This window comes from Physeter macrocephalus, chromosome 6 (assembly GCF_002837175.3).
Source record: "Physeter macrocephalus isolate SW-GA chromosome 6, ASM283717v5, whole genome shotgun sequence".
Lineage (NCBI taxonomy): Eukaryota > Metazoa > Chordata > Mammalia > Artiodactyla > Physeteridae > Physeter > Physeter macrocephalus.
Genome location: NC_041219.1, coordinates 91,997,575 through 92,139,649, shown reverse-complemented (window position 1 = coordinate 92,139,649; position 142,075 = coordinate 91,997,575). Strand labels below are relative to the sequence as shown.

Below are 142,075 nucleotides of genomic sequence, written 5' to 3'. Positions count from 1 at the left end.
CAGTGAGAGGCCCGCGTACCGCAAAAAAAAAAAAAAAAAAAAAAAAAAGAAAGAAAAAAACCACCTCTTTCTAATCCTCCTAATTAAGTACAGGCTCTTCTTCCACTTTCTTTCTGGATTCTGCCCCTGCATGGCACATTGAGTGTTAACCTTCAGGTTTTACACTAACATAAGCCAGGTTTTACACTTCAGTTTACAGTTTACTAAAAATTTAATTGACAAATAATATTGACTGAAGTGGAAAGTTGAGGAGTTGTCTTACTGATTCAGGCTCAAGCTAATTTTTACCAGAAATATCCAAATAATCAAAGCAATATATTGGGTTGGCTAAAAAGTTTGTTTGGGTTTTTCCATACCATCTTAAGGAAAAACCCAAACGAACTTTTTGGCCAATCCAATACAAACAGATTCTGATGCACTCCTTGGAGCTCAAACACAGAAAACTGAAGAGAAACAGAAAGAGGTTCTACTTATTTATTCATTAAGATAATATCAATAAAGTACCTACCATGTGGTGGGGACTGCACATAGAACCAGAAATCTATTGGGGAATATAAAAGTACAGAACCTGGCTCGCCTCTGTTTATATTATTCATTGTGTGCTGATTGGGAAACTTTGCTCACCCAAAGAGTGGACCAGCTGGAAACCTGCTTTCGAGGAGGGTTTAGGTTCATTCTATAGATATGTAAGGGTCACTGGGGGAAAATAGGGCTGTTTGAGAACAGGTCCCTCTCTCCCCTGTGACAGGTAGCACACCCTGTCCTCACAAATGACCGTATGTCTCCTGCGCAGCATTACTCAGTGACATAACACTGGACTGACTGGACCACTAGTGTATCTTAGTATAGATCTGCTTATGTTTCCTTGTCCCTTTTTCATGTTAAGGGAGTGACTCAACTATCACTTCAATCCTCCACTGAAGCATACAGCTAAACTTTCTAATCTGTGAAATTCACACTCATCCGTTGCCTTTCTTTTTCATTTACACCAATTCAAAGATTATTTTCTCCCCTAAAGTTAAGAATCTTGAAGGAATTCATTACTAAGTTTAAAATAAGATAATGTAAACACCTATTCTGAAGTTTGGGGTCAACAGTTAAAAAGATTAAACACTTTTCACGTTCTGAGCTACACTTTCATTCCGTTGTCAGTAGGTGGCAGCACATTAGTTTTTGCTCGCTGTTGAGGGAGAAAAAGAGGGGAAATAGAGTTTTCAACAAACCCTATTTTGGAAAGATAACCCTGACTAGAACAAAGGCAAATAGTCTCCATATATAATCCTCATTATTTCATAAAGGTATTCCCTTAATTCTATGTATTATTTTGTATTTATGATGCCTTTAATTTTTTTATTTTTAAAAATTTTTTGTCCGTGTGCACCGCGGGGCTTCTGGGATCTTAATTCCCCAACCAGGGATCGCACCCTTGCCCCCTGCAGTGGAAGCGTGGAGCCTTAACCGCTGGACCGCCAGGGAAGTCCCTAAATTGTATTCACATTATCACTGACATGACGCACAATTATATGTGTCAAATTAGCTTTATTTAGGTTTTGAGAAATGTAGCTTTTTGTGATTAAAGAGCCCAGTTAAAAGATGAAAACCCTGAGTAACGTGAACTCATTTTTTCTGAGCCGTGTTGGACATTACAGACTTGCGGACTAGGGTGAAATTGTCTTCCCTATGTCAGTTTTTAGGATTGTTGTTGTATCTCCTCAGGGTGAAACAGATGGGAATAAAAATCACTAATCTATTGTTTAGCTATTTGGACCTTATCCCTCTCCAAGGATTTTGATCTGTGCCAGTATTTTTAGAGGAAGGGGGCATATTTGCTCTTTAGAAAAACTTAAAATAATTCTGAAGGCATGTAAACCACTTGGCTTTTAAAGCCTAAAAGTCTTTAAAGCTTCAAAAAATATGTAAGGATGAAGTAATCAGTTCAAGTCAACAAACACTCATTGAGTGCTTGTGTGAGGAAAGACTCAGTTTTGTGTCCTTTACTACCTACACAGAATACACTTCATTTCTGACACTTCTGGTCACCAAGTGTGTGTGTGTGTGTGTGTGTGTGTGTGTGTGTGTGTGTGTGTGTGTGTGGTTTCCCCACAACAAGCAACTTCTGTGACATCAGCTGGATGTCCTACAATTTAACTCAATTCTAACACTATCTACCTGGAGATAGTGTCAGATCTCACAGGTTAAGGGCTCTGTCCAACAAGACTTCTCTCACCCTATTTCAGATGCCAGTTGTAAGTAGGAGGTCCCCAGGTTGGTGACCCATAACTTCTGTCTGACTTGATTACAAATCAGGGGTTCCCACAACCCCCTGCTCAGGATTAATTAATTTGCTACAGCAGCTCACAGAACTCAGGGAAACACTTCCATTTACCAGTTCCAGATGAAGAGATACATAGGGTGAGGTCTGGGAGGGTCCTGAGCTCTGTCCCCATGGAGCTGGGGTGCATCACCCTCCTGGTGTATTTGCCAACCTGGAAGCTCTCTGAATCCCATACTCTTGGGCTATTATGGAGGCTTCCTCACATAGGCATGATTATTAACTCTATTTCCAGCCCCTCTTCCCTCTCTGGGAGATGGAGGGGGGGAGCTGAAAATTCCAAGTTTCTAATCGTGGCTTGGTCTTTCTGGTGACCAGCCCCCATCCAGGAGCCATCCAGGAGCCCACCCAGAGTCACCACTTTAGAAATAAAGATCCTCCAAATGCTCATGTCACTCACTTAGGAATTTACAAGGGTTTGAGGAGCTCTGTGCCAGGAACCGGGGGCAGAGACCAATATATATTATATATTTTCTATAATCTCACAGTGCTCCTTTATTTAATTATCCAGACAAACAGTTTTTGACCTTTCAAGGGTGCTATAGAAACACCTAATGAGTGTGACATACTTTCTGCCCCCAGGTAATCGTTCTAAGACAGAGGATAAGATGTATACAAACAAATGTACTGTAAGTCACATGGGTGTGTACAATAAGCATTCATTAAATGAATGAACTGTCATAAATGGTTGTTAAAATGTGCTTTGGGGCTTCAAAGGGGGAAATTGGGTCTACGGGTTAGGATAAGGTACATGGAAGGCACAGTTTGTGCTGTGGCTTTGGAAGAAAGATGCAACTGAGGGGTCAGGTAGGTGGCCCTCTAGGTGAATGGAGCACGAGGAAAGAAGGCACTTTGGGAAATGACATGTGGTCCAGTTTGGCTGGAGGGTAGTTCAGGCATCAGTCTTCCACTTAAACAACCAGTAAGGCACACAGTGGGACATCATAACCCCCTGGCAGCGCACTTGCTAAGTAGAGAGTTAGCGTGTAGAATCATACTGCTAGAGCATTAGCAGGGCCCTCCAGGGTGGCCTTTGGCATTTACAGCCCAGTGCCTTGTGAGATGTGGACAAACCCCTTATTCTTCCTTGCTAACAATTTTTCTTTCTTTATTTAGGACCATGACTTTTTAAAGATGATATATACTTAATTAAAAATTCAAACAGTTCTGAAAAAATATGAATAAGGAAAACTATACCCCAAATTTCATCACCTAGAAAATAATCATTGTTAACATTGGGTATCACTTCAGACCTCTTTCTTTGCATATATACAGATGGAGGTGTGACTGGCTCAGAATAATTTTGCAAAAATGGGACCATACTGTGCATGCTAATTTTACATTGAAGTACTAAATTTAGTTGTGCTTGAACTTAAAAAGAAGAAAAATAAATTGTGATTAAAAATGAAGGAATTGTGGAATCTTAGGTAAACGTTTCTTGAATTTTAGTTGCTTTTTAAAAAAATAGGTGACGTATTCACATGGTACCAATTTCAAAAGCTACGTGTTCATGAAAAGCCAGTCCCCCATCTCTTATCTAGCCAGTGTCCTTCCCCAGAATTAACCATGTTTCTAGAGAGTTTCTGGTCCAATTTCTGGTCCACCTTTCTGGAGAGTTCAGTGTTTAAAAAAATTTCTTTATCACAGAGATATTGGTCCTTAAGATTAAGAAACAAAAAGATTATAAACATTATAAAAAGTCTGAAAATTTTGGAGCTATTATGTTTTTATAATGATATGCCTTAATTTTTGTGTAACAGCATCTAGGGCTGAGTACTATGCTGAGAACTTTACATGGATTATTTCATCTGATACCGACCACAACATTATCATCCTCATCTTACTGGTATGGGAACTGAGGCAGGTTAAATAATTTATGTGAGGACAAAAATGAGAATTGACAGAGCCAAAGTGCAAATTCAAGTGGTCTGACTCCTGAACTACCCACTACATACACCGCCTCCTTTAAATGCTCTACATAATACCAGTGCTTTCCCCCAGCATGTCCACTCCTTGTATAGCTGGATTTCATCTCTGGTAGTTTTCCCAAGAAGGGCTGTATCTGCTAAGGTGTTTCATGTTTGAGACTATGTACATGTGCCTTTATTCTCAAACAACAAAACTGTCTGGATATTCTTAAGTCACCCTTTTTTTCCCCTCAGAACTTTACAGACAAAGCCCCATTCTCATCTGGCATTGATGCTGTGGAGGAGTCTAAGCCAGTCCAACTTTGTTCTCCCATGTAGGTGACTTGTTTTTTCTAACTTGATTCCTCTAACTCTTCCTTTTAATCCCCAAAGGTAATTAACTCAGCCGGCCTATGTATCTGTTTTAATTATTCTATATAGTTTTTCCTGGAACATAAACTGCCTATTTCATATCCAAAATGACTTCTTCATTAATTGCAGGGAAATTTTCTTTTTAAAATAATTTTTTTGTTTCATTTTTTTGTTTGTTTCTCTACTCCAGAGACACAAATTATCCTTGCGTAAGATCATCACTATCTCTCTTTCACACCTGTTTCTTCCGCTCTAATTGTCAAATCCTTTATCCTTTTTTCTGAATGTGCAATTACTATACTAAGTCTTCCCTCTCTGTCAGTATTGTAATTCCATTTTCAGCCTATTTGATCTTTGATCTTTCTCATTTATTAGTTTTCTCTTGGTGTTGTTTTTGTCCTTAAGTTATAGTCTCAGCTGTTTCCATTTTCACCTCTGTGGTTTTATCATTTTGTCTTTAAGATCTTATTATGTGTTTCTACAGTGTAAACACTGGCAGTGAATTTTTTCTAATTTTTAAGTCGTATATTCTTTTAGACTGGGTCCTTCACCTGTCTTTCGTATGCTTGTTCTTATCTGCCCTCCTCTTAATTTTTTTTTGCTCTAGTATATTTGTACGATCATTGTACTACTTATTTTCCTCCTACTCATGCTTAGTTGGGAAAACATTTGCCAGGACCTTCTACTTACTTTGAGATATTATGGGTAAATTCTTCTTGATTCTCTTCCCATATGACCTAAATTGTCCCCTCTAAGTTGCAGATGAGGACCAGGGTGCTGTATTTCATTCTCCCATTGCCTGAGGTGTGTGAATGGGGGAGAGGATGAGGCTAGACATCAGCTGGGGATGCATGCAGCCTTTGAGAAAAAATCAATGCATACCTGTTGAATCTCTCTCTCTCTCTCTCTCTCTCTCTCACACACACACACACACACACACACACACACACACACACACACAAACCAAGGATATACTTTAATTCCCAGAGATGGTAAAATCTACATTTATATTTAAAAAGAAAAACATTGTCTTCACCACAATGAAACCTGCACAGCTGCTTCTGGAAACACAAAGACATTTCTTTCATTATTATACTGGAGGCACTATAATGTGGTACTTGAGAGCACAGCCCGCTATGTTCAAATCTTAGCTCCGCCACTTAACTGGCTGGGTAACCATGAATTAAGTACTTCTATTTCTAAGCCTCAGCTTCCAGATTGGGGATGATAATAGAACCTACCCATATAACTGTTGTGAGTAATAAAAGGATTTGTACATAGGAAGCCTTTAGCACAGCGCCTGGCATACAGTGAGCACTCAATAAATGCGGCTATTATTTTTATATTATCCAGACGAGCAGTAGTTTCCTTTTGTTCATCCTCTTGCTTTTGGAGTTTGATCAGAAACCTTCATGAGTGAGGTCCATTAAAGAGCTATCTACCTTCTGATAGCACTGAAGAAAGACCAAAAGGAAAACTAAAAGTAAAAATGTGGATCACACGTACATTGATGGTGGGAATGCAAATAATACAGTCACTCTGGAAAGCAGTTTGGAAGTTTCTCAAAAAACTAGACATGCAATTACCATTCAACCTAGCAATTGCACTCTTGGGCATTTACCCCAGAAAAATGAACACTGATGTTTACACAAAAACTTGTACACAAATGTTCATAGCAATTTTATTTGTAATAACTAAAAACTGGAATCAACCCAGATGCCCTTTAACAGATATCTGGTTAAACAAATTGAGGCACATGCATATCATGGAATACCTCTAAGCAATAAAAAGGATTAAACTTTTGATATGTGCAACAACTTGGATGACTCTCCACGGAATTACGCTGAGCCAAAAAAGCCAAACCCAAAAGGTTACACGCTGTACCATCCACTTATGTAACATTTATGAAACCAAACATTTACAAATGGAGAACAGATCAGTGATTGCTAGGTCATAGGGATCGCAGTCTGAGGGAAGGAAGGTAGATGTGATTATAAAAGGACAGCATGAGGGATCCTTGTGTTGGAACTATTCACTATCTTGACTGTGATGATGGATATAAAAATCCATGCAGGTGATTGTGTAGCACTTAATACACACACACACACACACACACAGACACAAACGAATACGAATAAAACTGGGTACATCTAATCTGAATAAGAAAGCTGGATGGTATCAACGTCAGTGTATTGGTTGGGAGATTATTTTAAAGTTTTGCAAAATGTTATCACTGGTGGAAACTGTACAATCAAGGATTTCTCTGTATTATTTCTTTTTTTTTTTTTTTTTGTGGTATGCGGGCCTCCCTCTGCTGTGGCCTCTCCCGTCGCGGAGCGCAGGCTCCGGACGCGACCCGGTTCCCCTGCATCGGCAGGCGGACGCGCAACCACGGCGCCACCAGGGAAGCCCTCCCTGTATTATTTCTTACAACTGCATGTGAAACTACAATTTTCTCAATAAAACTTTCAACTACAAAATGAGTGAGAGAAAGCTTGCCCCAACCTCCCCGTGCCATCTCTGCACACACACAAAAAGTAAATGTCTTTCTCTATTTTTGGAGCGTCAACAGATTCTCAGGCAGAGAATTCTTCTGTCATCTCTGCATAGAAATGGAAGAAGTGACAGTGATATTATTTTCTTTGGCCCTAACTACTCCTCATCCACCCCAGTGGATGTGGGCACTTGTCAAGGGGAGTTGTGCCAGCTGAAGGAGGGTGCAGGAAATGATTTTGAGCCAAGGAGTGACGCAATGTGTTTAGAGCCACGTCACAGAAAGAACAACCCTGGGGGAATTGAGTTAAATAGGGAAAAAGATACTGAGTCAAGAAATACGAGATAAACTAGGAGCCTGGGATGCCACTTCATGGTGTAATTTTGGGGATGCGAAACAATTGTCTCCGTTTAATAGCCATCCCTTCTGGCTTTGAAGTTTACATGTTAATCAACACTTATATTAAGGTTTGGAATATCCCGTACGCAATGCGTTTATGTTATCCGAGATGCATCTCATTTTCAGCATCAGTTAGTCTAGCTCAAGTAGGTCCAGCTTTAAGACTGGGGGATAAAGGGATGGGTAAATGATAATGAAGTTTGGGGGTCGAAGTGAGGCTCAGGAAATGACAGAAATACATTCAGCCGCCCATGATGGGGCACACTAGTGTGTGGTCTTAGGACATCTAGGAAGCCACTTGAGGGCACTAGAGGATCGGGAGAACTTGAGAGTTGATTTGTACAGTTTTACACATTCTTCGCATATGTTATGTTATTAAATCTTACAACCTCCTGTAAGCTAAGTGTTGTTATCACTGTTTTAAAGAGAAAAAAGCTGAGGCTCAGATAATTTAAGTAATTTGTCCAAGAGCACATAGTCAGAGGGTGGCAGAGCCGGGATGTGATTGGAGAGCCTCTGGACACCAATCCAGGACTTTCGCACTGCACTAACACCATCTTCTCTTGGGCAGCTAGTGTTTGCCAGAATCTTATATTTAATGAAAAAATTTATCTCATGGATCAATTGGTGCAAATCCTACACATTTTATAAACAGGCAAAGGTGAAAAACCAAATCCACCTCTAGTTACCATTCAGTATCTCTGATCTCCTCAGCTAAATTTCTGGAAAGAATTACCTCCGTATTTGGGCACCATTTCCTCACTTCCATTCACTCTTCAACTCACTTCCATTGGGCTTAATCCCCACCAACCAGTGGAAGTGCTGGTGCTTGGGCCACCAAGGACCTTCCACTGGTGATGGGAATTTTACTTGAACTTTCAGCAGCTTTCAACAAGGTAGCCAGTATTTCTCAATGATGGCTGCATATTAGAATCACCCAGGGAACATTCAAAAACATATCGAGGGCTGGGCTCAGTCCCCAGAGATTGTGGTGTAATTGGTCTAGGGTGGGACTTCTTTACTAGCATAATGGGCAGTACTCAGAGGCTTTAAGGAGGATAGTAACATAGCTTGATTATGGTGACTTGAGCTAGGATTATAGCACTGGAGATGGAGAGAAGCAGGAGGCATCTGAGAATGAATTCAATAGGATCCAGTGATTGATTGGATACAGGCGGAGGGTAGTGGGGAGAGAGGCAGGTGTCAAGGACGATTCACAGTTTTCTGGCATGAGTGACTGAGTGGTTGGTGGGACCATTAACTGGGATGCAGAACTCTGGGGAGGGAGCAGATAGGAGGGAATATGGCAGATGGAGATGGAGAGCTTGGCGTTGCCATGTTAAGTCAGGTGTGTTTGTGCCTATCTGTACTCAAGTAGAGATTGAAACGCGGTTGAATATTTGGATCTGGAGCTCAGAAAGGAATCAGAAGTTGTCAGCATTGTTAAAAACAAGACAACGGGCCTCAAATGGAGTTGCTTTTGCTAAGCCCCACATCACCAAGCTGAGCTTTCACTTAATTGCAATTTTGACTCTCCCAGAAATGGAATCTTAAACCAGTCAATCAGGAATGATCTGATCAGCACTAGTGAAGTAATCTGCCCCATTGACCCCTACCATGCCCTAAAGGAAAGTAACCTTGCAGTAACCAGCCCACATTTTGCCTAGTATGACTTCCTTCTTCCTGCTCCCTCCTGCCTATAAAAGTCTTTAATTTTGTACAGCTCCTCAGAGCTCCTTTTTTTCTGCTAGCCTAGATGCTGCCCAATTTGTGAACCATTGCATAAAGCCAATAAGATCTTTAAAATGTACTCAGTTGAATTCTGTTTTTTAACAGCTTATAGATTGTATATAAGGCCATGGATGGATGAAATTGTTGATGGAGAGGAGAGAGAGAGAGAGAGAGAGAGAGAGAGAGAGAGAAAGAGAGAGAGAGGAGGGAACACAGACAAATCCTGTAGGGCTCTATCACGTAGAGATCAATAGAGAAGGTAGAACCAGCAAAAGAAACGGTGAAAAGAAGTATCCAGTGAAGTTGAGGGAAAACAGAACACGGCAGCACAGAGACCAAGAGAAGAGGAAATCAAGGAGGAGGAAGCTATCTATGTAGTTGTTCTCAGCCTGTCTGAACATTAGAATTCACTGGGGAGCTTAAAAAAAATACTGATGCCTGTTCCTTCTGTTTGAAATCTCTTTTCTCTGCCTCTGCACATCTTCCTCACTTACCTCTTGGTTAACACTCTCAGTCCTTAAAGTTTGGCTTAAAGGTCTGACCCCAATATAAGAATAGTCCTCCTGTCTACTCTCTCGTACTATCTGTACTTTCTCTTCTCAGCACTAAATAGGATGTGTGATAATAAATTTATTTATGTGATACTTGTCTAAAGACAGTTTTTCTACCAGACCGCATCCTCTTTATGAAGGAGCAGGGACCATGTTATTTTGTTCGTCTGTCTATTCTCAGGGCCTTGCAGGTATCAGGCATGTATGAGGTGCTTAATAAATACTCGTTGAGTTAATGCTTAGCAAACAAGTTTATTTGACTTTTACCAGGCCACCTATATTATCAGAAAATTTTAGTCACACTACAAAGAATTTTAATCCGGAAATCATCTGCTTTAATAGTTTAAAAGTTTTTAAACTGTTTGATATGTTTCAGGGTTCCTTCTTTGTTTCTTTTTGAGAAAAGTTGGCTGACATCTTTATTGCTTTGCGGGGTGCCAAGTGGTCTCAGGAGCTCTCTGTGGGGCGGGTCCTCTCCTCTCCCCCATCACTGGCTTCTGGCTGCAAAGATGGTGCCCATTCTGCAGATGGCAGCCATGGCAGATGGAGAGCGGTACTTGTGTTGCCAGGCCCTTTCCAGATTCTTGGGCAGCAATACCATAGAAATGAATATCACTTCCGCGAGATTCTTAGGCAAGCAAAGCTTTTTATTGAAAGAGAGAGCTTGTGCACAAGACAGAAGACAGGAAAAAAGTGCCCACTCTCCAAGGAGAAGGGCCAAGTTGCTTTTATAACAAAAGGGAGAGTTTGTCTCATGATCGCTGATAATTTCCAGATAGGGAGCGCTTCTGTGGGGGGAAGGAGATGCATGAGAATTTTCTGCAAGAAACACAGGAACAGATAAGGTTAAAATTTATAGTTGAGCTTCTTGTCTTGTGACAATTAGGTATACTTGTTAGTGTAACAGAAATAAAGTTAATCTTTTATTCCTGTGAGCCTGTTCCCATCTTCCCCTGGACTCAGGCCCTCAGGGCCTTTGTTCTTTAGCTTGCAAGGCCTGTTTTGCCCAAGGCTGTTCCCTGATCCTTTTCCAAAATGGCAATACTCTTGTCTTCCTGTCTCACTTGCCCTTGTGGATCATGTGCCAGATGCTGCTGAGAATGGCTGGCATGTTCTTGTTGATAGTGGTCTCCCTGGAGGAGGTGGCCAGCTTTCACTGCTGGATCTCAGTTACATGACCACCACCAACACCTTTGCCTTCGGCTGCTGGCTGGTGGTGAATCAGCCCGTTACAGCGAAAGGAGTTAATGTCCTTCTGATTATTAGGTTCTGTGCTGTACATCACTACCTCTCTTGATCTGAAAACTGAAGTGGTTCCCCATAACCATCTATTGCAGGCGTGTGGACATCGAGGCATCTCCTGCGGTGACCAGAGACAGAAAGAGCAGGGATTTTTCGTAGAGAAGAAAAAAAAGTGTGTTTACAGTTGGCACTCCATTGTTTGTGCATAATTGGGGGGATAGAGAATATGCAGAAAAGAGTGGACATATTCCACTTATTTGCATAAGTGGCACACATTTCTCTCTCGCTTTCATCAGGCAGTTTATAGGAATTATTGGATGCAATACTTTTACCTGCTTAATAGCTATGATTAAGGTTCTGGGGCTTCACAGAGAACTCTATTCAATATTTGTAATAAACTGTAATGGAAAAGAATCTGAAAAAGAATATATATATCTGAATCACTTTGCTGTACACCATAAACTAATACAAAATTGTAAATCAACTATACGTCAATTAAAAAATTAAGATTCTGGGGCTTTGAAACTTGAGTCTCTGGAAACTAAGGGAAGTCACCTTGCTGACATGTCCACAAGGAATGCTGCCCTTAAAGGAACCAAGAACGGCCAGCCCTCTGTCAGTCCAAAGGCATATTTCCTCAAATGATAACTTAGAATAACTATCTAGAGAAGCCTAATAACTGGCCTCATGAAAGGAAAAGCAAGATTGGAAATCTAACAATTGTTGGTTTGATAAAAAGCAAAAGCTCTGGTTTGGACCAAATAGAAACCCAGTCCTACTGGAAACTCTGAAATTCCCACTCCTCATCACTGTACATGCATTAAACCACTGGCAAAATGATAGCTTTTATAAATCAATATTGATGGGGAAACAGTAAAATGTTGCAAAAAGTGCCTACGTCACTTGTCCAAATTGTCTGAAGTACAACCCACGGAAGCCTGTTTGTACTGCTCCCAGACATTTTAAACTATCTACTGGACTATTTGAAGTCTGGCAAATGGATCTCATACAACTTCCTCCATCTAATGGACATAAATATGTTTTAGTCGTGGTCTGTAGGTTTTCACACTGGCCTGGAGTCTTGCCTTGCAGACAGGCCTCTTCTGTGGCAAAAGTCCTTTTGGAAGGATTATCTCTACCTGGGGAACTCCTCTTGAACTTCATGGTGATCAAGAAACCTATCTTACTGGTCAGGTATTTTGAGAAGACTGATTTGTTTGGCTGGTTTTACAGCACTTTCACTGCACTTACTATTTTCAGTCCTCTGGCTTAGTTGAACACACTAACAATATTATTAAGACTCAGTTGGCAAAATTTGTAGAGGCCCTCCAAAACCATGGCCAAAAGCATTGGTATTGGTCCTTCTAAATCTCAGATCCACCACTTTTGTAACTCATAAACTCTCACCCTTTGAGACAGTCACAGAATATGCAATGTACTTGGCTCTTGCCTCTTTTGATCCACAAGTGATAACAGGAGAGATAATCCAATATTGCAAAGGCCAAATTGCTTCTATTCAAAATAACCATGTTTTGATAGAGAAATATTTTCACAGTGCACTCTGGGAGACAAAGACCTTATGCATCACACCTTGAAACCTGAAGACTTTGTCTTTCAGAAAAGACACCTCCAGAAAAACTCTCTTCAACCTTACTGAAAAGGCCCTTATCAGGTACTGCTAACCAACCCTAGTGCCACCAAACTCCAGGGAACAGACTCTTGGATTCACGTGACATACCTAAAGAAAGCACAAAACCCTTATTGAACCTTGCATATCATCTGGTGACATGAAACTAAAGATTTCCCAGGATTGAAGCAGATGACATCTGATGAGACGGCTTTCCCAAGATATCCAGACCAGGCCTGTTGGAAGTTTGTCAATAAATCTTTGATGATGAAATAATGTCATCATTAATGAAGGCTGTGTCATGATTAGATGATCACCAGTGTCTGTCATCTTTACAGCATATTAACTTTAGATTAAAAGTGACTGAGAGTTCTCCCTCTTACCCTCCTTGTTACTCACATGTGACCTCAATAGGTTGCCAATCTGCATTTTCCCTTCAACATGAGACACTATACCCAGGAAAGGTCCCTCCTGGCACCGAGGGACAAAAAGCTACTGAAACTGCTGAAACTGACTCTTGATCAGTGGTGCTTTCAGAGAAAGATCTGGATCAAAAGGGGGAAATGAAAAAAATTAATAAACAGAAACCTCAATTAAATAGAGTTGGGAGACCAGAAGGCAGAGCTCTCATGCCTTGTGATGATAGCATAGCCCAACAGGAAGCAGTAAGGCTCCTTTTCTTTCCTGGTGAAGCCTCAGCCAATGAAAAGCCATGGACTCTTTGTTTACTATAGCCCTCCCAACTTCTTTTTCCCTTCTATAAAAGTAGTCTCCTTCCCCTTCCATGTGCAGACTTGCATGCAGCACACCATGGATGCAGACCCCAAATTGCAGTTCTCTGCTGATCCTGAATAAGCCCATCTTTGCTGGAGAAATAACTGGTAGTCTATTTGTTTTAACTCAATAGATATGAATAGCTTCAAGATACAGATGAAGCAGAGAGAACCTGTGTGGGACCAACCAACACAGCTCCCAGGTCGTTTCTTGCTACACTGGGACTAGTTCTGTCCCTCATTAACCAAAAGGATCTCTAAGTGATGTGTGCAGTCACGTCACTTATGAAGAAGAGAGCCGTTTCTTTCATGAAATATGTCCATTTTATACTCCAATAGTTACACAGATTACATGACATTTTTAGAGAACAAAATTCCATAAATCCACAAATTGCAGATTTGATTATTATAGTAATCAGTCCTAGGCAGATCTGGTTCATCCTGTCCAAAGCATTTCATAGATAAATATTCTCCCACTGCAAACAGTGGGAGTGTGTTTGCCTGGAGGTCTGTCATTACATATTTGCAAGGAAATTGACCAGATTATCTTCCTTCTCTCTTTCCCAGGGGCATTTTCTCAATAAAGGGAGACAGTGTTACAGGCCTGCTTCTGCTTAGGTTTCCAGGGTGGCAGAGCCAGTAAATATCAGTAGTAGCTTTCACATCCAGCTCTGTCTCACTTGCAAGTCCATTCTTTCCAATATACCATATTCTCCCCAAACTTCAGGAGGGCCTAGCTAGGGAATTCCACAAGTATTAATACCTCTTAATATGTCTTGACTTTTAATTTTAGTGAACATTGTCACCAACATCTCTCAAACTGCTGTGAATAGTCCTTCACAGGGTTGTTTCTGCTGCTGCTACTGAGAGCCAAACAGTCTGGTTTGTAGAGGAAAGAAGAGAGAAGGCAAAAAAAAAAAAAAAACCAATATGGGAAAGAAAAGAAGGATGGTTCAACTGAAGACATTTTGCTTGAATTGCATGTTGAAGTGGGTGATTCTTCTTTAATAGCTAGCTGGATAATAAGTGTTGTAGTCACTTATTAGTTCCAAGAGATGATAAAGTAGTAGTTTGTTTACAAAAGTGGCACAGTAATCCTTGGAATTTAATTTTCGGGAAATAACAGAAGTTCAGTGTACTTTATAGATGGTGGCGTGCAATAGCCTGTTAGTTACAGCTTGTGAGAGCCCATTGTGAGCCTCTCTTCTCCACATTTAGGTAGTGATGTCACTGATATCGGCGGCTTGAAATAGGCCATGATAGCAGTATTCACAGCACAGAAATGATCAAAACTAGGACTTTTTCTTCCCAGAAAGCTGGTTGGTGAATGTTTACCAGCACATCAATATTTGTAGATAGGCATTCCAGGCTTTCCCATTCCTGTATTCAGCATTAATCTGATGCCAGAATTAGAAAGTCAAATGAAGAATAAAAATATCAATTACAATAGACAAGTAGAATTTAAATGTATTGAATTTTCTAGGAGGGGCAATAAATAACATCCTTTTCTTCCCCTCCTGAGTTTGGAATCAAGGGTAAGATAAAAGATCAGTATCTTAACTAAATTGTTAACAAACTTGATTAAGGATCACAGCATAGCTCTGTGGCCAAGTGGGCTTCCTAATTCCTTGCCTCTGAACTGAGTTCACCCACCCCATTGCTGGCAGGGCTGGACCATACCAGGCTGTGAATCTCTCTCCAAGGGGCAGACCACTTTCTGCATGTTAGAGCAGAGACTGTGCTTGTCTTAAGGTCAGTCCATTCTGAGTGACGGAGAGACTGAGAGAAAAAGGCAAAGAGATGGAGGCTGCACCCTGCACACTCAGTTCCTGCTTCCTAGGTATCCCAGTCACCCTAATTGGGTAGGTCACTTCTCTTCCCTTGGGCAGGGATGATGACAGAAAAGGGGGAGAGAGGGAGGAAGGTCCTACTTTATGGGCCAAGATAGGAACTTGGTTGTGGAAAAGAAAGGTTTGCCCTGCAATATGTTTTATTTGAATCTCCTTTCTTACCACTTACTAAAATGAGACATTATTCATAAGCACCAGACATTTTGTTCTGTAATGCTGCTGAATTGAACAGTTGAGGTGAAAGTGTGGGGACGTTCTCAAACCTTTTTATGGGAAATGGTGGTGGTGTATTTTAGCTACAGAGGCACCTAAAATATAAGCTAGGCAGTTTTGATTTCTTTCTCTCCTTTTAAAAAATCTGTTAACAAAGAGTCTGACTTACATCTACTAATGTTAAAATATCAAACCCCTTTGAACATTTTCATCAAGCCACCAGTTAATTCATTGAAAAAGAGAGAAACAGACCAAACATTTATTTAAATGACTTATTGTTTAGCTGAATTGACTAGCTGGCTTAAAAGAATTGACATCAGTTCTGTCTGGGTTGTTGATCCAGCTGACTTGCAGAATAGACAGCCTCTCTTTCTCTGCCAACTCACAGCATACTAAAATTTTGTCTATATTTCCAGTTTCATGTGGAAATGTTTAAAAGAATGCACAATCCAAACATTTTAAAATAATTGTATGTATGATACAATATCCCTTGTATGAAGCATTGTATTTTCTTTTGGGGGCCTAAGATAATTTTAGGCTTTTGTGTGTCTCCTGGCTTTCCCTTCAGGTCCAATCAGGTCAAATACCAAATGGAAGACATTTATATTGGACTCGTCTAACAAATATGTCTTTCAAAGAATGGCTCTTATCTAAGCAGCATGCACTCTTTGAAAGGCTGACTTTGGGGATCTCTAGCTCATGTCAAAATCCGGTCTAGGTTGGTGGTGACTTGTCTGTGGACATCTGCAGACTATTTTCTCATGCACAGGAAATGAGGTGGTCCTTTCTCAGCGCCATGGGGCCTCAGAGCTGGTACCAAGTGGCACCATTGTTGACAAGCCCAGCAGAAGGCCAGGGACAGGGTAGACATCGCTATACTCTATCTCTGTGCCCGGGTGAGGAAACACTGGCACACCATTGTGAGGAGGCTTGTTGTCCTGCGCATGTGGCCCCAAATGAACAGAACCAGGGCACCTCGGCTCTGGTGTGAACTGCCTGTCCTGTTCACAAACTCAAGGCCACACATCACTTAGAAAAATCAATGCATTTTGTCTTTCGTTTGTTTGATGGACTTCGTTTCAGGGACTGTCTCATTCCCCTAGTCCCATTGGAAAAGTATCATATTGATTATAATTTTGGCAGAGATTAATATTGTTAATACTGTTGTTGTTTTGCTAAAACTGTCCTGTTATAGAAAATAATTACTGCTTACTGGGAATACAGGCTGTTTACTGGGAATAGTAGACTCTGGTTTGCATATAACTTGAATTAAATTTGCATGTTGTTCATTTACAGTAAAAAATCATAGATGCCTCTTCACACCTTAAATGTTCCTTCCCCTCCGGAGACCTTGAACACCTCCTTTTTTTTTTCTCTTTTATCTTTCTTTAATCCTTTGTTTGCCTCAGTTAATATATTTTTTAATCTTTATTGGAGTATAATTGCCTTACGTTGTTGTATTAGTTAGTTTCTGCTGTATAACAAAGTGAATCAGCTATGTGTATACATATATCCCCATATCCCCTCTCTCTGTGTCTCCCTCCCACCCCTCTAGGTGGTCACAAAGCACCGAGCTGATCTCCCTGTGCTATGAGACTGCTTCTGAACACCTCTTTTTAAAAATTTAATCTTCCTGAGACTTCCCTGGTGGTGCAGTGGATAAGACTCCTTGCTCCCAATGCAGGGGGCCCGGGTTCGATCCCTGGTCAGGGAACTAGATCCCACATGCATGCTGCAACTAAGAGTTCCCATGCCACAATTAAGGACCTCGCGAGCCGCATCGAAGACCGGGTACCACCAAATAAATAAATTAATATGAAAAAAAACCAAACTTGATCTTCATTAGTTTCTCTATCTTCTTCACTTCAAATTAAAAAAAAAAAATTTGCAAGAAGGGCTCTGATTATATGTATAAAACAGTGACATTTCACAGATGATACACAGATGAACAGACTATTGAAACCCTACATTTTGGTGAGGTTGTGTTTGGAGTTCCAGCTGATAGTGTCATTTTTTATTGCATGCTTATTAAGTAAGATACATTGTCTTTTTATTACGGAATTCTTAAATGATGATTATTATTGAAGACAGATTGTTGACAGTTATTTAAATAACTGAGACTCTTTTGTTACTTTATAGACCCATGGCACTGATTTGAATTCTCCTCTGTCAGTTTTTCAACAGATATTTTATGGACACCCGCCATGTGCCCAGGACCATGCTGGATACTGGGATATAAGGTGGTACTGGTGACCAAGAGACTTGGCTTAGCCTCCTCCCTTTTTGCAGTTCACAGTCGCGATGCTGAGACAGATAAGTGAAGGAGGAGCTATAATACTGAACTGTAAGGGTAATAATTAGGGGTAGAGTAGCCGTCCTCATTAGACTGAAACTGAGGCTTGGCTACATTAAAATGTGAAGGAAAGTAACACTTCTTTCCTTAAGAACCTACTCTCGCCACCCAAAAGAGTGGAGAAGAGCTTGAAAGTGTGTTTAAAATTTAATGTAGGGCTTCCCTGGTGGTGCAGTGGTTGAGAGTCCGCCTGCCGATGCAGGGGACACGGGTTCGTACCAAAAAAAAAAAAAAAAAAAATTTAATGTAGACATATTCGAGCATATTTGGTGTGAGATTGTGTGCCACATTTGAAATGTGTCACGGGACAGGAAAGAAGCCATATTGGGGGAAGGCGGACTCCGGTATGCTGAGCCAAACTTAGCCAAAGCACTGACCGAGGGATGGAGGGAAGTTACTCCTTCGTATGTGCTGTGGCCTTGGCCTCTGAACTCATCCTATCTTTTCCAGCATCCTGGATCTCTGTGTGTGAATAAAAATTCCTCCTGTTTTGAAGTTCAAGCAACCTTCTATGGTGGGAGTCTCTAAATGATCTACCACAGAGAATAAAGTGCATCTTCTTCACTTTACAAGAGATTACAGAGATGTCAGAGCATGGTGGAGATGGCTACCTTCAGAAGATGTCTATTGAAGTAGTCAATGCAATGAGCAGTAATCTGCACCTCAGCAGGCACCATGCAGAGCTTGGAGTGGCTGAGACCAGCGGTGCTCCTTGGCTTGGATTGCTAGTAGCCAACAGATGTAGCCATAGCGAAAATATACATTTTCTGTGGTATCTCTCGAAGTAGTTTTGCACCTTTGAACATTTTCGAAGGTCTCTCAAAAATATTGTGTGAAATGGCGTCAGAGACCAGTGCAACTGGTGACACAGACTGATTCTTAAGTGCATGCAAGACCCTCCTTGGGAACTCCTATGTGCTCCCAAATGACCTCACAGGGAAGTTTCTTTATGAACTGGGTGGGGGCTTAGCACAGTCAAGATGTGACATGAATATTAATAAAATTTCTTTTCCAAAACCGGGAAGAAACTCTTCAAGCCTGAATCAAATCCTTGTTTTTGTTACCTTTCTTTTCCAGTCCCATTCTTGTCCTGTGGTATATGTGCCTCTATCCTCCAATGAATTCCATCCCTTTGGCAGTTTTAAAACAAGGTGTCAAATTATTTGGCCCACTTTCCATTAAGAGGCAGCATCTACATCCCCTCCTGAATCTAGGGAGATGTATGAGTCCTCAACGAATAGGACAGGGTGTAAACGTGTCTAAATGGTGTTGTGTGACTTTTTACGCTAAGGCCTCTTGTGCCTCTTGGAGGCCTGAGTGCCATATAAGAAGTGCCACTGCATGGGACCACCACCCGGAGAGGCAGCACACTGGTGCTCTGGTGGACAGTCCCAGCTGAGTCCAGCCTTCCAGACATCCCTGCCAAAGTGCCAGACATGGGAATGACCATCCTGTATCCTCCAAATCCACCATCCGCCAGCTAACCACTGAGTGGTTTTTTTTTTTTTTTTTTTTTTTTTGTGGTACGCGGGCCTCTCACTGTTGTGGCCTCTCCCGCTGCGGAGCACAGGCTCCGGACGCGCAGGCTCAGCGGCCATGGCTCATGGGCCCAGCCGCTCCGCGGCATGTGGGATCTTCCCAGACCGGGGTACGAACACGTGTCCCCTGCATCGGCAGGTGGATTCTCAACCTCTGCGCCACCAGGGAAGCCCTTGAGCCACCATTTTGAGGGGGGGGTACTTTGTCACCCAGCAATAGATAAGTGGAACAATTTCCTTAGGAGCTGCTTTTTGGAAAATCCGTTGTGTTCCGAAATTATGTGTTCTTGTTTTTAAAATTCAGAATTGCATTTTGTACAAATTTGAATATAAGGGGTTAAATGATGTCAAAATAGTCTCCATGCTATATCTCAGTTACCTTATGGCTCAGGTTGGCCTTTATGGGCTGGTCTGAGGACCTCATCACCAATAAGGAGTGATGTCTGCGTTCTGAGTACCCAACGCCTAAGCAGTGAGTGAATTTCTGGAGTCCAGCTGTTTGTTGGTTGGGAACTGTCTGTATTGAAAGCAACTGTAGCTCTGGGAATGAACTCAGCTCCGCAGGCCAGTGCTGTCTGCAAACTGAGTGGGCGTGGCTCCAGAAAGGGTGGCAGGGCCAGCTTCAACAGCCCTTTTTTCTGCGGCGCTCTCACCTCCATACTGTGCTCTGCGCTGAGGGGGAGCCTCACCCAACTGCTCTCAGATGCTCAGTAACATTTTGTTTGTATTTCTTCCATGGCGCTTGCCACATTCTGCCTTGAATTTTTATTTCTACATATTTATTTTCCTCTGTTTTACTAAATCGGAAACTTCTTTGAGAGCAGGGGTTATGCTGCATTAATTTTCTATCACTGGACGGTGCATGCTACCTTGCAAGACAGATAAATATTTGTGACTAAATGGAGAGTTCTTCCTTAAAATGACTGCAACAGCCAATGGATGATGTCCTGGCCTTAAATTGCCAGCCTGTGGAACTTTTTCCTTTCTCTTCATGAATTTAGAATCACAGGATATCAGAGCTGGCTGGGAACTTAGGGATCATTTATAGATGGAGGAGCGGGAATAGGGGCTGCCTAGTGAGTGAGAGAGCTGAGGCTGGAGCCCAGGTGTCCTGACTCTGCGCCCTAACTGCTTCCAGCAAACTAAACAGCCTCGTGTCATTCATTTACCGGTCATCTCCATCCTGGCAACGGTGATAAGATACCTTAAGCAGCTGCTCCACGGATCTCTCTCTAGCCAGTTTTGCACCTTTGACCATTGTTAAAGTCCCTCAGTTTTGCTCTCCCACCCCATCTCAATTATTGTGGTTACACCATTTTAATAACTCATTTTCAAGTATTAGTTTTCAAGTACAAACTTGATAGGGGCTGTGTCACCCTCAAAAAAGTTTTCCTAATGTTCTCAGACCCACATTAAATGCATTCTTTGATTCAGTAGGTATTCATCACATATTTATCATTAGTACTGCAACAGACTGCTGTGTGGTCTTTTTCCTATTTATCATGCTATGATTAATTTCTTTTTCAGATACTCAAAATCATCATTTGACTTTATTTCTTTTCTTTTAAAAAAATATTTATTTATTTATTTGGCTGTGCTAGTCTTAGTTGGGGCATAAGGGATCTTTTAGTTGCGGCATGCATGTGGGATCTAGTTCCCTAACCAGGGATCAGACCCAGGCCCCCAGCATTGGGAGAGTGGAGTCTTAAGCACTGGACCACCAGGGAAGTCCCTGCTTTTATTTCTTACTCAAAACAACTTACTGTTGTTTGGGGTGTGCTTTCCATTCATTCATTCATTTATTCAGTGAATACTTGCTGAGGGCCCTTCATGCACTGTCCTAGGAAGTTGGGGTAGAGCGCTGAATGGGATGGGTATGGTCCTTGTCTTCACAGAGACTACACTTTAGCTTTGTTTTGGCTGTCCTGGTTCTGCCTTCCCCTCTGTCCATCCTGAAATTCGCTGGGTGGGAAAAAAAAAAAAAAGCATAGTTTTTCATCCTATCACATTCTTTCTGTCTTACATCCCGGGACTTCTCTCCTCTACCCCACCCATTCCCAACACCTGGGGCTCTGTCACTCACATGCGGTGCTTGTTCAAATGTCTTTGCCTTTCCCAAACAAACTCTGGAATGTCCTCACCACTCCCCTTCATCAGAAAAACACCCATTCCTCTTTCAAGGTCTAGACCAGATGTTCTTCCCTCCTCAGCCACACTAGCCACCTTTCAGTGGCTCAGTAGCCCCCAGATTCTTATAATAAAAATGCAAAATCAGTCTACAATATACATGAATGCAATTCAAATTAGAATACTAAGGTGTTATTTAAAAAAAACTCAAGAGATTTTTATTTTTTAAAAATAATATATGCACATGTTAAAAATTCAGTTGTATAAGGTTCCAAATTACTTCCTTCTATAGAGGAAACTATGGTTACAAGTGTGTTGTAATCTCTTCCAGATACATACGCTATGCATGTATGAGTAGGAATCAAGAATTCTGTGGACAGAATTATTTTAGGTTCATTTGAAAAAATATGTAGAAAGAAAACTATGTATAAGGATAGTAAAAGATGATGTACGGGAGGAAAACCTTTTCCTCAACCCTCTTAGGGTCCTTGGCTGGGTCTGAAAATTAAATTGACAAAGACAGATTAACAAGAGAAAAGCATGCAAATTATTTAATACAAGTTTCACGTGACACAGGAGTCTTCATAAGGAAATGAAGACCAGAAAAAAAAACAGTTCAATCTGAGTATTTTAATACTGGGTTTGATGAAGTGTGGACAGTCGTAGAGAAATATAATAGGGCAAGGGGTATGAGGTACGTATAGTAAACTGGGGAAACTTAGCAAGGCCTGTGTGTTAGGAGCCTTCTCAAGGTCCTTTTGTCTTGTTTCAGAGATTAAGGATGCTCCTTTCTTCCAGGTTTAGGGAGGGCACCTCTCACATGAGGGTTTTATGATTGTTTCAGGGGAGAAGGACAGGGTGGGGGGTGTTTAGAGTGACATTCTTGTTTCTGCTGTTTTCTCAGACTTCTTCAGCTTGAAATATTCAATATGCCAAGGTGTCATATTTTGTGGTAGTGTGTCCTGAACCCCATCAATGACTGTCTTACCAGTTGTTATAATAATCACAGCTAATACTTACTGACCACTTACCTTGTGCCAGGTACTGCTCTGAACTCTTTACATGCATTAGCCATTTAATCCTCATAACAGCCCCATGAGTTAGGTACTATTATTATCCCCTTTTATAGATGAAAATACTGAAGTACCTTACCCAAGATCACAAAGTTGGTGGAGTTTGAACTAAATCCAGACCTTTAATTTCAAGAGCCCCTTCCCCATTGAAGACAGATATTTTTACGTCTCCCAGACCCAGCTCAGGAGTTACCCCATTACGAAGCTTTTTTCACTCACTCCCCAGGTAGACTTTCTTTGTACCCCTATGTTTGTTACTCTTACTGTAGCATCTATAAGAGTTAACTGTGTTATGTGTTTACTTGTCTGTCTGCCCTTTGCTAGAAAGCAAACCTAATAAGGAGAGAGACTACGTTTCATGTACTTACTTAGTATCTTCTGTGCTCCCTCCAGAGTCAGGGCTTAATAACTGCTTGTTGAGTGTGGAGAGGCTGTCTTTGAAGGAAAGACTTACCTTGTCTGGTTTAGTTCATGAGCCTATTTATGGTACTGTTCAAAAATATCATTGTTCCAGTCAGCAACCTTTAAAAAAACTTGATGATTAAGGAAATTATAAACCCTGTCCAGCTGAATCTTAGTGGGGCAAAAAAATCTTTAGGATGATTATATTTAAATTAGCCTTGAGAGGTTAAGTCCTCATATCGAGTACTTCCCCTTGTAATAAAAATAGATTTTTTCCCCCTAGTCTGCGTTCACTCTTCTGCCCACCAAATACACACGAAAATCACTGAGAGACCCAAAGGCAGCAGTAGGGAAGAGGTATGTCATACTCACCTTTCAGTGTCTACTTCTGTTTTGATTTCCCCAAGGGAAAGTATTGTTTTTTTAAAAAAATTGCTATAAAGGTAATACCTTGTCATTGTAAAAAAATACATCCAATGAAGAGATTTATAAAGAAGAAAGTGAAAATCACCTGGAAACTTATTATCTAGAAATTTTTACAGTTAGCATTTTAACAATGTATATTTTTTCAGGCTTTTTTCTGTGCCCATGCCTAAAACTATTTTTTACAAAAAAAGATCATATTAATCATACTACTTTATGCCCTGACTTTTTCACCTAAAATAAATCTGGTCATTTTCCATATTAATAAATATTTCATTTTATGGTATTTCTTTTCTGGATGTATCATGAGTTATTGATTGACCCAATTTCCTATTGATGGACATTTTAAGTTGCTTCTAATTTTTCACTGGTATAAAAACGTGTCTCGGGATTGCTATCTTGGATTCTGCACATGTCTGATTATTTTCCTAGGGTAAATTCCTAGTTTTTTTTTCCTAGGAATTGCTAGGCCAAAAGATATATGCATTTTAAAGTTTTGGAAACATAGTGCCACATTTTTTTCCAGAAAACACTTTCCAGTTTCTACTCTGGTTGACACTGTAGACAAGTGCCTGTTTTGCCACATTTATCTGCAGCATCGATGAGCATTGATCATTGTTGTTAATTTGCATTTCTTTGATCATTAGAGAGGTCAAATATTTCCCCATTGTTTTTCTTGGAACTTTGATTACAGCAGTTTGTGTGTATGTGTGCGCGTTAAAGAAGTTTTTAATTTTTAATGTGTTCGATCTATGAGTTTTGTGAAGTATTCGCTTTTGGGATCACATTTAGAAAGGTGTCTTTCGTGACTAAGATAATAAATTAATGCACCTATGTTTTCTATTATACCGTTATCATTTTGTTTTTTAATACTTAAATCTTTCATCTGCCTGCCAATTATTTTTGCATAAGGTATGAAATAGAGTTCTAGCTTAATTTCCTCCTATTTGTAATTGATTATCTTACTCCCTTTTGAAAATAATTTACCTTTCTTCTGTTTAACTAGATAGTAATAGCAAATACTTGAAAAGTGATTTGTACAACACGTACTGTTCCACTTGCTTTATGTATATGAACTCATTTAAATTTTATCACCACACTATGAAACAGGTACTATTATTATCCCCAATTTATTAATAAGGAAATTGAAGACAGAGAAGCTAAGTAACTTGCCCAAGGTCACGTGGCAAATCATTGCTGGAGCCAAACTGGAATCCAGGGAGTTCGGGTCCAGAATCCACTCTCCTAAGCCCTATACTGCCTCAGTGAAACTCCTCAAGGTCCTGTTCTAACCTGCTTACCCGTTACACCTTCTCTGTTCACCTCAGTGAGACGTGCTTTCCTTCCTTTTACTTGAAACCTGTGCACTCACAGTGCTTAAATTCCTGGTTGGCAGGAAGAGTGTGTGGGTACATGGCCCTCTTCCATAACAAATGCCAGTTTCTTTGGTGTCAGGGACAGGAATTAAGAATGTTTGCTCCAGATGCAGTGCTTTGCTCATAGACGCATGGAGTCTTCCTTTCTCTATCATTAGTTTCCGTTTTAATTTAAAAATAATATATGACTATAGTAAGCATTTATATAGCACAAGAGTGAACACTGAGATATGTCTGTTCCTGCAATCTCCTTCCAGATTCATTTACTGGAAATTTTCTATTTATATATAGGTATATGTGTATATTTTGTTTTACATAAATAGGAATATCCTAAGTATCTCTTCTACACCTTTTTTAATATTCATGTATCTTGAACCTAGTTCCCTATGAATACATATAGATCTAACTCATTCTTTTTAATGACTTTATAGTATTCCATTGCAAATATGGGCCATAATTTACTTAACCAGTCCCCTATGGGTGGGCATTTAAATTGTTTCCAACCTTTTGCTTTTACAATGATGAAATGAACGTACTTGTACATTTGTCTTTAAGGACATATGGGAGAATATATGTAAGATAAAATTATAGCAGAGGAATTGTTCAAGGTGTATATGCATCATAAATTTTGCTATATAATGCTAATTGAACCATAGATTTCTAAAAGTTAGGTAATATTTTAGAAATTACATAACTGACTTTAAAGAGTTATTGAATACTGAATGACTTTTGAAGAGAGGGCAATCTAAACATGTGAAGACAAAAATAATACTAATAAGTATGGAAAAAGGCTTTCAAATTGATTTGATATTTACTCCGAATAAGATAAGTGTGGATTAAAATTAATAAAATGTAAAGTGGTAGCCAAAGTCAAAGAGCACCGATACAATCATACACTGGTTGAAAAACAGCATTCGAGGGTTAAAATCAGGGCATTGGAAACCAGACTTCCTGTGTTGGAATCTATGGTATGCTGCTTCTTAGTTGTGTGACTTCGGGCAAATTTACTTAACTTTTCTGGGCCTCAGCTTCCTCATCTTCAAAAATGGGAGAAGTAATAGTGCCTACTTCATAGGATTGTAATGAGAATGGAAGAATACATATGAAACACTTCGAGCAAGGCTGGTACACTGTAAGTGCTCAGGAACTGTTAGGCACTAGGTTAAGTGTCATTAAAATAATAGTGGTAAAGGAAAAAAGAGTGTCAAATGATCTGATTGGTAACATATTCACAGACTAGAGAATTGAAATGCAAGAGTGATACTGGGAATAGATATAAAAGCATGTTTAACTACCAAATGTAACATAGATAGCTAGTGGGAAGCAGCTGCATAGCATAGGGAGATCAGCTCGGTGCTTTGTGACCACCTAGAGGGTGGGATAGGGAGGGTGGGAGGGAGACGCAAGAGGGAGGGGATATGGGGATATATGTATATGTATAGCTGATTCACTTTGTTATAAAGCAGAAACTAACACACCATTGTAAAGCAATTATACTCGAATAAAGATGTTAAAAAATAAATAAATAAAAGCATGTTTATCTGTGGTGTTCATTTGACATAGCTGGAGAATCTTTGCCTTTGTTTTCCAGGAAACACAATTGTTCTTGGCTCCACTTTAGAGGATGCACACGGCTCAGTGCAGGATGAGACTGACTTTGGCAACTGAATGGAACACTGCAGTGTTCAGTTTTAAGGCTGATTTATAAAAAAACAATGTCAATTAAGCCATTGATTGAAACATCCTCATACAACAATACAAGAAAATGATTGTTTAGAGTGTTGGACGTAATTTTTGACTCTTGAATCAATTGCTCTGTTCCATTCATGAGAATAGCAGGGATTTTACCAAACATTACATAGTGGTTTTCATTTCTAAAGAACTTAAAGTTCGCATAATTTTATATACTGTTGAGTAAAACTATTAAACAGATGTATTTGATTCACATGTGTATACTTATAAATGCCATGCTATTATTGGTCCCTTGAATTTATAGAATAATGATAACAATAAATTCTGTACACTTGTATAGTGTTTAAAAATATTTTACAAATTTTTCGATTTTTGAGGACTGGTTCCATTTTTTTTTTTTCATCATGTGCCCTGATTAACCTCTACTCTTGAAAAGAAAAGTAAGAAATTGGGACATCAGGGCTTCCCTGGTGGCGCAGTGGTTAAGAATCCGCCTGCCAATGCAGGGGACACGGGTTTGAGCCCTGGGCCGGGAAGATCCCACATGCCGCGGAGCAGCTGAGCCCTTGCGCCAAAGCTACTGAGCCTGCTCTCTGGAGCCCACGAGCCACAGCTACTGAGTCGGTGAGCCACAACTACTGAAGCCCGTGAGCCTGGAGCCCGTGCTCCGCAACAAAGGCCACTGCAGTGAGAGGCCCGCGCACCGCAGCGAAGAGTGGTCCCCGCTCGCCGCAACTGGAGAAGGCCAGACGGCAGCAGCAAAGACCCAGCGCAGCCAAAAAACAAAGTAAATAAATAAAATTAAAAAAAAACAAAGAAATTGGGACATTCAGCTTCTTTAATATTAGGTTAAAGAAAGAAAGCATTTTTCTATTGTGGAGAAAATGCATAGTCGGGAAAGCATATAAAATTAATCCTTGTTGAAATGTTAATTTTATAATAACATTAGCTATAAAAGAAATCATGTGAGAGTCTGATGCCATTAAAATCAGTTGATTTCTGTAGGACACAGAGGACATGGATGCCTTGTGGTGGTGGGGAGGAATACAGCTATTTCTAACTTGATAACAAAATGCTATTTTTGCACTATTTTTACCTGTAAAACCTCTCAGGAAGAGACAAATTTCTTTTCTACCAGCTAAAACAAAACAAAACGAAACCTTGTAATTTAATTCTTTCATTGCACAAGCTGTAGGATTCCAGACGGTGGTGCTGTTTTCATGAAAGAAAACATTCTATAAAGCTGTTTTATTTTTTTTTTAGAGGTAAATTATTATTATTGTTCTTTTATTTGCAAATCGAGCTGTTAAAGCAACAATACCGTATGAATACGATTTCTGTTAACCTTTAAAAAACTACTGTTTTCAATCTGGGATTGTTTTAATCTATAGTGATTTATCAGCAATGTGCTTAGCAAAAAATAGCAGTATATTTATTTTTGGTGGGTAGTAACATAAAAATGTGCATCATCATGCTTTGTATCTGAAAAGCAAAATGTCCAGAGAATGCCCTTATCTTTGCAAACCACAGTGCTGTATTTTTGAAGACATAAAAACCTGTCGAAAAGATGCAAAATTTAAGGTGGTTAAAATGGCAACACTACTCAAATTCAAACAAGGAAGCAGACTGTTAAAGCCACAAAATATATAACTCCCAGCAGCACTGCTTTTACTTTAGATAATGCTTTGTCGTTGTTTGCTGTCTTTCTCAGTGTAGCCTCCTTGGTGTGAAAGTCATAAAGAGGGAGAAGTAAACGCTTACATATTTTTGTTTTCAAAAGTCACTTCCCAAGAGATGAAAATTTCTTTCTTTCTCTAAAGTTTTCTATATGAAATAATGCCTAAATATCTGTATGTGGCTCTCCAAATACCTGTGGTTACTTAGGGGAAAACAATCACCACATACTTACTTAAATTAGATAAAAGCCAGTGTTTCTTGCAAAAGTCTGCAGCAGTTCTGTGAATCTGGGCAGAAAATTGTTTCTGGTGTAGAAATTGTCTGTCCCTGGCAGAAGCCCATATTAAAATGATAGAATTAATCTTCCACTGTATGAAAATCAGTCATTCCCTGTCAGGAAATTTGATACCCAATGTCCCTCCCCTCAGTCAAAATGACCTGAAAGTTTTTGAACTATCTTCATTCTTTTTAGAGGAGTAGACACAATGATGTACTCAGAAAGGAATCCAAAGACTTGGAATCTAGAATCTCATCAGCTACTAACTTTGACCTTGGGCAAGATGCCTCACTTGTCTAAGCTGTTCCTTATAAATAGATGAAAGGGTTGGACTAGAATATAGATGACCTCTAAGGCCACTTCTAAATCTATAACTATGATTTAAAATCAAAGACATTAATAAAGATATAAATATATATTATATACATTATATGTTAACATGAATATAAATAATTATATATATCAAATATATATATAAAATAAGCAAAAATCTATTTTCTCACATAACAAGCAAGGGGATAGTGTGATTACAGGGTGCTTAATTTAGCAGTCAATGGCATTATCAAGGACGTAGATTTTTTTCTCTTTTTGCTCTGTCATCTTTACTGTCTTGGCTTTCTCCTTAGGCTTGTCTCCTCATGGTTGCACGACGACTGCTGTAATTCTAGGTGTTACATATAGACATGACCTCATCAGATAGAAGAAGAAGAGCCATTTCTACTCGGTGGGTCTTTTGTTACTTGTAAGGAAAATCTGTCCTTGAAGCGCCACTATCCCCACCCCAACGGACCTGCTTTCATGTATCATGTATTATTAGCCAGAATTACATATCACATGCTCATGTTTAAACCATGACTGGCTTAGGTCAATGAAAATTCACCTCCTGGAGGTAGAAAAGACTCATATCTCAATGAAATTGGGGTTCTACTAGCAAGAACGAATGGGAGAAAGAAATGACAGTTGGGTAGGCTACCAGCAGGGCCAGCCACGCTGCTAAATAGTGATTTTCTGCTGTCACCATACCCATACGCTAGGATCAGAAATATATTGCATAATAATAATACAAATAAGTCCACCTCCCCCCCCCCCGAGTTTGGGCTTAAATTGCCAGCACGATGCACCATTACTCACAAATACTTTAGAGTATAATTCCTACAAACATGGATATTCTCCTACAGAACTACAATATAAACATCAAAATCAAGAAATTAACACTGGTACATTACTTTCACCTAATTCGCAGAAATTTTTTTTTTTTTTTTTTGTGGCCTCTCCCGCTGCGGAGCGCAGGCTCCGGACGCGCAGGCTCAGCGGCCATGGCTCACGGGCCCAGCCGCTCCGCGGCATGTGGGATCCTCCCGGACCGGGGCACGAACCCGTGTCCCCTGCATCGGCAGGTGGACTCTCAACCACTGCGCCACCAGGGAAGCCCTCGCAGAAACTTTTGTTTCTAAGAATTAGAACTAAGTTTACCTATTGTTACCGTAACATTCTTTATAGTTATAGGATCCAGTTCAAGATTGTGCGTGTTACATTTAGTTGTGGACTTCAATCCAGAACAGTATTCCTCAGTCTTTCCTTGACTCTCATAACTGAGACACTTTTGAAGGTTATGGGCCAATTATTTTGTTGAGCATTTCTCAGTTTGGCTTTGTCTGATGTTTCCTCATGATTACATTCAGGTAATGCATTTTTAGCAGAAGTGTCACAGAAACGATGCTGTAAAAATATGTATTATTTATATTATATATTAAATATATATTTATATTATAAACATACATATAATATATGACATGTATATGTTTATACACTTAGAGGAAGCCTTGATTGTAGACAATCCATAAAGTTTTAATATAATTTTGTACCTAAAGATTTTTTTTTTTTTTAAATAAAGCTGTTGCTCTTGAATTGCCCATATTCATGATCTATATTCTGTCCCTTTTTGGTCAGAATTTATGAGCTTCATAAGAGACAAAACTGATTAGCAAGAAAAGAATAAAGTATATTTGATTCTCTTCTTTGAGCAGATTGTGACATACCTTGTTCAAAAGGGAAGGACCTAGTTAAAATGGTAAAAATTAAAGGTATGTTGAGAAGTAATATATCTAAGTTCTAGAATTTGAAGTACAGTCAATAGGCTAGCAGGCCCATAGACAGATTTACCATTCAAGATGATTTTACCATCAACAATATTGTGAAGGAGTAATGCATCCTCTGCTTACACAGCACTGTCATAATTCTAAATCAATTACTGCAGCACAAGTTCATAACCAATATCTTATGACTTTCTGAAAAGAAGTTAAATTTTGGATTATCTGATTTTCTTTTTCATATACTTGTACAAATTAGATTGCAGATCAAGCAACTACAGCTAAGTCCCTTTTTGTAGACTGTAGCAATATGCTTTTATGAAAAAATGAATATATACTAAGTATTTATTTGCAATTGATATGTACTGTTATACTCATGAAATAATTAAGCTGATAAAATGATATAAACCAAGATACATCTGTTTTACTTTTGAGCTATTTGAGCTATTATAGGATGATAAAACAATCATTACCCAATAAAGGAAAATTATTACCTGGCAAAAAATATGTAAGTAATGTATCTATATGGAGTTTTTTTTTTTCCAGGAAGTACTTCGCATACAGTAGATTCTCAGTAAATATTTGTTGAATAACATTGAATTTTAGGGTAGAGCACAATGAAAAATATTTGGTGAGCATCAAATCAAAAGAAACAGGAGTAGAATTATTGTGGCAGAAGACCAAGGAATTACCAGCCAGATGGAAGGAATAGGTAGTGCTTTCTTAATGTGGATTACAAAACCAAAATGAAGGCATGATATTACGGAATTGAAGAGAATAGGATGTACTTTTTTTTTCTAAATTAATTAATTAATTAACTAATTTTTGGCTTCGTTGGGTCTTCATTGCTGTGCGCTGCCTTCTCTAGTTGTGGCGAGCGGGAGCTACTCTTTGTTGTGGTGCGCGGGCTTCTCATGACAGTGGCTTCTCTTGTGAAGCACCGGCTCTAGGCGCGCGGGCTTCAGTAGCTGTGGCATATGGGTTCAGTAGTTGTGGCATATGGGTTCAGTAGTTGTGGCTCGCGGGCTCTAGAGCACAGATTCAGTAGTTGTGGCACACGGGCTTAGTTGCTCTGCGGCATGTGGGATCTTCCTGGATCAGGGCTCAAACCCTCATGACAGTGGCTTCTCTTGTGAAGCACCGGCTCTAGGCGCGCGGGCTTCAGTAGCTGTGGCATATGGGTTCAGTAGTTGTGGCATATGGGTTCAGTAGTTGTGGCTCGCGGGCTCTAGAGCACAGATTCAGTAGTTGTGGTGCACGGGCTTAGTTGCTCTGCGGCATGTGGGATCTTCCCGGACCAGGGATTGAACCCATGGCCCCTGCATCGGCAGGCAGATTCCTAAACACTGCGCCACCAGGATGTACTTTTTACTTCCTTTGCTCACCAGTTTTGTCTCTTGGGAGTCTCCGAAGGCTATCCTGGCTTGAATTTTGACCATCAAAAAAGGAACCTATTTGTTAAGGTGATATAGCAAGAACCTTGTGAAAAAGGAGTTACATCATCTCAAAGTTCCAATTATCAAAAAAGTGATTGTGGGCCATAGATAAAATACACATGAGGCTTGAGAAAAACAGATTTCAAGAGTTCAGAGAAAAAAATTCATCATCTGAGATACGTCAACAATAAGGCAGAATTCTGACAATGTGAAATGCTCCTCAGGAGTGTCCAATCTTGAGTTTCATAGAGGGTGTCAAACTGGTCATATATGGGAACACCAAGGCCAAGAATCTGGCAGTAAAAAACCTACAAAGGAACAGGCTCCTGGTTAGCAACAGAGTTCTAGAGGGAAAGAAGAGAATAAACACCACACTTACCTCTCAGAGTCCAAGCAAAGTTTTGCTTTGGAGTACAGAATGATTTGTTCATTCCATGTGTACACAGAAAGAAAACTAATTTTCTTTGAAGATCAATACATTACAGAAGAAATTTTAATCAGTTAGAAAACTGACTGGTCTGTAGCAAAGAATCAATAAAACTTGGGTTATGGAATTATAACTGAGCTTGTCCCCCAAATCCCAAGGTATTATGACTTTTGTAGTGAGACACTGTATTGAAGAATCACTACAATAAGGTTTAGTCCATGGGTCACTACATAACTTTCTTTCACAGCTTCCAAATCTTTTCCAACCAGAGCTGGAAGAAAGCAAATGTGCCATGGCTGAATGGCATCACATGACCCTACCCTACCAAGACCTAATTGGCACCCTCCTCAACTCCCAAGCTGTTTGTGTGACAACACTTAGAATATAAACCCTAGTGGATCATAGGTCTAAATGTAAAAGCCAAAACTATAAAACTTTTAGAAGGAAACAGGAGTAAATCTTCATGACTTTGGGTTAAGTGATGATTTCTTAGATACAATATCAAAAGTACAAGTGATAAAAGAGAAAATTGTTGTTTGTCTATTTTATATGTAGTAGTGTGTACGTGTTAATCCCAAACTCCTAATTCATCTCTCCACCCCCTGCCCCTGCTATCCACTTTGGTAACCATAAGTTTGTTTTCTGTATCTGTGAGTCCATTTCTGTGTTGTAAATAAGTTCATTTGCATCATTTTTTAGATTCCACATATAAGTGATATCATATGATATTCGTCTTTGACTTACTTCACTTAGTATGATAATCTCTAGGTCCATCCATGTTGCTACAAATGGCATTATTTCATTCTTTTTATGCTGAGTAATAGTCCATTGTATAGATATACCACTCCTTTATCCATTCATCTGTTGATGGACATTTAGGTTGCTTCCATGGCTTGGCTATTGTAAATAGTGCTGCAATGAGCATTGGGGTGCATGTATTTTTTCGAATTAGAGCTTTCTCCAACTATATGCTCAGGAGTGGGATTGCAGGATCATATGGCAACTCTATTTTTACTTTTTTAAGGAACCTCCATACTGATTTCCACGGCAGCTGCACCAATTTACCTTCCCACCGACAGTGTTGGAAAGTTCCTTTTTCTCCACACCATCTCCAGCATCCAGCATTTGTTATTTGTAGACTTTTTAATGATGGCCATTCTGACCTGTGTCTTCTTTTGGGGTTTATTTGTCATTATTTGAAAGTACATTCTTCACTAATTTTTTTCCAAGATGATTCACGCTTGATAAATTTTTTGAGTCCTTACATTTACAAAAATGTCTTTGCGTTCACACTTGAGTTATAGTTTGGCTAGGTTAAAATTTAAGGGTCAAATTTTTTCCTCAGAACTTTGAAGATGTTGTTCCAATTTCTTCTTGATTTCAGCATGATTGATGAGGAGTGATGTTAATATGATCATTGTTCTTCTGTAGATCATCTGAGTTTTACACTCTAGAAGCCTTTAGATTTCCCTCTTTATTCTTTTCATTCTGAAATTTCACAAGGGTGGATCTAGATGTAAATTCTGTTTTTCATTTGTCCTACTTGGAACCTGGTGGATACCAACATGAATATCTTCTTTCTCTGAGAAACTTTGTTTTGCTAATTCCTCATTTATCTCCTCTTTTACATTCTCTCTGTTCTCTCTTTCCAGAACCCCTATCAAATGGCTCTGGGAATCGCTGAGTCAGTCCTTCTTGTTTCTTAATTTTTCTTTCATATTCTCTTTGTCTTTTCACACTATGTTTTTCTTTGTTTGTTCTTTTGTTTGTTTTGTTTTGTTTTCTGGTTTTTGGGTTTTCTTTGTTTAATTTGGCTGTGCTGGGTCTTCGTTGCTCTGTGTGGCCTTTCTCTAGTTGTGGTGAGCAGGGGCTACTCTTCGTTGTGGTGCGCGGGCTTCTCATTGTGGTGGCTTCTCTTGTTGTGGAGCACAGGCTCTAGGCGCATGGGCTTCAGTAGTTGTGGCACACGGGCTCAGTAGTTGCAGCACACGGGCCCTAGGGCACAGGCTCAGTAGTTGTGGCGCATGGGCTTGGTTGCTCTGCGGCATGTGGGATCTTCCCGGACCAGGGATTAAACCTGTGTCCCCTGCACTGGCAGGCGGATTCTTAACAACTGTGCCACCAGGGAAGTCCCTTCCACTATGTTTTGAGAGAATTCGTCAGCTTGGTGTTTCAAAATGCTGTTCATATGTGTCTATTCTACTATTTAGTTCCCAAATTGACCTTTTAATTTTGATGATCAAATTTTTAATTTCTACAATATTCAGTTAATGCTTTAGTTATAATAGCTTACATCTTTTCAGAGATATTTTTATGTGTATTCTAAAAACTTGTAAGCTCTTTTAACTCTGTTCAAGGTATTTTATTTGTTGAATTTGGTCTTTGTTTCAAGGTGTTAGTTTTCCCCAAATGTTTGCAGAGTCTTAGTTGTTTCATCTTTTGAGAATCAGTAGGTTTGTCTGTTCTGTTCAAACACTGTCTATGTGGGAGTGGCAAGATGTTCCAGGATGCAGGTTGGTACCGGTCATTGGGTTTTTTCCTCATGTAGCTTCTCTAACCCTTAGAGGGCACTCTTCTTGGTTTCTTGGCCTGCTTCTCCAGGCCCAAGGCACAGCTTCACTGATTTAGCTTGTGGGTTAATACCACTGTTTTTCTATATCTCCCTGTATCTTTCAGAGTCTTACTGGCTTGTCCACTGTCTCCTTCCTGCTCTTCGCTGTAATCTCCCTAGAGAAGGGGAGAACTGGATGGGAGGTCTCTGCTATTCTCAGGTTATATTCTTTGTTTTCAGTTTTTTTGTTCTTAACCATGTTTTAGGAACTTGGGGAATTACAAATCTCGAGGAAAAAAAAGAAAGAATGTTTAACCAAAATGTTGAGATTCTTTCCTCTGACTCTATACAGTTACTTCTTTAGCCTCAAGTGCTACTTAAAACACAGGATATGAAGTTAAGAAAACTGATATTTGACTTCCAGTTCTGCCACATTTCTTGGTGTTGCGATCCATTTTTGAACCTCAGTTTCTTCATCAATAGTTAAGGATAGTAAGAATATCTGCAGCATATGTTCTGCGATGATAAAATATATCAGGAAAGTGAACATACTTTGTGAGCATCGAAGAGCTACTCAAAATCCATTATTCATCACATTAAATGATGCCTCCTCAGACCTTAGGTGTGTACGGAGGAGGGTAGTAGGAAATAGGAGAACATAAGGTGGAGGAAGAGGAGGCTGACACAAGCTCTTGCCCCGGGCTTCTGTTTTATCATCACTGCTTTCAATCCCTTAGAATTCCTAGCACCAAGATTTTCTGTGTGTCAAATTCAGAAGCACAGCTTCCCTTATGGTATAAAACCTAGCCAAAAGAATCATTGAGAAGATTACCATGTAACTAGAGCTGATAACTGGTTATGGAAGAGAGGGCATAAGGGATGGCTGTTGATACTCAGATAAGGTTATAAAATTACATTAACTTTTTCCTAGGACTTCATCAAAGTGACCGTTTTATATGTATCTTGTCCTCAGTGTGAAAGAACTTGTAGTTATCTAAAGTTTCAATCTGAAAATATCTTCTATAAAGAGAGAGGTTTTTTTTTCTTTTCCTCAATGATACAAAACGGGTAGAAACATAAACACGTCAAAGGATCTGAAATCCATGTGGGCTGGAGTCCCAGTCGGAGTCCCAGCAGGGTCTTTCTCCTCCGAGGATTCTCATGCTCTTCCTTCCTCTAGGGAATACATTTTCCCAGCCAGTTCAGCCCAAGATGTGCTGCAGTTACAGGTGCTCACGTTGAGGCTTAATGTTAAGAGGTCCAATGAGTATCGAAACTACTACAATGCAATGGATAGAGAGATTTCCTTCCAGTGCACTTTCACGTAGGTTATAATAGGTGGCCTCAGCTAAGATTGGAAGTCTATATTTTACTTCTTGATTAAAATAATTTTTTGCCAAAATGTTTTCTTCACGAGTGTGAAATTGTCTAGCCGAATCAAAATGGTGCCACCTGCCTATGCGTTTCTTAGGTGGGTGATCATTGTTTTTTAGAGAGGAGAGAATGTGTATTTTCCTCCATTTTTATTCTTCAGGGATGATTCTGTCATACAGGATTCAGCATGGTTTACCCAGCACACACTCACTCTTCTTAGGTTCAAATAAAGGATGAGTTTGGGCTAAGGTTTCCCATATTTTAAAATGGAGGCACCTAGTGATGGTCCAGATTTGGGGAGGGAGTAGATTTAATAGACCAGGAGAGACTAGACACCAACTGGGGCTATTTTCAGCTAGATCAGCTAGATTGTTATTGATCCAAAGCTGGCAGCTTTTCTGTAGCCTGTACAATATGAACATAGTGAGCTCAGCCAGTTCTTAGAGGCAGGTTCTCATATTGTTGGACATTCCAGCAGTGGTTCCCAGAATGTGAATTTCATGAACAAGTACAATTAAAAATAAAAGAAGTGTGGAAATACAAAGAAGACCAAAAACCTTAGAACAAAGGTCAGTCCTTTAAATGGAATAATTTCAAATATATGAAAAGCTCACTATAATATCCTTAATTTTCTCATTTTTTTCCCTGACCAATGAAAATTAGATCCTGGGTCAACATATACATAGGTGTTTGGGAACCAACTGCCCCTAGTCCTGCAAATCTACTTCAAATCTTTAAAGAGCACCTACCATGTGGGAACAAAAGGTGAAAAAAGCTCTCCATTGTAAACAGACTTGTGTAACTAATTATTCAGATCACTTCACCAATAATGTCTTACTTGAATTCTTTTTATTTTTTAACTTTTAAATTTTTTATTGAAGTATAGTTGATTTACAATGTTGTGTTACATTCAGGTGTACAGGAAAGTAATTCAGTTACACACACACACACACACACACACATATATTTCAGATTCTTTTTTTTTAAACCCCACATTTGTTTATTTATTTATTTTTGGCTGTGTTGGGTCTTCGTTTCTGTGCGAGGGCTTTCTCTAGTTGTGGCAAGCGGGGGCCACTCTTCATCGCGGTGCGCGGGCCTCTCACTATCACGGCCTCTTGTTGCTGCGGAGCAAAGGCTCCAGACGCGCAGGCTCAGTAGTTGTGGCACATGGGCTCAGTAGCTGTGGCGCACGGGCTTAGCTGCTCCGCGGCATGTGGGATCTTCCCAGACCAGGGCTCGAACCCATGTCCCGTGCATTAGCAGGCAGATTCTCAACCACTGCGCCACCAGGGAAGCCCTATATTTCAGATTCTTTTCCATTATATGTTATCACAAGATAGTGAATATAGTTCCCTGTGCTATACAGTCAACCCTTGTTGTCTATCTATTTTATATATAGTTGTGTGTATCTTTTAATCCCAAGCTCCTAATTTATCCCACCCTCCCCCTTCCCCTTGGGTAACCATAAATTTGTTTTCTATGTCTGTGAGTTTATTTCTGTTTCGTAAATAAATTCATTTGTATCTCTTTTTAGATTCCACATATAAGTGATATCATATGATATTTGTCTTTCTGTGTGTGACTTAACTTCACTTAACATGATAATCTCTAGGTCCATCTATGTGGTGGCAATGGCTTGTTGTCTATCTATTTTATATATAGTTGTGTGTATCTTTTAATCCCAAGCTCCTAATTTATCCCACCCTCCCCCTTCCCCTTGGGTAACCATAAATTTGTTTTCTATGTCTGTGAGTTTATTTCTGTTTCGTAAATAAATTCATTTGTATCTCTTTTTAGATTCCACATATAAGTGATATCATATGATATTTGTCCTTCCTTTTTCTGACTTACTTCACTTAACATGATAATCTCTAGGTCCATCTATGTTGCTGCAAATGGCATTATTTCATTCTTTTTATGACTAAATAATATTCTTTTAAATAAAGGATGTCTTTGTGTAGATATAATCACTCATAAAGCTATGTTTGGCTATTGTTTCAATCATAAGTCTGAATGACCCCGGTGAATAAAAGGGTAAACATTTCAGCATCGAGTGTTTTCTTATTTAAACTGATGATTTTAAACCTCTGTTTGCTGAAAAGGCAAGAAAGGTGAAGTATGAAGAAGAGTACACGTACACCTAGCTGAGCCTGTTTCTTTGCTGTTACGTATGTGTAACTAAGAAGCAAGAACTCAGATAAATGAATTGCAGTCTTAGGGCATGCTCTGGAAAAGCCAAAACGCCATTTCTCTTTCGTCAGGACTGGAAATACGCAAATAAATTGCCCAATTAAGGAAGGTTTGACTGAAGGTGAGGAAGTTTTCCCTGTTCCTGCCCTTATTGCTCAACAAGCTTAATAGGCTACATGGGAGCAGGGAGAGGCTGGGTGGGGGGCAAGGGACTGCTTCATTCTAGGTATTATTGGGTAGCTGCCAAAGACAGTTAATAAAATAAAATAGCTCAGGCGTCTAATGCCGTGAGGTACAAGATTGACGTGATACTGATGCGGCTCACAGTTTTAGTTACAGCAAACTAATTACCATACGCCTAACTTCTAGTTATATATAAGGGGCCATTTGCGCAGCATCTAGTACTTTCCATATTATCCCACCCTGGAATCTGTAAATTAATAGAGGTGGTATATTATTACAGAAAAAGATTGAATCTGACGATGATCTCAGACACTGAAGGAACCAGCTGTCCCACAGCACACGTGATCTTTCATGCTTCTTGGGAACTGGTGTTCTTATACTTCCACTGCCATTAATTTTTCCTGGTGAGCTTTTGTCCTGCTGGCCCTACTTATGTGGCCCAGCAGCCCACAGATCTGACGTCCTAGCATAACGCTCCATGCCCTCTGCCAGGAGCCTCTGCTGCCAGCACACTTTCCTGGTGAGAATCTACCCTGCTTCGCCTCTTGACTGTATCAGTCTCTGCCAATTGCTCTTGTGAAAAGAACTCCTTTCTAAAGCACGCAGTTTGTTTGGCTTTTACACAATGGTCTAGTCACAAACTCTCTGTGACAGCTCCACCTTGAGTATCCCCTTGGGGAATTCAGAAGAGCTATGGTTACATTTGGACTCTCTTTAACTACAACATTCTTTTGGCTTTTACACTGGCCTCAAACCTGGTATAAACAGTGATTCTGTACTTGCTGAGTAGAGTTTTCTTGTCCGTTTCTGTTGTCAACTCAGAGGAAACATGGGATATGGGCCCACAAGTAAGATCATCATCATGATAATTGATAACCTGTAGTCCAGGCTTACTGTGCTAAGCGATTTATAATGTGGTGTCCCATTTATTCCTCCACAACCACTCTATGGGGTGGCTATTATTATTCCCATTTTATGGTCAAGAAAACTGAGACTGAGAAAGATTATACTTTCTCCTAGACAAGCCATTTGTCCTTGGGTCATGTGGGAGAATCCTGGAAGAGAGGACCAGGCATTATGTGTGTGCACATACACACACACATACACATACCGTAGTCTAGCTTTGCTCCCAATCAGACATGGCATCTGTGCTTGTAAGGGCGTCTTTGCTCTGCTTAGGGCACCAAAGTCTCTCCAAGAGACAGCCTTTTCTTGATGCCTCACCTGGTTGTGGGCGGCACTAATGAGCAGTTTTGCTTAGGCCAATTCTCCACCACAAGAAAGGAACTTTGCCTCTATCCCAACCACCTAAGGAGCACTCTCCAAAAGGGAGGCCAAGGCAGTTCCCTAAAAGGCAGGGCATGCTGGATGCCTCTTTGGACAGGATGGAAGACATATTTCCCATCTTATTCTTCTTTTATGTGGAGGTTTGATCTAAGGTTTTGCTTACAGGTGGTGCCGTAGCACTGGTGTGTAGGTGAAACTTCCTTAAGAGAACAGCTTCCTTTGTCAGTAAACGCTTCCCATCACCCACTTGACATATAAGATGGACCCTCCTTACCAAATTCCTCTCTGTAGTAAACGGTGCTGTAAGGTTCTAGTCTAGATTTAATAAATTTCCAAAGTAGTCACTCCCCCACCCAAAGTCAGGAAAACTGGACAAGTAGCCATTTTTACAATACTATTTTGAGAACTCAAAACTAAAAATCTAATACAGAATAAATAGAAATTCCAAAATGACAGACATTTCAGCATGCCTTTCTAAAATGATGATAAAGAGAGCTCTTCCTTCTAAAAGCAAATGAGTTCTGAAGACACAGAGTGCGTTGAAATTTTCCTGTTCTCTAGAAGGGTTTTGGAATTCTGCTTGATTGTCAGAGGTAGCTGGGATATTATTTCGAAAGTGAGATAATCCAGTACCAAAAAGGGTCTGTTTAGAATTATCTCAGTGTCTGCTGAATTCTCTTTAGCTTCAATGATAAGAGAGATGAACTGGGCAAAAAGAGCTTCCTTCGAAGACCCCTTTCTTGAAAGCTGAATCATTTTATTTTAGAGAGGAGCTGGAATGATAGGAATTCTATTACCTAAATTTCCTCTACTGAACCTCTCTTTAAGACATGTTCTGGAAAATATTAAGATTATCTAATTATTTGTTAAAATCAAATTTAGTTATAACTTTTGGAGGAACTTCCTTATGATATGACCTTATACCTGTTTACTGCTTAGTCAGTGGGTTGCAAGGTGTGAACAGAAAATCAGAATGGAGTCAGTATTGCTAAGAGAGCCCTCTAAAGTGGAGCCTGCAGGCCATTGAGGAAGTGTGACTTATGCACATCTCAGTACAAATAGATTCTGACATTTTGACCACTTATTGTCTTAATGCAGGCATCCAGAACATCTCCCCAATGTTCCAGAAACTCAAGATACTTATCAGACCCTTACCCTAAAATAACTCATGACAGTCTATCCGTTAAGGACAAATATTTCCTTTCTTGTGACAAAAAACCACTTCCATGGCTTTTTTCTTTATAAGCCCCTGACTTTCTCTTCAGAATACTCTTTCAGTTTTACCTGAATCAATGTCTCCCAAATTGCAGTTACTAAGACCCAAATAAACTCTTTTCTTATTTGCAGCCTTTATGTTTCTTGGTCAACATTAAATAGTGTCAGACAAATGGGATACAGCATGACCTACACCATCGCCTCCAGCACCATCACAGATTCAAGTAAGGTACCTACAAGAGTCCATCGTACTCTATTGTGCCCCGGGTGGTCCCAGGTCATGGCGGTGAGTCCTGCTGTACCCAAAACTCCTGTCTTGGTAGAGGTTCTAGTTTATTGGAGTGCCTCTATTGCAAGCTTCTGTTCTGGTGAGTAATTACTCTTAGAATAATGGGAGGTTTACTCTTTAAGGGTAAGGTTACAGAGCAGCCTCCTCCTGGAACTTCTGATGGTTTTTTTTTTTTTTTTTTTTTTTTGCGGTACGCGGGCCTCTCCCTGCTGCGGCCCCTCCCGGCGCAGCACAGGATCCGGACGCGCAGGCTCAGCGGCCATGGCTCACGGGCCCAGCCGCCCCGCGGCATGCGGGATCCTCCCAGACCGAGGCGCGAACCCGGTTCCCCTGCATCGGCAGGCGGACTCTCAACCACTGCGCCACCAGGGAAGCCCTTCTGATGGTTTTATGTACAAGAACTACAGGCCCTCCTCCTGCAAATATTTGTCTTGCTGGACTATGATTACCTGGAATGATTTACAGTTAAATTGGCGACTTGGGGCTCCTTTGAAATTCCAAAATTAGTCTATCTGTGTAGTCAATTAGCAAAAGGTTGCAAAAAAACAAGAATGGGAAGTATATGTCAATTGGTATTTTGAGGCCTCCAAACATAATAATTAATCCACTATTGCTTCCTTAGAGAAACCCACTTACAATTATCTCAAAGGATTTCCAAACTGGAAAAATCCTCTGAGGCTTCTGAGAACTCTCTCTCTCTCTCCAGTTCCCTGTGCTGCTTCCTGCTCCTCTGAATGTCCACCATAATGCTCTCCTTCTTGCTATCCATCTTTCTCTGAACCTCCTTTTTATAAAATGGAGATTGAGTTCCTGCAGAAGGTTAGCCATGCTGCCTCCACCTCTCACCCCCCGTAATGACAGCCTCTTCTAAAACCATGTGTGATGTGGTTGGATGGGTGGATTAGCCTATGATGGCATTGAAGTTATATCTCACAAATCTTTGCAAAACTGGAAATACAGCCCTACAGGCAGTTCAAATTCTACCCATTCCTTTTCATCGATCCCCAGACCTCCCTTATTTATTTCAAAACTATTGTAACCTCTCTGGGAACTCTTATCTAGACCATCTTCAATTCCTAAGACTGAAAAAAAAAAAAAAAAAAAAAAAAAAGGGAGGAAAAGAAGCCTTTTTAAACACAAAATGCTAAAAGGACTCTCTTGCACAAACAGCTTCCTTAAATTTCTTGTCAAGGGCCAATACAGATCTTAAAAGTCTTCTCCACAAATAGTAAAAGACTTTAGCTACCTGAGTGAGTGGACTTAATTTATTCCAATTGTTATTATAAGCTGATGAGTTTTATATTATACCTGATTCATGGCAAAAGTTTTAAAATGAAAACTATGAGATCTTTATGCCTACCTGTATGCATGTATGTCTATGTATGTACATTATAGATATGGTATTTTTAACCTCTGGGTGGTATTGCCAAAATTAATTTGTGAAAGAACTTTATTTAATTGGCTTAAAAAAGCAAGTGCCTATATAAAACTCTCAGAAATGTAATAGAAACTAACCCAAATGAATTTCAGATGCAAGTCATCTGGGAAAATATTTGGTGTTAAAGCCAGTTTAAGTTTGTTGGTTTAATTAATACAAATATGTCTTCAGAATTATCAACATTAAGTATAATACTTTTATTGTACCTAGGTTTACTAAAAGTCAAATAAGTTTACATTATCTGTAATAAAATTTGTCTGCAAGAAAAATAACTTGGTATGATGAATTATCATAGGCAAATTAAATGTAAATGGGATAAGAGTTTTAGGTGAACTCTTTAACATTAATTATGTTTTATTGTATGTCTACTTAAAAATAGTTTCCCCAAATCTTTTTGGTAACTTGAAACGTCAGAGTTTTGTTAAGTTAAGTTAAATGATGGGAATTCATTGAATGTCTAGGTCATTTCCAAATAAGATAAAATACTGAAATATTAAATTGCTAAACAAGTCTAAGGTTACTTACTTTTGACCTCTTATTACAGAAAGACGAATGTGCCTGGGTCTATTAGTTAATATGTATACCTTGTGTGTTATTGAAAGATTGTATTATAAAGTAGCATATGGTTCTAAAAATTATAAAATGCATTTGTAAATTCGCCAAGCCCCAAAATGTTAATACAGTTCACAATTGTTTACTCCTTTATTTTCACTAAAAAAATTAAGATTTCAAAGAATTAAGAATCTAAATTAATATATGTAATTAAAACTACTAGAATTAATAAGAAAAGCCTTCCATGCAAGGAAATTTTTTTAAAGGTATAAGGAATGGAAATGCATTTTGTTAAGGGAAAAGAAAGTGAATTTGTCCCAAAGCTGGTAATTTCTAAATGGGAAAGAAAACAAGGGACAAATAAAATGGCCATAGAAGTTGTAAAAGGTTTGTTAAAAAAAAAAAAAAAGGAATCTTTAGAAAGGAATTTTATGTGTGGTCAGAACTTGCTAAAATTAGAATAAATTTAATTAAGCAAATGAGTTTTAAAATCAAAAGTAAGCTGGTACAAAATTTAAATTTGGTTTTTCTCTCTGGTTTTTTTTCTATTGGCCTGCTTTTGATAATAAAAGATTATGAAAGGTTTTGTTTGTTTGTTTGTTTTGTCTTTTGTTTTGTTTTTTTTTGCCTTCAAGTAATCCACCTTAAAAAAAAAAAAGAAACAACAGAGGTTTTATGTCTTGTCAAGTTAATCTCTTATGTTCTATGTTCTTTATCAGGTCTTTGAATACTTAAGTAAACCTTGTCCTCTGGATATTGAAAGAGCTAAGATTTCCTCAGAACTGTATTTTGAACTTTCTGTATTTGCCTATGAGGTCTTTAATTGTTATTTTGGTTAAACGGATTACTAAGCATTGTTTCACAGTGATCTATGATTCTATTTGACCAAGTGTTTAAAAAACTTTTGATTTTTTTGACAAACGTCCCCAAATCAAATTCTAACTGAAGTCTTTTTGACTTAGAACTAACTTTGAGATATGAGATGTTTCAGAGGGCTGTTGAAATATCTCAAAGATTGCTCTCTTTATGGAAAGGGAGATTTTAAGCTAATTAGGCTTATTTGATATGTTAAATTACATGGGAAGCATTGTCAAACAAGAAATTATACTAAGCCTTCTTTATGTTGTGTCTGTAAAGGTATATGTTATAAGTGTTTCAGAAGCTATGTGAAATTCCTGAAAATCTGATATGTCCTGGTATAATATCAGTCATAATTCTAGTTATTATTTTTAAATGTTGTATGCCACAGAAATAATCAAATTTTCTTGTCAAAATTTCTTGTCTTTTAGGTCTTTTAGCATTTGTAGGCAGTTATTGTTTTACTCTGATGTTTTTGCAAAAATGCTTCATCTTCAAGAAAATTCATAGAAAGGATTTTTTGACAAATACAGGTTTCTGATAACTTTTGGATCATACCACTGAAATGGGTAAAAAATTAGAGATGCCTAATGGGAAAACTAATGGCTTCATAAAACTGCTAACAAAAGGTCAAGGTCAAGAACTAATTATAATGACTTTTTGTTTTAAACATTGCTGGTTCTTTTATGTTTTGCTTTTCCAGATTTAAGGAAACTTCTTCTCTCAAACTATCTGTGATTTTCAGCAATTTGATAAAGTATACCTTTGTAAATGAAGATGAAACATATATCTCTTTCTCCTTACCTGATCCCTCCAGAATTCAGAAACTCTTAGTAAGTATTCTTATTTTCATGGCAATATAGTTATTGCATAACTTCAATAGGAATCCATTCTCCTTATAACAGGACATGATTAGAAACATTGGCTATATTACCAAGGCTTTGACTTTAAGTATACATAAACTCAGATATGATCATGCACCTTGAAGGAACTAAGATTGACTTTATGGAGCTAATAAAGCCCCTTGGAAAAGCAGCCTGGTACCTTGCTTTCAAGATTCCCAGCATCCTAACCAGGTGAATGAGGATGGTCACTTCCTGGCAGGTACAGGAACCTCAAGATATTTGGAGTACCTCAAGAAGAGAGTAATTCACCCAAGTCTATAAGTATTGCAGACAAAGTCTGATGGAAAGTACTTGGACTGGCTTTCCTGGCCTCAAGAGACTATTAAAAATTCAAGCTAAGATTCTTTAAGAAAAGTTCCAACAAAGCAGATTTAAAAGAGCCTATATGATCAATCGCTGTTCTTATTACATTTATGTAAATAATCAGGCCAAGTTTATTGAAAACAAACTTATTTTGTAAGCAAATAAGTCTTAATTTGACTACTTTTGGTAGAAATTAGGGTTAGTTTTGAGAGAAAACTTATGTTTCAGTAAAATACATTTGTGGGTATTAGATTTTAGTGCTGTCAATTGTCTTTGAGGTTTTGGTATTTACCTGTAAACTGAACCAGGTCCTAAATCCTTCTAGTTTCCTCCAATATGTGGCTATGACTCTCCATACTAATGTTTCCAGTTTTTCTCCTTGGAATCATTGAGAACTAAAATTGCCCTTTTCCTGAAGCCATGCAAGCTAAAATTGGACAACTTGATAAAAACCTCAGAGAAATCACTGTAACTGCTCATGTATAGACAATCCTCATGACTATTGCTGTATGAGAAATTCAGAGAGTTTACCTAAACACCCGATGACATCATCAGAGACATTTCAAACTGCAAAAGATGCTTTGAACCTGACATCTTTTTCAGTTGGCTCCCCTCTGGACTTGGTGCCTTATAGAGATCTGGATTGTAACTAATTATACTGATCATAATTCTAACTTGTTCATTCTTTATTGTTTTTAAAATGTTGATACTTTGTATTTCTTGTTGTTGTACTATGATGCCTTCCACAGGAATAATGATAGCTCAATGTCTGGAGATGATTAACCACTCCTATAAGATTCCTCCTAATGAAGAATCATGAACTTCTCCTATTTTGAATGCCGTCTAAGACTCACTCCTTAGATGGCTCCTTGTTGTTCAAATGTGGCCATAAAGTCTCTAACAGTGTACCTCTCACACAACCACCTTTTTCTCTCCTCCGTGGGATATGACTCTCTGGGAATGAGACTTCTCAGTGCTGGGAAGTAGATGCCGATGCCATATAACCAAATGGTTGATCATCAATGCTTTCTAAAGAAAGATCTTAATCAAAAGGGGGAAATGTGAAAGGAAAATAAAAATGGAGTCAGTATTGCTAAGAGAGCTCTCTAATATGTGGCTGGGAGGCCACTGAGGACATGTGACTTATGCGTATCTTAGCCTGGGTGGAACCTGATTTTTGAACACTTATTGTCTTAACATAGGCATCCAAAACAATGTTCCAGAAACTCAAGATACTTATCAGACCCTTACCCTAAATAACTCATAATAGCCTATCCCTTGAGGAGAAATATTTCTTTTCTGTGTCAGAGTACAGCCTCATGGCTTTTACCTTTATAAGCCCCTCACTCTTACTCTTCCCTAGAATATGCTTTAGGTTTTATCCAAAACTGTGTCTCCCAAATTGCAATTCTTAAGATCCCAAATAAACTGTTTTCTTATTTGTAGCCTTCTGTGTTTGTTGGTCAACAGAGGGAAGCATAGCCAAGGACTGCAGTTCATTAATGCATTGTTCCATTAAATAATGGATGATGTTATAGATAATAGTCTGCCTAACATGGCTTGGTCTTGAGTTAATTGATATTGAGTCATATTTTAGCTTTAAGTTCTGCTGTGTTCCTATATTGGTGTGAAACTGTCCATTATCTCCAGAGGCAATCCTTAAATTTGAAGGAATTATTGGTCTGGAGTTGGAAGCAGGCAGCTTAAAAGTTCAGCAAAGGCTTAACCAGGAGAAAAGGACAATTTGTATGCCTGGTTAGGATATGGATTGGTGATTCTTATCCCATACCTAAAAGTAAGTGAAGTAGAATAAAATGGGTCACAGAAATTGTTGAACCAAGTAAATTCCATCCATGACTTCTTTTTTTTTTTTTTTTTGCTGTATGCGGGCCTCTCACTGCCGTGGCCTCTCCCGTCGCGGAGCACAGGCTCCGGACGCGCAGGCTCACAGGCCCAGCCGCTCCGCGGCATGTGGAATCTTCCCGGACCAGGGCACGAACCCGTGTTCCCTGCATCGGCAGGCGGACTCTCAACCACTGTGCCACCACGGAAGCCCTATGGCTGATTTTTAAATGGTAGAAATATAAACATGCCTGTATGACTAATGAGAATGATCCAACAAAGAGAAAGAGGATCAATACTATGGGAGAGACAAAGGAAAACTGCTAGAGCAATGTCCTTGATTAGATGAGAGAGTCTAGGTCCCGTCCACAAGTACAGAGACTGGCTTTGTAGAGAGTTCAGATAGTTCACCTGTGGTAACAGGCAGGAAAGCTGAGCATATGGGAGATGATGCTGATTGGTGGGTACATGAGATGGTGTGATGAAGTTAAGGGGAGTTCTCTTCTGATGCTTCAGTTTTCTCAGTGAAGCAGGAAATAAAATCATCTCTTGAGATTAAAGAGGAGGATGAGGCTTTGGGGTTTCAGAAGAGAAAAAAGTCGTTTGAGAGTGGGAGAATGAGTGAATTTGTATAAATGGTATGCTCATCTGTAGCCAGTAGGGGCCCAGTTGTGGTTCCTGGTCATAAATTTAAAGTGCAACTTGTCAAGAGTTTGTGGTTTTTCTCCAGTCGTATTGAGCTACATATACAGGTGCAGGCACAGAGTAGGTTTTCAGTTGGATTTAACCTAGGGAGAAAAGTGAAGTGACTCTCAAGAGGAGTTGATTGAAGACAGTTTAACGGAGGGACAGTCTTCAAAGGTGTGGGCAACGTTAAGAGAACCAACAAGGATGATGAGGCATCCTAGGGTTAGCGGCAGCAGGGAGCCATTGCTTCCCCAAGGCTGAAAGGGCAAGAGGAGGCGTGGTCATCAGAACCCTGTGAGTGGTACGGCTGCAGGAAAAGAGCTTGTCGATCTGGAACTGTGGCCTTAGAGAAACTCAGCCAATGCTGAGCTGCAGACTGACAGGAAGGGAGCAGGGAATTAATATCCCTACCTCTCTTTCGCCTGCCCTCCACTGTCTTGCCAGTGCCTCTCATTGCTAACTGGTAGCTAAAGGGTAAGGAAGCCATGCTGAAGCTTCTAAAAAGGGCAGCTCCTGGTGCACAGAACAGAAGGAAGAAGAATGGAGAGTAGATCAGAGAAGGATATGCAGCCAGACGAGAGTTGTGCTTTTGCTAGATGAGTACACTGAGGTGAGAAAGAGCAAGTAAGTCAAACCAATACACAAGAGAGTCATTATAATTGTTGCCTGTGGGACTCTAATGGGTAAAGAAGGAAGAGAGGACATGAAGGGCATGAGGGACAGTGAGAATACAAAGGAATCGCCATCTGGTGAGGGTGAAAGATACCTGCCACTCAGGTAACAGAAGGAGTGATGATAGGAGGTAAAGGGAGGAGGCGGTGGTCAAATAGTGGGCATTGAGATTATGGAGGAGTTGCAGGTATTGATAATGACACGGTCTAGCTATTATGATGTGAGTGAGTGGCTGGGGTAGGGTGAAAAACAAAATCATTGAAGGTGGAGAGGTCAAGCGACTAAGAGGCCAGATCCCCTGGGCTCAGGAGCTCTTCCCAGACCACCACTTAGTGTTATCACTAAGCTGGGCCTCCTGTTGCTCCGCCCACTTGAGCCTCAGTTGATGGCACTGGCTTATGCCTCATCCTGGTTCCTAAGTTCCAGTCAGTACCCTGTTTACTACTCTGTTCCCCTCTAGAACTAGAGACATGCCCTAGAGTCCAGTACAGTTGACTGAGGCACTACTGTCTTTGGAGAAGTTTCCTGGATGATGCCTATGGCTGTCCTGACCTGGGAATCACTTCTAATTACCTGTTGCAGAGTTTCATCAGTAGAAGGTCCCTGGCCACTTTCCCCTTGGACCCTGTAGCTTTGACAGATGGTTGATCATGACTGAAGCTGGTGTGACACTCCCTCTGGACCTCCCTCCCCTCTCCACATCTTCAGAGTCAGCCTTGGCAGCTGGGTGGATTCCGCCAAGAGTCTATCCTCAAGTAGAATTCTCTCTACCTCCCTATCTGTCATTATGCCTGAGTCAGAGGACCGAGTTATGAAAGTATCAACACTACTGAAGGGAGGATCTATAGATGGATACAGTAAAAGTGACAGATACTAGTCACATAAGCAGCCTTTTCAAACGTAATCCTATGTCCAACTCCAAATTTGCATATCTAGAGTTTCCTTCATAAATATTTTCTTTTTGATTCATAGCTAAAGACTAAGCACTTTGTTAACTTTTCTGGCAAAGGAAAACCATGAGTTAAATATAAAGCACATGATATAAAGCAGAAATAGCTTTCAAAACATACTGTAATTCTTCTAGAGCTAGAACTATTAGCTCTTTTAGAGCTAAATTTTAAAAGAAAAAAGAATGTCAGTGATACTTTGATACTTTGACAATGCTGGGAATGAGGTGCTTCTTCTATCTGACATAATGAAATAAGGAACCTGTAGTCTGCTAAGAATCAGTTAAGAATGGAGACTAAGAAAAATACTCAGTTTATAATAGTGACAAAAACTATAAAATTCTTAGGAATAAATTTTAAAAGGAAGGTATAAAACCTATATGAAGTGACTGTAAAATCTTTCTGAAAGACGTAAAATAAAATCTACATAAATTGAGAGATATTTTTCTTTTGGATGGGAGAAAGACTCAATATTTTAAAGTCTATTATTCCCAAATAAATAAGATTAATGTACTGCCATTCCAACCTGACTTCCAGCAGGAAAAACCTGGGAAAATTTATTTTAGAATCAAGATACAAGATTAAATATCTGAAAGTAACTAAACTTTTTAAAAGAAGGATTGAGAGGGGCCTGCCTTACTAATTATGAAAGCATGAAATGACTGTTACTATAGTCGTTAGCACTATGTTGCGTAACTGAAATTTGCTAAGAGAGTAGAATTTAACTGTTCTCCCTCACATACACAACAGGATAAATATGTGAGGTGATGAGGTGTTCATTAACTACATGGGAGGAATCCTTTCACAATGTATATATATGTCAACTCATCATGATATTACACTTTAACTATCTTATGATTTTATTTGTCAATTATACCTCAATAAAGTTGAAAAAAGAAAATGCAGTAAGTAAATTGAAAAAATTTTGAAGACAAAAAATAACAGTAAAAAAATAAGACAACTGTAATTCAGATGGTTTTAGCACAGGACTAGAAAAACTGACAGGAAGAATAGAAAGCCCAGAAACAGATCAAGATATACTTGAGAACTTAATAAATAAATGGACAAAGAATGGTTTGTATAATAAATGGTGCTGACTTAATTATCCATTCATCTTTAAGAAAAGTTGTACCCCTACCTCCCATATACACACAAATATACTTCACGTGGATTGAAGACCTTAAATATTATAAATAAAATAATAAACACATTCAACAAAATTTAAGAAGATATTTTTACTACTTGGTACTAAGAAAGAATTTCTTTATAAAGACTAGAAATACAGAAAAACCTAAAACCATAAAGTAAAAAGAACTATATTTGACTATATGAAAGCAGAAAATAAAAGGATTCAATATATCCCAAAGTCCCAAAACAAACATGAGACACTGGGAAAAGTAAATATTTTATAACACATGTAATAAAGTGTTCTTTTGTTCTTTTTACACAAACTGATTTTTAAAAAATCCTATTGAACAAGGAATAAAAAATATGAACAGGTATTTTATAGGAAAGGAAATGAAAACTGCTAATAAATATATGAGAAAATGATCAATTTTATTAATAGTTTAGAAATTTAAAATAAAAACAAGATCCCATTTCTTGATTACCATTTGGCAAAACTTTAAAAGAGTCCCAGTATCCAGTTCTGGTAAAGATGCAGAAAAGGGGCAGATATATATTATTTGTGGGTGCATGGATTATTACCAGTAATTTAGAAAGTAATTTGGTAATTTTTATTAAAATTAAATAACCATAGACCTTTTGGCCCAGCAATCTCACTTTTGAGATTTTTATCCTAGAGAAATAATACACCAATTTTCAAAAACCTGCAGTCTTACATATTTATTGCAGCACTGTATGTACTGGTAAACATCTGTATGTCTATCAATAGGGGAAAGACTGAACAAAATTATTTCCCTGGCTTATCCATACCAGGAAATTCTACACAATTATTCATAGGATGAGTTAACTATATAGGTACTTTGTTGGAGGGATATCCAAGATCTACTGTTAAGTGGGAAAAAAAAAAAGGTAATATACATTGTGCTTACAGTACAATGTATACTATTCTAAGTTTTGGTTGTGTTGCTCCGGACGCGCAGGCTCAGCGGCCGTGGCTCACGGGCCCAGCCGCTCCGCGGCACGTGGGATCCTCCCAGACCGGGGCGCGAACCCGGTTCCCCTGCATCGGCAGGCGGACGCGCAACCACTGCGCCACCAGGGAAGCCCTTGGTTGTGTTTTAATTAAGTCATTTAATCCCACAGCAAGAAAAAGGTAATATACATTGTGCTTACAGTACAATGTATACTATTCTAAGTTTTGGTTGTGTTTTAATTAAGTCATTTAATCCCGCAGCAAGTCTATGGAGTGGTTCTCTTATTACTTTGATTTTATAAGGGCAAAGCCAGGCATCAAGATATTAAGTAACACGTCTGAGTTTGCAAAGCCAATACATTTGAATCCAGGCAATCTGATTTTAGAATTCCTGCCACCATGGTATAACCACCATACTGAAAGTTATATTTCTGATGTTTAGTATTAGTCCAGTAGTCTAAAGACAAGTCAGCCCTACACCTATACAGATCTGTATGAGCATAAGGAAAAAAGGTTTTAATTGTGGCTGCCTCAGGGAGTGGGATTATAAGAGATTATTAATCACTTCTTCATACATCTCTATCATGTTTGATTTGCGAGGAGGGGCTTATAATTTTTAAAATACCTATAAAGAAAAATATTTTAAATTAAGTTAAAAAAATTTGTAAAGGGGGAGAAAAACAAATCTGTGAACATGATATTGAATGCTGTATCTGATTATTACACTTTAAGGAAGAAAATGACTTAATGTAAACACATTAATTTATTCATTCACTCATTCAACAAATATTTATTGAACACCTACCCTGTTCCAATTGCTGGGGATACAGCAGTGAACAAAATAGACATAGACCCTCACCTCATGGAATTACATTCCAGATAGGGATAGACAGATCATAAACAAATAAACAAGCAAAGTAAAGCATTTCAGATGGAGACAAAAGTTCTACCAACAAAATCAAAGTAAGATAAGGGATATAGGGAGTGAGCTATGAGTGTTAGGTGAGTTGCTATTTTTTTTAATAGAATGGTCAGAGAATGTCTTAGGGATAAGGTGACACTTGAGAAGAGACCTGAAGGCAAAGAGGATAACTGCCATGTGGATAACTATGGGAAGAGTGCAATAACAGATGGAATAGCAAGTGCAAAGGCCCTGAGGTCAGAGCATGCTTGATATGTTTAAGGAACAAGAAGGCCAGATTGGGGTGAAGGTGGAGGGACAAAAAATCATGAGAAGATCACGTAGAGAAGGACTTTAGCTTTTTCTGAGAGTAATATGGGAAGCCATTGGAGGATTCTGAACAGTGACATGATAGGATTTATGAACCTATGACTTGAAGAATATTTAGTTGGCCATTTCAATTTGAAGGTAGTACAGTATTTGCCATTCACTCCACGTAACACACTTAAACACTGCAGTGTGTCCCCTGAGAGCATTATTTGAAAAGAGGATGTGGCCTGGAGTTTCCAGAGAAGTCTGAGAGGGCGACTGAGTGGAATTGTTGAGAGTGCTTGGAAATCCTGTCCTTATTTGCTTGGACCCTGCTGACAAAATGTGCTGCTCCGTGTGGTTTGTTTTGTGGCTACCCTATTCAAAGAAAAGAAACCTTGGAAAATCGATAAGGACATTTTATTCCAGGAGTATTGTTTTTTGATTTTGAGTGAGGGGAAAATGTCCCCAGGATTTAGCTAGGGCCTGACACCCTTCCCCCACAAAGAACGAAAAACAAAACAAGACCCCCAGGACTGTGATTTGTCAGGAAGCTCTAGAAGCTCAGATCATTTATTTTACACAGTGTGGCCTGAGGCAAACTTAGTGTTGAAGGTCGGGTTCCCCAGAAGCAAATTCTGAGACAGAATTTGTGTAAAAGTGCTTTATTAAGAAGTGTTCCTATGAAGAACCCTCAGGGGGTCAGGGAGTGGGACTGGGAAGGGAAGGAGCCAGGCAAGGAATTGTGCAGGATCAGATCACGAATGTCTGAAGGAAAACTGCTCCATCCCCCATGGGAGCTCTGCGGACAGTAGGCACACCTCCACGCCACGCATCTCATCCCGCAAGTTTACCAAGCTGTTATACGTCACCCCTGTCAGTCACTGGTCACGTGCTGTGTGAAGTGGGGCAATGCTAAATGCTCAGGCATATGGATCCACCGAAAATCTCTAAGAGAAAAGATCCAGCAGTAAGGACATTGTTTGCCAAAGGGGTCTTCGAAAACTACGAATGAAAAGTAGATTTCACACTTTCCTTCATGCTCTTCCAAACCATCATGCTTTTCAACAGGAAAATACACCTTTACTACTAATATAAACTTCCATGTTTGAAAAGTGCTTCCCCAGGTAAGCAGGTAAGCTGCTTCCCCAGGTGGAAAAGACTGCTTCTAAACAACTTAGAAGAGCCATCTTTTCAACAGGTAGGGACAGTACATACTACTTCCTCTGATGCCCTATTTCCAAGCCCTGAGCTAGTCGTACAGACCTAGGTTTTGTTTGTTTTTTTTTTTTTTAATTGGAGTATAGTTGCTTTACAGTATTGTGTTAATTTATACTGTACAGCAAAGTGAATCAGCTATATGTATACATATATCCCCTCTTTTTGGGTTTCCTTCTCATTTAGGTCACCACAGAGCACTGAGTAGAGTTCCCTGTGCTATACAGTAGGTTCTCATTAGTTATCTATTTTATACGTAGTATCAATAATATATATATGTCAATCCCAATCTCCCAATTCATCCCATCCCCCCCCTTTGGTATCCACTCATTTGTTCTCTACGTCTGTGTCTCTATTTTTGCTTTGTAAATAAGATCGTCTATACCAGTTTTTTCAGATTCCACTTATATGTGTTAATATACTATATTTGTTTTTCTTTTTGACTTACTTCACTCTATGACAGTCTCTAGGTCCATCCATGTCTCTACAAATGACCTAATTTTGTTCCTTTCTATGGCTGAGTAATATTCCATTGTATATATGTACTACATCTTCTTTATCCATTCCTCTGTTGATGGACATTTAGGTTGCTTCCATGACCTGGCTATTGTAAATGAACATTGGGGTGCATGTATCTTTTTGAATTATGTTTTTCTCAGGGTATATGGTCAGTAGTGGGATTGCTGGGTCATATGGTAGTTCTATTTTTAGTTTTTTAAGGAATCTCCACACTGTTCTCCACAGTGGCTGTATCAATTTACATTCTCACCAATAATGCATGAGGGTTCCCTTTTCTCCACACCCTCTCCAGCATTTATTGTTTGTAGATTTTTTTGATGACGGCCATTCTGAACAGAGTGAGGTGATACCTCATTGTAGTTTTGATTTGCATTTCTCTAATAATTAGTGATGTTGAGCATCTTTCCATGTGTTTTTTGGCCATCTGTGTGTCTTTGGAGAAATGTCTATCTAGGTCTTCTGCACATTTTTTGATTGGGTTATTTGTTTTTTTGATATTGAGCTGCATAAGCTGTTTGTATGTTTTGGAGATTAATCCTTTGTCAGTTGCTTCATTGGCAAATATTTTCTCCCATTCTGAGGGTTGTCTTTTCATCTTGTTTATGGTTTCCTTTGCTGTGCAAAAGCTTTTAAGTTTCATTAGGTCCCATTTGTTTATTTTTGTTTTTATTCTCATTACTCTAGGAGGTGGGTCAAAAAAAGATATTGCTGCGATTTATATCAAAGAGTGTTCTGCCTATGTTTTCCTCTAAGAGTTTTATGGTGTCTGGCTTTACATTTAGGTCTTTAATCCATTTTGAGTTTATTTTTGTCATACAGACCTAGTGTGTTTCCAACTGCCTAAGGAAAAAGGCAGCAGCTAGTGGTCAGGGACCCATTCCGCTCTCAGATGTGCTTTGTTTGGCCTGCATAATATGTTTAAAAATTGGACTTGCAATATTTGTCTGCAAAAAAAAGCATCAAAAATTTTGCCCACAAAAAAAGTATCAAAAATTAATTTGTGTCCAGAGTGTTCATATTATGAATAAGAGGCTGAGAATCAAAGATAAAAAATAATCTATGCTTAGGGGAACAGTGAATATGGCAACATAAAATATCATAAAAGGGATAGGAATTTCACCTCCCAGAGTTTTCTTAATAAAAATAATAAGCTGAAGGTAATACACAGCCAATCTGAACTAAGTTAGTAAAACCAGTTTAAAGGGCATTTCGAGGAATGGGTTGTTTATCAGCATTTAAAAAGGAATGATAGAATAAGTTTGCTAAATTAAATACACAGCTTTTGAGGTTATATTTCTACTGGGAAGAAATCATTTGCATCTCTAACAGACAAAAATCTATAAATTAACATTAAACGTGATACTTAAAAATTATAATTTGTAATATTTACATATTGTATATAAATATTACATATTTCATATGCAATTATGCAATTATCAATACATATTACAAATTACACATATAAATATGTAATTACACATTACATTTAACTATTACAATATGTAATTATGTATGTTGTAATATTACAACTTACAGATTTATCACAAAATCTGGGACTTTAGTCAGTAGTACACAGCATATCAAACAGAAGTACTTCCTCTAGATGATTAAATAATCCACGGGTGGCACTGCTAAATAATGTCCCAGTTCAACATTGTGTCTTCTCTCTGTCTTATTTCTAAGTTTTGGATAATTTAAAAGATATCTCTGGCTGTGCCACTAGAGATTATGATGGAATTGGCCTGAAGAAATACTCTGGCATATTTTTTTTTAAAGCTGTCCTAAATTCATAAAATATATAAAACCTACCCATCACCATTTCGGAACTAGCTATGAAGAACCAAGCTGTTGTTGAACAAGAATCTACCAATTAAAATGTTCTGATGCATAAGATCGAGAAATGTCTCTAATTTCTATCTGTGATTGGAGCTAGGCTAACTGGGAGCCTGAGTATGGAAAATAGGGATTGGGGCTGGGTTTACTTGGGGGGTTGGTGTTAACATACTGTTCAAGAGTTTATTAAGAAAAGAGAAGAGATGAAGAAACAGCCCAAAGGACAGAAGAAACAGTAAAAAAAGAGAAACAGGGCTATGAATTGAGATGAAGAGACATGATGAGAATCTGGCAGTATGTTGTTCATTTATTTCTGTTACTTCTTGTGGGTTAGAAAAATCCACAGGCATGGAATTGACGGGCAAAAGTGAAGAGCATTTACAATATTAATAGATATTGCCAAAAAAATTGCAACAGTTTATACTCTCACCAGCTGCATCTGAAACTGGCTGTTTCTTACATCCTTACCAGAACTATAATAGCAACAGTTTTAATCATTTCTGACATGAAAGTAAAATTTTAAAAGGTATATAAATGTTCTACATTAGATTTATTTACTTATGAGTTAGATTATTAGATTGAACATCGTTTCAAGTGTTTATTTTATTTTTTCTGGTAGCTCCTTTTTACATTTTTGTAGCCCATTTTTCTGTTGGGATTTAAATATTTTTCTTAGTGATTTTTAAAAGCTTTTGACTAGTTAAGGAGACGAGCTCTATGCTATGTAGTCAAGGACTGGGTAGGCAGAACTTTAAGATGCTTCTAGATGCTTCTTTTTGAATATAGTTTAGTAACTTTCGAACAAGAAAAAGTCAGTGGAATGGCCTCTCTAAAGCTCTAAATAGGAGTCAAACAGACAGGCATTACCTCAAGGGAAGACTGTACCATAAACATTTTTGTGGTTTAATGTGACTGTCCAAAGCCAAACATCGCTTGGGGTATTGAAACAATGACTTTTGGAAAGAGTCAGGCAAATTTGCAGAGGCACCACAAAGATAGTATTAATTCTCCTACCCAATACCTTCTGTTTTGAATTTTACTACTTTTAGAACCTCTCCCATAGATTCCCCAAAGGGAAACTCACCATGAGGGACATCCGGAGTGGAGACCTGGCGTCAGTAACAGGTTTCAGTGCCCATGGGTGGGGGAAAGGGAGAGCGTTGGCTCTGATACAGTGTGCAGCTATAATTGGAGGCTTGCCTAAGCCAGACAGCCTGGAGGGCATGAGTTGGGAACAAGCTTGTGGCAAACAGCTCTACCTTGCTTGGGTTCCCAAGGTGGCAGTCACCATAGCACTGTGTGGATTAGTTACCCTTCCTCCATGGCTTCAGCCCTGGTGGGGTTGTGGACCTGCGAGGGCACCACTGTTAACAGCAGACACAGATTAACAAACTGTGCAGAGCTAGTGTTCAACAGTGACACCGTGTGGTAGCAACAGAAGTTGCACTGCAGTGGGAAGGAAGCCTGCTCTGAACTGATTAAATTCACCAGTTAGTTTCTCTTTTGCCTGGAGTTTGGAAGCAAGCACTTCTGAAGCCAAATGCCTCGAGGGTTCTTGGACAATTTGGAGGGGAGGGAGTATCAAGAAAGAGACATGGGGCATCCTGGTAGTATGACCAAGGGAATACTTTGAATAATTTCTACCTCAAATTTGAGAGTCAGGTCATACCAGTTGCAACCCATGTGTAGCAAATGTTAGTTTTGTCTCTCATTTGGATTTGGGGTTGTTTTGCCCTTTGGCACTTTTGTAAGTCATAGAGAGTTGCACAATTTTATAGATCAGTTACTTCCTTTGTGACTTCAGTATTTTTGTACGAAGAAAGGCCTTCCCCTCTCTAAGATATTATATATATGAGCTACAGATATACAGACAGTGATAGGAAAACTGCGAAAGGCTTTGAAATAGGTAAAAATGATTACTGGGTGTCCTTTCAGTGGAATACTACACAGCTCTTCAAGGTTACCTGGAAGGATACCTATGATAGAGTGGAAACCATTAGTTACCTAGTAAATGAACCACAGCCTTTCCATCTCATTATCAGATAGCATCTTCTATTTCTCCTCGAAACTTGCCTGAGGCCCTGTTATAAGCTACAGGCCCAAATCTGGTTCTTTAGCAAAGACACACGGGCCCAGCGACTCGTGGTAAAGGAGTGTGCCAAGTGCATTAAACTATTAACACTTCAAAGAATAGACTCCTGGGTACGAGCTTCTGAGCTGACATTACTTAGACAACTTTCAAGCTGTACCTGTGGAGTGAGTGTGGATTTACACGACCGCTTTTAGTCCAGAAGCAGACAACTTTATGAAAGCAGAACATTAACCCAAGATCCAGCAGAGCAAAATTACAAGGAATGGAAGGAGATGATGGGGGAAATCTTAACTGTGGTTGTGTTGAGGTTGTTTTAATACTCTTATTTTCTGGATATATAAGGAGGCCATTTCTCTTTCTTCTTAAGCTGTCTTTAAATCTACAACTCAGTGGACTCTGCTTTTGTAAAGTGAAGTTAAACTCATTCAACTTCCCTCTGCCTCCAAATTAAAAAGCTCTGAGTTCCTTTACTTTTTCACAACAATAGTTATTTGCATAGTTTCCTTTCTACCAGTATATAGTTGGAAAAATTGTGTATCAATTCCTTGTAATATCATATTTGTGAATGATGCTCATCTGAGCAAACACCTCTAAGGAACAAAGGTTGATTTTACTTATAAAGCCAATGCCTACAAAACCATCCCAGGAAAGCTGGCCTAGTACCATCCTTAGAGCTGGTAAGAAAGGGCACTTCCTGGAAGGTCAGGATCCTTAGCAAATTTGGGGGGAACTCAAATGGAGAGGAATTCATCCAAATTTCTAGACAGTGCAGGTGAAATACGGTGGGGTTTCTTGGGCTTGCTTTCCTAGCCTTGAGCTGGCAAATAATGGAGACTTTTAAAAGTGCAATTCTGTGCTCCAATAGCTGTTCAATACTGCATGCCTCTGGATTTGCAAAGCAAACCCAAGAAAGCCTATGTGGTTAATTAACACCTGCTGCACCTATGCAAATTATCAGGCCAAATCTAATGAGGCCAGGCTTTTTCTTAATAACCAAGAATAATCTTTGAGATTTTTATGGTTCAAAAGCAGAAGGTTATTAGGAACATTGGAAAGCGTTTGAAAATTTGAAAGGAGCGAAAAAAATGACTGGGTTTACTACCTATGTAATACTAGACGTCCCTTCTGAGTTACCTGATTTAAATGAATATTGCTTTTCTGTTTTTTTTGCCTTTGAGCTATTTTATAACCCTGTAAATTGTAGAAAACTGATAGAGACAGAAATGATTATTGCCCAGAGAAGCAAATGAATTCTGTCTGATGGAGATGTAATTGATTTCCCCCTGTGGAGAAGGCCAGTTTTGCATCTATTAGCAAGTTCATTTCAGCATCCCTGATTGCTCATGTATGTGTCTGTTCTTTGAATTCTCCTTTGAACCATTTTAAAACATCTTAATTGTTCCTTTATTAATAATGAACTAGGGCTTCCCTGGTGGTGCAGTGGTTAAGAGCCCGCCTGCCAATGCAGGGGACACGGGCTCGAGCCCTGGTCCAGGAAGATTCCACATGCTGCGAAGCAACTAAGCCCGTGCGCCACAACTACTGAGCCTGCGTTCTACAGCCCACGAGCCACAACTACTGAAGCCCGTGCGCCTAGAGCCCATGCTCCGTAACAAGAGAAGCCACCGCAATGAGAAGCCCACACGCCGCAACGAAGAGTAGCCCCGACTCACCGCAACTAGAGAAAGCCCGCGCGCAGCAACTAAGACCCAATGCAGCCAAAAAATAAATAAATTTAAAACAAAACAAAAAATAATGAAGTAGATAAAATATTTTGACACACTTTGTATGAGTCATATTTCTACATTTGTAAAAAAAAAAAAAATAGACATATTTGGGCTTCCTTGGTGGCGCAGTGGTTGAGAGTCCGCCTGCCGATGCAGGGGACACGGGTTTGTGACCCGGTCCGGGAAGATCCCACATGCCGCGGAGCGGCTGGGCCTGTGAGCCATGGCCGCTGAGCCTGCGCGTCCGGAGCCTGTGCTCCACAACGGGAGAGGCCACAACAGTGAGAGGCCCGCATACCGCAAAAAGAAAAAAAAAAGACATATTTACCTGTGTGTTTTAAAGTCTTTAATATATATGAGCTTTTTTTAGATATAAGGGGCAATACAAGGATATAGCTTTATTATCTTCAAAAAGCTAGTCATTTTTTCACCATTTATTGAGTAACCCATATTTTCCCCATTAATTTGAAAGGCCACTTTTCTCATGTTATTTGTGTTCTCTATTATGATTTATTTCAGTAAAAATCTGTTTTAAGTGTTATTGCTTTATAATACATTTTGATAATTTGGCAGGTTATTATGATGTTGCAGTAACCCTACCAAAGAACAGAGTGTCCTGCCAATTTGGATTAGTCTAAAATTTAAACTAATGAAAGATAAAACATTGGCATAGCAAAAATTGGCTCCATTATTTGGGCCTCATCAACCCCTTCCAGACTGGGCTAACCAGACAGAACCGAATTATATATCTAGAAGGTAGGCGAGCAGGTTTTCTGAGTTGCAAAGTAATCAGTAAGTCCATAGTTTATTCCATTTTGGAGGGGTAGAAGAACGCATACCCAGACAATTATGTGTAAAATAGGGCAGAAGAGAACAGTATTAGCAGACACTCATGGAACTGTAGTGGAAGAAGTCAGAACCATCAAAACCACAGCAGGACCAGACCTTCTGATTTATAACAAAACCTGCTCATACTCTCAAGCCTTTTGCATGTAGGCACTCTTACAACTGCCTGGGTTGGAAAGTGATGACGACTCACACCCTTTGTCCCTGGGGTTTTGATTAATTAAGAAATAGAAACAGGAAGCACATAAGGATAAAAGTATCAGCCTTATTGCTAATGAAGTCAGATTGGAGTCCACAGCTTGGACTCCTGGGCCCCAAATTTCCACCATGAGATCCACACGGGCGCCAAGGTGGCCCTGCAGAATGGGCTGTCTCCTGAGCAGCCCAGGGAGAGTCGAGAGCAGCCTCACAGCCAGTCATACCATGAAGGCCCAGGTGGTTCATGCACTAACCCTGTCCACAGAGGAATTTGGATATCACACTATGGCCATCTTGCCGTCTTGGTCTGATAAAACTTTCCTAAGATCATGGGGAGGAGACAGCGATGGACATGGAAATGAGGCTGCAGGAGCTTTCCCCTCAATAGTTCCTGGAGAAACGGAAGTGTCGATAGGATTTCCTATTTTATGGGTGGTTGCAGTGTGGGTAGAGGAAGACTAGAGTCCCTCCCACAAGATGGCACAGAAATAAGAAGAAAATATTACGTTCAGCCTACTCTGATTGCGAAGGATGGAAAAGATGTAATGTGCTTCAGATCAGAAAGATTTCTATCGGAAGTAATTTTTAAAGTTTGGGCACCTGAATATAATCTTCCATGAACTCTCGGTGTCCCAGAACACTGACAAACATGGCAAATCTGTCTCCAACAATCCCAAATAGTGTGTAAGTACCTAAATACCTCCCTTTTTAGTACTGCACCCCAGAAGAATGAAGACAAAAATTCATAAATACTTTTATTCCACATTTTTAATGTTTAAAAACTATGTTAACAGAGCAGTTATAGAACAGAACTTCTTACATGTCTTTATTTACACCACATCCTGGGGGGGGGGGAACTATGTGTTTGATCAACCATGAATGGCAACGTTTTGTGACTTGTGACTCACTTAAATCATCCATCTGAAATTCATTTACAAGGTTTTTACATTAATAAAACAGTGGTGTGCTACACGCACTGGACTTAGATGAAGTCAAAAATACACTGAACTCTAGTGAGCGGATTACACACCAACGATCAAGATTCAAGTGTTTTGGGAAAAAATGACTTAACACAGTCTATGTTGGCGTTGACACTGAAAAGAAAAGGCAAACATGCAAGATTTGCAAAAGCTTGATAAAATAATGGGTTTTTTTTTCTTTCTTTCATATTTGTGCTCATAGTTAATATTCAGGTCTTTCCCCCCTTTCAGAGATCCCAAATTTTGGGAAATGCAGCAATTCAATTTTGAAAAAAAAAAGCCCAAAAAACCGTTCTCCTCCCCAACTTCTGTTTCCATAAATGCTGTGTAGTGGTATCAGTGTTAACGGTGAAACAGCATCATGAAGAAACAACTCGTTACTTTGGGTATATCTATTTCTATATGGCAATAATTTGGGTCTAAAATGTTCCTTATTTGTATCTCAGAGGACTAGCTTTGAAATAACTGATCTTAATACCAGTATAAGAAATCAACGAAACTATTTCTCAGACATTTCTCTCTCTAAACAATTAAGTAAGATTCGTAGGTTCCAAGTTTACATTGAGAGAACTATGTTACCCGGGAGAGAATGTAAATTTTTCTAATTCCCAAACAAAACCGCTAATATCTATGAAAACATTCTTGATATGCAGATACTAGCGACTTCTATTTCAATGTGGATCAACAACTGCAAAAATATACAGCCTCCTACTTATTTACAATATATTTACATACAAATGAAGTATTTCTTACAATAAGCCTCAACTGCATAGATTCTTCCTTTTAAAAGCACAAATTCAAGCCTGTATGCACATGGGCCCAGTTTCACAGTCCTTCCTCCAAGAAAATCCTAAAGAAGATCTGAGCCTTGTGAATTTTACATGTTTTTCAAGAACTTTCCCTTTAAGATTTAGTGGTATTTTTCAGTTGTCAGCCACCCCATCCCCAATTTGTACCTGAAAGCCTTAGATAACTATAAATAATTCACCGTGTGTATTTTAGAGGAAGTGTATTCTGCTGCTAAAAGATTCTCCGATCTGCCATCTCTAAGGAAACATTCATTAACATCGATAAATGATGCAGCCTCAGTCGCCTTTATTTTGAAAGGGGCTAGAAGTTTACTGTGAACTGGAATGGAGGAATTACATTCTTAAAGTTTACACCCTTTCTAAGCCTCATGCCACTTACACTGAAAAACAGAGGGGAACTGATGGATGGCTTTTGCACTAAGGCATAAAATCATGTATCTGATCATTTCACTGACCTCCGCCCCACTCCCACCCCAACAAAACGTGCCGTCCAGCACTCCGATCCACTGAAACCGAGCTGAGCACTAACCTTTTCGGAGCAGTTTGTAGCCCCTCATGCAGTGCAGCACTTTCAGCAGAGAATTCACTTTAAAGGGAGGACAGGATTGATCACCATACACCGAACGCAAACATTCTGGAGAACTTACTCCTGACATGAGCTCAGTATTTCCTCTGAGGTTGCATTTACAAACGGTATATCATTTAATTCCTTTCAAAAAAGAAAAAAAAAAAAAAACCAAAACCCAGAACAACTCGCTTTTATTTCTTCACAGCTGCCATAACTGTAATCTTATGGTGTGTCAGCCCGCGCGAGCCCCGCTTACAATGATGCACCTGTACCAGCATTTCCAGTGGCAAGGGGGCTGAGACGAGGCCCCTTCCTCCCCTCCCTAAGTCCTGCTTCTCACTTCTTGTCCGTGAGTCCTAGGAACCACCCTCAGAGAATTATGGGCAGGACTAATGAAGAGGAAAAGGAGAGACAAACTGGCTCACTGGCAGGGCTTTTTAAAACACGGTTTGCTGGGCCTCCACCCTGAGAGTTTCTGATTTTACTGGGTCTGGGGTGGGGCCTGAGAATGTGCATTCCAATGAGTTCCCAGGTGATGCTGCTGCTTCTGGTCCGAGGATCCCCACTTTGAGAACCACTGGCTTGGAGGCTTGACTCCAACTCCAGAAAGAAGCCAATTCTGGGGTAACTGTCTGAGGCGTCCTCTGAAATACCGTGACACCTTACCACAGCCCTTTGTCCACCCCAAGCCCCACGGCCATGACCCATGGATGCCCTCCTCAACAGGGTCTGCAAATGTAAAAAAGGAAAAGTGGGTAGAGAGCTTTTTTACCCCCATTTGATTACTGGGCAGTGAAACCATGGTTTACTAGCACTAAACCCATTAGAAGTGCTGTGTGCTGGCTTCCATGCCTGGCATGTGGGAGAAGCTATGCAGTGGCATCCTTTTTGGTAGCGGGAGGGAAGGAGACGAACTCCAGGAGCAAGAGGTCCTACAAATAGAAGCAGGCAGGCCAGGCCTGAGACTCCAGAGAAAAGAAAGGGTAGCAGCAGAGAACGTCCCTGGCGGTTTACGGCCCACAGGAGGACCCTTCATCCTTCGTAACCCTCCTCCTACCACGAGGTCTCTGGTGGCCCTGAACTTGGTCCCCCTCCTTTGCTGGAGACCTAGCTTCAGGACACTCTGGGCACCTCTAATTGGTGGTGTGTGACTGGAGTGGGCAATTTAGATTCCACTAACAACGAGTGAGGGATTCTTGGCAACTCTGAACAAATACCCACTAGAAACGATATTATATTTAGCGTGCAGGTTCTTTAGCCATCTTGTTATATTATCCTATTTCAGCTAAACTAATGGGCTTAGATCATTTTCTCTAGCTGGTCTGGGGGGCCTAACCATCATGTATAACCTGGTTTCTAAGGAAAATGCATTGCAGGTTGCACACAACTGACAGTTTTACAACGTGGTCTGCTTACCAACTGGGGGCTGCCCGTGCTTAACAAGACTGGACTTCTTTCCCGTATATACTTTGCAACCCCACTTCCAGTAAGTAACATGAAGGAAACTAGGGATTTACAGTGTGCTGTTATTATAACTAGAGAACAGTTCATAATCCAAAGTACGAAGCTGGCACTGTTCGCTAGTGCTGAGATCCTACCTACCAAAGGAAAACATGCTGCTCCCAAAGAGGCTAAGGTATAATATTCGTTAGTCTACTCATTTAGCAGAAAAACTTCTACAGCACTTGACTGTGTTATTTAAATTCTACCTAACATCTGTGGTACATGTATTTTTGGCTACCGGTTCACTGTTCTGAACAAGAAGAATAAGAGCAGTACACTTTACAGCTAATCCCACACAAATGATGTAATTAGTCAGTGATATTTGACAAATTACAGTAGGGTCTATTATATTCAGTCAACAATAAACTTAGATACACATTACAAAGAAGATTTAAAAAACCTGTAGTATCACAGACATTCACAACAATGTGCCTCCTCTAAATAAGTATACTTTAAATAATAATAAAAATTCCTTGTCCTGACACATAAAATCCAGAGATCCAAAAATATCACTACACATCCCAAGAGCTAATGATCATCTTCTAAATGGACTCTGTGGGCATAAAATGAATTGTTATAAATTAATGGAGAAAATAGAAAGCAGCATAATATAGCTTGAAGGCTAAATCTGTCGTTTAATGGAGGGTCATCCACTATCTGGCTATTTCATTATTTGGTGCCCTGGACAGCTCAAAGGGCCAGCCAACTTGTTTTGTTGAGTTTCTCTCCTGCTCATCTAACATGGAAGACACTGCTGAGAAGGACAGAGATGGCTGTGGATTTCACTAGGTTAGGAATTCATATATAGGTAGGTACTCATATCGAAACACCTGAACTCTGACCTAATGTGCATGTAATTCTGGAGCATTATGGTAAAAGCTGTGATGATCCCACTAAGAAATGCAGGAAATAACTTCTCCTTTTCCCCCAAGAGGATCACGAGAAAGTGCTCTGATGCCTGCGCCCTCTATGGGACATTAGTCTGTAAAGGGAGGGGGACATTTCCGTGTTACTCCCGGTAAGTGTGGAGAGGCCTCTGGGGGTCTCAGTGGGGGAGGAACAGAGCCCAGAGCTAAGTGCCTGGAAACTCTGCCAAGAGTCTGAGGTTAGAGGCCACTTATCTCTGGATAAGAAATCTGTGCTTGGTGAACTTACGTGTCTGCGGAATTCAACCAGGATGCAGATAAAACACAAGCCCTGTTTCAAGTGACCAGCTCACAGGGTACACACACTTCTCACTGTGTGATTCGGACAATCCAATCATAGGTGATGGCCCAGCTCAGGCGGAATGCGGTGCTGGGTTTCTATACTGTCTCCCATGCCTTTCCAAGCTACCTTGTCCCAAACTCTCTTCTTTTTCAGCCTCTCTGTCGTTTCCTTCACTTGCTTCAGGAGAGGGGCTGGGCTAAGAGTGTGAGGCAACTCTGTCCTCCTGTGTGGTTCATGTCAGGTGGGCAGTAACAGCCCACCCTTGACTAGGGGCGAGAAGAGAGGTAGCACAGACGCCAAAGTCCCCATCTGGGGGAAGAAAGGTACACATTAGATTTCATCACGTGTTCTTCTCAAAGACCATCTCCGAGGGTTCGTTTGCTTTTTTCAAGACTGGATGGATGGTTAATGGAGAAGAAATAGGAATGAGGCTTATTTAAGGTACAAAAATCTTATATTTGTAATAACCTAAATTTATAGATATAAAACAAGTCTTTTAAAGACCCCCCTAAGGTACCCAATATAAAACAGGAATTACTTATCCTGGATCATCCTTGGTTAGATACACATGATTCTCTGTGCAAAAAGCTGGTGGACATGAGTAAAAGCTGCTGGGTTTGTAATTTAAGAAAATGTTTTTCCCCCTTCAACAATACCGATGTAGGGCTGAAGGCTATCCTGCATCCGAGGAATACTTCCTTAGGCATTTTGTAGGACTCTTGCTTCTCAATTTGTTACAAAGGTATCATGAGTGCTCCCCAATAGAAGTTGACTCAGATTAAAGTAACTCTGACAGAAATTGTCAAGGGGGAAACAAAACTTCATTTGCTAGGTTACCCGGATGTGTAGATTAGTATGTTTACCAAGGTAAGAATCATTCCCATCCCCTTCCCAGCTGAGAACAGTCGCCAGAGAATATCTCTGCACAGAGTGGGATGCAGTGCCAGCGAGGCCATGGGCTGCTGAAGCTCGGCTGCCAGGTGATCAGAGCTGCCTCAAATATTGGGCATCCTCTGATCCAGCAAGGGTGCGCGCCCTGTGACTCTCATATGATTATCCCTATGTGCTATGTTAACCAAAATAGGCAAATTATTTACGAAACCATTTTTTTTTCTGTAAAGCAAAATAAATATATACAATTCAAGATTCTTTTCTTTTCTAAAAAGGTACAGATATTATAAGCTGAACATCAGTAGGAAAATTATGTCAGAATCTGGATGTGTAATAAATAAACATGATGGATGTTCATGTCTTCCAAGTTCTAAGAGACGATGAAATCACAAAAAAACAGAGTTAGGAGAGTGAAAAATAACTGATTGTGAAAAGTACTGGAAAATATGATTGCACGAAATTTGGAACAAAAGAAATCCATAATCCTTAAAATTGATCCCCAATCTTGGAGGGACATGAACCATGATAGAAACAGGTCTCTGTTTTGTTACCAAAGTGTTACTCCATTGTGTATCTTGTAAATTTCTGTTTGCTTCTGTAAACTTGCAAAGGATGTGATGAGGGCTTGCTGATGAGTGGTAACTTGACTGTTTCCTTTTCCATCTGGTCTCAGTGGCCTTCATCACCACTTGATGAGCAGGCCCAGTCGTAGATAACCAAGGGAATGCTGACCAGGGAAAACACCACCCCCAGACCCAAGAAAAGGGCAGCCTGGAGTGACAGAAAGGCAACGGTTATTTTCAGGGAAGCAAACATTTCCCACACATACCTGGGAAAAAACAGATATGCTCTCCCTCTCTTTTTGAGTCCCTCTGTATTTGGAGTTTGTTACAACTATTGCTGAACTGTGAGAATCTTTCTAAAACTGTGTGCATCTGATTCTCCAAGGATGGGAAACTAAGAAAAACCAGCTATCAGAACCATCCTCTGCATTCTGTTCTTTGACTTCACAGTCACCTCAGAGTGAATCTGTTCTACAGCTGACGGTATCTTCACAGCTTCTTTCAGACTAAGGCGACAACCGAAAAAAAGAATGGGCTTGGAAAACATACAGGTCGTTTCATTACTCTTTACTGCCAACCAACCTAGGTTATCGCTGGCAGGCAACATTTCTGTTTGAAAAAGTGTTAAAAGGATATCAAAAAGCAAAGTAGATTTGATCGAGTGAAAATAGGAAATGGGTGTCCAAAACGAAGTTATTTCAAGGGTTGATGAAGGCCACAGGGGGCAGGTTACTAACTCTAGAATCTGGAGAACTTGAGATTATAAACTGCTTGGCCTTGAGAGTTTCCAATGAGAGCTGAAATTCAGGGAGAAGGATGAAGCATCATGAGAGCCAGGGGGGCTGGACTAGAGTCTGGATGGGGAGACAGAGGTAAGGGAAGGGGAGAAGGTGAAGGGTGGAATTGGGAGGGTGGCATACAGGCTCACCATCACCGGTCTGGTGTAACTCCCACTGGGTCCCCACATGGACTGGATCCCTTGTCTAATGCTATTTGGTAGATCCTCCTAGCAGTTTTAAAACGGGAGCAGGGTTGGAGAGGCCCAGAGAATTCACGGGCAATAGGTCTCCATCATTGTCAGATTTAATCTGAGTTTACTTTACTGCTGTGCCAGAGTGACTGCTCCTTCCTCTCTGTCCTCATGAAGTCCCCACTGGTCAGATCTAGAAGGATTGGGGATTTATGGCTTTAGGGATAATCCTGTTGGGGAAATAGATGCTCTACCAGCATCAACGCTGCTTCTCCTAAATGCACAGCGATGATCCCCCATGCCTATGTCTCTCATCCGGGTCTGTTGACTCATGTAACATGTGGATTGGAGTGCTTACACTATCTGGGAGGGCGGCTGAGAAGCCTTCTCCGAAGCCAAACATAATGGTGCTCCAGAAGGTACTCATGTAGCAGCCACTTCACCCCTGCTTCCCTCACTGTCTCCAAGTGCACCACCTTCAAGATGCCCTTGAACTTCACCAGACCTGGAAACAAGAATCCCAATATAGAAAGGTAGTTTCTGAATCCAGGTCTGTTGCTCCAAAGCATTTCTGTCAAATCATAAAAAGACTCTTTACACTAACTCAGCCATTTAAATTAAGGCATTGCTGGTTCCCTGGGCTGTAGCATGGAGTTACAGAACTAGGAATTGTACTGAAACAGCATACTGCATAAAATCTTTTGAGCCCCTTTCCACTTCAGGTCTTGCTAAAGACAAGGCATTACCCTACAGAGACACAGGATGATAAACGTCTAATCTTTCAGTTGGCCCGGCCCTCGCAGAGCAAGAGCTAAGGCACAATAAGAGCAAAACCTGAAAATATTTTGAGGGAATGGAGAAGATTCTGATATGATATTTTAAATTTCCCAAATGGGCAAACACTAGGACTGCTGCCTACTTTTGAGATCACTAAAAGTAGTATTAGTTGGTGGAGATGGACTATTTATTTGATATATTTCAGTGAAAAACTAATCAGAAAAATGAGAGTGGCTGGCATGAGACATACCCAAATTTGTTGAGTTCCTTTATCTCCATCTTGGCTTGTGATTTTTAAATAAAGAGATGAAGGAAGAATGAAAATAAGCATATTAGCAGACGTAACTCCTGAAAAATAAGAAAAAATCAAGTTTGAGGTTGTTATTGTGAAACTTCAGGTTTCTAAACAGCTATTGTAAATAGAATAAGCAGAAAGTCAGAAAGCCATACCTACGACTCCAAAAATATCCTTCATGGAGGGTATGAAGATCACCAACAAGTTGATAATAACCAGGAGTATGAAGGTCACCAAGACATGACGACATAAATTAAACTTTGTTTTCTTAGCCAGTTCAAATAAAGAAGAACGAACCTGAAGGAAAAGAAAACAAAAAATTCCGTAAGGCCCACAGCATGCTGCCTTTCACATTTCTCAGCAGTGACTGAAAGATTGGTGCACAGGCATTTGGGACATGTTCTGTCACACCTAGTGAGTTTATAGGTAGCTTTAACAGTTTGGGAAGCAGGGGGGCTTGACTTAAGATGGAAAGTCTTTTTCTTTACGAATAGGTAGTTTTCTTTTGCAGGGGGATAATTTCTGTTTTATCTATGACTGAGTGTTCTCTTCTGGTTCTTCTATATTCCCCTGTCATGGATGACTGGGATTCAAACAGTCTATCTACATTTCTCTGTAAAGAAGAGGGACAGATAACTTAGTACGAAGATTCATTCCATCAGAAGGTTACCCTAACTCACTGATCCCACTTTTTTTCCAAAGAGCCTTGGGATCCTTCCTTGATGCAGTTTCAATGATGCAGGAGAGTTCCCTGCAGCAGGCTTGCTCTGCAAGGAGACTTCAGCTTTTCTCAAGTTGCACTGAGGCCTTTTACTCACCGTGAAAAATAACACCGGCACCGTGAGGATGACAGCGACAATGACAGCCAGCCGCACGGTCAGGATGAGGATGTCATCTTTACTCTGATACTTGTGGAGGAGGTCCGAATGCACGTTTTCTAAAACGAGGGAAAAGTAAGAGGGTGTTAAAACAAGACAAAAGCACATCACGGAATGACGGGTTTTCTGAGCCACAAAGAATTTGTAAACTAAAGGGCAAGGAAAGCAATGTTCTGGGTATCGAAGTGTCTATTCAACAGTTTATAAAGTTGAAAAGAAAAATCCCCTGTGTGAGATGGGTACCACCTGTCCACACATACCTGTAGCAAAAAGGAATGTACAGTAATCACTAGAAGAAGTTACACCTGGGGAGCTTAATTTACACTACACTAAACCTAAGAGTAAGTTGGGGGTAGAAATACCATACGGTTGAAGCACAAAGCCCTTCTTCATCTAGATTCTCCCCGACTTGGTGTCACTCATCAAACAACACCGAACAGCCTCACTCTCGCTAAGTGGACTGCAGGTCCCCCGGGGCCACTTTCAAACTCTCCTCTTATAACTCAATGTCCAAGCGGCAGAGGTACCCATGGAACTTCACCATGGTGAAGTTCATCATTCTTCTCTTCCAGGTATGTTTTCCTCATAAAAAAAGTACTTAGCTTATACACCACTTTGAACTTTTTCTCAACTCTGAACTTCAGAAAGTGTCATTTCAAAGACAACCAAAGCTAGAATGGCAGCCACCGAGAGCAAGAATGCTCACTCGTGTCTTTTTTATCAATGACTTTTGAGCAGTTAGTGGTGATTTGGGTGTGCTCGTGAGAAGAGGTGAGCTCAAGGTCCTTCTACTCTGCCATCTTATCTCCAACTCGAAAATGCTCACTCCTTTGACAAAAGATAGTTTCCCTCCCTTCTCAAGGTTTAGGGTGTGGAATTCCAATTCTAGTCTGGGCCAGAGATTGGTCTCAATTTTAGAAAAAGGGCCCTAGGTTATAATAAAAATCTCCTTAGTCCTAACTTCCTTGATTCAAAATTCATAACCATCTAAAAATAGCTGAGATTTTTCTTTGACCTAAGAGTATGAAAGGGTTTGGTATTCTATTCTATGTGGGAAAAAAATGGATTTGCCAAGAAAAATCATAGCTTGAACAAGGTTGCAGTGAGACCATTCAACTAACATTAGGCGCGCTCTCTCTCTCTCCCACCCTTTACCCACCCTAATCCCTGCAACTATGCAGGAAACTTAAGAACGCCATCTTTATGCAGAAATTAAATGTGGTATTTATGGACTCATTAGACAATGCTATTCTCCATCGCTTGTGAAAATGTTAATAAGGGAATTCCCTGGTGGTCCAGTGGTTAGGACTTGGTGCTTCCACTACTGAGGGCCTGGGTTCAATCCCTGGTTGGGGAACTAAGATCCCACAAACCATGCCGTGCGGCCAAAAAAAAAAAAAGGTAATAATACAACTGTATAATCAGGGTAGCCTTCCTCTCCAGGATGAGTTGATCATCTCTAAATGTGTTTAAATTTTGAGACATTTGTGTTTATGAAAAAATGCCCCCAAGAAATTTTATTTATTAGTGAATGTGAAATTTATGTATTTAAATTTAAATTAGGTCCCAAATTATAATGATAATGAAAGATGTTAAATAAATGTGCAGGATGATTGGAATAGAAGAAGATGAAGAAGTAGTAAAAGAAGGTAAACTATTCATACAGGGTCAATAAAAGTTACAAATGAAACCTTGTTTTTTTTCAGATTTCATTTCTTTTAACTTTCTATGTCACTGCTTCAAATCGTTGCAAGACTCCACCTGCCACTGAACAATCAGGTGCTTTATTTTGTTTTTGATTTTTTATTTTTTTGGCGGTACGCAGACCTCTCACTGTTGTGGCCTCTCCCGTTGCGGAGCACAGGCTCCGGACGCGCAGGCTCAGCAGCCATGGCTCACGGGCCCAGCTGCTCCGCGGCATGTGGGATCTTCCCGGACCGGGGCACGAACCCGGTTCCCCTGCATCGGCAGGCGGACTCTCAACCACTGCGTCACCAGGGAAGCCCAGGTGCTTTATTTTTAATTAATGCAGAGTGTCATGAGTGTAGCACTCTGCTCTTTCTCACTTTCAAAATCTGTCTCTGTCTCTCTTTTCTATTAATGGAATCTGACCCAGTTCTCACCAGCAATTAGGAAAGCCTTCTCTGATTATAGTTTTAAACTTTCCTCAGTAAAGGTGGCGTGCTTATAAGATGCAGTGGCGTGCTTATAAAATGCAATTTCTTTTAAGGGCAGTATTAGGAGAAAAAATTACAGTATATTGTTTCAGTAATTATTCTATTGTGCAGTCTGCATGAATATGTAAAGGAACCACTGCCATTTGCTTTAAGTAGAAGAAAAGATCAGCAAAGTCAACGGACAGATTTGTTGCCTTTTGGGCTATCATATTAAAAGTTATTTTGTTATTGATTTTTACTAATTTACTTACTAATACCTATATTTATGTACTGACAAAAGGTACTTACCATAGAATGTCAAGTAGCCAAAAATGGCAGTCAAGAAATACATAACAAACATGGCGAAAAAGGAGATATTTGAAACCATCTGCATCTTTTTCTGTGATCGACTAAAAATAAAGATAAAGGAATTTGAAAAATTAAAAACCACATTACTGAATGTAAGCACCAGTGTTAACACTGAAGAATGGAACTTAACTTTCTATCAGGTTGGGGCTGACCTGACCAGCTGAAATTATCCCCAGCAAATATGCCAGTTTATAATAACTTCTTTTACACCAAATGGATATTGTGAGAGAGAAAGCCATGTAATGAACAATCCCTTGAATGTTCTTCCCCATTCTTTTGAAAGAATATTGAGTCCTCATCTGAAGAGCAAAGAGTATTCTTTAACATTTGTTTTATACTATCTCTACACTCAGCATGCACAGGGGAAAAAAAGGCAGAATAAATTCCAAAGCTGTTCTCTCAGCTCCAGAGATCGGGGCAGAGCTACAACTTGACCTCCATGTTCAGTTGCTAAAGCTGCTATTTAAGTTCCGGTTTTCCCACTGAATAGCCCCAGGGAAGCCTGTTTGTCTCCAGAGCAATGAGTGCCTAAGAGCTCACAGCTGGGATAATGAAGGGCTCTCTCTTTCTCTCTTAGGTCAAGTTTACTCTGGGAGTTTGCATGAACCTCTAAATTTCTTTAACTGCCCAAACAATTAATCTACAAGACTTGTACTCAACAGTCGACCACCAACAGTCACAACATTTGATTGTGTCATAAAAGGGAGTATGGAAAATGAGAAAAATTGAGAGGTACCCACGTGAGGAAATTACAAACTAAAAGCTGAACTATTAAATTTAAAAGATGCCAAAGACGTATTTAAACACCCTAAATATAAGGTCATAAAGTAAGCCTGATGAACACATAGATAGGTAGATGTAAATACTGATACTTCAAAGTTTACTCATATATCAATTAAATATGAAAGAGGAAGAATAATGAGTGAATTCAATGCTAAATAACATCATCTTTATTTTTGTTTCAAAATGGAAACAGCTATATTGTATATCTTTCTGAGTTTAAGACTATACCATGATGCCTACTTCAAGAAACAAGAAAAATCTCAAATAAACGATCTAACCTGACACCTAGAGGAACTAGAAAAAGAAGAACAAAGTCCAAAGGAAGGAAACAAAGATCAGAGTGGAAATAAATGAAATAGAAACTAAAAAGACAATAGAAAAGATCAATGAAACTAAGAGCCGATTCTTTGAAAAGATAAACCAAAATGACAAGCCTTTAGCTAGACTCACTAAGAAAAAAAGACAGAAGGCCCTGATAAATAAAATCAGAAACAAAAGAGGATAAATAACAATGGATACCACAGAAATACAAAGGATTACAAGAGAATATTATGAAAGCTATATGCCAACAAATTGGGCAACCCAGAAGAAACGGACAAATGCTTAGAATCATATAACCTTCCAAGATTGAATCATAAAGAAATAGAAAATCCGAATAGACTGATCACTAGTACAGAGATTGAAACAGTAATCAAAAACCTCCCAAAAACCAAAAGTCTCCAGGACCAGAGGGCTTCACTGGTGAATTCTACCAAACATTCAAAGAAGATTTAATACGACTTGTACTCAACAGTCGACCACCAACAGTCACAACATTTGATTGTGTCATAAAAGGGAGTATGGAAAATGAGAAAAATTGAGAGGTACCCACGTGAGGAAATTACAAACTAAAAGCTGAACTATTAAATTTAAAAGATGCCAAAGACGTATTTAAACACCCTAAATATAAGGTCATAAAGTAAGCCTGATGAACACATAGATAGGTAGATGTAAATACTGATACTTCAAAGTTTACTCATATATCAATTAAATATGAAAGAGGAAGAATAATGAGTGAATTCAATGCTAAATAACATCATCTTTATTTTTGTTTCAAAATGGAAACAGCTATATTGTATATCTTTCTGAGTTTAAGACTATACCATGATGCCTACTTCAAGAAACAAGAAAAATCTCAAATAAACGATCTAACCTGACACCTAGAGGAACTAGAAAAAGAAGAACAAAGTCCAAAGGAAGGAAACAAAGATCAGAGTGGAAATAAATGAAATAGAAACTAAAAAGACAATAGAAAAGATCAATGAAACTAAGAGCCGATTCTTTGAAAAGATAAACCAAAATGACAAGCCTTTAGCTAGACTCACTAAGAAAAAAAGACAGAAGGCCCTGATAAATAAAATCAGAAACAAAAGAGGATAAATAACAATGGATACCACAGAAATACAAAGGATTACAAGAGAATATTATGAAAGCTATATGCCAACAAATTGGGCAACCCAGAAGAAACGGACAAATGCTTAGAATCATATAACCTTCCAAGATTGAATCATAAAGAAATAGAAAATCCGAATAGACTGATCACTAGTACAGAGATTGAAACAGTAATCAAAAACCTCCCAAAAACCAAAAGTCTCCAGGACCAGAGGGCTTCACTGGTGAATTCTACCAAACATTCAAAGAAGATTTAATACCTATCCTTCTCAAACTCTTCCAAAATTTTGAAGAGGAGGGAACGCCTCCTAACATTTTATGAGGTCAACATCACCATGATACCAAAACCAGACAAAGATGACACACAAAAAATTGCTGGCCAATATCTCTGATGAATCTAGATGCAAAAAATCCTCAGCAAAATACTAGCAAACTGAATACAACAATACATCAAAAGGATCATACACTGGGATCAAGTGGAATTTATTCCAGGGTTGCAAGGAGAGTTCAACATTCACAAATCAATCAATGTGATATACCACATTAACAAAATACCCACTTACGATAAAAACTCAATGAAGTGGGTACAGAAGGAACATACCTCAATATAATAAAGGCCATATATGACAAACCCACAGCTAACATCATTCTCAATGATGAAAAACTGGACGTTATCTCTCTAAAATGAGGAAGAGGACAAGTATGCCCACTCTCACCACTCTTATTCAACCTAGTATCAAAAGTCCTAGCCAGAGCAATTAGGGAAGAAAACGAAACAAAAGGCATCCAAATTGGAAAACTATCCCTATTTGCAGGTGACACGATTTTATATATTGAAAACCCTGAAGACTCCACCAAAAAACTATTAGAAATAATGAACAAGTACAGTAAAGTTGCAGGGTACAAAATCAACATACAAAAATCTGCCATGTTTCTGTATGCTAATGATGAGCTAGCAGAAAGAGAAATTAAGAAAACAATCCATTTACAGTTGCAACAAAAAGAATAAAATATCTAGGAATAAATCTAACCAAGGAGGTAGCTACAGAGAATAGAGTAGTGGTTACTAGAGGGGAAGGGGTTGGGGGAGGACAAAATGGGCAAAGGGGATCAACTGTATGGTGATGGATGGAAACTAAATTTTTGGTGGTGAGCAGGATGTAATGTATATAGAAGGAGAAATATTAGGTTGTACACATGAAACCTTATATAAGTTGTGAACCAGTTACCTCAAAAAAAGGCACTATGCCATGATGACTATTTTTATGTGGAAAGTCTGATAACAATAGGCTAAAAACAGAACCCATGAGGGAATTTATAAGCAGGGCTTTCGTTTTCTCTAGAACAGCAATCAAAAACAAATCCATATAACCATTGTAATAGTTTGAAATGAACAAAAATATTCTTTTGTCCAGTCTGTGGTCTTAATCCTGCCTGATTTACCAGCCTTTCCAAGTAAACCAAAAGGCAAATCAGATGCAGTGTATTTAGTGGTTCACAGATGGGTCTGAAGATTATTATCATCCACTTGCAAAATAATCATAAGTAACATAAAGCAACACAAATACTTGAACTCTCTTGAGTAATATAGAATTTGAAAAACCAAATTAACAAAAAACAGGCCACAGAGTAAGCCACTTTATACATTTATGGCCAAAATATACTGCAGGTTTGTGATTTTTCTTGCTCAAGAATGGCAGAAAGTAAATGTTGAAGCTGGGTGATGAGTCAGCAGGGGTTCATCATATGAGTCCATTTATTTTAAATACAGTACTTGCCTATTAATGAGGGGCCCTAAAATGATTCAGTTTGCAAAAAAATTAAACAAATCTCTTACTCTTTAAGCTCGCTGTAAATTGGCAGGACAGACGGGTGGCAGACAAATGCAAATGCAATTGTTGGTAAAGCATACACGGTCTATTTGAAAGAAAAAATATAAATGTTACGGAAAGGCATTTTTATCATAAAAATTGTACAACTCCAGTATTTCTGAGCTGTCTTTTCATCTGACAGCCCTTCAGAATCCCTGTATTATTTGGTTATAAGGAGAGCTTTGGTATCAAAATAGGAGCAGCTTCTCTAAGAGAGCTTATCTAGCTTGAGACATTAGGCACTTGGCAGAGAGGCGTTGCAGAGAGGGGTTCTAGAGCTGGGCTCACCCACAGTGTATTTTACAACCTCCAGGCACTGCGTCACCCCGTATTTATGTGGCGCTAGCCGGTTACATAGCACTTTCCTACGTTATTTCACTGAATCCCTACAGCAACCCTGAGGCAGACCAGTGCTGTTCTCCTGACTCCCTCCAAGACAGGCTAGGCAACACGCCCAGAACTTCCACCTCCATTTTACTGCTCTTTGCACTATATAGGGCGCATCAATCAGACTTAAATATGGCATCTAAAAAGAAAGTTACTTTCTAAAAAGAAAATCACTTCACTGCTTTGGCTGTATCCTTGAGAGTTAAAAGACAGCGAGAGAGAGAGAGAACGAGCTAAATTAGTTTTCTTAGATAAGGTTTTTTAAAACTCCCAAATTCAATATAGTAACTTCTTATGCAAAAGGAAGTTGGCAGAGAAGGAAGGAAAAGTAACATTTCTCATGCACTAATTTTGCCCAAGCACTGTACCAGGCACATTCTAACAAAACCCTGTAAGATACAGAATAGAATAGTCATTTTACAAATGGGGTTGATAATTTGCCTGAGGATTCAAATCCAAGCCTGACTGGTTCCATAGTCCATCATTTCCCAATATGTCGTATGAACGTTCCTTAAGTGCCAATGTGTGGTGGTGTCTGTATTTCAACTGTACATGCTGGGGAAGTCTGAGGTGTTCCTTTCTGTCACCATAAGATAAGAAGCAGTGGGCTAAGGATGTCAGTTATTAATCTGTTTTTAAAAATCTACAAGGAATAACAGAGCTGAGACAATTATCCAGAAAGAGGTTTTCACAGGGAATACTTAAAGCTGTCCTACACATAAACTGGGTAAAAGGGAGAATGAAATATACAATTTGTATATTTCTCCAAGGCCCCTAAATGGATTGTGGCAGTTGGAAGCAGTGGTACCCTGTTCTTTTGAGAACAAACACATCAAAGACAGTTTAATCAAAAGACGTCTGAGAAATACAAATGCCCTTAGTAAAAACGCTCGTTTTTATATTTAAAGGATAAGAAACTTACCTTTGAATTGAAGGTAACATATTTTGGCGTACACATGTCAGCATTTGTTGAATTAGCACTTATTGTTGAATTTAGCTCTGGAACAATGCAGGGAATTTGAAATTTCTTGTATATAACCTAGTATTAAAAAATAAAGGAGAAACAATCAGACTTTATCAAATAAAGCCAAATAATGCATAATTATTACATAGCATCATACTACGGCAAAACCAAGCCAATCATTTCAATCAGCACTTACCACAATTAGGAAAAAAACCATACAGCTCAAGGAGAATCCACTAGTATAGCCAAGATAGCCTAAAAAAAAAGTTTAAAGAATTATTATTATTTCATCTGTCACCTCTTTCAATGCATTATTTCAAGCATGGTTTGGGGTTCCAATAATATTCATACATGCTAATATTAATACAAGATTATTTGATAGTGCTACCTTACTTGGCAAAAATGGTGACTTTAAATTAAAACATTATAGCATTATGTGTTTTGATTCCAGTTCTTCCTGACACACTAGATAGAGAACACAGATTCCCAGAATCCAGGGGAAAACACCTTCCCAAATTTGGCCATAGGTCTCTGTTGCTGTACTCGGATGGATTCCTATGGCCAATCCCATTTACTCCTTGATCCATTCAATAATTCTTGATTATGCACATATTGTGTAAACACTGAATATACGCAGAGGAGAGGAAGTGGTTTCTAGGGAGAAACTGAACACCTGAGGATCTCCACCTTGCTCCCCTTGGAATGCCTGGGAGATCTCCGAGCACCATAAACTCCAGAAAGGCAGAGTTAAGAGGTCTCTGGGGGCTGCACTATTCTCACCCCTGGGGGAGAAGAGCCCTCTCCACTTGCACTGAAAAGAGCTACATGTATATACACAGAAAAGCTGAAACACAGACTCAGAAACCAGATAATTAAGTAGCTTTAAAAAAAAATCTACTTATAGGTCTCACAGAACAGCTACAGAGGCTTGGTATTTTTCATACAAAACAAAAAATTATGGTTAGCAATCATTTTGGGAAGAACGTTAAATGTCTGCCTTGAATGATCCCAGAATTAAAGGAAAGGCATTTCAGAGGCTTTGGACTGGACGGCAGTCTGGCTGCATTATTCCACACATGAAATGTCCATAACATCAGGGACCCTGGTCTCCAAATACACACACACACAAATGTCAAAACCAAATGGATATGACTTAGTGATTATCTACCACTTTTGACTTTTTGCTTCTCTCTCTCCCTTCAATGAAGCAAATAATTGAGACCGGTTAGACTCTGATAATTTAAGAGTGATTCATAATACTTTGGGGTAAAAATATAAGCAACTTTCTGTCTTGATATCAGATGTGAAATTCTGCTCATCTAAATAATCAGAGTATGTAAGACCTTGTATGAGGAGAATTCCATTTTCTGGACTTTGTGCTTTTGGACAGAGCACTGTCTGTTGCTGGTCCCAGGACCTCCCTTCTTCCCTCCACGGCTTAGTAGAGGGATTGCTTAGGAAGTCACATACCAACCAGTGTTTTTATCCCATATTAAAGTCAAGCCTGATTAATACTTGTAATTTATCACTCATTTAATCTTTACCCTTCAAATGAAAGCAGAGGGCAAAGTTGTTCGTGTTTATTAGGTTTCTGATTCATCTGGGTATTGTAGAGACTATGAGAAAAGCAAGCTCTTACCTAAGTTCTTCAAGAGACACAGAGGGAGAATTATGCCAAAGGTAACTACCACCACCAGAAGGCGGCCATCCACGTACCAGGCTCTGAAAGGCATGTAAGCAGTTAGGTCACATTTTCTTAGAAAGTGACTTTTATTTCCTCACACATAAAATTTCACAATATTTAAACTTTGTTAACTATTATTAATGTTTACCATTAACTTTTATCATCATTCAGGTTTTATCCAACCACATTGACCCAACGACTAGTCACTATCATCTCTCTCCCCATGCAGCAGAAGAAGAGATATTGCTTCCCCCCTCACTCCCACTGGCTAAGCATGCTGTTCCTCTCAACTATTTACATCAGTGTCAAAGCTGAATGCACACATTACGTTCTGTCAGATTACAACTTCTCTTATCAATTATTTAAAGAGAAAGTTCCTTTCTGTTTTGCTTGGCTAATATCATCGAAAAACAAGTCACCACAGGTAGCCATTGCTTTCTCCCTAATCCCTTGTATTTGACCTTGAATCCTGATGAAAGAACACTAAGAACTCTGGTTTCTACGATTCTCCCTTGAAAGAAAACAGAGAAACTCAGACTGACAAGAACTGTTAAACAAGAGGTAGTCAAAACACAGGATGTACTAAACGCAGCTGCAACATTTTCCAAGGTTAGCTACATCTTTCATGAGGTTGGCTCACGTCAGTCCTGGTCCCCAAATGCTCTGTCCCTTCTTTAAGGAAGAGACTCGGGTCTTAATCTTGCTTGTTCCACTTCTGTGTCAAAAATACTCCATATCTGTTCTATTTCATAGAAACTGGATGTAGATTTCAGGCTCTTGGGAAACTGCAGAACCTAGCGTTTACAGCATGACCGATGAATCTACCTTTTAAATGCTCAGATTCAAATGGCTCTCTGCCTGCTTCCTTCATTTATATACTCCCAGAAACAACAAACCAAGAAAAACAGCCTAGGGAAAACTTTGTTTCTGCAGTCTTCATAAAACAAAAACATTGGTTAGCCCACATTTCAATTAAAAGCATTTTAGTTATGTCACAAACAGCGGTCTATAACTTACGAAAATGTCTCTTCCTTTCCCATTAGAAACTTTATGGCAGAGGGTAGTTCATTTTTTACTATGAAGAGGTAGCTCAGCATTGCTAGAGGAAAATGAGAACATTTTTAGAAAGAGGATACTGAGGCTCACGTTGCAAGCTATATAAAAGGTCACCAGCCTCTTGCTAGACTAACCTTCAGTAAGACACAAAGACAGCTGTAGACACTGTCCCAGTATCCTTGGTTGTTATGTGACTACTGTCTCTGCTGGACTTTCCAAGCGCCATTTTAGCAATGAGAATGATACTGCTTGAATTATGTTAAAATTCATGTGGCCACCCAACCACCAGGATTAGAAAGAAATAATAATGTTCACAACATTAATGTATAGAAAATCACGATCTTTTTACCTCCAGTGTTCTGTAGGGAGGTGGCTCCAAAGATGACAAGTTTCCCTGTGGTGCCAAAGACCTGTTCTCCCAGCTTTTCATAAACCATGCAGCCTGTTTAAAAACCACAGTTGAGAACAGAAGAAATGACAGAGTTCCCTACGTTAAAAATAGCCAAGATTTCATCATTCTATTGACGATTCCCCAAGTTATTGTGTCTTTATCAAAAATCACACAAATAGGGCTTCCCTGGTGGCGCGGTGGTTGAGAATCCGCCTGCCGAAGCAGGCGACACGGGTTCGTGCCCCGGTCCGGGAAGATCCCACATGCCCCGGAGCGGCTGGGCCCGTGAGCCATGGTCACTGAGCTTGCGCGTCCGGAGCCTGTGCTCCGCAACGGGAAAGGCCACAACAGTGAGAGGCCCGCACACCGAAAAAAAAAAAAAGAAAAAAAAGAAAAAAAAAAATCACACAAATAGCCTTCTTGGCTTTGCAAGGGTTAAGGCATTCTCATTACAAAACAATCCCTTGACATTTTAAAATGTCAGACATGACCACCATTTTTTCTTTTTCAGGTTGGCTACAAAAGCACTGCAAATAAATGATGAGGTCATAAGCCTTATTTTTTTTTACTGTCTCAAAAGTCTCCCTACTTTACTGGGGGGGAAGTTCCCACTCTGCTCTTATTCTCACGTCTGGTGTGTATCATTAAAATAAAAATTTGATTTAAAAATAAAAATCCTGATGCTTGGGAAGAAAAGTTCCTTTTGAATGAATTACCTGAACTGATTAGGCTAACAAGGAATTATCTTAGTAATATTCCAACAATGCCTCATGGGTCCTAAATATAGTAACAAGCTTAGAAACATGTAATAACCACGACATCAGAATTCTGACCTTTGATAAAATTTAGTTCAGAGATTTCCAACTCACAAAAGAGGGAAGCAGATAACTCTGTGAAGAGAATAATTTGGCCATAGCAAAATTCTAAAGTGTTCAACCGGCTCATCTCAATAAATACTAAAATGTTAAACCATTCATTTAAGAAAATGGGTTTATATTTCTTTGTAACAGTTCAGCTCACGTTTTTCAAAAGGTTCATAGGAAGCAATATGGGTCAAACTATAATTAAACTTTTGTTTTTTCTCTCATAAGACTGGTGTTTAAACTAGACAATGGTTAGACCTGCAGTTTATTCGAAAATGTTCCAGTTAAATGGAGTCATCTACATACAGTAATAGTCGGCCAATGTGGTTTTAGCTAAAGTAAAAGTCAAAGTATTACAAACATAATCCAGTGTCCCAGGAACAGAAAATAAACACTTCAGGTATTACACTGCCCAGAGAACCTGAAGTCTTTTCACAGCACACTCACTCCCACATTGCATTGGGAATCACATTTTCTCCTTGGAATATGCACTAAAGGGAATGAAAGCTCTGTTTACTTTTGAAACCTTGGAGGCTATAATATAAAAACATGGGATCCTTGGTCTGATTTTATAAAGACCTAAGGAAAAAGCCGAGGCCTTTAAAATGAAGTCATCTTAAACTAGAAAAGCAGGTATAATTGAGGGTTCTCTTTAAATGGCAATGTTGGGCTTCCCTGGTGGCACGGTGGTTGAGAGTCCTCCTGCCGATGCAGGGGACACGGGTTCGTGCCCCGGTCTGGGAAGATCCCACGTGCCGCGGAGCGGCTGGGCCCGTGAGCCATGGCCGCTGAGCCTGTGCGTCCGGAGCCTGTGTTCCGCAATGGGAGAGGCCACAACAGCGAGAGGCCCGCGTACCGCAAAAAAAATAAATTTAAAAAAAAAAAAAAAAAAAAAAAAAAAAAAGGCAATGTTATTTGCTCATTGTTCATAACAAGTTAACTTATATGTTGCTCTATTTACTTCTCTAGGTAAATTCCTCTATAGGTCTTCCAGTGACGACAGGTCAAAGTATTGTTTTTCTTTAATAATCAAGTTGCTGAACAGGGAGAGTATCATTTGTTCACAATATCAGCATGAGAATCAATTACCCTGGCTTTACAAAACTAGACGTGCTATCAGCTTACCTGTTTCCTTTGAACAGATCAACAGAAGGTTGATTGAATATATAGACAGCAGTGTTACTGAAGTCAAAAGTACCCTAAAGCAAAGAAAATAAGTCTTGTGATAACTACAAAGAACACAGACTCTGACCTTACATTGCATTGGGTTGGCCAAAAAGTTCGTTCAGGTTTTGCATAACATGTTACGGACAAACACGAAAAAACTTTTTGTCTAAACCAACAGAAAGGCCAAGGCTGATTTATATGTTATACGGTTAACACTATTCATTGACAGGATCCACATACTGGAACCTATTAGTCACACCTTCCTTAACATCCTAAATAAAAACGTTCTACCAAGTAAAGAACTGCTCATTAGAATGTAACTCCAAGAATTCAAATGCTTTGTAATCCTAAGCAAAAACAGAAATAGCTTTCTGGGATCATTTCAGTTGAGGTGACTTTAAAACAACATTGTGAAAGAAAGCTTTTGTGGCCTGTGGTGCACTTGCTGTGACACCCCCATGAGGAGCTGTGAGAAAGCGGGGGTGAGGGTGGGAGTGGGGTGAGTGGGGATGTTGAGGGAAAGGCTTGCAGTGACCCTCAGGTCCAGGACCACGTGACTGTGGGCACCTTGCTTGATGTCTACCATCCCTCGCCTATAACAGAAGGCCAAACGGTGTCTAGGTTCTTTCCACCTAATTACTCTATGGCTATCTTTGAATCTATACATTAGACCACTGAGATAGTTCACTTTTTTTTGCACCCGGTTCCTCTTAAAATAATAATGAGTTTCCCTCTCTTAACGGATGGGAAAAGTTTGACAATCAAGCGGAATGAAAAGACTTTGTTGAACAACGAACTCATGTTTTTGTTTTAGTACATCTGGCTCATTATCAAACCTTCCTCAAGAAAAAGCACAGTTAGAATGATGTGGGAGATGACATAGATTATTTCAGAATCATTTGGTTAAAAAAGACCTAAGAATTGCAAATAAAGCTTATTTATTTAAAGAACTAAATTCCAGTCCCCTAGATGAGACCGCTCACTTCCTGATGTAGGGAAATATGTCCCAGGAACAATGCATTACTGCAATTGATTCCATGTTTGAGTAATTAAGGCAATTATTTTTCTAGCAAGTACTGCTGAGCGGTGCTTGGCGCCTTGTGCAATTCTCTCTGCGTGGGCCTCTTCCCAGCCCTTCCCCCACTCCGCACACCTGCTGAACCACTGCTCAGATGTCACCTCCTCAAGTACCTTCCCTTGCCCCAGGCAGAAACACTGCTTCTTAGCTTTCTCTGTCTCGCGGCATTTTGTTTCTCCTCTGTTTCAACCACGGGGAAATAAACGGGGGAGTACAGACAGCCAAGGGCAGAGCAGACAGACTGCCAGAGACTGGCCAGAAACCATAAAAGAGTGACAGGGCTCGGCAGAGGTAAAACAAACACTGGGAGAAACAATGGAAAATCTAACACTTCAGGGGAAGGTCCAACCGACCGGCTAATAAAGGGGAATTTAGGTTAAGATATGAATGTAAGGAAGTACATTCGGACACATATTGACTCAGATCCCTGAGTAAGAGGGTGAATAAGAGGGTAAGTCCCTTATTACCTATTCTGGTTAAGGGACATGAAAAACTGAGAGCAAGCATTTATTAAGCAATCCAGCAGTTTTGAGATCTGTAACGGAACATGATTTGCTATGCTCTGCCAGAGAGTAAGAGACAGGACACATCTGTGGTACGATTTTTCCTTCATCTTATAAGATAATATTTATGTTAAGGAAGCAAGCCTTGAGTTTCACTCAGAGGTCACTCATGCTGATACTGAACCCTAAGTGGCAACTTCCACATGTGCCTGTGACAGGCCACAGGGGATTTCTGTGGCACAGAAGATCCTGGGCAACCAACTGGGGATAGAATGGTTGCAATTTGAGGATTAGCCATGGGCTCTTCTGAAGTGACCCTGTCCTGTTGAACTGACTCTCCTGGGACTGACCTGGGGAGGAGAGGACATATTACCACTGGGCCCCAGGCTAATGAGTAAAGAGTATGACCTTTCGAAATATGTACGTTGTAGGAGGGATAATTACTAACATCTACCTAATGGGTAACCAAAGGCCCTCAGCCAGGGAGAACTGGGTCCTCAGTAGCAAAAGAAACATTCTACGGAAACATCTGTTCCCCCAGCTAGTAGCCCTGGGACCACACGTTCTTGCACATAGCGGCTCTGAGCTATGCTTTTGGGTGGACTTCTCTGTAGATGATGCTCAGCTGGCCTGTGGCCCTTGGCAAAAGAGAAAGGATTTCTTCATAAACGCGTATCACCTCTTTTTCTTTTCCAAGTGGGAGAAAAGTGTTGATCAGGGAAGATTTTAGCAGGGAGCTCATCTATCTTCTTCCCCAAACTTAACAACAGCAGAATGAGATCCTTCCACAGTGATGACAAGCCCCTTGCCCTCATGTCTGAGAGACATCACACCGCACCCCCGGCCAAACGACCCATAGTAAGTCCGACAGCCGATCCCTGAAGACCCTTTTCTCCATCCCTCCCAACACATAGACCTTCCCTTCCAAGACTGAAAACGAATATAAAGCAAAAAACCTTTTTCTATCAGGTCACTAAAAGGCAACTTCTGTATGTAAAATTCTATGACTGCTTTAGCCTATAACAGAATCTAGCATTAATGGAATTAAAATTTAGAAAAGTATATCTCCCTATTTAGATTCTTAGAAAGAAGCAATAAAATATCGAATTGGTTATCACAGATCCTAGAATAGTTTAAGAGGATCCAGTCGGAGGTGACCTCTAAAAGAAAGAGCAGGGAGAATGACTCGTGAGACTAAGGACTTATTTGAACATTTCTTCTATTTGAGCATGACTGTGCCCCTATTTACCCCAGTAAATATTTGTACATATAGTTTGGTTTCCTGGGGGAGAAACATAAGCTGGTGCTCCTGTGCTAAGAGGAACAGAAGTCATTCATTTTCTTCATTTCATCTGGGTATCATGTAAGCTTTCACACAGCTAACCATTGACCACAAGTTTTCATATGGTTGGGGCAAAAGCTGCTCACTGAAAAAGGCATGTTTCAATGGGAACCAAACCTCAACAACAGGCAACTGAGTTGTCAAGGTATTAATAGTTCAGACTGATGTTCAGCCTTGAAGAGAAGGGGACCTAGAACATACGACTGAACACGGGCCCTGGGGAAGCAGTGGCGGGAGAGTTAGTCTTGCGAAGAATGTGTTCAGGGATTTTGAGAACCCTCACGTGTCAGTGATACTTTGAAAAGAGTGGTGCAGGGACATTCCAGATTTTGTGTCCCCTGAGAAGAAAGAGGCTGGTTAGGAAACAGAATTCTAGACTCCTGGACTGGGGAGAGACCTTCAGAGACTACCCTGCCCAGCTTTTCAGGCAGGATGGGAAACCTCTATGCTCTGTGCCAACACATAGGCAGCCAGGTCTGCAAAGTCTGCTGTCAGGGGACACATATGCAACCCACCCTGCTTTTGGAAAGTGCTGTGCACTGGAACTGAGGCTGAGCTGAAACTTCTGCTGCTATGTTTATCTCGGGTCCTTATTTTACCCTCTGGACCTACTTGAATCTACTTGAAATCTAACCCCTCTTCCACCTAGAGGTCCATCTGGCCAGGCTCATTTTAAGATGGTGCTCTTTTTTTTTATTTTTTATTTTTTTTGCGGTACGCGGGCCTCTCCCTGTTGTGGCCTCTCCCGTTGAGGAGCACAGGCTCCGGACACGCAGACTCAGCGGCCATGGCTCACGGGCCCAGCCGCTCGGCGGCATGTGGGACCTTCCCGGACCGGGGCACGAACCTGTGTCCCCTGCATCGGTAGGCGGACTCTCAACCACTGCGCCACCAGGGAAGCCCTAAGATGGAGCTCTTTGACTTTAACTTCTCCAGTACTCTCAGCTGTTCATCCTGTGATGGAGTGTTCAGCTGTTTACAGCTCAGTCGTGGTCCAGTTTCTCATCCATCCTTTTTAACGGCTGTGTGCCAAGAAAAGCACGATGCTCTCACATTAGCTTTGATCCAGACTGTGCAAAGCACAGTAAGATTCTTAATTTGAGTTGGACATCCTGCTTTTTTAAAAATTTTTTTCTTTTTATTAGTAATGTTGAGCATCTTTTCACATGCCTCTTGGCCATCTGTATGTCCTTTTTATGGCTTTAATTTTTTTATACAGCAGGTTAGTTATCTATTAGTTATTCGTTTTCTATTTTATACATATGAGTGTATATATGTCAATCCCAATCTCCCAATTCCTTCCACCCCACCCCCCTACCCCTGCTTTCCCCACTTGGTGTCCATATGTTGGTTCTCTACATCTGCGTCTCTATTTCTGCCCTGCAAACTGGTTCATCTGTACCATTTTTCTAGGTTCCACATATATGCGTTAATATACGATATTTATTTTTCTCTTTCTGACTTATTTCACTCTGTATGACAGCCTCTATGTCCATCCACGTCTCTACAAATGACCCAGTTTTGTCCCTTTTTATGGCTGAGTAATATTCCATTGTATATATGTATCATATCTTCTTTATCCATTTGTCTGTTGATGGGCATTTAGGTTGCTTCCGTGACCTGGCTACTGTAAATAGTGCTGCAATGAACATTGGGGTGCATGTGTCTTTCTGAATTACGGTTTTCTCTGGGTATATGCCCAGTAGTCATCCTGCTTCTTTTAAGGCAAACTATTTTGGTTTTCATTTTTATGGAAGCAAGTCACACTTTTTCATTCTTGTTGAGCTTCTGGGGGAACTGCTGTTAGGCCAGTCTTCCTGGTTCCATCCTGTGCACTTCTTTTTTTTTTAAAGCCAAGTATAAGGCTCTGCACTTATTTTCATTACCTTTTATCTTTCCAGTCTTGTGATATTTTTAAAATTGTTGATCCTTTTTCCTTATGTATCAACTACCTCATCCAGCTTCCTATCTTGAGTCTGCCTTCATCCAAGTCACTGGTTCTTTTTGAACGGAACAAGACCATCTGGAAAATGGCCCACTGTCTGCCCAACTGCTCCAGCCAGACATGCAGAGGTCATCCCTGACTTCTCATCTACTCACTCATCGCTCATCTCTAATTCACTGGCAAGTGTCCTATCAGTTCTGCCTCCAAAATATATCCCAAATCCACACGCTTCTTTTTTTTCCATCTCCACAGCCACTACTCTAATCCAAGCCACTGTGATCTTTAATTTCTGGGCAACTGTGATAACCTGTTTCCCTTTTCTTGACCCCTCTGATCCATCCTCCATCCAGCAGCCAGAGGTATCTTTTTGTTCTATTGCTTTATTATGTTTCTTCACCACTAGACTGTAGGACAGGCCACGATGGTTTAATTCACAGTCATGGCCTGTCCTACTTACCTGTTTCCTTCCAATACCAAACACAGCACATAGCAGACTCTTAGCTAAGTATAAGTAATTTGCAAAGATTAGAATCTCATTTGTAAACCACATGAGACTGCCAAATATCTTGCTAAAATCAAGGTACCCTCTGCTTAAGCCAGTTTGGTGACCTACCAGTTCACTCTTTCTTTTTTTTTCTGAAGAAGAATTTATTTTTATTGAATTTTTAAATGTTATTTAATTTATTTATTTATACAGCAGGTTCTTATTATACCAGTTCATTCTTATCTCAGAAGATGAAGTTAGGTTAGCACGACTATCTAGGAAAACCTTATTTGCCCCCAGGGAGCAGTATTTTCTGCAGTAATTGCATGTAAATAAGCTATTTAATAATCTGCTCTAGAATAATGCTTGGGATATACTTTTTACTACTTTTGAAAGCTGGGATGGAATTTGCCCATTTCCAGTCCTCTGGCAATACTTCATGATTTTTTTTTAATTCATATGCTTTTTTTAAAAAAATTATTTATTTATTTTTGGCTGCGTTTGGGTCTTCATTGCTGTGCGCGGGCTTTCTCTAGTTGCAGTGAGTGGAGGCTACTCTTCGTTGCGGTGTGCGGGCTTCTCACTGCAGTGGCTTCTCCTGTTGTGGAGCATGTGCTCTAGGCGCACGGGCTTCAGTAGTTGTGGCTCACGGGCTCTAGAGTGCAGGCTCAGTAGTTGTGGCCCACGGGCTTAGTTGCTCCGCGGCATGTGGGATCTTCCCGGACCAGGGCTCGAACCCGTGTCCCCTGCATTAGCAGGCAGATTGTTAACCACTGTGCCACAAGGGAAGTCCCTCCATGATTTCTTAAATATTCCTAGATATTTTTACTCTATTTGCTGCAAGAAAATTTTGACTCACACATTAAAACAATGAACATCTAAACATCTATCTTAAAAACATTTACTTGTCATTGTTTTGAATCATATTGATAGGACTATGATTCTTGTTCTTCTATAATTTACCCAAAGATTATATGGATAATGTTATAAAAAATTTCATTTTTTAAAGTATTTTATGCTAATGAAATGGAAAGCTGTGACAATAAATGGAACCAACACACTTAAGGCGATTGAAATGTTCTATGCCATGGCTGTGGTGGTGATTCCACAACTCTATGTGGGTAAACTCATCAAATCCTATCCTTTAAATTGGGGAATTTTATAAATTATATCTCAAAAAAGAAAAAAGGAAAAAACCCAACCTCACAGCACTTTAAGGGAGATGAGACTATCTTTTAACAGCCCAGCTATATAATGAGAAATCATACGACATCCTTCAACCGAGCATCAGAGTCCTTGAAAGAGGTGAAGATGAAGCAGCCGTCACCGCTGCGGAGCCAGAAATAGCTCAGATGGGGGTGTTCAAGGCTGCCACGGAGGTGAGGGCTTTCAGCTCTTCCAGGACCCACTCCTCTCAAAAAAGAGAGAACCCTTACCAACCCTCCCAGCATGACTCTTCCTGTCCTCTCCTTTGCCAGAGTTTAAAGCAGCTGTTCTCAAATTTCAATGTGTATATACGTATCTCCTTAAGATCTTGTTAAAATGAAGATTCTCATGCCGCAGGTCTGGGATGGGACCTGAGGTTCTGTATTCCTCCCAAGCTCGCAGGTAGTGTTGATGCTGCTGGTCCATAGACTGCACCTGGAGTAGGCGGGATGTGAAGCTGCCAGCTCTGGTCCCCTGGCATATCCATCTCAGTGTTTCTGTTTCTCACAACCTCTGAACCAGCGCCACCACATTGCCCGCCACACCGCCTGCAGGTATTCAGCGTGAATACCTGCGACATGGATCCCACTGCTGTCCAGGTGAGACTGCACTGAAGGGAAGCATTTACAGCTGAACCATTACCATTCCTGTGAGTCCCTGACCGGCTCTCAGTGTGAGAGCGAGTCCTGTCTGCTTCCTTTGGTCGACTTCCTAAGGGTAGCAGAGCATTACTTACCTCACCAGGATATATATTTTTAAAGTATTTTCAACTCCACACTCTTCCCCACACCGCCATGTCTTTCCTTCCAAAAGGGACCCAAGGCTCACCACACTATATAATCCTTCCTCTTCTAAACCTGGTTGAAAGTATAAAAGATTTTTTTTAATAATGTCCAGAGATGCTCGTTTTATTTCTTACCAGCTGATTGCATTTCAGGCTGGTGACATCAAGTAACAGTTTAATTACCAACTAATTTTGTACCTCTGAACTACAAATCAACAATACAGCTCAGCAAGGAGCAATGGGGTCAACGTCTAACTGGGAGGGGCTGGGTTTTCCAAATAAATGGTCTTGGTTGACAGGATGCCGTGAGTGGAGGCACAAGGGCAAGGCCTGAGATTGTTTGGGAGACCCTGACACCTGGTTGAGATAGGCTGAAACCCTGTGACTCCCTAGGCCAAACCCTCCATCCCAAATCCTAAGAGCACAGCTATAATCTTTTTGTGGTCAGTTCAGCCCAAACAAGGAGCTGAGCTGGGCCTAGCAAAGTGGATCTGGGGCCTACTTTTAGCTGATCTGTCCTCCACCTGCACTCCCAACCTTAGGGCACAGCTCTTTCTGCAGGTTCTTAGGAAAAAGCTAGGCTTCTGGTAATTTCTTGTCTCTTTTTAGTTCTGCTTTGAGAAGAAAATGGAACATCGGTAACCAAGGGTGGGCACAGGCATCTCAGCAGAGCTCCAGTGGCCCTGGAGCCCACAGCAGGGGTGAGTCAGGTCTACGCTGGTGAGTGGTGCTCCTCTAGGAACACAGGGCCACTGCATCCTCCTGGGAGAAGGTCCAAGGGGAAGAATTCATTATAACATTCCAAGCTAGTAGTAGGGGCTGTTCATCTGAGAAGGCAGAAACTGGGAGAGGGTCAAGATCAAAGAAGAGGGCTTCCCTGGTAGCACAGTGGTTAAGAATCTGCCTGCCAATGCAGGCGGCATGGGTTCGAGCCCTGGACCGGGAAGATCCCACATGCCGCGGAGCAACGAAGCCCGTGCGCAACAACTACTGAGCCTGCGCTCTAGAGCCTGTGAGCCACAACTACTGAGCCCACGTGCCACAACTACTGAAGCCCGCGTGCCAAGAGCCGGTGTTCCAAATCAAGAGAAGCCACCGCAATGAGAAGCCTGTGCACCGCAACGAAGAGTAGCCCGCGCTCACCGCAACTAGAGGAAAGCCCATGCACAGCAACAAAGACCCAACTCAGCCATAAATAAATAAATAAATAAATTAATTAATTAAAAAAAAAAAAAGATCAAAGAAGAAAGAGCTAGAAGGGAGGGATGAGCAACTTTCTCATCACATGGGAGGCACTCCATCTAAGTAAGCAATTACCACGTGAATTGTAGTAAGAGGAACTGTAGATCCTCTTCTTTTTCTCACCAAAAAATTACACAGGCTTCCTTTGAGTTCTGGAGATCCCCTGCCCAAGAACCGACTGACAAGCTGGTGTTTTTCTCTGAGACCAAGACAGACCAAGTCATTTAGGAAAGGCTGGTCTCAGCAGCATCTCTACGCTGAGGCTTCACGTGGCCGCGGCTCCCACCGCGCTCAGCCTGTTCTCACGGGTGTCTCTGAGCCGTAGGGCTCTGCAGATGCGTGCTGGCACCCGAGGCAGGGCCAGAGCACCCATGCTCCGCCACTTGGTGCCCACAAAATCCTTGAATTGAAAAGTATCCTAACGTTCTAATGTTATTTAATCATGCAAGTACCTTTGTTTCTATATTCTTTGATATCCTCAGTGCCTGGGAGAGTGTCTGGCACATAAAATGTACCAATAAATATTTGACGAATAAATGAATTATTTGATTAAAAAATATAAAATTTTTACCATCCTCATGATTAGAAGAGCCCACATAAAAACTACCTTGCTGGAGGAAAAGTGGTCTTTGTTGCTCGTCCTGCTTTTATCTAACATCATCTCCCACCAAACCACAGCCCCTCACTCCTAAACTCACAGACATAGATGCTCATCATCTGCAAGAAAATGTAAAACCCCAGGACAAGGGAATTGGACAAATGGTAGGAAACATTCTGTTTTCTGGCCAATCATCTTTCTCCAGTCCTTCCCTGGGGTGCGGGTCTCTCCCAAGCTCTCTTCTACCTCCTCCCTTTCTTCCACATTTCCAGGCTGTCTCTGCCCTCCTGCACTTTCCTCCCCACTTTCTCATTCACCTCTTATTTCCACTCACTCTCCTGCTCTTCCATTCCACCCCTATTCTTCCTATGAGAAATATCTCTGTGAAGTGAATAAAGATTTAAAAACACTGCTGAAGAGAGTGCCAGTGGGGGATGAAGGAAGGGCTGGAGAGCTCACTGAGGATGAAGTTAAAGTGTCACCCATCTGTATGATGAGAGAGCTCAGATTCAGGGCTTTTCCGGGCTAGTGTGACAGAGCACCAGTAGAGGAAGGGAATTTCAGGTGTGGGGAAGACCTGAAGGGGTTTAAGTGAAGGACCGTGGCATCTAAGCTGGACAGGGAAGGAAGCACAGAGGTCCTCAATGACATTTAAGGCCAGGCACAGTGGGAGTATCCAAGGGGGAGCCCTTGGAGGGAAGTAGAGGAGGCTGCAGTCAGAAGCAGGGTGTTTGGAGGGTACGTGCAGGGAGGTGGTGCAGCCTTGTTCCTGTGGGGTGCCAGTGGGAGAGGCTTACATGGAGAGGAAAGGGCACGCAGAGAAAGTTTATTTAACAAGAGCTTAGATGGAAGAAGACACGCCTGAAAATTAGGAGAGGGGGACAAGCTGTTCTGAGACTCTAATTCATGGGGAAACTATAAATATTTTGACAAATCCAAAATTATATTTTACATACAAATGTACTCCTAGAGCTTTCATTTACTTCAATGAGAATTCGGTATAATTAATAAAACACTTCATTGATCACCACTAATAATAAATTTAAGCGTATTCACTATGTTGGGCCCACACTAAGCACTTTTTACAATATTTTACTTATGAGCAGTACTATTACTACCTACCTTACAGATAAGGAAACTGAAGTTCAGAGAGGTTGAGTATTTTGTCCAAGGTCACAAAGTGAGCATCAGAGCCCTCAAACCGTGGTAGTCTGACTCGAGTCCTTACCCACCATGATCTATTGTCTGCCAAAGTCAAATGTCCACGGAAGAATGCCGGTGTAAAAAGCAAGACCCAAGCAGAAGACAAAAAACTTAGAGTAAAATATATCAAAATGTTAACAGAAAAAAAAAAAAAAAAAAAAAATGTTAACAGAGCTTGTTTTAACAGTAAGACTTTGGGTGATTTCTTTATACTTTATTTTATGCATTTTCAGAACGGTCTTTAATGATTATCTTACTTTTACAATAACACTATTAAAATGAAAAATAAAGGAACCTTTCAAGTGAAAAGTATTATTATTCCAAACACTTTTTGGGGTGTGTGCATTTGTTTAAGCCCCAAGCTCATTAATATAGTCCCTATTTCATTTAAGGAGCTCAAGAAATGCTTACAGAAAGGAGCAGAAACATCTAATTATTCAGACCCAAAGTGGACTTCTTAGTCACTACACCCTAATTAAATTTCAACATTCTGAGGGTCAGAGGACCAGCACACTAGGATCTAGTAGCATGTGATTATTTGTAATATTTACAAATTGAACTAGAGAATGAAAGGGATGGTTTTTAAAGGCTGCGCAGGGAACAGGTGAGGATCAATTATTTGTACAATTCCATTTCTTTCCGTGTAGGCAAATTGAACTTCTGTGCTGCAAAGTTTCTCTTAAACTAGCCTCACTATTGATTAGATATTTTGTTTTGTCTGAGGAAAGGAATATGCATCGCTGGTGACCAAACCAAACAATATCTAATATAATCCTAAAGAGAAAGAAGTGTTTAACAGAGATTTGCGGAGAGAAATAGAATTTATCAGTTTAGTTGATGCTTTGAGAAGAAAGTTGGGAGGAGGGCTGAGTTTAAATGAGGAAGTTGTACCAGCAAGAAAGAAAGCCAGATGCCACCACCACTTCCTGTTTTTGCCTACAGTCCTTGGTAGAAGGCTGTGGGTTTTGTGGGCACTCCATTTATAACTCTAGACATGGCTTCCTTCCTCTTCTTCCATTCCACAAGGATCACTGGTTTCCCTTCTCCTCAAACCTACATCCTTACCTTTCAAAATGATGCCCCCTTTATCACACTCTAAAGATGTGACTCCTGAGTGACAAGAATTCCATGTAATCATTAGGTAAAGGAACATGCTGTACTTGGTGGGCATTCTGGACTTCCATTCCAGTAGGAATGATGGATTACGGGCTCCATCCACACTTTCCAACTCTGTTTCCATGGTAACAATGCACATTTAAGGAGAGATGGGAGAGTTAAGAGGAATACACCTTCGTTGCCCTCCCTTCCCCCATCCTACCCCCAACTGGTGTCATCCTGGGCAAGTTACTCAGCCTCTGTGAATCTTAGCTTCTTTATCTGTAAAACGGGGATGATAAATAGGGTTGTTACAAAGATTCCATAAAACAATGTATACTTTATAACTACCTTCTTTTTTTAACCCTTTAAAAAAGTAAAAGCCATACAAACAGAGGCTGCAGGTGGCTTTGGTTTTGGGGCTACAGTCTGCCAACCCTGATACAGATGTAGATCATTAATACCATGTGTCTGATGAAAGGTGAAGCGTGTGGCCATAGAACAAAGCAAAACTAATTGGCCCACATCAGGGTAGTTTTCTAATCTACTAAACCAACTACCACTCTATGAGTAAGAAAAGTTCAAGCTACTCTTGAAAATCCAAATTTCTGGACTATTTGGATCTACTGTGCAGATACACATCTGTCCTACTGTAACCCAGAAGAGTAAATGTTAAAGGCATTCTACACATCACGGCCGTGAACAGTACTGTTAAAACCTTAGTTTAGTTAAGTTGCCTCTTGCAGACTAAGAAAAACACGGGGCTCCAAAATGGGGGCCACGCTGCTGTCCCTGGGTAGCACCGGGGCACCCGATGCAACACAGCACAGGCAGGACTGAGTGAGCTCAGTGTACACGCTCTTGCACATTCGTACACACACACACACACACACACACACACCACACTCCTACGTCTCTGGGGCCAAGAGAATCGATTTCTTGGAACCCCCTTATCAGACACATATCAGATGACTCATCAACTAAGCCTAACTGCTCAACTTTTAAAAACAGTGGGTGGGACCCATCGCCTACACTTGCCAACTCTGTTTACAAAATAGGCACTCATTTTTAGCACAACACCCCTTCCCCCTTTCCTATTTGCCCATTTCTGAAAAGTTCTTCATCCAGTGAATTTCAAAAGAGTTCAATGGCACTGCCGCTGTCCTTTCTACATGTATTTCTAATGCTGGCAAGCCTGAATGTACCATTGCTCCCCTTCCAGTATTATTATTCCCAAACAAGAGACTCTGATGCCAATGATTTTTGCTGCCAGCTGAAGGACAACAATTTTCTCTTCAAATCATTTCTAAGGAACGGAGACTATAACTCAAAGAATTTTGAAAACAAGTAAGTGACTGAAGTAAGACGTAAGATGAGTGTGCCTCTACCCAGGGACCTCCTCGGATCATCAGAAGAGCAGCGTTTCCTATTGACTTCCTCTTCATCGCCCTGTTTTGATATCACAAAATCCAATTTGGTCTTTCCTTAGGAGGCAAAGAATTGCCTGCTTAGGAGCCCACAGAGAAGACAACTTAACATTTACCAGGAATGACTTGATAGATATCACACAAACCATCTTTGTTACAGCTAAAAGCAAAATTATCACCTTGGTGGGTGTGATTCAAACTTTTGGGAATATATGGAAAGTAACAGAGCAATGACAGTTCAAGAACATGCAGAGTATTTGCAAAGGTACACTGCAATCTCACTCTCATTTGGTAGAATTTGCTGAAAATGATTTAGAAACTCCAGAGAGCTATGCTGAGGCAGTTATCTGAGACTGCAAACCTCTTGAAAGAACAAGAAGCCTATTTTTGTGACACGATAGTAACGATCGAATAACTATAATATCTGAACAGGACTTAGGGCAATGTGTTGATGGGTCTGTTGTTCTAATTCCATTTCTGCCTACCCCTTATGCAGGCTGAATTGTAAAACACCGAATTTAAAGAGAGAAGGCACCCGGTAGTCTGATCTTTGTTTATAGAGTCCTCATTTTATAGAATTATCTTTACCAGCATGGCTATTTACTGATTTGTTTGTAAACACTGTGATTATAGACAATACAATGTTGCATCTTTTTGGTGGTAGGATAATGATAAGTGATAATGGTCCACAAAGGTAAAAACCGAGAAAGAGAGAAGAATTCACCTACAATTGGAACAAACAATCCACCACAAAGTGAAGGTAATTGCTGTAAACTGACAATGACAATTACTGTCCTTTTTGCAAACAGCAATTTAGCAACAAACGCCCTTTTAGCAATGCAGTGCTAAACTCGTACAGTATTCCTTAACAGTCTCTTATCTATTTTGAATTTTCAAATGAAGGAGGCATTCCCAGGAAAGTAACCAATGGGTGGTGAGTCCCTTCCTAAACTTCTATAATTTTCATTTCATCTCCAGAGCCTACTTTAAATCTGAGGGTGAACTAAACCTCAGAGTTGATGTTTTCCCTCTGATAAGTTTGCAAAATTATGAGAGCCATTGTTTGCCCTAAAGCCTTGTAAGACTATGTAAGACTATGCTAATTTTTACATATTCTTTCATTTCAGGGAAACTTTATTGAGAATCAGTTATAGGCAAGCACTGTTCTAGATCCTGTCGTGGGGAGAGAGACAAGGAAGACATTAATCCTGCCCTTCTAGGGCTCAGTGTTCGATAGGGAACAAAATATATACGCCTAAATAATGGAAGTAATACTTGCTATTAGAAAGATAAAGGCTACGCCAAAAAGAGAAGGAAGGGAGATCTTTCCTTGCACCTGGGAGGATCAGAGAAACACTTTTGGAGATGGCATCGGACCTGGGTCTTACGGGACCGTCAGGATTCAGAAGCACAGGGACGGCATGGGAGGGGGGTGACAGAAAGGCCGAGGTGATGGGCACGGTGCCGGCGGCCCCTACAGAAGAGAGGGAGGCTGGTGTAGCTGATGCTGAGGCAGTCTGCAGGGAGGTGTGGTGAAAATGCAGTTTGGAGCAGGTGGCACTGTACTGATCGCTCATTCTAGCTCTTGTGGTCTAAATAGCTACACCGAATATTTTTTTCTCAAGTTTTCTGCAGGAAAGAGAAAGAGGAAAAATCTTATCACAGTGGTTTGAAGTTCTCTAAAAAAAACAGTTTTCTCAACTAGTTTCTTCCCCTAAAGCACATGGTAAAAAGATACTTTAAAGAGTATAAACTTTCCACTCCCACTCCATCCCCAGACCCTGTGTCACCCTCCAGAAGTAGCCACTGTCAACAGTTTTCTTGTTTACCCTCCCAAACAGTCTGTGTAATATATGCACATATTACGCAATCTACCCCCATCTTCACTTCTACCCAATATTCAGTTTGTTTTTAATTTTTCAATACCAGGACATATAAGTCTATTTTACTCCTTTAAATAGTAGTTTAATATTCTATTTTATGGAACTACTATGGTTATTTAACCAATTCCCTCATAACAAACTTGGTGTTATTTGACTTTGCTATTTCTTGGTTTTCAATTCTTAATTACAAAAAGTTTAGTTAAAGCCCTGGAAGGGGGCTTCCCTGGTGGCGCAGTGGTTAAGAATCCGCCTGCCAATGCAGGGGACACGGGTTCAAGCCCTGGTCCGGGAGGATCCCACATGCCGTGGAGCAACGAAGCCCGTGCGCCACAACTACTGAGCCTGGGCTCTAGAGCCCACGAGCTACAACTACCGAAGCCCACGCGCCTAGATCCTGTGCTCCGCAACAAGAGAAGCCACCGCAGTGAGAAGTCCGCGCACCACAACGAAGACCCAACGCGGCCAAAAATAAATAATAAAATAAAATAAGTAACTTAAAAAAAAAAAAAAAAGCCCTGGAAGGAATTAAGTTGAAGGGCAGTGGGAAATCTTAAATAGCACGTGAGGCAAAGTCAGGCACAGATATGACAAATATGAAGCAGTTCAAAAAGTTTACTGGTTTTACAATATACTTGAGGCATGTATTGTACTTGCTGCAACCAGGAACTTGACCACCCTGATACACAATTTCCTACCCTTGGTATTGCTGAACTATTTTTATTACAATAAAGGTGACAGTTGTTGGTGGAACAGTAGCAAAATAGTTCAGGAACACTGACTGATTTTACAAGGTGATTTTAAAGAGCTAAAGGATTAACTTGCAAGTATCCACTGGTAAGAATAAAATTTGTCTCAAGAAGTACATTAATAATGTAAGTTTGGCTTCTGAAGGCATCACTAAAAGGCAGTATAGTGTTTTAGATCACTCAGGTTCTAGACTCAAGAAATCCTGGATGGAACACGGAACCCTGGCTCCCCTATTTTCTAAGTTGTTATTAAGCCTCAGTTACTTCATCTGTAAAATGGGGCTAACATTTACTTCATAGTGTTGTTGGTGGGGATTAGATGAGATAACATGGTATATATAGTTACCGTTCAATAAATGTTAACTATTATTTGGTAACTACCTAATTAATACTTTAACAAACACTTAGTACATAGTGTTACTAGGTACCAGGTACTGCTGGTACTCTCTCCATCTCCATCTCTCTCTCTCTCTCTCCGTCTCTCTCTCTCTCTCTCTCACACACACACACACACACACACACACACATACACACACACACACACACACACACACACACACACGCTCACTCATTAGTTTCTTATAGCAGCCCTACAGGGTTGTACTAATAAATGTCTTCTTGCGTGCCACTTTTCAAAGTGTGCTTTTAGATACATTATCTTTTTTATTTTCATAACCACTACCCCAGTGAGAAAGAAAATGGAAGACATCAAAAAAAGGCAGGAATTATAATCAACCAAAATAAAATTTAAGCTATTATTTCATTCAGATTGTAACGTTGTTTCACAATTATCATTTCAAACAGATTGTTTACAAACTCAGTGTTTATGATAAACTATGACATCTCTTTGAGCTCCCAGCAATGTCATGAATTACATTCTCATTTTTCGTGATTTTAAACTTAAAGGTTACATGATTAAAATAATAATAAACAATGATACATGCTAAGAAGTTATGGGAAAATATAAAGCATTTATTACTTTATCAGATTCCATACACTGTAATAAACCTCTCATTTACCTAGCACAGTGAGGAGATCACATGCTCTTCAGAGATTAATTCTCTATAAAATGTATGCGTTTAATAGAAATCTTTAGAAAATGTAACTTTCCTATTTGGGGAGATGGTAATGTGAAATAACAGACAAAACAAAAGCCGTCATTCTTCTGTGCTAATATTTAATTCCTACTTTTGCTATGATGGAGTTACGGGGAAGCTGTGGAAAAAGAGTAGCAATAGAAGAGGAGGATGCAGTGGAAAGAGATTTCTTCAGCACCCTTTGCCTTTCCCTTGGATCTCACTCAGGAAAACTCAATTCAATAGGTGCATTTTACCCTTACCCATGCCTCAGCACATCCCCAAACTGCTGCCTCAGGGAACAGCCCCATTTTACTTCCAACAGAGAACATATACCTTCAGAACAATTGTACACTGAGATTCACCACTAGCATACTTCCGGTTCCTCAGATGCAATTATAAGGCCTCAGGATTTAGAATAACACAAAACCTCACAGCATTCTTATAACAGGGCTGAATTCATTGAATCGAACTGAATCAGACGTGTGTTAAACAGGAATGACAGCCATTATAGTCAGGTCCAAAAAATGAGCCCCAAACTCATCCAGCAAAAAGAAATCACCCCAGCAAGTTTCCAGATGACTCCAATGAAGAGCCCAGCACCCAGCCTCAGTGAGACACAGAGGAGCCTTCCCAGCTGCTTTTCTAAGGAAGCCTGGACAGCCTTGGGCTCCTTCTCTGCGTTGGCCAATATGAGTCTGGAATGGGGCCCTGTACCAGACGAATTATCTTCATCCTGCCAACTGCTTCTTGGCTTGAGCAGTTGTGGGAACAGCTGGTCTTATAACACAGAGTGAGCCCTTGTTCTGAGGTAGGAGAGCTCTGCATTCTGTGAAAAACTTGTAAGTTTGGGTCTCTATACAACTACCTTCATGAGCTTTAACCTGAAGGTTTGGTGTGTTATGCTTGCTATTCATGCGTCTTGCAAAGAACCAAACAACCTATGAGAGTTTTACCCAGAGGAAATCTTCCTGCAACTATAAAAGTCATCTTTATCCAATTCTTTGTCTCAATCAGAAACTGAAGAGTCATGAGATAAGAGATCACTTATCCCTGAACCGGTATAACTAAAAATCAACCAAATTCCAGGAATGGTAGGTTGAATACAAGAATTTACTCCTGCTCCCCTGGCCTTAATAATCCAGTAAAGCGATTTCTTAAGGCATAAAACTGCTAGGATAGTAAGAACAGGAGAGAAGAGACAACAGTAACAAAAATTCAGAAGCTGGAAAAGTGGACAGAGCTGAATCTTAATTGGCAGAGGAGAAAGCCAAGACCAATCCAATTTACACCACAGAATTCCCAAAAGGCCCTGGTGGCATTACTGGAAGTAGGGAACAATGGACAGGATGAACTAAAATAAAGAGGATCTGTTGAACTTCTTTCAAGAAATAGCTAGATTCCCCAGACCAGGCACCTACTCTGTAAAGCAGGGTGACCGCTCCTCTCCCATTTTGGCAAAAGATACATAAATATACAGAAAATATATTCTCTGAAAAGTATAAAATGTAAGTCTCCGAGTGAGGGGCTCAGCACAACTTGTGAGGGAGGGGTTCTGTAATGAAAACTAGGATTGGGTGGACACATGCACAGAGATATTCACCCAAGCCCTTTCCCCAACTTGGTCCCCATAAAGATGGCAGCAGTGCCCAGACCCTACAGGCAGGTGACTGGAAGATCTTCTCTGGGTGATCTGAACAGCCAAGAAGAAACTGACACGGCTGGTTCCCCAAGGAAAGGGCTACTGACAGCACCTCTAGTGAAGCAATTTCCAACAAACCCCACTCGTGTACCAGGCTCCAATTAGCCTTGTTCCAGTCCACCCCCTGCAATTCTTGAATACAGCAGACAGAGAAGGACAACCTGACATCTAAGGAAAGATTCTAAAATGAAAGAGCCCAAAACAAACAGAAAAATCAACTTGCATCACAGGGATACAATCAGCAAAACTCAGATTATGGGAAACACTATAGGACAAATGGTCCGGTTTCCTCAACAAATAAATTACGCAGAAAAGAACAGAAGAAAATGGGGGAACCTATAGAGTGAAAGAGACTTAAACCACATAACAACCAATTGTAGTATATGGACCTTATTTGAGTACTGATTTAAACAATCCAATTGCTTTTTAAAAATAAGGTAAGCAGAGCAATTTAGATATTGTTTGGGTATTTGATGATATAAGGAACTGTGGTTAATTTTTTGGGTATGGCATATTATGGTTATGTTTTTACAGTCCTTATATATTAGAGAAATACACTGAAATATTTATGGATGAAACGATGTGATGGCTGAGATTTGCTTCAAGACAATCTGGGTGAGGGGCTGACTAAACAAGCATGGTCATGAGATGAAGGGAATGCAGGGATCTTTTAGACTCTCTACTTGATGTTTGAAATTTTCCATAACAGAGAAAAAAAACCATCATTAGAATCCTCAGAGAAAACAATGAAATTGTAAAACAGAAACAAAATAATATAAAAAGGGAACATTCAAAGAAAGTTTAAAAGCCCCTGTAAATAAAAAAATAATAAGAGAAATAAAACATTCAGTAAAGAGTTGGAAAAAAATTGATGGCATATTCCAGAGAGTACATTGAAAAACTTTAGAAATGAAAATAAAGAAAAGAATAAAAAGTTAGAGGGCCAGTCCAGAAGGTCCAGAATCTTGGTAACAGTTCCAGAAAGAGAGAAAAGAGAAAGAGAAGGAAGGAATTCATCAACACAACAATGTAAGAAAATGTCCCAGAACTGAAGACCATGAATTTCTAAAAGAAAAGATGTACCAGCTTCCTGACACAATGGATGAAAAAAGGCACACAGCAAGACACAGCATCGTGAAACATCGGGAACAAAGAGATTTGGCAAGCGTTCAGAAAAGACAAAATAAAAACAAAAGCCCTGGCTACATATAAAAGATGAGGAATCACAAGCATTTGGGACTTCACAACAGAAAAAACTAGAAAGCAATAAAGCAATGCCTTCAAAATTCTGAAGGAAAATGATTGCCAACACAGAGTTCTATATCCAGCCAAACTACCAATCAATGGTGAAGGTAAAATAAAAATATTTTTCAGACATGAAGGCCTCAAAAATTTTAATTCTATTTACCCTTTCTCAACAGCAAAAGCAAGGAAGTAAATCCAGAAAGAGGAAGAAATGAAATACAGGGAACAAGGGATCTAGCAGAGAAGAGAGGTGGAGGGGATTCATAGGATGGTGACAAAGAGAGATTCCAGAATAAAAGTTTACTCTCCTTGCCTCAGTTCCCTTAAACGGAAACTGAGAGCTGACAGTAGTACCTGCCTCACATACTTGTCAGGATTCAGCATAAAACACTCTGAGCAGTTTCTGGCATAGAGTAAGAGCCACAAGAGTTGTTCTCATTATCATCATCAAAGAAATGATTCTTTATCCTATGTTAACATATAACTACTTGATATATTACAATAATTAAAAAGAAAGAAATCAGTGTAAAACACAGGTCCAAACCAAACATATTTCCAGCTTTGGAATGACTGAAAATTGTCACATACCATAGGGTTTTGGAGGTTAACAGGGTTCTGAGATTTTTCTAGTGCAATTTCCTTGTTTCAAAGGGTAGGGAATTGAAGCTCAGAGTAGCTAAGTAACTTGCTGGACTATACAACCATTCAGAAGAGGAGTTGAGATTAGCAGTCAGGTGTTTCATGTCAATGCACTGAAAATCACAAGTGTAGCTACTCAAACTCCATCTATGTATCGTCACAGGGTCAGAATTTCACACATACAAAAACGTATCACCACAGAAATATTTTATCCAGCTCCTGTCATTTTACCCTAAAACCTGCCACTTGGCTCATGATATACGTAAATAGAAAGACCACTTAGAAAGAATACAGCCAGGGCAATAAAGCAAGGAGGCTACAGTTGGGTTTACTGGTTAGGTTGACAAGAGGAAGGTAATGTATTAGATTCACTGTCCTAAACAAAGTTGTTTTGATTCTAGGAAGGATACCTCTAGTGGCTTTACACACAAAAGTATGAATATTAATCCCTAGCGCTGTGGACCAATATGGTGCAGCCTGGATGGGCATTTCTGATGCCTGAGTAGTGGAACGGGTAGCAATGCACTTCCATCACAGTCTTCTACGTCTTTCTGAAGGAATAAACACAATTTGCAGGATTAGTAGACATTTTGGTCACTGCTTCCAAGGAAATGATGGATCTGGCAATGAGGACTACTGGGTAAGCCCAATGAAGAGCGTGAGTGTCGTCAGGGGTGAAAGCACCACTGATACTCCTTTGAGGTCTAAGAGAGAAATCAGGCTGGGTGGGAATTTTCCTAGTATAAATTGTATGATCTGTCTTCATCTCATTCCAACTGAAATTAAGCCCTCTGTACATTTGCAGAAAGTCTCATTCAATAGTTTGAGATGAACTTATTTCAAAAGAAAATTGCCCATTTTCTTTTCACTGAATCTCAGGGGGAGAGTACAGAATAATTTCTCATCTTTAAAACACTGAAAACTTCTATGCTTCCTGAATATTTCTTACAAACAAATTTGCAGTTACCTTTGGATACAGTATGTGTTCCACAGCTATCCAATACCAAAGCGGTGACTGGATGGATTAAACACCTCAATATTTTCACCATTTATTGATAGCTGAGATTTCAAGTGACAAGTCAAGAGTCCAAAAATACAAAAAGTGCTATTTTCAAATCTTTTATCCTTTTTGCAAGTGCTCCTTTTGGTATGTTTGATTACTAAAAAGATTTTCTCCTTTCCCTTTCTTATAAACATGAGGTGCTTCTTGGAAAAATCATTCAAACAAACAATATAAAAGGATGCACTGTAACTTAGCCAAGTTAGTAAAACATACAAAGAAATAAGAACTATTTCGAAATATTTCCAATGTCTTCTGCGTACGAACGGAAACATACAGAAAATACAGCTTTTAAATGAAAAGTACGGCAGTGTCAACACTCACAGAAAAAGTAGGATTCCGGTATTTGCCAGGGCGAAGGAGAGTCCCAAAATCCCACTACCTATAATGGCGTTGCTTAGGTTAAAAACAGACATGCCCAAGGAGGTTGTTCCTGGAATCTGAACAGAGACAGTCACACTAAGCAAAAGAGTCCTCAAGACAGATCATCACGCCAAAGCCTTTAAAGAAAGCACTATCAGGAACCAACAGGGAAATGAAATTCAAGGAATCCTTTCTCAGTGGTCTAGTTATTTTTTTTAAATGGGTTTCAGGAGAAAATACATAGGCTCCGAGGAATAACCTGGTGAATAAATAGCTATGTTTTTGGTACTATGCTGGATGAATTAAACATCTGTCACAATTTATGTCATTAAAAAAATAAGCAAACTTTATTCTAATGACACTTACATAGTCATCACATTTCTTTTTTTCCAAATGGCTGTTCGTGAGACTCCTTCTACTTTCACGATCAGAAATAAACTTGCTGTAAAGAGACGTATTATGATTTAATTTCATGATAATGACTTGAAACTTAACATCATGACTAAATGATTTATTACTTACCAAAACATGACGCATAAAAAGTTATCAACCAGTTACGTAAGAGTTTATAGTCCTATTCAACCACTCTCCCTACCTCGTTTTTGTTTCGGTTTGGGTTTTTTTTGCCAGTGTTAGTTGTCTACATTCTTGTTTTACCAAATAAACTAAACGTGCTCCAAGGGCAGACACTTTGCCTCTTTCCTTTTCATATCCCTCACTCTACTTAGCACAAAACAATGCAAACAGCAGGTGCTCATCTTGAGAGGAAATGAAAGACAACCGTAAGTCAAAAAGAGCTATAGATTTTGAATCATTTTAATACTAATAAATTAAAACACTATATGCAATGCAAGTTAACTTTTACATAGATTGTTCTCTAATGGAAAATTAGATGATGTCAAGAATACTATAAAGCTGGCATTTAAAAGACTAGTGGAGGCAGGATTCCTTCTGAGCTCACATTCCTGGAGCACAAAGTTATTACATAGGAATTCCCTCCCCCCGGCAAAAAGGAAAACAACTCTTTTCCCATCACACATTCTGTCAGCACCTGCTTATATGCAAGTCACTAGACCAGGCAATGTGGGAGATATGGGGGTGTGTAATAAGCGATGCAGCAGTAGCCCACAGGAAATTATGGTGGAGGAAGCAGGGCATATGGTCCATGGTTAGGGGCAGAGTTAGTAGGGCTTAAAGCAAGCATGGGATTCAGAACGTGAGTTCAAATTCTCACTTGCTCTGAGGGCCTGAGTATGCTACTCCAGTTTCCTGATCTGTGAAACGGGAACGACACTCACTATTATATTATCTCATAGTGTTACTGGGAGAATTAAATGAGAGCACATGGGAAACATGAGTACAGCTCCAGGCACAGAGTAAGAGCAACACATGGGAAAGATGCAGACAGGGTGAGTGGAGTAAAGTATATACAAACATATAGAAGGAGGAATTCAGAATGCTCTAAGAACCAGCAAATACATTCGGGATTAATATCAGAACTTTAAGTGCTATTGTCAAAGAAAAGTCTATTCATAAGCAAACTGCTACATGTATTAGTTAAGACATGTTAGGGGTGCTTTTTGGCTCTCCTTCTGGAAATTTTATTATCTGGTCTAAGTAAGAAATAATCAGTGTGTTTTCCACTAATAAATATAAAGCCACTTGAATTGGACTATCATAAAGGAGGCATATATCTTTAAACTATACATTATATTTTCACATGCTTTTTTTAATGAGACTATATTTTACCATAAACCCTGTTTTAATGAAAGATATATATCATTAATGTTGGTTTTATGTGTCTACCGTTTTCATCTTTAATCCATATTCTTCGGGTTTGCGTTATTTCGCCAGGAGAAACCAAAGGCAGGCAACATTGATACTATGAACTTCCCCTGAGGCCACTACCTGGTATGAGGAGCACAGCCTGCGGTTTATTTCCTTCAGCATCTGCCTTTGCCTAGGACCTGTCCAGTGACTGTCAGAGATGAAAAGGAAGTGAAGAAAACCTTGGTCTCCTGAAACCCAGGAGCTGACATTCCAGCTGAGGAGAGATCAGACCAGCTAACACCAGAATAGGAACATCAGGCCATGCAAAATGGAGATGAGATAAGGAAGCCAGAGAAGGAAAAACCATTACTGGGTGGGATTAGCCAGAGGAAACTAAAAGGCCAAGGCCTGAGAAACAGCACTGCAGGGTCTTAGCAAGAGAATGACATAATGAAAGCTGTGTCTTTGGAGACCCATCTGGCAGTTCTCTAGCCTTGGCTCTTCTTTTGCCCTTAACATTTTAAATCTTTCCAAAGAACTGAGGTTTACAGATCTGGCTGGAGAGGGACCGGGAGAGCAGCCTTCCTTTACACCCAGGTGGCCCAAGGAAATCGGGCTGCTGGACTTTCCAAACTGAAATTGACTCATATTTAGTGTGGCTGTTAAATAAAAGACTGTATGTAATCAGGCTAATTTTAACAATCAACTTAAGTCTACCAAATCATTATCCAGAAGGTCCCCTGTTTGCTTTCCTTGCAGAGACTTGCTTTTCAAAGAGAATCTCCATTATTTTTAAATTAAGGGGAAAGCCCGAACATTTTCAAATTAAACTAAACCAAACACCACTAAACCTCCTATTATGGCAGATCTAAGTTCTTGGCCTGCCAATGCTCCCCAGACTTGTGGCAGAAGACTGATAGAGAAGAACCGGATCAAGGCACCTGGATGCAGGGGCATTCAACAGGGTCAAACACTGCAACGGAAGGGGAGGAAGAAGAGGTCCCTGCATGCTTGCCAGCTCTCTGCTGCGGCGCTTCTGCAGGATGAGAATAATGCAAGTGACCTGCAGAGCTGTTGTGATGAGTAACCATGAAAAAGCACATTAAAACACATTGTGCTTTGAGTACTTCCCGATTCTGCCTCTTTCTGTCTACTTTCTAACAGCAAGACTTAATAGGTTTTCCCAAAAATCTTCACTGGTGCTCCCACTGAAAAAGTTTCGAGTCCAAACTGCTCGCCCTGCAAATTCCACGTACTGCTGAATCTGATTTTGCCTCACTGTTCAGTCTTGGCTCCCCTGCTCTTCCAAATGGTCTTCCCAAGAGGCGGTGAGGATCAAGATAAGACCAGGGCATTCTGAGAATAGAGACTGAAAAACAAGTACCGCTAGGAATCCACTCTCCCCTCAAGAGACCCTCCATCCTCCTCTCTGCCAATGCCTTCCTGCCCATTCACAACCCTCATCCTCCGTGAGTCTGCTGATGTTCTGGTTTGAATGCAGTTTTCTGACTCTGACCTATTTACGATTTTTCTGTAGCACAGACTGTGGCACTAAGCTCATCTTGCATCCAGAGTGGTGGTGTCATGTTCTCACTCCCTTAGCTCCTCCTTCTATGTACCTGCCCATGTGTTAGCAACTCAGAGGAACCCTCCGTAAACCAAATGTGCCTCTTCCATTGAGGCACTAGGGAGTAGCTTAGGCTGCAGGGAAATCTCGCTCAGTAAGAACGGAGTACTCAGAGAGAGCCTCTGTATTCTCTTTAAGGTATTTCAACTTTTTCTTCTGTCTTTCGATCTTTGCTTTGTATTTCTGCAAACTTTTTTTTAAAACAAAATAAAACCAACTTTTTTTTTTTGTAATGGAAAAGTCCATTTATAATAACTAGGTCAAGCAGCTTATCACAAGTTTCTGTTCTCTCACCATTTTAAAAATGCAATTTCATGTTAAAAAGCACTGACCTCTGGCAAAGACCTCTTTATTGAGTTAAAAATGAGCTATTGCAGAAGGTGCCTTTGACATGCGGTCTTGGGAATGATAAAAGTATTATTAAAAAAGCTTTTTCAGTGGGTCGTTCTGTACCCATAAAGCAGAATCTGGTCAACTCTTAGGTAGCCAAATGTTCTGTGAACAAAACAAAACAAAACAAAAATCTACAGTGGCTGTCATGCTGACCTTCAACAGACAAAGCCTTAAAAAGGATGTAGGCATTATACTGAGGTAGTGTGAAGGGAGACAAGCAATATAGAGCAGTTATTTAAAGCCAAAAATAAATCAACAACAACAACAATCCAGCTAAGGATGGGTTGTACAATGGGAAGATAATCTTCCTATTTTAATCTCTACCAATCAGGTTCTTACTAGATTATAGTGTTTCATTGGAGGACTTATAACACAAAAGAGATGAGTGGTTGAACTTAAATGACCTTTCCTAGCTCTTTCCCTGAAAGTCTAACAGTCTATAAAAAAGGAAAAGAGAAAAGGAGGAAAGAAGCATGTAACCGAGAGACTGGAAAACATGAAAGAATTAAAGAAATAGTAGGCATTTAAAGAGAAGACTGAGAGGTGAGAAGAGCCTTATCTGGTGGATAAACTCTACCCAAAATAGGAGAAAACAGATTTTCGTTGTAGCAGGATCAATTAAAGCCAGGGAAGAATTTTCTGGAATGAAAACTGAATATGGGAAGAAGTTATGGTATCTTCTTCCCTAAGGTATAGAAAAGACATTAGAAGAAGAGAAGGGGTAACTTTTCAAGGGTCCTCCCGATGATACAAATGTAGTTCATGAACTCCGGAAGACATACAGGGACCAAGGAAAAAAAAGGCTGATGTAAGGTGTAGCGACAAGAGCTCCTCATTAAGAAATATCTTAATGAAAGACTCTCAAATTTTGTTAGAAGCTTCCTGGGTCATAACAACAATAACTATTCATGGAGATTAGAGCAACAGTAGATAAATATTAAAATATGTGAATATTTGCCTGGCTACAGCTAGGATAATCTATTAATATTTCAATGACTTTAAGATAACAATAACAAACAACCATCCCAAACCTAAAACAGTATTATTAGTCCTTGGGTGGAGAAGAAAGAAGTGCCTGCCAAAGAAAGAGGGTTGCACTTTTACTGTTAGAGACTTTCCTCATACTAAAAGACTTACTCTTGCCAGACACCGTGTCAAGTGCTTTACATGAGTTTTCTCATCTCTTTTCACAATAATTGCATGTGGTCAGTACTATTTTTAGCTCCATTTTGGAGAAATTAAGTAACTTGACCAAAGTTACATTATAACTAAACTGCTGAGCCATGATTTGAACCTAAGTGGGCTGATGGTACAGCCTGAGTCCTTAACCTACAAACAGCATTGCATTTAATATTCCCCAACAATCCCAGGAGGTCAGGTATTATTTTTATCCCTGTGTTACAGGGATGGAACTAAGGCTTAAAGTACAAGATCACACAAGACCTATGGATGGAGCCAGGATTCAATATAAGTTGAAATCCAAACCATGCACTTAACTGCTCTGTCTGTCTCTGTCTCTCTCTTTCATTTAACAAATACTTTGTAATGTCTGCCCTGCTCCAGGCACTATTACCATATCATTACAAGGTACAAGAGATATAAAAATGATTAAGATGGGTCCTTCTCTCAATCAAGAAGCTCACATCTAGAGGAATGTCGAGAGCTCATTACTCAAAATGTGGTCCATGGACCAGCTGTAAGGGCATCACCTGGAAGCTTGTGAGAAATTAGAATCTCAGGCCCAGTACCAGAGCTACTGAATCAGAATCTGCACGTTAACAAGGTTTCCAGGTGTTTCACATGCACATTAAAATGTCAGCAGTACTGGTCCAGTGGACATTTCAAAAGGCTTTGCTTTGTAAAGCAATTATACTCCAATAAAGATGTTAAAAAAAAAAAAAAAAGACTTTGCTGTTCCAGGTATAGGTTTCTATGACTACAACCCACAAATCAGGGCATGAAATAAAACAACTGAACTGGAATAAGAGCAGGTGTCCTAATGCCCAAATGGCTCTACTCTATATTTAACTAAACTTAATAAAATGATTCTTAAGGTATCCTAGTAGGGAGTTTCCAGGCAAAGCTATCAGTTACACGCCAGCTAATGAGAAGTCAACATTTGTTTTCAACGTTTTCTCTAGCTTCCTAAAAAAAAGGCACTGTTACCTAGAAGTTCACTGTTTTGGGAGTGGGTTCTCCTAGATTCATATAATTGGGTCTACCTTCCTCCCACCAATGTGAAAATGCTAACAGAAGAGTCAGAAGTATTAGGTGTAGCTTTGCAGAAATCACAGGTGAGGGGGGGTTGGGAGGGTGTCTTTTTTGATTTTTATTTACCTTTTTGGCTTCATGCTGTGATATGTTGTTTTTAATTTTCATTGTTCTAGAGCCAGCAGTGAAGCAAAATTCAGAAACCATGTCAATGAAAGAGGGGAGATAAAATAAGGCAATAAATGCATCACACCACACTTGCGACAGTGGAACCAAATTCCCAAAAACCAGAGGCTGTACAGCTCACGTCTTAGTCACGGTCTCTGGGGAAGTGAGCTCCCCTGGCAGGCACCCCAAGGGGCGAGACGGGGTGCCTCCTCCTACCGCAAGAGGTTATCACCTCCCAAACAATACTTTTTTTAGTAAAACTTTTTTTACATATCAAGTTCAGATCCTAAGCTGAATATTATAAAAGACTCTCATTTTAAGGTCCTCAAGGTTTACACTGCTTTGGGAGTGAAGCTTTGTTATAAACCTAAAATGTGCTACTTGTGAAATAGCTGGAATCCCATCCACCACCGTTAACTGCAGGTCAGCAGTGACTACAGAACACCCCAGGGGCCCAGAGCAGAAAACAGCACTGGCAGAGTTTAGCAGAGTTTAATTGATAGTAGAGACTATCTTTTTCATTCATGCCTGAGCATTTTAATCAGAGGCAGCAGGACAGAGAGGAAAGACAGGGACTTCAGACAGACCTGGGTGTGCCCTTGAGCAAGTCATTTTATTTCTCTGAGCCTCCATTTTCTTATGGTACACTGAATTTTTTAATTTTCCTTATTTGCAAAAGAATACATTGAATGATGTTATATGGATAAGTGGTAATATATGTAATCACACCTGGCACTCAAGAAATGGTAGTTATTCTTAATAATTACACAGAAAAGGTGAAAGAAGCAAACTTGAGTTCAACCATAAGAAATATCACATGGTGAATGATACCTGGATGGCAATGAGGAAGTATTTGGGCTGGAGACTTAACCTCTGAGAATATGTAAGGAAGAGAACAAGGAGGCGGGGCAGGGCTGAAACTTCTGAGTGTCTGTAAATGATGGCAGCCAAGTCAATTACACATTGTACCAGAATGCAGAGCAGATTATCGGAAATGATTTCTGTGAAGATGCCTGGTTAGCTGACATAATGTTTTCATCTTCCTCCCAATTTCCTTTTGACCCCGCTCCCGCAAGTGTAGCATGGCTGGTGTTCTAGTAAGTAGTCCCCGTATATTCCACTCTCTCCTCCCAGCCTTTTAGGAGGCCTCAGGTCTCAAACAAACCTCACCACTAACTCCCAAGCTGGAGAGCTTCCTGCTAAGGGATCCATATAAGCTGGCTATAAAATCAGAAGGTCAGAATTTGCAGCAACATGGATGGACCTATAGAGATTATCACACTAAGTGAAGTAAGTCAGAAAGAGAAAGATAAATTCCATACGATATCACTTATATGTGGAATCTAAAATATGACACAAATGAACTTATCTACGACACAGAAAGAGACTCACAGACACAGAGAACAGACTTGTGGTTGCCAGTGGGAAGGGGGTGTGGGAGGGATGGATTGGGAGTTTGGGGTTAGCAGATGCAAACTATTATACATAGAATGGATAAACAACAAGGTCCTACTGTATAGCACAGGGAACTATATTCAATATCCTGTGATAAACCATAATGGAAAAGAATATGAAAAAGACTATATATATATATGTATAACTGAATCACTTTGCTGTACACCAGAAAATAACATGACAATGTAAGTCAACTATATTTTAATAAAATATATTTTTAAAAATGATAAAAAAATAAAATCAGAAGGTCAGAGAATGCCCCAAATCATTAAAAAAAAAAAAAAAAAAGATGTTTGGTCCTACTCTTGTAACTTAAGAAACACAGGACCCAAGGGTTGGAAGGACTTGCTGAGGTCACAGCTAAGGGTGAGAGCTGTCAGGCCAGCATTCTTCCGACCCACCCCCTACCTCCCCTCACTCACTGTATCTCTTCTTTTCTTTCTCTTTCATGTACTATTTCTCTGTTTCATGTACTGTTTCATCTACCATTTCTCATAGAGCCATTTGGCTCTGTGTTATTATTACTTAAAATCCATGTTACAAACGATGCTTGTAGTGACGTATTTGTCGTTTTAACATGGGAACATTGGCAAATGCGACTTTGACCATTCCTTGATTAACATGTGGGCAAGGCCAGATGACTGTAGTACACATTCAGATATGGCACGCAGTGAAATTCCAACAGTTGGTCTGATTCATAAACACAGAGCTTTTGAAAAGTTAGGGCTGGTTGGGGTCCAATGTATTTATACATTTTTATTAGACTCAATTGAAAGATTTGAAAGGATGAATAAATTACTTTCCTATTTGCTTCATCTGCTATTGCAGACGATGCCCAACAGATGTCACATATGAAATTCAAATTACATCTTCAAATGGAGCATAACTTTAGTAATGAATAATTCAAGAGAATAACTGAAAACCAGAATGATATTTTAGAGACATTTCTTTCATTGGAGAGAAACTGTTCGTGGAAAAATACTCACCTATTTATCTGACCATTTTCTACCTCGGTGAAATCATTGGAATCATTGCTAATGTTATCATCTTCGGGCACTGTCATGTTTTGCAATTCAGTTAATTCGAGTCCACTTTTGAAATGCATCATGTTTAGAAAGTACCTGTCGTCCAAAGCCTCCTTTTCTGAGTGTATTTACAAATGGATAGCAGCAAAAATATAAGGTTCACACCCCTAAAATACAACACAAGGATAAATAATTAAACATATGAATATCACCACTGATCACACAGAAGCTATTACACACAAATGATTTGCTGATAACATAACTTTTACATTTTGCTATTCAAAGCATTAAAGCAATCTTGGTACATCAAGTTATAGAGGCTGTAAATTTTCTGTCTTTCATAAATCTTCCTCCGTTTTTAACTATAAAATGAGTCATGTCCCATAATCTTTATGCTCACGTTCATAGGAATACCATGTGATCTGTAGGCAATAGAGATGGCCTTTTATGAAGCAGTGTGTTTAAAAGGAAAGCAAATAGGTTATCTTAATGCGTCAGACCACAGGGCACACATATAGCTGGGTACAGACTGAACAGACACAAAAGCACCTCTGATTTCGCAATCCCAGTTTAATAAAAATGCAAATCCTCAATAAATGGCATCATGCAGGATCAACCACCCAACCTGGAGGTCAAGCAGCAAAGGACAAATCTGTGTTTTGAAATTTAGCAAACAGTTTATCCATCAACTGCAAGAGATTAAATCAGTCTCTTCAATGAAATCACTCCATGTCAGGGAGTTAGGGAATTAAAAACTCATACTCAGGGGACTTAGGTTAATTCACCTGAAACTGTATTTCCTCACAGAAATGAAAGACTTGCCGAGTTCACATTTTCTCCCACATGGATGACTGCAATTTAAATTTCTGAGTGGTCACCAATAATATATATGGGGGTGAAGAGTTTCAGACACACAGCATCACAAATCAAAAAGCAGGTGGCAACAGAGGTATGGTACTGTGATTTATTACAAAGAATATATATTTGGTCTTCGTTCCTATTTCTGGTTCACAGCTCCCCAAACCCTTAGAATTTCCTAAGTGTTGAGAGTGATAAATGTCTTTTGGTATATTAATGAGGTGACTTTGGGAAAGCACCTACGGATGGGGGCTGGTTGCCAGTGGAGCCAAACATGTGATTAGAGGGTTGGAATTTTCAGTCCCACCCCGTGACTTCCGGGGAGAGGAGACAGGCCAGAGCTTGAATCAATCACTAGTGGCCAATGAGCTCACCAATCATGCCTATGTAATGAAGCCTCCATAAAAAGCAAAAAAAGGAGGAGGTTCAAAGAATATCCATACTAGGGACCCAGAACTCCACCATGTACTGGGCACCAAGCTCCACAAGGACCGAAGCTCCTGTGTTAAGGACCTCGCCCTATGTATCTCTACATCTGGCTGTTGATTTGTATCCTCTGAAATCTTTTGGAATAAAGTGGTAACCTAGTGAGTAAATGGGTTTTCCTGAGTTCTGTGAGCTGCTCTGGCAAATTAATGGAACCCAAGGAGGGGGTCATGGAAACCTCTGATTTATGGCCAGTCAGTCAGGAGCACAGGCAATAACCTGGGCTTGTGACTGGTGTCTGAAGTGAAGGGCAGCCTTGTGGCATGGAGCCCTTGATCCGTAGAAGCTCATTCTATCTACCGGTGGACAGTGTCAGAATTGAGTTGACAATTGTTGGTGTGGGGAAGCCTACACACACACACACACACACACACACACACACACACACACACATTGGAAATGGGTCCAGGAACCCTTTTAAGAGGTAAATGCAACTTCAAAAGTAAGGCCTGTAAAGGTACAGGAGCCTCACTAAGATAATCTCAGTGAGGCGATGGGGATCATGGAATGAAGCAGAATGTCAGCGAGATTTTTTTCTTTAACCTCCGATGGATGATCCACCTTGGATGATGTTTTGATATTTTGTCTGATCCTGAATTCCATAAGATAACTGTAACCTAGTTAAGAGTCAAAGCTCCAATGTGCCCATCTAAGCATCCTAGTAGATCTGAAGAAGCATTTTGCTAACTGATAATATTTTCAGGACCCCTAGAAAGTACCCTAGAATGATACTTCTTCAAGAATTTCCTTCCTCTCAACCTAGGGCCAAGACGGGAATAAAGACACAGACCTACTAGAGAATGGATTTGAGGACACGGGGAGAGGTAAGGGTAAGCTGGGACAAAGTGAGAGAGTGGCATGGACATATATATACTACCAAATGTAAAACAGATAGCTAGTGGGAAGCAGCCGCATAGAACAGGGAGATCAGCTCGGTGCTTTGTGACCACCTAGAGGGGTGGGATAGGGAGGGTGGGAGGGAGATGCAAGAGGGAGGAGATATGGGGATATATGTATATGTATAGCTGATTCACTTTGTTACAAAGCAGAAACTAACACACCATTGTAAAGCAATTATACTCCAATAAAGATGTTAAAAAAAAAAAAAAAGAATTTCCTTCTTCTCTTCCCCACAGCTAGGCCCCACCTTACTCCTTTCCATTCACACCATCTCTTGTCTAGAATGAATCTTCCCTGGTTCCAGGACCCTTTACAGCTTCCACAAGATAAATACTGTCTAATACCTCAGATTCCAGGAGCCTCACCCTTCCTGCAGGGCAGGGTCTCTCCTGGAAAGCAGGAAGCCAGGATGGGAGATTGGAGCTCCCTGAACTCCTGGTCTAAGGCTAACGTGGCAGCTCAGGGCTGATTCTTCCAGCTAGGGTGGTAGTGCTGGAGCCTGGGCCATGACTAATTGCTTTTAGTGTCTTCACACAGCAGCAGCATTTACAGCCTGTCTTTATTTTACTTTGCAAAAGTTGAAGTGCATTAGAAAGGTTAACCCCCCTTGTCACCCCTTGGCCCCCTCTGAAGAAAGCTGCACAAATGGACTGGGCTGGTAACCCCTAGGAGTCTTGCCACACTGGCTCTTGCCTGTATGACTCCCTCAGAGGCTATTAAAGTGATATCGTAGGGCTGCTAGAAAGTTCACTCAGTGGGGACTTCCCTGGTGGTCCAGTGGTAAAGAATACGCCTTACAATGCAGGGGACGGGGGTTCGATCCCTGGTCAGGGAACTAAGATCCCACATGCCACTGGGCAACTAAGCCTGCGCGCTACAACTACTGAGCTCCCGCGCCTCAACTAGAGCCCGCGTGTCGCAAACTACAGAGCCCACGTGCTCTAGAACCCATGCCCCACAACTAGAGAAGAGAAAGCCTGCATGCCACAACTAGAGAGAAGCCCGCGCACCACAACGAAGAGTCCCACATGCCTCAACAAAGATCCCGCGTGCTGCAACTAAGATCCGACACAGCCAAAGAAATAAATTAAATAAATAAATAAATCTTTAAAAAAAGAAAAAAAAGTTCACTCAGTGGATGGCGTTTCCAATCTGGGTTAAGGAGTCCTTTTCTCTCTAAAAACTTGTAGGAAACAGGGCACAGACAAAAAATTTCTGAGGAGAGGAATAGTTGACTAACAACAGATCTGGAGTCTACTGTTTGAATGTAAACTTTCATATCAATACGTGTATGAATACAAATATATACTACACGTACATACACACACACACACACACACACACACACGTGCAATGGACAAAAAAGGAAAAGAATAAAAAGAATAGAGTAAGTTCTGGCCACTAAAATTATGTCAGTATTAGGCAAATGCCAGTACTAAGTTAATCACATAGGTACATTTTTGCCTTTGGCTTAAAGAGAAATTTATTTTTTTCACAGTTCCAGAAGTCCAAGATTAAGGTAATGGCAAGTTTTATTTCTTCTGAGGCCTCTCTCCTTGGCTTACAGATAGCTGTCTTCTTGCTCTGTCCTCATATGGTCTTTCATCTCTCTGTGTGTTCTCTGTATTGTAACCTCCTTTTTTTTTTTTTTAATTTAGGATAAATTTTTATTGTTGTGAAATAACCTATCTGAAATCTAACTTATTCTTGAAAATAAAAACTGGAAAAATGGGGAAAATTAACAAAGTTAGTGACATCTGTCACTAAGGTTGCGGCCACACTTAGGAAATACTATCCATTCAATTTATTATATATTTATTGAGTGCTAGGTGATGAAAGGATTTTAAAAGTCTGAAAAGGATCCAAGGCAGCTTCACAGACAAATCACATTTGAACTGGCTCTTGAAAAAGAAAACAAAAATTTTCTGGTTCTACAGCTAATATATGCCCACTGTAGAATCTTTAGAGCGAACACTGTACAAGAAACCCCACCACCCAAAATGGGCCACTGTTAGAGTTTCATGTGCTTCCTCCCTTCTTTTCTTCTTTTTTTCTTTTCCTTTCTTTCTTCCTCTCTAGCTCTCTCTCTCCTCTCTCTTTTTTATTTCACATTGGAATTTTAGACTGCTTTTAGTCTATTGTTTTCCATGTAATATTACATAGTATGCATTTTGAAGAACAGAAGTGTTTTTTAAAAGTATATTAGTTCCTTATTAATAAATAATACAGGCCTTTGTAGAAAAATTAGAAAATACAAGCTTGCAAATGAAAGAAAGAACAAATAAAAGGAAAAAAGTCACCTGTTATCTCAGCAAGCAGGGATGATCACTGTATATATATTGGAGTATAACCTTCAAGGATTTTTCTATGCACATAGATATAGTGCCTGGCACACAGTAGGCACTCGATAAATATCTGTTAAATGAAAAGAATGAGTACAAATTTTTTAAAAATATGTATACATTTACAAAAATGGAAATCATACCATAGAGTTTTTAAAACATATTTTTCATTTAACAAGATATGGTCTCCTATCCTGAGTTATGTCCATAAACACGGGTCTACACCATTACTGCAAATGCTCCTTAACCGCTTGATTGTGCCATAAATTGACATCCAACCTACTACTGCTAGACAGTCACACTGCCTGGTGGACGGGAGACTGACAGGTGGAGACAGGCCCTGAGCTGAGACTTTTCAATGAAGGAGAACATGGCCAACGACAAAGACACAGGAAGTACAGGTTGAGTTTAAGAAACAAAAGAATTATAGTTTCACTGAAAGATTGAAGCAATTATCAGACTATACAGTTAATTAAAAGACCGAATGGGGTCATCATGTGAAGATCTTGACGTTAACCCAACCACAATTACTATCTCCCAACATTTATAATAGGTTACAAATGATGGTTTACTCAGCACATAATATTTCTGATCCTTTACTGCAATCTTGTGAGGTATTCTTAAGAAGCATTATTATCTTGCCATGCTTATTGGTACATTTTACTAATAGTACCAATGTAAAATACAGAAACTTCTTCTCTACCCTTCATGGTGATATGCATCAAAGGAGAGGATATATAGAGAAACCTGGTTTGGTCTTACGTTGGTCTTACGTTGCTTACAACCTACTGAAATAAGCAAGACCTTCCCATATAAAGTGACAGTATATCATAAAACATTTGCATGATAGAGACCAAACTGTACAGCAGAATAAGTCCAGAAAGATTTCAGAGATATACATACATACATATGTACATACAGGAAGGAAGGAGGGAAGGAAAGAAGGAAGGAAAGAAGGAAAGAAGGGAGGGAGGGAGGGAGGTGTGTGGGGGGAGGGAGGAAGGGAATTGGAGCCTGGAGAAATCAGGTAAGGTTTTACAAAGAGTTAGGACTTGAACTATGTCTCAAAATAGGTAGGATTTAGACTGGGGTAGGGAAGGCATTCCTTGCACTGGAAACAGCATAGGCAAAGACATGGAGGCCAAATGTGCACAGAACACCCACTCAGATGAATCTAGCTACAGCAGAGGGAGCAAGGTACATGTTCTTGAGTAATAAGAGGTTATATTGGTTTAGCAAAAGCTGATTAAAAAATTGTAGAGAGAAAACCAAACCAAAGAATATACTATAACTCAAACATTGTCCAAAATTACTTTGGGGGATAAATAAACAAAAATACAATTTCAATCACTAAGACACTGTGTGATGGATTGGCCCACTCAATATTTGTTCCTACTTCTTTCTAGTCCAGTTCTGCATCTAGAGGATAGAGAGTTGAAAACTACATTTCCCACATTCCTCTGCAGCTAGGGGTCTAGAGAAGATTTAGATTCCACCAATCAGAGAGCAAAGTGGCAGGGCCCAGGCACCCATTTTGCTGGTACAATTCTAGCAGGTGCCACAGACAGCACTGGAACCAACAACTGTGGCTATGAATTCCTGATCATCAGATTTGGCCTAAGTGACGTGCTCCTGGAGCATATGTTCAAACAATGAGAAACCAGCTTCCTGGCTTCCTGATGGAGGCACAAGAGCTGCCCCTAAAGCCAGCTGAGTGGTGGTGTTCTGGTGATTCTTCCTAGAGACCCAGCCTAAAGCCTGGTCTGCCATCTTTCCTAACAATTTTACAGGCCTTAATTCCCCATATTCAATCCCTTTTGCTTAACATACATAGAAGGATCTCTGTTAATATGCAGCTAAACCCTGACTGATATTCTTAATTTTATTTTTTCCTCCCTCTAAAATTTTTTATTATGAAAATTTTAAACATATATAAAAGTGGACAGAATAGAATAATGAACGTCCATGTAGCAACTTCAACAAGGATCATTTCAGGCCAGTCTTGTTGAAGTTTTACCGCCACCATCACATAGAATTATTTAACAAAAGATCCCAGATATCCTATCATTTGTAACTATTTCAGCACGTATCTCTAAAAGGTCAGATCTATTTTTAAAACAATATCACCATATCATGATCACACCTAAAATGTAACAAGAATTCCTTTATGACATTAAATATCCAGTCACACACACTTAATTTCAATATTGTTATGAATCACTATTATTATTTTTATTCTGAAGAATAAGATCACACCTCTCCCAGCTCAGCTCCTGAAAATCAATTATGACAGCTAGGTCAGTGGTTTTGAGAATGTGTTAGGCGTAAGGCCAATGACGGTCCTGGTCTTCCTGCCATCTCTTCCCATAACCAACTGAGCCTATTTACACACTTGAGGTCCTTGGCTCACCGGGCTCTTCACTGTATTTCAAAGGGCCTCAAACAGGCTCAACAGGTTAACTAAAATGTCAAGGGTCCTTGCTTTTGGCAAGACTGCCTTAACTTGATGTGATAATCCTAGATTCTGACTGGCAATGTTATATATCTTTGAGTAAAAAAAGCGGGAAGTGAATTAATATTTTCAAGTTGTAGTCAAAACTCACTGAACAGTATACTTAAGATCCAGATGTTGCATTCCATATCAGTTATACTTCAACTAAAATAAAAGCTTAAAATTGATAGTCGTTGAAAACCTGGGGTCCTCGGGAGGTGGGGAATGGCCTTCAGTAGTGAAAGGCTGGGACCCAGTAAGCACTCTCAGAAGAAAAGGTGTTTTCTCTCTTCTTACTCAAAACTCATGACTTATCCAGTGTTCATGTCTCAGCTCTGCTAGGGCTTGGCCTCCCACTTTCTCTCTACTGGCTTCCCCGACTTCTGTCAATCACGCTCAGCTTCATATCTGGAAAGTAACCTTGAACTATCACCCCTCCCTCCTGTCTTTACTGCCAACAGTCTGAACAACTTGCCCTTGTCCTCATCACTCCCCTGAACCCAGGATCCACTGGCCAATCCGGGCTTCACCCTTCAGGAGCTGTGTTGACCCTGGGCAAGTAGGTTAACTTCTCTTTACCCCAGTGTCCTCATCTGTAAAATGGAGATAGAGTAGTACCCACCTTACAGAGTCCTTATAAAGATTCCATGATTGGGTCCATGCTCGGCCTGATTCTGGTAAGCGAGGGTGACTGTCACTGCTACTATTGCTACCTCTTCCTAATCAAGGCAAGTGGCCTTTTCTCAGTCCTCATCCCTTCACTTCCCTGCACAGGAGGGTCACTGTTTCCTGACCTCCACCAGCTTGCTCCTCGCCACATCTTCCTAGACGCTGTTTCCTGCCTCCTTAGCCAGCTCCTGTCCTCCCACCCTCAGTGTGGGCAGCCCTTCTCCCTCCACTCTTCCCTCTGCACACTCCAAACTCCTTCCTTTGTGAGTTTCAAGCCTGAGGTGTCAGGCTTCACCCCACAAGGGCGTCTTTCATATCTTTTCCCCCCCAGACCTTTTCATTTTACAAAACTAGAAATCCTCTGCCTTTTGAAATAGGATCTTCCTCATAAATACTACTCGCTAATGATCACGTCACTTAACATGGCATGTATTTCTTCATCTGTAAACTGAGAAGGCTGCAGGGGAGAGGCAATCTCTCAGGTTCCCTCCTGCTCAGAAAAATTTCCACGAATTCTTTTCAGACCCCAGCTGCCCGCCGGACCTCTCTCCACGTGGATGTTTGCCATGACCTCCAACTCCACGTGCCTCACTGAACACATCACCCGACCTCACACATCAGCTTTTCTATTTCTGTTCACGATAATGTTCGTTCTCCTGCTCACTCAGACATGGAACCCGGATATCTAATCAGTCCCCAGGTCCTATCAACATTCTTTCATACCGTCCCCTCCTTCCTCTCATTCCTTCCGGCTCCCCAGTCCTAGCCTGGCCAGTCGCTTCCCCCGCTGCTGCCTACTGAACCTTACCCACTTCAGGAAGACGCAGGTTCTTCCTGAAAATCCACGTCTTGCACATTCCTCTTCCCCCGCTTGCCAGTCATAACTGTTCCTAATAGCTGAATCCCTGGAACCTCAAATTCAAGGCCCAGATTGCTCTTACCACTCTCTTTAAATTTCTCTCCCACGATGTTCCTTCTGAACCTTCCATTCCTGTGATGGATCTACTTATAAGCAGTTTCCTGCTTTGCTTCCACCATCTTGGTCCTAAAATACTTCCCACAAACCCCTTTCCCATCAAGCTCATGCTCATTTAAGTACATTTCTTTCAAAGCCCATCTTGCTGGCTTGCATGCTTTTTTTTTTTTTTTTTAATTTCAAGCCAACCTTCTCTGTGAGGTCTTCCTCCAATGACCAGCTCGTGATTGATTATTCACCTGTGATGAATTCTTACAGCATTTTTGTATAGATTACTCATTGGCTTAGAGCAAGAATTCTTATATATTTTCATGATCTCCTTATGGAGTTATCCAGTTCCCTAATTATTATACATTTTCAACTTCTTGAGGACAGGGACCACAGCCCTCTTAGCTCCCTAGTACACGGTGATAGTAAATATGTTAACAATAATGGTGATGACTAAATTGAAAAAGCAAGCTATGATAATGTCTATAGACAATACAGCAGCAATCCTCACAAGCACAATTTCACAGGAAAACATAACAAAAATGGGAAGTTAAAGGAAGCAACACATACAGCCCCACAGCACAGTTTTCATTAAGTCTGCCACTTAATTTCTTTTACATTTGATCCGGGCATGTGAGAATTACGTGAAAGTGCATTTAAAACTGTAAAGTACTATATGAATGGAAGGTATTTATCATGAACATCCTGGCCACTATGCCTGGAATGTCTGAGAACTCTTGGCATGATTTCTCCAAGTTCAGAGAAAGGGTTGTATTAAAGCAGTGGTTCTCAACTGGGGACCATTTTGGCGCCCATTTGACCATGCCTGGAGACATTTTTCGTTGTCACAAGTGAGAGGGTGTCGCAGGCTTCTAGCGGAGAGAGATGCTGCTAAACACCATATAATGCACAGGGTGGCTGCCCACAACAAAGCCTTATCTGGCCCCAAATGCCAAGAGTGCCAAGGGTGAGAAGCCCCATGTTAAAGGAAGCTCACCAGAGGATAAGGACTGACCATTTCTGCATGGGGCAGAGATGAGCTGCTCACTTCCTTGGACAGACTGCCCCCTGCATCCTGTCTTGTTCACAGTATCCCAGCACCTGCTCCTACCACTCCACAATGCTGTTCAGGTTCCCAGATGATCTTTTATTTTCTTAATTTTTATTTTTTTATTTAACTATTTCATTTTATTGGAAAATATTTGACTAGGTAATACATGTACATAGTACAACATTCATAAAGTACTAAAGAGTCTACAGTGAAAAAAGCCTCCTTCACTCCTTATCCCCCAAGAAGTTCCCTCCCATGTTTTCTTCTACAACTTTTACAGTTTTATTTTTTACATTAAAATCTTTGACTCACCCAGATGATCTTTTAAATGTCTGTTATCAATGCGCCCAGCCTATTGATGTTGGGGAGTTAACCTACCCATATTCAGATGTTTTGAAGCTATTCTGATTTCTCAAAGTCCGAAAATATTAATAAACTCTGAAAGTTAATGAAGTTAATCTGTAACTCTGAATATAGGAGGACAATAATTACATACAGAGTTTAAAAACAGCTTGGCATATTATAGCTTTTGAGAAATTCATTTTCTTTGCACATGTATGTTTTTGCTATATTAATATCTCTAATCAAGGATTACCATTGAACTAAAAACACTGAACAGGAGTTTATTTTTTTTAAGCCCTAGCTGTTATGACAGCTAACTCCCAACAAAATACTCTAGGAAAAACAGAAATAATGACAATTTGAAAGCACCACAAAGTGCTTTCAAACTGCATGTAAGGAGGTTCATTTATAAATATAAACATTAGAAAATATGCCTTTATTTGAAAAGAGAAAATATAATAAAACACACTATAACTAAATACCAAATGATGTTATAGTCCTTGAACAAGTTTTTTCTTCTCTTTGGACCTTTGTCTTAGACAGAATCTGAAGTTCAGATTAACTGATGCACTCTCAAAGATCTCTCCCAGTTCTAAAATCCTCTGAATTTATGATTCTGTAGACTGTTTCTTAATGAATCACTTTCATTTCAGAGATAAGAAGATGGGCTTGTGGACAAGTCTTTTGAATAGGTGACTTAGACTAGGAGTACTCAGTTCTGACTACACATAGGAATCACCTTGGGAGCTTTAGAAAAATAACAGTGATAATCTGCCCCCCTAATGTACACCAGTTTCTGATTCAATTGGTCTAGGATGGAATCTCAGCATGGATATTTTAAATGCTCTGTAGGTGATTCTAATGTGCTGCCAACATTAAGATCTACAGATTACATTGGGTTGGCCAAAAAGTTCATTCAGGTTTTCCCATAAGATGGTGTGGAAAAACCTGAAAGAACTTTTTGGCCAACCCAATACTAAGGGTTTAAAAACAAATACAGCAGGAACCCAAGTTGGTAAGCTGAATGAGCAAAGCAGATGGGGCACAAGAAACTGGAGAACATGTGTCTCATCTATTTCAGTAAACGTAAGACAGATCTTTTGATTTCTTTTCAAGAAATGCCAGAAATCCAGGTTTTAAGTGAAATTCTGATACTGTACTTAAATGCCGACAACAAATTCCACACAATTTTCAGAGAACATGGAGGTCCCACAAAATATACGTACAGGTTTCATTTGGTTCTAGAGCCACCAGTTTGCAACATAAACAAAACCATTTCAATAAAGCAAGCCCAGCTTTTCCTCTGTGCTCTGTACTGCTGCTCTCCCACTCAGAGCCTCCTCCTCCCAGACCTTGGGCCATAACCTCTCCCTTTCCTTTTCCTTTCCATTGTCTCTTTCTTTTCCAATCATCTTCGTCATTCCTAAGAGATGGAAACTGAGACCCACACATTAAATCTTTATTTGGCCCTGGCTGCATCACTGGATGGGCTTCTACGCCTGGGAAAATTCAGGTTATAAATTGTAACCTGAGGCTGTGACTCCAAGATGTCAACAACTGGTGAGCTTTGTCAAGTCAGGGGAAAAGCCAGTCAAGCTCATAATTTCACATGACCAAGACTTTATCAAACAATATATGGAAGTCTTCATTTAATTTCTGCTTTTGTTTTGCTTGCTTTTAAATCTAAACCACTGAGTATGAGAATTATCCCTGGTGTTGTTTTTTTTGTTTCTTTTTAAAATTCCTATGTCTGGGCTCTGCCGCAGGATGACTAAATCTGAATCTCTGGAAATGGAATCTGGGCATTGGTAGCTTTTAAAAGACTCTAGGTGAGTCTGATGTGAAGCTCACGTTGAGAATCGTTCATCTCTACCCATCTCCTAAAACTGCAGATTAGCAGTGTGTTTAACTCCAGATGACTATCATCTTGAGTTCTTTTAACTTGTTCAGGGATGTTCTCACCTCTGTTCTCATTGTACCTTCACAACTCTGTGAGTTTGGCAGCTTGGACACTATCATTAGCATTGGGCAGATGAGAAAACGATGCATTAAAAATGTTAACTGAGTTGCCCCAGGGGAGCCAGCTAGTTATTGGCAAAGACACACTATAGCTTCACCTGAGGCAGAGTTCCTTGATTGCAACATGGCTGCTTGCAAAGTTTCCCCAAACCATGGTGCTTCCCTATCACTGAACTCCTTTATGCTTAGTAGTAACCCTGACACACAGGAGATGAGTAGAAAAACCAATGAATAAAATGCAATCAACTTCCAGAAATAAGTGTAACAATTTTTTTCCCTTATAATACTTAACCCTTCCCTTACTTTCTTTTTTATTATTTATTTATTTATTTTTAACATCTTTATTGGAGTATAATTGCTTTACAGTGTTGTGTTAGTTTTTGCTGTATAATGAAATGAATCAGCTATATGCATACATATATCCTCATATCCCCTCCCTCTTGCGCCTCCCTCCCACCCTCCCTATCCCACCCCTCTAGGTGGTCACAAAGCACTGAACTGATCTCCCTATACCATGCAGCTGCTTCCCACTAGCTATCTATTTTACATTTGATAGTGTATATATGTCCATGCCACTCTCTCACTTCGTCCCAGCTTACCCTTTCCCCTCCCCGTGTCCTCAAGTCCATTCTCTATGTCTGTGTCTTTATTCCTGTCCCGCCCCTAGGTTCATCAGAACCTTTTTTTTTTTAGATTCCATATATATGTGTTAGCATACGGTATTTGTTTTTCTCTTTCTGACTTACTTCACTCTGTATGACAGACTCTAGGTCCATCCGCCTCACTATTTTTAAAAGACTCGATTTAGGGTAAGTGTTCTAAGGTGTCCTTCTCTGAAATCTATGATGCTATTTGGAATGGGCTTCCTTCCACGAACCTGCACACCACTTTTCATAGATGCACGTTCTCCCAGGGACTGAGAACATTCAGGTAGTTTCCATTAAGGTATTATTTGCAGAGTATTTTCAAATGATTAAATATTCATTGAATATTAGAGGTAAGGGGAACTTTCCTGATCAGCTTCCCCCATCTCCTCTGATAGATGAGAAACCTGAAGTCCCTTTTAATTCAATACATATGGACCACTAACACTGTGCCAAGCACTGCACATCCTTTATCCTCATTAAACCTTCTGAATAACTCATCATACCACTACCACCACGTTTAACAAATGGGGGGGGGGCGGGAATGAGGCTCAGAAATGCTAAAAAAAAAAAAAAAAAAAAAACTTGCTCAAGGTCCCCAGGCTGGTAGGTTGAGACCTGGCACTGATTCAAAGTGTATGTCCTTATCCTCCACCTTCCATCACCTGGACTGATGATAGTGCAAAAAGTGAAAGATAAATCTTTATGAAAAGGTGAGGTGATCAGTGGACACATTTGATGAGGTAGAAAAGTGGCATTTGGGCTAAGCCTTCACAAATATACAGCATATCAGTAGGCATTCCAGTTTGGAATCAACATCAATACTGAGGTAGAAAAGTGAAAGGAAAGGTATAGGGTGAACTGGGAGAAACGTGAGGATTGTGGAGGGTCCCGAGTGTCCAGCTAAGGAATTTAGACTTTAACTGAAGGCAACTGGAACCCACTGAAGGTTTTCAGAAGCAAGATGAGTTTTTAAAATGAGTTTTAAAAATATAGATCAAAAAATAAAAAAATAAAAATAAAAATATAGATCACATGGAAGTGTCGCGATTGAATTAGGGGAGCAGAGCCTGGTACGGAGGAGATCAACTAGAAGCCCATCACACCTCCTTTGCCGGCTACTTCACTCTTTCCCACACACTGTGCTTGTATCTGCTCCCCTGAGCGCTGGTTTCTTCGGGGCACCTCCATGTCCATTTCACCGTTCTTGTATCCCAACCGACCGCTGCAATTGCCCTGTCTAGGTCAGATAACAGAGACCTGAACCCAGGCAGTGGGAATGGGGATGAAAAAACAGATTTGTGGAGCATTTGCAGCACCTGGTAACTGCTCAGAAGTGGAGAGAAGGTAAGAGAGAAGGAGAAGCAAAGTAGAAAAAGACTCTGACGTTTCAACTTAACAGTGGAACAAATAATGAGATACAGAAAGAAAGGGATGGTTAACAGTAGCACAAAGTGCTGAACAAGATGTTTTGGCCAAGGTCTCAATCCAACAGGCATTTATTAAGCAGCTACTCTGTGCTGGGCATTAGGGGAACAATAATGAATTAGACTGGTCTTTGCCCTCAAGTATCACCCAGAGGGAGGAAAAGACAGCCTAGCAATAACCAGGTTCCTGGCCTCTTAGTCTCAGGACAAATGTCCCCTCTCACACAGGCCCTCCTAGAGGGTCATCTATCTCAAGCACCCTCCCCCATCACATGATCCTGTTTTACTTCTTCATTGCTGGAACAAATCTCCAAAATTCATTTATAGGTACATTTATTGTCTGTTTCCCCCAGGAGAATGGACGTCTCACAGAAGCAGGAACTTGATCTTGCTAGTTGCTAACTGCCACATAAACCCTCAGTAGGAAAAACTCATTGAATATGTTGGAGGGAAAAAAAAGTGAATAAACGTCATCAAGGTTAAGACCTCGAGCCAAACTAGGTGAGTTTCTCGATGCCTAAGGCGACATACTGAGAACTGAATTAACTCTGAAAAGTAAAGCCATGTTGAGATTGGGGTCCAAACCGAAATCCAGGGGGCCCACCATGGATCAGAGCCCTGACTTGGCTGTTTTGCATAGATTTCAGGAATACCCACCCAGCGAGAGATATTTAACAATGAGGCCAGCCAGCCGCCTGGCTCAGGTTTTATTTCAGTTGTCCTTCTGACGTCAGAAGAAGCACGAGTTGCTGCACAGTTTCTTCTATCAAGGTGACAAATTACAGCCTTGTTGGGCCCAGCAGTCTGCAAACCATAGATTTATTCTCTCCTCCCCCTTATATTAAAATTTTTTTAAACCCACGGCAGAGATGTCAGATTCCTTTCCAAACGCAAATAAATCCTGTTTCCTAGCTCTCGGGTCTTTTTTCACTCATGAAATACATCACCAGGGATTCGTATGCGAAAGTATGTGATCCTGGTGGCAGTTAGGTTTTCACCGTAGAACCAGTGCAATAAAAACTGGGTCCGCGCCGCAGAGTGAGACACAAAGGACTCTCAAAATTGTAGCACCACCTTCCTAAGCCGAAGACAGCCTGTGAAAGGCACCCGAAACTCCGTGACGCGCTTACCGCGAAATTCCTTTTGCCGCCATATGCACTTGTACCTTCTCTGACTACAGTTCAGCCCAAACCCAGGGCCGGGCGATTCCGCAGGGAAGCGGCGCCCAGGCAGCCCTGTAACCGGGAGGTCCCAGTGGGTGCTGAGGAGCCCGATGCTCCGGGAGGCGGATTACGGTGGGGGGCGGGGACGCGCACCAGGGCGAAAGAGCACTTTCCTCCGGGCACGGCCGCGGCGAGGTTAAAGGCCTTTTGTGGAAACGTTCAGGGAAGCGAGCGAGATGCAGGGGTGGAGGAAGGAGGTGGGAATGCAGGCGAGGAGCGTCCGCGCCCGCGCCCCGCGCGAGCGGTGGCCTTTTGTTCGCCAGCTCCTGTGGATCCCAGCTCTCAGAGTGGCACTTCTCTCTTTCTCCCCTTCTTCATTTGGGAAAACATCTTCCGGGCGCGAAAGGGCAGTGAGTCACTGCCAGCATCCTTTAGAAATCACCCCCCCACACACCTTCACCCCACGGCCCGCATCCTCCCACTCGTATTCATACTGAGAGCGGGGGAGAGCTCGAGAAGGGCCGGCAAGCGTGCTCCCATTTGCTCGGGCTCCGCGCCTTCGCTCCCCGGCCCGCGGCCAGTCCCCGAGACCCAGCCGGCCGCACACACAGTCCCGAGGACATCATATGCCCTCCTTGGGGCCCTGCGGACACAGGAAATTCCCCGCAACTGCCCGGCATTCAAACACTCCTCGGGTATGCAGTCGCGCCCTCACCTCGGCTGGGCTCTCCAGACCCTCGTGGTCCCTAACCCCCGTATGATTGAACCAGATCTGGTGCCACAATCTGCCACTAAGAAAACAGACTCCAAAAGTAAGCCAGAGCCCATGCAAAGGTGAAATACGGGGCTCCGGCACCTCCTTACACTGTCGTGGGTGGTCAGGAGAACCGGGGATCTGGACTTTTCCTAAAAGCAAAATCCGAACGCATCCGGCACAGCCGCGCACTCCTTCCTTTCACGCCGCATGGATGACTTCTGCGTTACCACCTCCTCTCACATCTAAAACATCCCCTTCCTCCCCGCCGCCGCTCCCTCAGCTCTCCCCCGGAACGCGAAATCACCTTACCTCGGGCGATAAAGGAAAAGTGGCAAAAGGAGACGTCAAGGTATCCGCCCTTCCGGGATTTTCCCCCGGCCGTGCGATGTCCTTTGTGTCAAGGTCTGGCTGCCTCAGCGGAGGAAAGGTGGCCTCCGTCAGTGAGGTCTGGGCGGGGAGGCTCAGCGTGGCGTGGCGGATTTCCGAGGAAGGTGAAGGGCGGCGACCTTCAGGCGGAGCGGCGTGGCTGCCCCAGCCCGCGCTCTCCTGTCTCTCCTCCTCCTTTCGGGGCCGATTGCATCAGAATCTCCCCCCACCCACACGGTGCTCGCCAGCCTCGCACTTACATCCACATGCTCGGCCGCCGAGGGTCTCGAATCGCAGTCATTCTCCTATTGGGGGGCGCGTCGCCCCTGTGCATCCATGGCTCATGACGGTTTAGCTGGGAAAGTCAGGCTATTCCTCCGCGTCCAGCGTGCCGTCGCCGCCCCTCCTGCACGCCCGCTCTTTAACCGAAGCTGCGTGTCACTCTGCGGTGCCCGTCACATGGTGCCTCTGCCGGCGGCCGCCGAGGATGCAGCGACCGCGGCCGGCGGAGACCGAGCATCCGGAAAGAAGGGAGGAGTGAAGGAGGGGTTGCGGGCGTGCGTATGCGGGACGCGCCGGCAGTGGCACCGGAGCAGAGGCTGCGCGCAGCCTGGACACCTGCCCCACGCCCCACTGGAGCCTGGCAGCGAGCCCGGAGCCCAGAGCCCAGCTGCGGCGGCGGCTGGAGAGCCCTCGGGGATGGAGGAGGTGGGGGCGGCTTGGAGCGCGCGGAAGAAGGAGAGGAGGGCTGCGCCCTGCGGGACTCGGGGGGCGCTTTTGGGGCCAGCGCCAAGTCCGGGCCGGGGCGCGGGAGCGAGGGGAGCTGCACTGTGGGAAGGGCGCCGCGTGAGGATGGCCGTGGGAGTGGCAGGTCGGCGCGCAGCCCCGCGAGCCGCTAGCGGCGCGGGAGCCGCGGGAATCGAGGGAGCGGCGTGTCGGCTCCCCCGGGAAGGCGCCGAAATGGCCGGGGTCGGCGGGGAGGAAGCCGAAGCGGCCGGGGCAGCGGGGAACGCGGCACCTCTGGAAACCCTTTGTCCGCAGCCCGCAGTGGGAGGCACCTCCTCTCTTCCGGATCCAGCACCCGCAGACCTCGCCAGCCCTCCCCGAGATCTGTTCTGGGGGGCTCTGTTTGGGGGGTTGGGTGGTTTTGCTGAACTGAGGGCGCACTCTGGCCCGGCGGGGAGACCCCACGTGATTCCGCTCCGGGCTCGGCGCGTCGGGGTTAAGGGAGCCCGGCGCTCCAAGTCGGGGGCTAGCGGGGAGCGAGGGCGCAGGATGGAGGGGCCTGGGACAGCTGGGCCCGTTTCCCTTTCTTTTGCTCACTCTTTGTTCCAGCACAGCCCCTTTGAACTGACTGGGCACTTCCTTGCAGGGGAGTGTGTTTCCTTAAAATGGCGACAGGAAATCCCACCTGCGCGTCAGCCAATTAGACTGTCAGCACGGCGCGAATTTGCGAGGTGGAAAATCGAGCCTTTTATTGACAGGAACGGTTCCGTCTCCGTGTTCCATCAAAACAGGAAAGGGAAGGTGAATCATCTTTCAAAAATTAATCTACCTGGAGCATTTCAAGCGGGCAGACCGAGTAGCCTCTGTCACCGAGTGGCTATGGCTTTTTAGTCACCGCTGGAAACGCGAGAATACAACCAAACTCCTCGTAACTGACTAAAATCCTCGTTCCGTCCAGTGGCAGAAAACGGTCTTCGTTAGTTCAACAATGGCTATCTGAGAACTCTACTCTGAAGGTCAGCTCTTGAATAAACCTGAGAAACTGAAAGGCAGTGCAAACAGAAGGGAAGATAATGGGCAGCCTCGTTCAGACAGACCTGCCATCAAATTCTGCCTCAAACACTGCGCCCCTCGCCTGCTTAACTTTTGTCTTTAGTCATGTTTCCCGATTTGTAAAAAAGAGTGTTAGTAGGACCCATGTCATAGTAATATTCTACAGGTCACCAGAAAGTTGGTTCTTCTCCCCCTTCCTTCCTAGAAGAAGCTAATTTAGGATGAAATTACTAATTATAAGTAGTGTGCACCTTGCCTGGCAGAGATAATTCTTATGAATAAGGTAGGAAATCTGAACAGGCAAAGTAGGTAGATTGTGAGCATAGCTCCATAAGCCAGTTGAAATGTTTACCTTTTTTATCATCATGTGTATTCACCAGTGTTTGGAGAGCATCTGATCGCAAGCTTATCTTTTGATTACAGTTTTAACTTATTTGCTAGTTTCTGTGCACCAAAGACTGCAGTTAAGTAGCATTTAAAAAATTGGATTCAATAGTGATGAGTTGGGCTTCACTCCTTGCCAACTACTGTGCTAAGCACTTTACATATAATATTATTACATGTAATCCTTTCAACTACTCAATTCGGTATTATCCTGTTTGTATAAACAAGAAAGCAGGTTTGAAGAGGCTAAGTTGGCCACGTTCACTTAAGACAGTAAGTGGTGAAAGGGGACGTGAGGGAAGTGGTTCCCATTCAGGCCTGAATTCAAAGTCCACGCTCAGGCTTAACCGTGATGCTACGACCATTTGCAAGTAGACACTTGGGCCATGAGTGTGCAAAGATCTTCACCCCTCATCTGGATTTTAGTTGACAGCCTGGAACTGAAGTGTAGACATCAACATGGAGGCTGAAGTGAAGAAGCTGCCGTGGGGAGGACTCGGGGGAAGGAGAGTGTGGGTGGTGTTCAGGACGAGTGCCTGGTCACCGCAGTGTGGCTTTTCCTCCAAAACTGCTGGTAGGTGAATCTTCCTTTCAGCGGTCCTTTCAGTAGCCCAGCACTTAAACCCAATTGCTGTGGTCTCAAATGGGGGAAAGGGGTGTCGCGATGATGATGACTCTGCTATTCACTGTGTGCTTCCCGAGAAACAAGCAACAGGACAAGCACCTTACAGATGGTCTCTCGTTTAATCCTCACATCATTCCTAAGAGGTTGCGGACCATCCTAACCCCTGATTCAGAGGTTAAGAAATTTATTCCAAGTCCACCCAGCTCTAATTGGCATATCTAGTCTTACAACCAGAGCTGACGCCAAAGCCAGTTTTCTATGCCTGGCTCTAAAATGTTCCCCGATGCTGGAACAGCGGCCTTTGGAGGACCAAGAGGTAGGACAAGTCCCAGGCCCCTCTGCCTTCACATGGGGACCACTTCCCTATTGCCAGAGGGCTCAGGAGTCAGTTTGCTCTGTAATAGGTTTCTGAGCCCCAAGAGCATTGATTCGTATCTAATGTTACTGTGGACCTTTGCAGTTGAGTAGATTTCCCCAGAAGATATTCAGGTAGTCAGGACACATTAATGGGTTATACTGTGGACTGCCCTATGGAACTGAGAAAAGAAAACTTCTGTATCTGAAAGTGAGGTGGGAGCAGGAAGCTCTAGTGTGAAAGGAGAACTAAATCACCTCAGGTCACCTGGGAGTTTTCTAGTAGCTCCACAGGCCCTTTCTGGATGGTTCCAGGAAGGAGGGGCAGCTTTGTGAAGAAAGATCAATCACTTCCCAAAGCAGATTCAGCCTGAACTTGAGCCACATCTGCTCTCATCCCAGCTTCACCCTGTACTCACCCGGTTGTACCTCTTCTCCATCTGGGTTGCCCGATAGGACAGCTGTGCGCTTACAGAGAAAAGGTGCTTTCCTCCATGGGTTTTCAAAGCTGTCCAGATATATCTGGTCTGATACCAGTAGACTTCTTGAGCATGAATTTTGAAATAGGATCAAAACTACCTTCTGAATATGTATAGCTTTTTTCCTTTTTAATTGGTTATAGGACAGTCTGAATTTTGACAATGATGAAAAATAGAAATGTCAGTTGGTGCAGTTATTGCAGAATAAGTGTCCTGAGCATTTCCTATTTGTAACAGAAGTAGTACAGCCATCTGAAAAAAATGTTACCTCATTAGAAACTAAGTTATTTAATTTGAAATCAGTCTTTTATTCCTATTCATAGGGTCTGCCCTAAAACAACAGATGGTCTTTAAAATTATTAGTGTTTCTTTTGACTGATGCAGTCACATTTCTTTGCCTGATTAACCCTTTTTACCAACTTTGATGTTCCTTGGATCTCATCCACAGATGACAATATTTTGACAATAAGAGTTTGTTAAAGCAGCCACAGCAAAAAGTAAATTTGCAACTAAAAGAGTCCCCAGTTGTCTGGCCTATCCTTCTGCAAATATGTGGTGCCATGTTTCCTACTCCCTTGGTAGCACTGTGACAGGGCCTGCTGTCACCTCTTCCAGCATTGCGATGGACATTCTACCTCATCAGATTTGTAACTGGCTCTGGCAGGAGGTCAACAACTCCCACTGATTCTAAACTGAATTTAAATTAAAATCCCAGAGCAGGCTTCTTAAAAAATGTCTATTGTTTCTGATTTCAGCCCAGGTCAGCTTTGTAGGGTCACAGTTAGGGAAGCAGAGACTAGGGTTTGTTAGGTATTGTGACTATATGGCAATACAGTTTCATTCATTTAAGCTCAACTAAAGAACCAGGGCCAGTGATCAGTCCCAGAAGTTTAATGTCTAATTTACCCTACATGGATGCATCGTTATGCAGGTCAACTTGAGTGGATCTCCCTACCATGTTACCAAATGAGGTAATGAGACCCATCTGATGATCGAATGACTCTGTGTCTCCAGAGTATTCACCACAATGCTTGGCACATAATAAGTGCACAATAAATGGTATCTGTTACTATTCTGCACACTTTGCAGAAATAAGCACAAGACAATGACTATTCAAAGCCCAAGTTTTTAGGCACAAAGTATTCTCTAATGCTCACTTCATACTGAAACAGCTGTCAAGCCCACACCTCTACTCCCATTCTTCCCACTACGGGACTAAGGAGACAAGGTATATATTAGAGAATAGTTACTCCTTCAGGTTAACTCCAAACCTTACTGTTAAAGTGAGAAAGCGCAGGTTAGGCTCTACATAAGAATGTATTAGGGGCTTCCCTGGTGGCGCAGTGGTTGAGAGTCTGCCTGCTGATGCAGGGGACACGGGTTCGTGTCCCGGTCCGGGAAGATCCCACATGCCGCGGAGCGGCTGAGCCCGTGAGCCATGGCCGCTGAGCCTGTGCGTCCAGAGCCTGTGCTCCGCAACGGGAGAGGCCACAACAGTGAGAGGCCCGCGTACCGGAAAAAAAAAAAAAAAAAAGAATGTATTAATTAAAAAGTAGAAGTGTTCCCAGATCGAGTATCACATCTATACTTTTTAATGGTGCCAGTGTAAGTTAGCACAACTTTATGTGAGGTAGCAATTTAGTGATTAAGAATATGGGCTCTGAAGCCAAGTTTCTGAGTTCTAATTCTGGCTCCGCAGCCTACTAGGTCTGTGGCCTTTGGTGAGTTGCTTAACTTCTCTGTGCCTCAGTTTCCTCATCTTTAAAATGGAAATAAACAATAATACCTACCTTATACAGTTATATGAAATATGTTTGTTAATATGTGTAAACACGTAAAATAAGTCACAACTTATCTTAGGTATTTAATAAATAATAATACTAATTACTGGAAAATAATATGACAATAAATAGGAAGAACTTAGATCCCATTGGTGTCACTTCTGGGAGTCTGCATCCTAAAAATAATGCACAGAGATGTTCACAAATAGCACAGAAGGTAAGGGCACAGGCTTTGGAATCAGGCAAGTAAAGGTAAAAAGCATGTTTGAAAGTATTCATTCAAAGCAAGGATAACATAAATTCATAAATGACAGATCAAAATTAAATACTCAGGTGTTTAGGCTAGGGGAGACCTATAAACCCTCTGTAAACCCTTAGAGATACTTTAGGAAACAGAATACAGGGCTGACTGTTCCTTAGTCCTGACCCGATGTGGTTATTTTTAGTTTCTTATTAGTTTGGGTGTCCGAAGGCAATATAGCTGGAGAAAGGATCTTCATCCAAGAGTGAGAGAAATCAAAGTGATAGCAGGAAAGTGATGAAAGGCATCAAGGGAAGTGGGGATATAGATGAGAAAATGAGAAAGTGAATGACAAGATCAGAAGGCAGGAAAATCTGAAACAAGCCACAAATGCATAGCGTGAGCTAGTTCAGGCCAGGACGAGGGCAGGGTCATCTCAGGAAGTTGGAGGGGGGCTATTTGATGCTAAAATCTTGCTGGGCAGAAATATAATTTTTGTCTTCTCTGCTGAAAAGGTAGCTTTGGGGAGGAAGGGTTGGTTTTTGTCTTCTTTTTTTCTATTCCTTCTGGGAAGCAATAAAAGGGGAAGAACTCTTCATTACTTGAGTAGAGTCACACGCTTTACTAAAATGTTTCTTTTCGAAGCAATTGTTCTTAAAATAGGAAAAACCCAGTTAATTTTCAGTGTGCTTGATTTTGAAGGACTATTTATTCCGTTGTATTTTAGACATCCAATGCTATTTCATAATCACAATGGGGTGGTTTTAATAAGAGATTTATTGATATGTTTATAGTTAACTATACACACACACACATATATGTACTTCTAAGATAAAATACTCAAAGTTTTTGATTCAGATGTAACATGTTCAAAACTGAACTCATCCTTTCTTCCCCCAACCCAAACTCTTCTCTCCCCCATAGAACCCATCTTGGGAAACCATACCATCATGGTCACAACTGCTCAGGCGAGAGGTAGGGGAGTGTCTCCTTCACCCTTCACATCCAATTGATGCATTCTTTGAACAAACATTTACTAAGTGCCAGACATTCTGCTAGTCTTTCATGGAGCTTGGAAAGACCAACATTCCACAAATGATCTCACCAGTGAATGTACGATTTATAGATGGAGAGAAGTGCTGTGAGGAAAAGGACTCAGTATGACTCGCTAGGGTAACAGAGGCACATGCACTGGGCTGGGAATCAGAGGACGCTTCCCAGAATACATGAGGCTTGCTTGGATTCTATCCTCTTTATGCTGAAGGTTTTAATAGGGAGGGGGTGATGGACATGATCCAGTGAGCATTTTCAAAGGAATAATCACCAGTGCTATCACTCTACCTTCTAAATACTCCTAGCATTTGTTCTTTTCCTAACTCCTTACAACCATAACTAGTATGAGCCTCTAGTAACACACTTCTGGGGAAAAGTTCTCTTCAAAAGGCATTGATAACGTACCTCATCCTTAAAAACATCTTGATTTTACTTCTGCAACATAATATGTACTTGTATATACTTGTCAGTAATACACCTGTATTACTGTCCTGTTTAGTATGTACATTAAAAACATTCACAAAACTTAAAATTAAATAGCAGGATTTTACACTTATTTGTTAATAATTTTTATTACTAAAATATAGTTCTAATTATTATTAAAATATTAACATTTTAGTGAGATAAGTTTAGTTCAATATACTTTATTTTTAAAATCTTAGTTTAACACTCTGTCATACAACAATTCACGAGTCTGGTTCCAAATTTGGTTAATTTTGACTCTTGAATTTAATGGCTGTCATAACTGGAAAAGGGACCTCACAGAGACACGGGGACCCAATGGAGGCAGTGTACTGTTGGCTGTACTTATCAAATCAAGCTGTTCAGTTCTTAATCCTATCCACTAATTGACAAAGATTTATTTTTTCACTGTTACTCTACAAAGGTACACTTAGATGGAGGTCATCATTCATGGTTATGGAAGTGAGCCATGGGCCCTACTTGATAATTCTGAATTGGTTTTGATGGACTTCTTATCACGTTTGATTATATGGTCATTGCTTTACCTTGCAATGTGGCTGACCAAAGAGCTGTCTCTAGGAGTGAAAGTGTCAGCTCTACTTTTTCTTATTTCCTTATGCTTGTATTATTATTATTTTTCATCTGAAGTTTCTTTAGAGGAATCTTTTAAATCTACTTTGTCCACTTTTGGAGGACACGTTAAAGTAGATAAAACAGAAAATATAATTTGTAAATTAACTCAACCAAGCATACAGAAATGCAATACATTGCAATATACTGAAAGGGGATGAATTAACTAAGGCACCACTGTCACCATCTGTGCTCCTTCCTCAAGATACCTGGGATGCTGCAATTGACGGGGGCCATCTAATGTGTGGGCTGAGGGAGAGCCATCATTGGTCTATTCATCTACATAGGAGATACAATATTTTCTCCCTGCAGCCCACTTTGTTACCCCACCTTAGCCTTCCACAAGAGCCTCCTAGCTGGTCTCCCTCAAGCCACTCTTGGCCACATAATCTCTCCACAACAGTTTAGAAGTCACTTGCCTGAGTTGGCAGTTTCTGAAACCCATTGAAATGATTTATTCAGAGACTATCTTCCCCACAGGTCTGCAACCTTCATAAAGGAAGATGGCATGTTTTTAACTGTTTCCAAGCACTTCAGACATAATAGAAGCTCAATAAATATTTGTCCAATTAATGAATGTATGAATGAATAAATAGAATATCTTTACAGTTAAGTAACTCTAATTCTTTTCTATTGAATTTAAATTTCAAGTCCTTAAAATGACAAGGAATATTAAAATATATATATAAAATATTTATCAAATGTACATTTAACTAAGTTTTTAAAGTCTGAGAGCCTATATATACAAATCAAATAAATAGCCATTTTTGGAATCTTGTGATGAATAAATTACCATTTTAAAACATCAAGGGTAAGTGTCTATTGAATGACACTTTTAAAAGGAAAAAAACATCAACCTGCGTTTAAAAAGTAATGTATTAACCTATAATGGAAAAGAATCTGAAAAGGAATATATATGTGTGTGTGTATATATATATATATATATATATATATATATATATATATAAAATCCCTGAATAACTTTGCTGTACACCTGAAACATTGTAAATCAACTATACTTCAAGAAGAAATAAAAATTTTAAAAATTACAAAAAACTTTTAAGTAATGTATTTAGTTTAACAGGGTTCTAGTTTATGGGAATGATCTGGAAAATTCAGAGCCCCAACCACCTAAAAATGATCATTCCTTAATAGCAAGTGTGGTTTTTACTTCCAGACTTACCTGGATAAGTGCCAGCATTCTCTAAGTCACATTTGCTGTATGAAATTAACATTTGTAAATGGAGTCTAATTAAATTTTGTGATTTATAAAAACAGTTATAAGTTAATCGTCCTGTTGTTCCTCCTTGTTCTTCTTATAACAGTTAGTATTTAGACATCATCCTACAGTTAAGATACAAAGCACGTAGCAATATCAATTTAATAATGAATTCAATAGTTCTTTCTCTATATTCAATATTGTAACTTTGATCAAAAAAGAAATGCACTGATCTTTCCTTTTCAATTTTGAAAAGGAACAGAATGAAAGAAAATTGTCTTATTGCTTGGCATTTGTTCATTCGTTCATTCATTCATTTGTTCAACAAATGTGTTCAAAGTTCCTTTGGCAGTATTCTTTATCTGATTTTCTGTTCTCCTTTGGAAACTTACTCCTGCATTTATTTTTCTACTATGGTATTTTCATCCTCTGCTCTACTGACTGTAAAGTATTCAAACCTCTCCCATCATTAAAAATAAAGAAAGAGAGGATGGAGGAGAAGTGGGGTGGGGGGGGGAGGAAATTTTCTTTGATTTTACATTTCTGTCTGGCTATAGCTCTCATCTTTCTTCTATTTAAGGGCCAAGATTCGAACAGTTAACAATATGTTTCCAATTCTTTACCTCCCATTCACTTTTTAAATACACACACACACACACACACACACACACACACAACTGTAAAATTTATTCTCACTGTGGAAAAGTTGGAAAATGCAGTCAAATGTAAAGAAGAAAACTCAAATCATTCATAAGCTTACAGACTCTAGATAACCACTATTGACATTTACTTCATTTTGTATACATGCATACCATTATTACAATCAGAATCATGTCCAGTTTTGTATTTTGGTGACATTAAATTTTGATCATTTTACTATGTCATTAAAAATTCTTCAAAAAACATAAAATTTTAAGACTACAAAGTATTCCATCATACAGTTTTGCAATCATTCTCATTGATTTCAGATTTTTACTTTTTTATATAAGTGTATAAAACTTTTCCCTCATCTCTGATTATTTCCATAGATAAATTTCTAGAAGTGGAATTCCAGGGTTAAAATGTATCTATGTTTTAAAATACTTGCTACAAATTTAAAATCACTTTCTAGAAAGAAAGTATGCATTAAAACATTAATAGTATGTGAAACTGCTCATGGCATTGAAACTTCAGCATTCTTGGGTATTATAATTTTACTCACTTTTATTAATTTAGTAAGTGAACAAGAGTTTCTGGGTTTAATTTGCATTTCTTTTCTTACCAGTTTTATTGAACTTTTAAAATGTGCTTATTAGACCTTTTATTTCTTCTCTGAATTGTGTATCATGTGCTTTACTCATTTTCTCCTAATATTTTAGTGTTTTTAAATCCATTTATGTAAGCTTTTTATATTTTAAAAGTCATAATTGTAGCTACAGTTTTTCCTTTGTCTACCTTTTTTTTTTATGTTCAGATGTCAAAATTTTTATGTCAATGAACTGTTGAGATGTTTTTTCTTAGACCTACAAATTCATTTCTTATACAGAGAAAAGATAATATACACCAGAACTTGGCTTTAGTTCTTATGACTTAGATATTTTTCCACCCATTTGATTCTTTAATCCATCTATGGAGAGTTAAGAATCTAAACTGATTTGTTCCAAATCACTAATCAATTATTCCACTACCCGTTGTGAAAATGCCTTCTCTTCTCTCCTCAGTTGTGTTGCCTCTTTTATCAGATGCTATTATTTAGTACTGTTTATTATTCCAGATGAATTTAGGATTATTAATAAGTCAATAAAAGAAAACAATTAGACGTTTGTCTCACCTATAATTCAATTTAAACACACACATAAAATATTTACAATGAAAACCTAAAATACCCAAGGATTCTCTTAACACAAAATGTATAGGCTATCTTTCTATATTTTTCAAAGTATAAAATTTTTCTAATATATAAATAAAGATCTGAATACAATGAGAAATATACCACACTCCTGAACAGCCTGAAGATAGCAATTTTTCCTAAATTAATTTATAGAAAAGGAAATTTGCCAACCAAATCTTATTTTTTAAAATAAAAATATGAATTGTCCGCCAGAGGGCAGACAGCAGAAGCAAGAAGACGTACAGTCCTGCAGCCTGTGGAACAAAAACCACATTCACAGAAAGATAGACAAGATGAAAAGGGAGAGGGCTATGTACCAGATGAAGGAACAAGATAAAACCCCAGAAAAACAACTAAATGAAGTGGAGATAGGCAACCTTCCAGAAAAGAATTCAGAATAATGATAGTGAAGATGATCCAGGACCTCGGAAAAAGAATGGAGGAAAAGATCGAGAAGATGCAAGA

The 142,075-nt window shown here is 40.4% G+C and overlaps 1 protein-coding gene across 4 annotated transcripts; it reads right to left on the bottom strand.

Annotated features, from left to right (window-relative positions):
- Positions 1 to 67,960: 67,960 nt before the first annotated feature.
- On the bottom strand, positions 67,961 to 130,966 carry SLC38A1 (solute carrier family 38 member 1). 4 transcript variants are annotated; one of them, XM_007130688.4, is made up of 17 exons: positions 130,677 to 130,966; positions 118,799 to 118,913; positions 114,216 to 114,421; positions 105,972 to 106,047; positions 105,567 to 105,682; positions 83,943 to 84,016; positions 81,913 to 82,005; positions 81,525 to 81,606; positions 80,463 to 80,545; positions 79,020 to 79,078; positions 78,782 to 78,898; positions 77,439 to 77,518; positions 73,328 to 73,428; positions 70,803 to 70,921; positions 70,140 to 70,281; positions 69,940 to 70,037; positions 67,961 to 68,150 (listed from the first exon to the last, which is right to left on the bottom strand). In XM_007130688.4, the coding sequence occupies exons 3-17, from the start codon at positions 114,335 to 114,337 to the stop codon at positions 68,049 to 68,051; spliced, it is 1,464 nt and encodes a 487-aa protein (XP_007130750.1). In that variant the 5' UTR covers positions 114,338 to 114,421; positions 118,799 to 118,913; positions 130,677 to 130,966; the 3' UTR covers positions 67,961 to 68,048. The 4 variants fall into 4 exon arrangements, with proteins under 4 accessions (XP_007130750.1, XP_054941633.1, XP_007130753.1 ...); XM_055085658.1 differs by lacking the exons at positions 118,799 to 118,913; positions 130,677 to 130,966 and adding an exon at positions 111,733 to 111,778 and having other exon boundaries at positions 114,216 to 114,297; XM_007130691.4 differs by lacking the exons at positions 105,567 to 105,682; positions 105,972 to 106,047.
- Between the last annotated feature and the right edge of the window lie 11,109 nt (positions 130,967 to 142,075).

Excerpts from the sequence above, each read along its gene's own strand:
- SLC38A1 (XM_007130688.4), bottom strand. The coding sequence starts at position 114,337 with ATGATGCATTTCAAAAGTGGACTCGAATTAACTGAATTGCAAAACATG. Across the intron at positions 84,017-105,566 it reads ACCGGAATCCTACTTTTTCT|GGTACTTTTGACTTCAGTAA; the intron begins GTGAGTGTTGAC and ends TCTTTGCTTTAG. Across the intron at positions 70,038-70,139 it reads GGATATTTTTGGAGTCGTAG|GAGTTACGTCTGCTAATATG; the intron begins GTATGGCTTTCT and ends CTTATTTTTCAG.